General features: G+C 34.4%; 6 protein-coding genes across 7 annotated transcripts; 3 read left to right on the top strand and 3 right to left on the bottom strand.

Moving 5' to 3' along the window:
* Positions 1 to 13,057: 13,057 nt before the first annotated feature.
* Positions 13,058 to 13,603, bottom strand: LOC147065276 (protein CFDP2-like). Its single transcript, XM_085956963.1, has one exon. It carries the CDS (start codon positions 13,601 to 13,603, stop codon positions 13,058 to 13,060), a length of 546 nt encoding a protein of 181 aa, XP_085813089.1.
* Positions 13,604 to 14,816: 1,213 nt separating this feature from the next.
* LOC147065277 (uncharacterized) lies at positions 14,817 to 20,705 on the top strand. The gene is made up of 2 exons (XM_085956407.1): positions 14,817 to 15,923; positions 16,610 to 20,705. The coding sequence occupies exons 1-2, from the start codon at positions 15,735 to 15,737 to the stop codon at positions 18,518 to 18,520; spliced, it is 2,100 nt and encodes a 699-aa protein (XP_085812533.1). The 5' UTR covers positions 14,817 to 15,734; the 3' UTR covers positions 18,521 to 20,705.
* A 4,086-nt stretch (positions 20,706 to 24,791) lies between these two features.
* On the bottom strand, positions 24,792 to 34,793 carry LOC147065278 (NADH dehydrogenase [ubiquinone] 1 alpha subcomplex assembly factor 3). Its single transcript, XM_085956798.1, has 6 exons — positions 34,583 to 34,793; positions 32,049 to 32,154; positions 30,147 to 30,205; positions 28,500 to 28,593; positions 27,257 to 27,399; positions 24,792 to 25,898 (listed from the first exon to the last, which is right to left on the bottom strand). Exons 1-6 carry the CDS (start codon positions 34,660 to 34,662, stop codon positions 25,802 to 25,804), a joined length of 579 nt encoding a protein of 192 aa, XP_085812924.1. The 5' UTR covers positions 34,663 to 34,793; the 3' UTR covers positions 24,792 to 25,801.
* Positions 34,794 to 37,479: 2,686 nt separating this feature from the next.
* Positions 37,480 to 88,276, top strand: swm (Zinc finger protein swm). Of its 2 annotated transcripts, XM_085956408.1 has the most exons (24): positions 37,480 to 37,704; positions 42,271 to 42,389; positions 45,387 to 45,862; positions 46,622 to 46,705; positions 47,661 to 47,875; positions 48,478 to 48,588; positions 48,700 to 48,933; positions 49,112 to 49,245; positions 50,963 to 51,106; positions 52,050 to 52,272; positions 52,512 to 52,690; positions 52,786 to 52,925; positions 53,074 to 53,205; positions 56,151 to 56,282; positions 57,640 to 57,927; positions 75,348 to 75,480; positions 76,486 to 76,604; positions 76,869 to 76,946; positions 80,920 to 81,024; positions 82,082 to 82,185; positions 84,206 to 84,359; positions 85,388 to 85,516; positions 86,035 to 86,331; positions 86,450 to 88,276. In XM_085956408.1, the coding sequence occupies exons 1-24, from the start codon at positions 37,646 to 37,648 to the stop codon at positions 86,534 to 86,536; spliced, it is 3,876 nt and encodes a 1,291-aa protein (XP_085812534.1). In that variant the 5' UTR covers positions 37,480 to 37,645; the 3' UTR covers positions 86,537 to 88,276. The 2 variants fall into 2 exon arrangements, with proteins under 2 accessions (XP_085812534.1, XP_085812535.1); XM_085956409.1 differs by lacking the exon at positions 76,869 to 76,946.
* Positions 88,277 to 100,124: 11,848 nt separating this feature from the next.
* GMF (Glia maturation factor) lies at positions 100,125 to 104,391 on the bottom strand. The gene is made up of 2 exons (XM_085956254.1): positions 104,094 to 104,391; positions 100,125 to 103,079 (listed from the first exon to the last, which is right to left on the bottom strand). Exons 1-2 carry the CDS (start codon positions 104,309 to 104,311, stop codon positions 102,872 to 102,874), a joined length of 426 nt encoding a protein of 141 aa, XP_085812380.1. The 5' UTR covers positions 104,312 to 104,391; the 3' UTR covers positions 100,125 to 102,871.
* A 288-nt stretch (positions 104,392 to 104,679) lies between these two features.
* LOC147065281 (protein Asterix) lies at positions 104,680 to 107,019 on the top strand. Its single transcript, XM_085956253.1, has 4 exons — positions 104,680 to 104,738; positions 104,852 to 104,977; positions 105,058 to 105,173; positions 106,531 to 107,019. Exons 2-4 carry the CDS (start codon positions 104,857 to 104,859, stop codon positions 106,624 to 106,626), a joined length of 333 nt encoding a protein of 110 aa, XP_085812379.1. The 5' UTR covers positions 104,680 to 104,738; positions 104,852 to 104,856; the 3' UTR covers positions 106,627 to 107,019.
* Positions 107,020 to 144,179: the final 37,160 nt, after the last annotated feature.

A 144,179-nucleotide genomic window follows, 5' to 3' on the forward strand; every position in this document is an offset into this window, starting at 1 on the left:
TCGTTTAAAATAAATTCTATCACATCAAAAAATTCAACTAACTTTTCAGAAGTAGAACACAGTCAGCTAGCCTCGGCTAAAGAAAAATTTGAGTCGATTTCCTTCGAACGTTGTGGCTTGGGGAGGACCCACTTGATTCAGCACCGCATTGTAACCAATGGGGGCCCAATCAAACAACGCTATTATCCGCTTTCCCCTGCAAAACAGGCTACTTTAGAGAATGAGCTAGACGATATGCTTAAGCTTGGAGTAGTCAGGAGATCACGTTCCGCGTGGAGCAATCCGATCTTAATCGTGCCAAAAAAAGATGGCACCGGGAGATTTTGTTTGGATTCGCGCAAACTGAACGCGATCACAGTCCCAGACAGTTATCCGTTGCCTTATATTTCGCAGATATTAGATAATTTAAGAGACGCAAGATTTATTTCATCAATAGACTTGTCGAAAGCCTTTTGGCAGATTCCTCTAACGGAGGACTCTTGCGAAAAGACGGCTTTTGTGGTTCCGCGCAGAGGTTTGTTCGAATTTGTCGTCATGCCGTTTGGCACCAAAAACTCGAGCGCGGAGTTACAAAGATTGTCTGACAGTTTGTTCGGCCCGGAATTCGAGGCCAAGGTTTTCTGTTATATTGACGACGTGATAGTGATATCTGAAGACTTTGATAGCCACATGAAGTTACTAGATCGCGTTTTTGAAAAGTTTAAACAATCAGGCATGACTATAAATTTCTCTAAATCAGAATTTTGCAGAAAAGAACTAAAATACCTAGGTTATGTAGTAAATGAGGAGGGATTACACTGTGATCCAGTGAAACTTGACAGCGTCAGGAACTTTCCCGTTCCCAAGAATTCTCGGGACGTGAAATCGTTTTTAGGACTGTGTTCATATTATAGGAGGTTTATAGACAACTTTGCCAAGGTAGCGAGTCCTTTGACAGGCTTGACAAGTGTGCGCAAGGGAGCTTCCGCGTTCACTTGGTCAGATGAGGCTCAGGCGTCGTTTGAGGCACTCAAACTCGCACTGACCTCAGCCCCAGTCTTGGCATGTCCTGATTTCGCTAGTCCGTTCACTTTACATTGTGATGCTTCTAACCTAGGGCTAGGATCGGTCCTCACGCAGGAATTTTCTGATGGCGAGCACCCGATTGCATTTTACTCTCGCACCTTAACAAAGCCTCAACGCAACTACACAACCACTGAACTAGAACTACTAGCTATTTTAGACAGTATATTTCATTTTAGGAGATACCTAGAGGGAAATAAGTTTACGGTAATCACTGACCACGCTAGTTTAAAATGGTTAACGACGCTCGAAAGCCCACAGGGTAGGCTCGCTCGCTGGGCAGCGAGACTTTCACAATATGACTTCTCAATAAAACATCGTCCAGGAAGGCTTAACACCGTCCCTGATGTATTATCAAGAAATCCAGTCGTAATTTCATCTGTTAGTGCTAGCAACACTGCAGACCCACCGGACCTTTGGTTCGAGAACTTAGTCAATAACGTGAAGTCTCACCCAGAAAAATTCCCGAGATTCAAATTTGAGGGAGATAAACTACTCAGGTTCAAGGCAGGAGATCTGCCCCTTGATGACTCTAATTGGAAAGAGTGCGTCAAGGGCGCGGATAGAACAAAACTGATCTCTGAGTTTCATAGTGGAAACGCTTCTGTGCATTTTGGCACATTCAAAACTTTCAAGCGCATTTCCTCACTGTTCTATTGGCCAGGGATTTACAGAGATATTAAATTATTCATTAAGAGTTGTGCTATATGCAAAGCATATAAACACACAACTAGTGCACCGGCGGGACTTATGTCGAATCCGAAGGAAGTCGACCGCCCGATGCAATCGTTGTCGATTGATTTGATAGGGCCTCTACCAAAATCAAAGGAGGGATACATGCATATTCTTTCAGTTGTCGACGTCTTTTCTAAATATGTGTGGTTACACCCACTTAGAAAAGCCACAGCAACACCTATCATAAAATTCATTGAACAGGAGATCTTTCTTAAACATGGAGTACCTAACAGTATTCTATCGGACAATGGGCGTCAATTCATATCCAAGGAATTCAAGGCGTTCACTAAAAAGTATTCTATTCCCAAATTGTTCCTTAATGCGGTGTACTCTCCGCAAAGCAACACAGTTGAGAGATATAACCAGACAGTGGGTACCTCACTGGCAATCCTCGTAGGAAAGGATCAGAGACTCTGGTCGCAATATCTTCAAAGCGTGCAGACTGCGATAAACGCATCTGTAAACTTAGCAACCAAGTACTCCCCCTTTTTCCTCATGCATGGTCGAGAGATAATCTTGGATGGTCGTTTTCATCTTCCAAAAGACTATCTCAAGGCCAAAGACTCAGTTCTCCCCGCGGCAGCAGACTGTGCGCAGTATGTTGATCGCATACAGAACTTGCCGTTCGTCTTCGAAATCGTCCAAGCTCAGCTTTTGGAAAATTTTCAATCGAACGCCAGAAGGTATAATCTCAGAAGGAAAGATACTGAACTCATCGTAGGTCAGAGGGTCTGGAGGAGGAACTTCAAACTCTCAGATGCTGCAAATTATTTCAGTACCAAGCTCGCGCAACGGTACGTGGAAAATATAGTTTTAACTAAGATCTCTCCGTTGGTTTATGAATTAGGTGATCTGAATGGTAAGCCGTTAGGTCGATTTCACATAAAGGACATCGCCAAATATTAGTTAGTAATTGTCTCGTCCAACATCATCGTTAGATATATTACTTCATATTGTGCCTTGTCATATACACAAGTCTAGTATATTTTGACATAAGTCTTTTAACATAAGATTTTGTCGCTAAGTTAAGTACAGTGAAACCTTGGTCCAACTACATTGACCATTGCGTTCACAGGGAGAATAGCGGTTGTTGGCGTTGGAAGGAATTCGATAGGTGAGCAAACTTTCGCTCAAGTGAGGTTGCGGAGTTGTGTGAGATTTCGATGAAAATGAAATCTCACTAAACGCAGTTTTCATTTTTCATCTTTTGCTCCATGGTCACTATCACATTCCAAGGCAAGTAATGTGTTGAAGGGGTGTATTACTGCTCTCTGTTTGCTGCAGAGGAACAGTCCTCATATATACAACTTGGGGTTTCGACTTGCGTCACTTTGTGCCTGGCCTACGGTGTGCGCGAACATCACCAAAGTCACAGTGCGCAATTCAATCTCTTTCTTCTTACTTACGTAACTCGGGTCAATTCACCATGGATCGATTTAACATTTATGGTAATTGACAATGCGAGTCCCAAGTCCAATACTTCTCATTCAAGTTGACACTCGTCGCGAAACACAATGTTCAGGAGGTGCAATTTATGATTACACACTCCCGTTAACCTTGTCGCTGACTTTGTCCACTCGTCTTCTCGAGCCAGTCAAGTGTGCTAAAAGCAGACAGCCAGCAGCACAACTGGTGAGACCTTACATAAACAAGCATCGATTTGGTCTTCATTGTTTCAAAAAGACTTGTCTATTCCTCATTTCTAGCGTAACACAGATTTCACATGCAGGAAGCATGAAAATCTAGTAGTGTCACTAGGTACATCACTACTAACCACTAACAAATGCAAATTTGCACGTCGTTTCAGTGCAAGTAGTCCTTAATAATATTTCCAAGCGCACATCAAGTGTTGCTAGGATATTATTCCACCTACTGAGAGAATCTTCTTGATGTCTCAAAGTCTGTATTAATTTTACTTACATGTTTATTTACTTAAGTTTTTGTGTGTGTTGTCCCATAGGCATAAACATCCATAAATTAAGTAAAGTGCGTTTTGATCGCACCATTGTAAGTAACATACTAACGGAACCGTTATCGTGTTATAACACATAAGGTCTCCATGTTAGCCGTCTGTGCATTTTCACGGGCACTTCACATGGTAGGTGGATGTGAACCCCTTTTCTACAGTCTATCTTCTTCCCTGACATGTCATATGTGTCTAGTTTGACCACCCCGTTCCTTGCAGAGTTCTGTGGTTGCACTCCCAACTGCCTCGAATCACCTATGATTCCCAGACAACGGACGTCGCTCTGCGTCTAATCCTGGAAAATTGCATTTGTTCAAGTAGCCTTGTAAGCTCCAAGCAATGTATATCCGTGCCCACGAACTCCAAGAGAGGACATTCATGCTCTTCTTCGTCACTTGGCGAAAGGGGTGATGGTCATACCACAGATTCCTCTGTGTTTGACACATGCTATATGTACACATCTAGCGGTCTTTGTTTACATACTGTATTGTCACTTCAATATAAGTATAGTGAACGAAGTACTCGTACGATCATATTGCACAGCGATAGCATATAACCTATCCTTCGCACTAAGTACACATGTCTGTACCGAATTCGAACAACAGTTTCCTCTGCGTTCGACACAAGCTGGATGGTAACATCAAGCGCCTTCTATGTACTGTGTTGTCATTTCGATAATAAGTATAGTTAAATAAGTGTTCAAACTTTCATGTTTTACATGATAGCACCAAAGCTGTCTCGTCTCTTGGAACATCAGTAAAGGGATGACACGAATGGTTGTCTTGCAACTTACAAAGTTATGTACCCCTCCAAGGTACACGGCATTCATTATGTTTCACTGAGAGACACCCGCAATATGGCGTTCTGCATCGTATCGATGAAGGATCTACCTTACCGGGATTTAGTTATTATTAAATAGGGTAACATGTGCCGTCCCCTTAGTATTTAACAATATAATTTAAATTTACTATAATTTAGCATTTAACAATGTAGTTAAAATGCAACTGCGAACGTACCATCATCACCTGGTCATGGTACTTACAAAAATAATGTAGCGGTCTGTGCCACACAAACTATGGTTAAAATCCATATTTATGTCTTAACAAGTACACTTGAATCACAAAATGATCATACTTGCTAGTAATTTATAAGCAAAATGTAAATTCTTTCAATATGGGAAGAGCACAAATATGTCTGTTCAAAGACATCCATACCTGATGGGAATACCATGGAAAAACTGTACTCACTATGTGAAAATTATTGTGCGGTATGCACGATGAAAATGTATAAGATTCTATTTTTTATAAAAAATGAATTCTCATATTATTGTTAAGAAATACTATAGTTGCGTTTCTACGTAACAAGATAAGCTTAACTAATGTAAGAAATGTTGTTTGTTTTGCATACAAAAGTTTGTTATCAATTTCAGAATTGCTGTATTCAACATAATGTTACATCTGGACGATGATTTCGTGTGCTAGCAGTAACGTAGAGATCCACAGGGGATAGACAGCAAGTAATGAGCACCATTGCGGCCATGAAATACGCTTGAACTCCTGCTGGTCTGAGACGTGCTGCGTAACAGCCTGTGCTGTGAATACCAGATGAAAGTTAAGTTGACCTCTTTGTAATGTTTCCCAACTATTGTAAACGTAGAGCTTGCATGTAAGTCATGCATATGGAATCTACGACACAACTCCGTAGAAAGAGTGTGTCTCTTCCAACAATGTAACCTTGATGTTGCGAACACGCAACGAGATCTGTACCAGAGATGTACACCCGATCTCACGATACAGATGAAATCGCTATGAAGGACACGAAGATGTTGTAAACTTGTAAATATAGCTTAATTAAAGCATTTAGTATAAGAGCTTGGCAGCTGTGAGAAAAACAACTGAGAGGTCTAGTCTCACTTGCTCTGTTTGTTTGGTCAATTCTCTAATTACACACCGGACTCTGTGTTGTGAGTCGTGTAATTGGGAGAGGGTCAATCCAGCTGGGAAAAGCAGTGTGTCCTGGCGCTGTGATATGACTGTTGATAGGAAGGTACTGGAAAAGTCCATTCTATCAAATTTTTAGGGTGCGCGACCAAGCAAACTCAAGTGGGGACCTCAAGAACCAACTCTTAATAGCTTAGTAATTCATATTGTCTAATACATATGAACGCTTGTGGTTACTTATTCCGCATAAGCTGGAAGCATTTAGAATTAATAATTTTCGGAAAAAACGACTCGGCATAAAGACCGGTCAACAAGATGTGTGACTCAACACGTCACAAAATTTAACATTATAGGCAAATGCAGATTTGGAGATGAGCCGTGGTGGGGTGGATCTGGCTAATCGCTGAGTAAATTCCCTACAGCTTCATGTTGCCCTTGGACATCTGTCACCTTGGCGCACTAGAGTAAGATCACTATAGTTTTAAGCAGCGACAAGGGGGCATATGCCTTAAAGGGACATGAGCAACTCTCAGATTGTCTGTTGTGGTCTGGTGGGAACCAGAGTGGAGTAGAATATAAACTAGATTATAAGCACACACCACACACAAGGATAGAGTACTGATGAAGATAGAGCTCTGGTTTTTATCAACACCACGGCTAGACAACGCTGATCGAAGTTTATAGGTTATAGATTCATGATAGATATAAACTTCTGCGCGCCCAAACAGAAATTTATTATTTTAATAGTAGTTCAATAAGCCAACGTGGCAATGAATGGTATTTTCTTGTATAATAAATTCATTTTCAGAGAGAGGTCCGGGCCCGCTTCACGCGGTTCCCCTTCAAGCTACATCACTTGTGCATATGTCTTTCAGAATACCACACTTATCGTCACCGCTTAATTGCCACGATAAGCATCCGATGGTCTAGTAAACCATCCATTTTCAGATTCAGATAGTAAACAAGATGAGCTTGGAGAAGCTCGCGTCACGACATCGTACGTTGGTCACTCCAGAAGCAATTTAGACGTCAACATGAGGGAGCCCGAAATGGCATACCTCAGACGCGGAAGAAGGAGCGCTGAGAATTAGCTTCTCAAGCGCTGAGAATAAGTTGCATTAGCAATCGGTTTGCTTTGAGCTGTGGGAGGAAGCAGCGGCAAACTCAAAAAGTACCAGTTCAAGAAGGATAGACTCCTTTTAGAATGGGAAACTGAAGCTACATCTAGGTCTGGCATCGGTCAGGATACCATAGAAGTGGAGGAGGTCTGAAGAGCCCCACCACACTAGATAGTCGTAAGCGTGCCTAGACAGCACCGATAAACCTATCATTCCTGCCCTTGCGACATGCTTACATGCAAGGCCCGCGTGGGGAGACAGAGGTCCAACTGTCTGTCAATTAGGAAACAACTTCTCAATGGAGAAGATTGTAAGAAATGTAATCAGCCAAGTAGCCGACGGCCTCATCAAGGATGAGTTCCGTCAAAAACTGTAATTTGATTACCGAACAATAGTCATATTGTTGACAGATACTTTAATTTGTAAAATTTGTACTGTGCAAAACTATATTTCTTAAAAAGGCCTCTATGTGATGCAAGGTAACCCCCCCAGAAGGATGGATGAAGGGAGCAAGGAGCGACGAGGAGACGTTGGCGCGCACTTCACCCGCACACAAGAGGGTCCGCGCTGGATCGCCGTCAGCAGCTCCGCCGTCAGCAGTTTCGTCACCTGCCCCGACCGTCCCACCTGACTGCACAAACTTCTCATCACCAAGAAGCGGAGAACGCCCCTGGCAGGAAATTGACACCCATGACTCAATTTCTTCCTGACCAAGCGGGTGATGTAACGCGATGAACTCGTCACCTAAAGAAACCATAAATATACTTTCTTAACTGGCAACACCAAACTCATGCTGGCTGCAAATAATCAACGGCCGGAGCAGACAAGGTGGGGGGGACGTAGCGGCGGGGGCGAGAACACAAGTGCGTGGGAGGCAACTTCCTTCTTCTGGTTCCAAACGTTCTACCGGGCGGACGCGCTCGTGCCGCGCAACGCGGTCGTGTTAGGAGCACACGCTTCAACAATGGATGGCATATTTCCATACCCGTGTCGAAGGGTAAAGTGTTGGTGTCATCTTCACCCGGGAATACACCCCTTGGACTTGGGAATGGAAGGACGTTAAGGAGGGCTCGGTGCATGTAAATATGTAATTATAAATTGTGTCTAGGTTAGTGCCATTTGCTGGTGACGGAGACGCTCCTGTGAGGGCCTCCGTCCCACTTCTTTTATAATCTTTCTGTAAACCTTCGCTGAAATAATCTCTCATTAAATGTAACCGCATTTCAGCGACATACTTTGAAACCTCTTTCACTTATCAACCTAGAGTCCCAGTAAACACATGGTCTTTTGCAGCTGTTTCCCTCCCAAAGAAAAGCTAGCTGGCGTCCAACCCTGTTGGACGGGGGCACCTCAAAGGTTGAAGGAAACGTGCAAGCCTAACTCCAGACTCCTGTGAGTCTGGGAATCCACGCCAAGGGAGTTGCTTCCCGGCGTGGGTTTAGCTGCTCCAAATAGCGGTCGGATCCACTCCCTTTGATAAGAAATTCTCATGTTCTACACCAGAAGGTGGCAAAGTTAGGTGGACGAGAGAGCGAGGTCGGAACGAGCGGCTTCAGAAGTATAAGTCTGATGAAGGTAAAGCTATTCCAAATATGTACCGATCTAAACATCTTGTTAAATATCTGTAGATAAAATACTCATTTATCCTGTATGTTACAGCTTCCTAACCCATTCGTTTCTCTTACGGTCCTTTCGCATGATGCCCAACATACACTTTAACATGCCTCACTGTGCGACTCTTAGCCTTTGGACATCTCTCGTGTTGAGGGTCCACGTCTCGCAGCCATGCGTTAGCACGGGTAAAACACATTGGTCGAACACCCTACGCTTGAGACATAATGGTAGGTCACTCTTGAAGATACTATTCAGACGTCCGAAAGCACTCTATCACAGCTTTGTTCTTCGAGCAATTTCATCGTGCATGATTCCGTCTATGGACACCTGCTGTCCGAGATAGAAGTAGCTGCTGACTTGCTCGAGTTGGGTGCCATTAATACAGATAATCGCAGGGTCCGAAAAACAGTTCCTCATCACTATTGTCTTTGAGATTTTTATCTTTAGGCCGACCGTTTGACTGACATCCGCGAGTTCCTGCATTATACCTTGGAGGTCTTTCGGGTCTTGCGAAAGTATAACAATATCATCTGCAAAGCGCAGGTGACCGAAGTGCTCCCCATTAATTGGAACACCTTTTTCCTCCCAATCAAGTTTCCTAAATAAGTCCTCAAGAGTAGCGGTGAATAGTTTAGGTGAAATGGTATCACCTTGCCGGACACCTTTGTTAATGGGGAATTTACACGACCGTTTGTGGAGTTTCACGCATGCTGTGGCATCACTGTATATACTGTTCAATATGTTTATGTAGCGTCTGGAAATTCCTTGGTTGCTAAGGGCGTCTATAATAGAAGATTTTTTTATTGAATCAAATGCCTTCTCATAATCAATGAAACCAAGGTATAGTGGCAGTCTACATTCTTGATACCGTTCTATAACTTCTTTGACGACTTGGATGTGGTCCATCGTGCTATAGCCTCTTCTGAACCCAGCTTGCTCTCTCGGTTGATTCTCATCTAGAGCAGTTTCTAGGCGGTTGGAGAGTATTTTTATAAAGACTTTGTACAGAATTGGCAATAAGCTGATTGGCCGATAATTTTTCAGGTCTTCCTGATCTCCCTTTTTATGGAGGATGGTGATCAAGGCACTTTTCCACGCCTCTGGGACATTTTCTTCACGCAGGCAGGTTATGAACAGCCGTGCTAGCACTTCGTTCACGGTCTATCCGGCTTTCTTGAGAATGTCGATCGTAAGCTCATCTTCTCCCGGAGCTTTTCCATTTTTCATGCCTCTTATTGCATCCTCTAACTTGTAGGTAGTGATTTCAAGATGACAGTTTTCGTCATCATCGTTCCTCAGATGGTTTGAATTAGTCGCATTTTTTTTCTATTTTCGTCATTATTTATTTATTTATTTATTTAAGAATACAAAACATTGTGGACATAACAAATTTAAATTCAAGACGTACACAACATGAGATTTACATTATAATTCAAACATTACCCTCACAAGAGAGAAGAGAATATATAATATATATATATATATATAAAATAACATCAAAACATACTTAAGTACAATTTAATACAGAAAAATATAATTTTTGAGAACGAAAAACATACAATCCCTCGGTAATGGTGACTGATAAGCTTGACACGAGGAAACGGTTCCAATCCAGAATAAATCATGGCTGCGACCACGTAGGTAATTGACAGGCGCATAGAAATTCAAATTCATTAGGACACCAGGATTGGAAACCATCCCTCGCGATAACAGGCAAAAGTGTTTCAACAGCAGAAGAGACCGACGAGATTCAAGAGAGTGAAAAGTCAGTCGGAAAATAATCATCTGACGAATTATCGATAGGAAAATAGTTAAATGTTTTAAAATAAAGACATCGTTCGTCTGGACGCGTTCTAAAATAAGCTTGTAGGTAACCTCATAAGGACACCAGATAATCGACCCATATTCAAGAATGCTACGCACTAATGAGACGTAGAGTATACGTAATACATTAGGATTCTTGAATGGTTTGGATTGTCGCATGATGAATCCTAGAAGCTTACTCGCACGTAGAGCCGTGGAAGTTATATGCGAGTGAAAAGATAATGAATAATCAAAAATTATCCCAAGATCTTTCGCCTCAGATTGACGTTTTAATGAATTTGTTGACAAAATATAATTATATTTAATCGGGGTTATTGACCTAGAAAAAGTAATACAAAAGCATTTGTCAGTAAGTATTAAATTCTAATTTATTCTTTTTTGACCAACTTTCAATTGAACAGAGATTTCGCTGTAACATGCAACAGTCCAACTCATTGCGAATTGGTGCATATAATTTCTAATCATCCGCAAAAAGTAAAAATTCTACTCCATCCATGGCTTTATCTATATCATTGACAAATATGAGGAACATAATTGGTCCAAGATTTGATCCATGGGGAACACCTGAAAGAGTTTGAAAGACTTCAGATGCACACCCAGCGTACTCGACATATTGACAACGATGCGAAAAATAAGATTTGAAAAAAATTACAAAATTAATAGATCCACCTACTGCACTCAGTTTAGTTAAAAGAATATCATGATCAACTCGATCGAAAGCCTTTGACATATCCGTATAAATTGCATCAACTTGACAATGATTGTCTAGTGAACGAGATATGTATTCAGTGTACTCCATGAGGTTGGTAACTGTTGATCGAGTAGATCAAAAACCATGTTGAGCGTCAGTCAGCTGACCATCCACATGTTTATATATATATATTTATGTAAAATGGACTCAAATAGTTTGACCGGTGCAGAGAGAACAGCCACTGGTCGGAAGTAAGTTATTTCAGATACCGAGCCATTTTTATACACCGGTCGTATACGAGTTAAGCTCCAACAATCAGGGAAAGTAGATTTACTTAAAAATAGATTGAAAATATACAACAAAGGTTCGCTTAAAAGTTTTTTGCATCCTGTCAATAGCCATGGAGAAATGCCGTCTGGACCTACTGAGGATTTCGGATATAGTCTACAGAAAGCATATTTCATATCTGACTCATCCAGAGGACCAATATTTAGTATGGGCCAAGAAGACGAAAAGTATTCAGGTTGAGGTTAAAGTTTTGGTGGAATCGTGGAATAAACTGACCTAAAATATTAAGCAAAACCGTCAGCGATGGATTTATAGCCATTCAATACACTATCCCTAAAAGACATAGACGATAGCTGTGCAGAAGAGTTACGTAAGCTCCTAACATACGTCCAAAAAGTTTTCGGGTCTGAAAGAAATTTTCTCAATGTACGCTTTGTGAGCAGCGTCAATGGCGCGATGAACTCTTCTGCGCATATCGGAGAAAGCACAATAATCATTCAGGCACTTCGAGCGCTTCCATCGTTTATGACAGTGATGGCTTTCAAGTCAATGGATTTAATAATGCTATGAGTGAACCATTTAGGGTAGCTGCGCGAAGTACCCGAAGACTTCTTAATGGGAAAAGACTTGGAAAATACACTATAAATATTTACATAGAAAACATCAATTGCACTATTAATATCATCGGTAAACTATATAAACTATATAAAGCATTCCAATCAATACTCTGCATTTCATAATACATTTGTAATGGGTCGCCTTTGAAGAAATTCCATGTATTAAAAAAGAAAGTTTCCGAGCTAACAGAATCGAAATTATTGCTATCGCTAAGACGACTATTGGAAAAATTATGATAATCGATTGGCAACTCAACTAATAGAGCAGGATGGTAAGCGTCTTCTTGAACAAGGGGATCAACGCAAGCATTCACCTGTGCATTACAATCTGCATCCGCCAAGACCAAGTCCAATATGCGTGATTTCACATTTTTAATTTGAATTATAATTTAATTATAGAGCGAACTGTAGAATTCCACCACTCTGTTCAATAAACTATCCCAGTTTCGCAAAACAGTAGTGCCGTTCTCCGCTTTTAGTGCTGTGATTTGCCTTCTCCCTATCCCCAACCGTTGTTTGTTTTTGTTCAGACTTCTCCCTGCTTCCACAGTAGCCTGTTTCAGCGTCATATTAAATCTACGGAGGTCTTCACGTATGGTTTTACGGAGAGTTTTGCAGAGACTAGAGTATTTGGGATCGTTTGATACTTGAAGTTGACTCTTTGTTTCCCTTCGCTGTTTCATTAGATTTAATGTATCGGTTGAAAGCTTTTTTGGGGGTGCGGGCTCTGATACGACTTTGTCTGGTTGTTTTGCAGATTTTAGTATTATTTTCTTCATTCGCTTTCTGCATTCGAGAGGGAGATAGGATCATTTTCAGCCTGGAAAGATGTAAGTCTATTTGTCAGTTCAGTCTGAAATTCGGCTTTGCTTCTCAAGTGTATAATATCCTTGGGTTTCTTCAGCAGTTTGGATCTTTCGAGATCAGTGTTAAATCTTATCTTGCATCTCACCATGCGATGGTCACTGCCTGTAGCCCTGTATTGAATCTGTTGAGTACGGTGCAGTCTTGAAAAATATCCTTTTTGTTGGTGAGAATGTAATCAATTTCACTGGTTCCTCCTGCTGGGCTCCTCCACGTCCATTTACGAGGAGGCTTCTTTTTGAAGAAGGAGTTCATGACATGCAGGTTATTTCTCTCGGCAAACTCGACCAGCATGTCGCCCCTTGTGTCCATCTGGCCGTATCCAAAATGCCCGACAGCTATATCGTCGCGATGGTAGGAGCCGATCCGCCCATTATAATGTTATAGTGGCGATTACGCTTGTTCTTTAATTTATCTATGTCTTCGTAAAGGTCCTCCACATCTTCATCGGGGTAGCCTTGTGTAGGAGCATACACTTGTATTAGACGAAGTTGGTATCTGCTATTGATTTGGATGATCAGACTTGCCACCCTATCAGATAAGCAGTCGAATTCCACTACGCGGTCTTTCCATGCTTTATGAATAATAAAACCGACACCGCTAGTGCGTCCACTTGTAGTTCCTTTATAGCAGAGCACATGTCCGCTGTGTAAGTTGATGATAGCTTCATCTTTATGTCGGACTTCGCTGAGGCCGACGACGTCCCAGTGGATTCCGCTGAGTTCTTGCTGAAGTTCCTCAAGTTTGGCGTTGCTGGATAGTGTTTTGGCGTTATACGTGGCTATGGTCATCGGTAGGCAGCCGTTACCATTGCTCCGGGGATTGTTAGCACCCTCTGCCTTCCTTTGCTGATTGCTGCCGTGATCAGTGTCAGGATGGCCCATGGTTGGCCTCCGGAGAATAAGGGCCGAGATTTATTGTTGTTGGTTTTCATCGGCGGGTTTTCGGACATAGCACACCACGCTGTCCAGACGGGTTGGTGTGCGTTCAATAGGTATAACATCTAATATTTTATTTTTAATTGTTTGACAATTGAGTAGGTAGTCATAGGTAGGTACATATATATTTGTTGGGGTAATTGGAATAGATTAAATAATTAAAATAAAATGGAATTTTATTGACATTTTTGTGTTACGGCAACGTTTCTACGTATTACGTACATTTTGACAGATCATGGAATCATACATTTGTTTTTGTTTACTAAAAATCAATACAGCTTGTAATAATGTACCTACTTATATTGCATAGATAGCATAATATTATGTTTAAATATAATATTATATAACACAATGCCAAATAGATTTACGAGAGTTTCAAGTGAAATGGCATCAGTTGTATGATTTGATTTAAATGTTAAATAGTGACATGTATCATGTTTAAAACATGTAAAATCGTGTATTCATAATTATTCATTGATTGATATTTGACAACAGACTATTTATTTTCTACATAATATCTAAATTGCCGATTAATCCTAACTTGTCAATTGCGTTGTGATACAATGGAAGTTGGATATAAGTGTTGACAAAAAGATGTGATTTGTAATTGAAACTTTACGAAGATTACATATCTGTAGACAATCAAATTCAAAATAGATAGCATATCGCGAAAACATCAATATGTTGTGTTGGATTCTAAGATACCATGGCCTCTTATTCCCGACAATAAACTTGATCGTAGGCCAGGGACAAGACTACAGAATATCAGACTGAGCCATAATATGCGAAATGTTACAACTGAGCATCACTTAAATAAATAAAAAAGAAGCTTACAAGAAATAAACAATGACCAAAAATGTTTGTCGACTTTTAAGTGCAACCTCAAATGAAGTGTTAAATTGCTTCAATCGTACTAACAATGATTTTTAGTAACCTTTATCAACTGATGATAAACAGTTGGTGTTAAAAAAACGAAACACTCTAAATTGCCTAATATTAAACGAAATGCTGGATAATTAAATTACCTATTGAATAAGAAACAGTTAATATAATATTACTTAATATTCAATTTACTGTGAAAATTTCAACAACAATTTCAACAATTTTATTATAAATTCTGTATGGATTTCGTAAAAAACTGTCCACAAAATTTTGCTGCCTATTTGTTTAAATTGACAAGATCTTCATTTCAATACCTACTGTTGATTTACCTCTGAATGATTAAAAACTCATAAGAAACTAATATATTATTATTATATATTCAAATCTGCTATACCGTAAAATTGATTGATAATTAACTAGTTCTTACATTGATTGGCTATGTTTGAAAAAATGTTAAATGGTGTTTGAATCCATTTTTACAGTAAATCACAAAGAAAAGCATGATTTACCTGTATTATTAGCAAAAGAATCTGTGCATTGTATGGTGGAGAAAACAGAGCAAAAATACGTATTCATTACCTACTCTGTCATAAAAAATTTAGTGTTGCAAAACAACTAAAAACTATTAATAATTGTGATTTTGTTTGAAAAGAAATGATTGAATGAAAACATATATATGTATAACATGTGAAACATATAAAACATTTTGAACTATCATTTTGCTAAAAATGTTATCACGAAAATTAATGAAGAGAGTTTAACCACATAAATAGGGTCTTATGATTCTACTATTTAAAAAATAATTATAAACACCATTATATTTTTGCTTCTTATAAAAAAGCATAATATAACCAAAGAATAACGCTTAAATAAAAAGCATTTCATATTCAAAGACAGATAAAGAATTGTGTTCAATTTAAGACTGAACAATCAGGAAATTCTTACAATATAAAATAATCAACATTTCAACACATACAATGAATAAAAATATCTTATATACATACAGACCAAAAGCAAGAATAATTAAAACATAATAATATGTAAGTTCATTAAAGAATAACCTTTCATCTCGGTCTAATTAATATTAATATATTAACAAGATTTATCGCTGCCAAATAACACTATTCTTTTGTGTAAAAAGACTGCAGAATTTGACCATTGATGTTGAACGTTGATTAAATTACTATCAATCAAAATGGCAGCACACGAAGGTGTACAGACACGCTCTTCACAAAAACGGCGAGAGTCGGTCATTGTGGCGAATAAGAATTACAGAGGGCCTCTAGTCATTAATAGCTCCAGAAGAATCATACTGCGCAATGAGTTATTGAATCAACAAGTTCCCGTTCACACAGAAAATGAATATCTTACTAAGAAAAGAAAGGTATTTTTTTTTGTTTTCTATCAATTTTTATTTTTGAATGGCATGTTTTCAGAGGTAATAGATAGTAAGTTTACTATTCTGCCGTCTTAAAAGAAATAACCTTAGATAGTTAGGAGATAGATGGCTCTGAAGCTTCCACATGCTGTAAACATAACACATCTTTTCTTTTTACATTTTGACCTCTATATACATAATTTGTTGCTAATAATTATAATATTGGATTACACTAAGTACGAGAAATACCTAATCTTACATGAGGGTTCCGGTTCTAAAATAATATGGAGTTTTCAGGGTTCAATTTTCATTGAACAATCGGTTGTAACATGACTATAGCCCTATTTTATAGTGGAACAAATTAATCTTGAAATTGCACAGATTGTGATTTCTTCTACGTAGGGTAAATATAATTATTGTTACATACCTCTATTATTTACAACGGCTCTTACACGAAGCTTATTGCATTGTTTTTTCTCGCTTGGTGTCACTCTAACTAGGTCATATTTTAAGTCAAAATTATCGAACTTCTCGCTTATGTGGTATGTTTATAGCAGTCATGTACACTTGAGTATTATGCTCATTTTTTATTACTATAATGCCAAATTGATAATTTTTCAGTATACACTTTTGCAAGACTCAGGGCTGCTGAAATAATTGAGTTCTGTCTTATTTCAAATTTTTTGTTTCAGATCATCATTCAAAAAGATGTAAGAATAGAATACAAGCCTTGTATTATCAATAGAAAGCAGAGACTTCTCAGATATTTGCGTGAAGAGGGGAATAATGATGACTCTATACGATTTGTTGATAATCAAGTCATCGATCTAAGTATTGGAAAAAATGCTTCAGAAAATTGCATTGATTCAAGTGTCCCGGATAAACGTTATGAATACGTCAAAGCTGGCAATTTCGAGGATGAGTATATCAAGCGTTACGAGATGGAGACATACGGAATGTCCGCAAAACGATATTTTCAATTTACATACAATAGTGCATCGTTGGCGAACCATTCCGACATATTCCAAACACCGACAGTTCCTAAACCGTTGAATTTAAGCAGGAAAGAAATCAACGTCGGCTGCGATCGCCGAATGGTCAGGGCCTCACGTCGGAATACCCCTGTTCCAGTTGTTGAACCCCAGATTTTTTGTGATAAGTGTGAATTCAAATGTTTTGATGACTCTGTTTTGAAAATTCACTCAAAGGTCCATTTGAATGTTAAGATTTTCAGCTGTGATAGATGCCAATATAAATGTAGACTGTTAAGTAAGATGAGAATACATAAAATGATGATCCATAGGAATCAGGGTAAAAAATTGTTGGTTAAGAATAAGACACTGAAAAGGACAAGGATATTGAATAAGACTAGGATATTTGAAAAGCCAAAGATATTGAAAAAGACTTTGATATTAAAAAAGACTAAGAGCCAGGGTAAAAAGTTGCTGTTTAAAAAGAATAGGATATCGAAAAAGACTGGGGCCAAGCCCGTAACCCGTAGTATATCTAATATTCATCGTAATTTGAGGTTTCATAAGAAAGTCCACGTTAATGTTAAGAGATACTTTTGTGATCTATGCAAATTTAAATGCATTTTAGTTAGCTCGTTTCAAAAACATAAAATAAATCATCATTTGAATATTTCCAAGGAGTCTGTTAAAAAAAGGACTAGAAGCGAAATTAAGTCATACTTTTGTAGGGAATACATCTTTAACAGTCGGACTCCTGCAGTAGAACTTGAAGAAATTGTCACTCCCCTAAAGAGATTTCCATGCGAGTTGTGTCCAAAACGTTTCAAACATCATTGTAGTCTGAAAGCCCATAGACTTGTTCATAGCGGAGAACGACCGTATGCCTGTGACGAATGCAGCTTTACGTCAAAAACCCTAGTTTTATTAAAGAATCATAAAAACATACACTTTAACAGAAATCCATATTCTTGTAAAACATGTAAATTTGAATGCCGGAATACAAAAATATTAAAGCGACACGAAAAAGAACACGCAAACGATGCTATTGGTGTTGTCTGTGACATATGTAGCTTAGAATTCATAAACAAGGTTACTCTACGTAGGCATTTGACTGTACATACTGATTCAAGACCGTTTAGTTGTGATGTTTGCCAATATAAATGTAGGAATATAACTAATCTCAACAAACATAAACTGATTCACGTGGATGATAAACCTTTTTCATGTAAATTATGTAAGAAAAAATTTCGAGAGGCTTCCGTTTTAAAGAAGCACAAGCAAATACATAATGCAGAAAAAGTATTTAAATGTCCAGAGTGTAATTATACAGGGACTAATGCCAGGAATTTAAAAAAACATCAGGCGGTACATCGAGAGAGCAAAGAATATGTTTGTGGCGTGTGCGACACGAAGTTCAGGCATTCCAGCACGCTCAAGAGACACCAGAGCACTCATAGCAATAGTAAATTGTTCGGTTGCAAATTTTGTAAGTACAAAGGAAGTAATAGGAATAATTTGAACAGGCATGTCCTGATACACACCAAAGGAACTTTTGAATGCGACGTCTGTCAGTTCAAAACCAAAAAGAAACGCACGCTGAGGAGCCATATAAAATCTGCACATTCTAAATAAATCATTGCCCCAGCCTCCACATGTTATAGATTCTCAGTTTGACAATTGTCTACTGCCAAACGCCAATTATGGACATTGATGCGTCATCATTAATATTAGCCCGTTGAACGCTCAGATCTCTTTATTTTTGTGCTAGGACTTTACTTGCTTGTGCGCTTGTGTGTTCTGCCCACCAAAGATGACCTATCGAAATGTCATTTGATATTTGATGCCCTCATTCTTGTATGACATGTACTAGGCATGTCCAACTTCAAGTAGCCTGTGATCTACTAAAACTATGTGATACAGGAAGTGACCTACGACACTTTTCCGTTGTTAATCATCAACTTAAAACATATTATATGGCTGGAGGACACTGAGGCAATACAAATTAAACAAAAACACTTCTTGTTTTTTCACTATCACAAAGAAATATTCAATTTTACAATCGTCGTGAAAATGATATGTTTTGACCTTCTTTTGAGCACTTTATGCACTTATCATCAAACTATGATCATATTGCGAAAAGAGCCTATTGTGTAATGATAAGAGAAATTATGCCCCATCCTAAGCTTCACATCTTCTCTTTTTCTCACTCCGGCTGTAATCCGTGAGTGATGCAATTTGAATCAAGTGATACGACGAGGTCACGCAGGATTCCTCATGATTCACGTAGCTATTATAAAAGAAAAATAGGAATTGTTAATACTTCTCCTTCATAATCCCAATGAAATGATATTTCACTGCAACTGAATGTACACACACGCTTTTACATTATCACGAGTTAGTTCCTATCGGCCAATGGTGCGATTGACCAACATCCATCGTGTAATCAACCGGTCAATCACAATCGACACGTTGGACATGCCTGATGTAAACAACTCATGATTTTACATAACATGCCATACTACGTTAACCAAAGTTGAGCGATTTAGATTTTAAATGAATCCAATATTCATTTGCTTCTCGTGGTGCCATCTGCTATTAAAAGTTGGCGACCAAATGGAACAAGTCATTCATTTTATATATCAAGCTATTCACGATGACTACTAGTAACAAACATTGCAAAAATACTATAATTATTGAAGGGTTCAAAATGAATAATATCCCACGTTTCAGAAATATTACAAATTTTAGACCTTCGCACTATAATCACTAGAAAAGGATGGCAATATGTCTCGATCAATATTGTCCATTCATTTTGTTCATGGTCGTCAGATATTTCTGCTATCTGGCTTTCAGCTTGTTTTCCCACGGTTCATCCTTGATCTCGTGGTACATGATCCAACTGTCTGAGATGTTTTGACACTGCGCGGGTTATTGTTGTATCTCATTCTTCACCGACTGCCCGTCATTGATGGGTCCGAGAATAACACAAAGGTGCATAGCAATTTTTCTGCGTTTCTGATCATGCAACAGGTTTTCTAGTCAATGACAGCTTGCCTGATAGTCTTGTACAATATGCACTTCAAATGGTGGCTCATCGTCTTGAAATATAAAAACTTAAAAAGCCTGCTTTAATTGTTTTAACACGGAGAATTTTAAAGCTAGTTTTGTCAGTGAAAAAAACATTGTCTGATCTAAAGAAAATATTAATTGTACGTTAAGTATATTAAAAATAAAAATCTAGTTATCCAGTCAAATTAGAATGCTAAGGATTTATACAGTGCAGCCACTACAATAACGATTACGTAATATACTATGTTGCAATACAGGATGAGAATTGCTATTATACGTAGTGGCTATAGTTTTTTATATTTGTCCTGATATACTTTTGTATGTGGCTGGGAACAGAATTTAAAAATATTGAAAAGAAGTGTTAAATAGGATATTCCAGTGGTTTTTAAACTCTTTCGGTATATGGCGCCCGTCAGTGTGTAAAAATTCTTTCACGCCCAAAATTTTTTTCCGTCCAGAATCGAGGTCGGGACCATTTTTATTTTTACCTCTTCCAATTTTTGTTTCTTGGTGCTGTTTTCATATAATTAAATGTGCAATATGTGTGTTGTAAAATTCATTTATTTATTCATTCAAATGTTATGGATACCGTGGATAACAGATAGATATTAGTAATGATAGTAAGACTTAAAAAATTTATGATTAATAGTACATATTCTAAATTGGTACTTTTGTACTATTATTTCAATGTAATTGTTACTTTAACTATATAAATAAAAACTAAATTAATTGGTTGTTGTTAGTTGACTGAATATCTTAACTCTCTTTAAATACTGCATAATCTTTGTGATTTACTTGAATATGGTAAATTAATTATAATATAATATATTTAATGACTTTCATTATAACAACAATGAAGATATTCAAACCTACACAATTATCATACAAATTTTACCCGATTTCACTGTAGGTGTTGAAATTTTACAGATTACAATCACTCCAATAGGAACTGAGTCATTTGTAAAAATATAATAATAATGTTGGATCACTTAATAATCATCAGCCAAGTACACACGCACGTTCTTGCTCGATGGTTTTTCGCTCATTCGAACATGTCTCAACGTGTGTACCATCTCGCTCGATGCTTTTTTGTTCGATTCAAAGGACGTAATTCTTGCTCGATGTTCGACAAATCATTGAACAGACAGTTGATCTACAAAAGTCGACATGTGAAAATGCGTCTTAAGTGTTGTCATTGCATGTTGTGTTATAGAACATAAATTACTTTGTATGTTGTATGGATGTTCATTGTATCATGTGTTGTTTATTACACGGTAATTTTAAATACACATTTTTTGTGATATATGTTTTCATTTCATTTCTTCGTAAGAAAAAATTTATAATACATAAGACAGTGTTGTCACTACATGTTGTGCAATTTAAAATTTAAAAAATCACTGCCAGTGGTTCCCGAACTCATCGATTGACAGCATCTTCAATTGCGTCCGGATTTTCCACAGCTCCCAAAGTCAAGAATATACCTAACTGTCACCCTCATTTTCTTTTCCATGTATTGGGAAGGGTCTGATTTTGTTGAGTTCTATGTGTAAACGGTTCAGTGACAATATTGAAATATTCTGTGGCATACCAGGGCATCACGATGCATACTTTGGGAACCTCGGGTGTATGCTATATGGATGTACTTCGTATGTGTTATTTAATTGTAAACCATTCAAACCTACAATAAACTTGAATAAACATTTTTTGTGATATATGTTTTCATTTTATCATTACCCATAAGTATGCTATAAGTATAATTCCATTAATTCCCATAATATATGGCGGCAAGGTGTTTGAAGAAATAGAAATATTGACAAAAAACATACACATTAAATTATTATCATATTATTATTAATGGCGCTACAGCCCAGTGTGGGCCTCGGCCGCCTCTAACATCTCCTTTATGTTGCTTTAAAACGCCAGTTAAACACATCGAGGGTCTGGAGGTTCTTTTTTACTCCATTCAGCTACCGGACTCATGGTATTGCTTTGTCAATATAAAGTTCTTCGACGCTGACGTATTGTTCATCCTTTCTATGCATCCAACCCAGCGGAGTCTTTGCATCCGTATCGGTTGAATCTAGCTCATTGTAGAAACTGTATGGTTTATGATTGCTATAGTTCATTTCACACTTATCCCCGGAAATACACTACGCTCATACACCATCAGTTTCTAACAATCAGTGTAGCACAGGGTTATATTACTTTAGGTTATCTACTATTTTTGACACTACATAATATTATAGGGCCCTGTACACGTGCACGGATTTACTTGCACTAACACAGTGTACTTTAAACTATCACGATACTAACCTATAAAAGTGCTGACTGTCTCTCCAATCAGTCCAATCTCATTCTTCAAATGTAAGTGTGACGTGATGTTGTCATTGTATGGTGGTATTTGACAGATTCAGACAGGTTCGTAGATAATTGGTAAAAGTCAAAATGTTCTGTGCGGTGTAAGTTCATATTTCTTCCGGCAGGTTCTTCACTATCGTTCTACTGCGCATACGCCACGCAAGTACCAATTATTGCGTGAAAATTCAGACGCTTCTGAACTTATTTGATCCATGTGTGCAAACTTGCATGATATTACGTGTTTACAAGTGCATTTTCTTGTTATGGCCACTATTCTGTCAGCAGTAAATCCATCCATGTGTAAACGGGGAATTATGTCTATGTGCATTGCTGTAATACATATAACTCAACAAACTGATAAGGAATTGAATAAGATTGGTGAAGTGAATTGATACAGACTGATGATGAGATGATAACATTTTTTCCTCCAACCATGTCCGACCCTAATAGGATCATATGGGCCTCCACAGAGTAGAGGTTTGTATTAAAAGATTTAGTTTTTTACGAGAAATGGATGTCAGCCACTTGCTCAACCTATTAGGTCCATACCCTGACTCACACACAAATTGAAAAACAATATGTGTACTGGCCAGAACCAGGATTCAAACCTGAGACCCACGGCGTGATAGTCCAACGCTTAAGCCACGCGGCCACCGATGATGACATTACCTAAACAACAAAACTATGAAAATATTCAGTCCCACTAGTAGTGGTATTTATTTCGAGTTTCTCTGGATGAACGATTTGATAGCTGCAATCGAATCCGAAAAGCACAAAGATGTTGTAAAAAACCTGCTATAGAGACGGGAGTCTAAATATATGAAATTGAAGTAAGAAAAGGACCTCAGGTCGATTGATTAAGTTAACTACAAATGAATTCGCATTGCAGGTTCATTTGCAGAGAACTTCACACTACTGCCATGACATTTATTAGCTAATTTGCAGTGCGATAATAAGCAGCTGATAATACTAAATTTCGGCGATATTATTTAGTTTGAAAAATCCTGTAAAATTTGTGAAAAATCGTTTATAGTACTCGAGTAAGTAATCACAATGAACATAAAAAATAGCAGCCATTGTGTATCTATTTTTGGAGTGTGCGCTTGTTCAGAAATATCATGTAAGGTCCCTTCTATACTCCAAATTCTTTGGAAAAACATGATTACCATCGATTGCTATCAGTGGCAGCGATACTTCCGAACAAGAGTGTCATGAATTCGTGGTGATACTAATTATGTAATACAGTAATCCAACTAGGATAATTAAATATGATCCCTATCAATATAAGCTGTGGTGTATTGGCGAAGGGCGGAGGTAAACTTCGCCAGTCATAGTTATTTGTTTTCATTGAACTAAGAATACAAATTGCAGATCATATTGGTTAGTTATTAAAATTCAATTAAACCTTGCCTAGACCAAACGATATCTTAAGGAGACAAAAATAATGCACACTTTCTCAGCCATACTTATTGGTTTTCATTGAACTAAGAATACAAATTGCAGATGGTTTTTTTAAATTCTATTAAACCCCGACTAAACTAAACCATAATAGATAAAAATATTCTTCCAACTATTATCTAAAGTTGTGTTTGATTTAATGGTATAATTTTAAATATTTTATAGATAGAAGAATATTTTTTATCTAATAATATTATGGTTTGACTACTACAAAGTTTAATTGAATTTTAAAAACTAACCAATACCATCTGTATTCTTAGTTCAATGAAGACAAATAATTAAACTTCAATTATTTGTTTTAACGTGAGATTATTTTTTCCGTTGTATTCTATGTCGAAATTAGAACCAAATGGCAATTTATTTCAGCCGATAAACTCTTAAATGTAATAACTATAGGCAAAATAAAATTGGACGTAGCGCTACTTGTACCTGACTTTTTAATTTATTCCGCATAAGGCAGATATTTCCGTGGCACTGTCATGAGTTTACCAGATGCTACAGTATAGGAGACGCCCTTTTCAATATTGAACGTTCCCTTATTAGTTGACTAAAACATGCGTGAAATCAACCAAGCTTTAAATATTATGAAACACGGACTTGGCGCTTTTTGTAATAAATCGAGACTTAAAATATTTTTTTTCGTAGGATTATGTCGCATTTTGGAATTTATAGATCAATACATATTATGTAAAATTTTACAAAGAATATGTGCGTATTTTTTTCTCGATTTTGACCAAATGTGGACTTATCGCTTTTTGGAATTACACGCCTCATTTCTTTTATTGTATTAACTGTCAATTCATGGTGGAAATGCATTGTATTATTAATAAAATGAATAATAAATAAATCTGGGCCGGTTATTAAAAGTACTATATTTTTTTATTAAATTAAATTAATAATACGAATAAGTATGACAGACAATGTTTAGTTTGCACTATTTATGTTGGATCTGCACAACCTACCCTTCGCCAATGCCGTGGTGATTATATTATAATTCCAATGAAACTAATTTGGTTTTCATTATATGTTTTACTTTATTAAGTCTGCTTACTACTTATATAATAAATAATTAACTAAAACCTATCAATGTACATAATTAAAATATAACAATAATTACAGTAATTTGCGAATATATAACATTTTGGGAATACCATAAAATTTGGTACAATAAAACCTAGATAATTCAAAGCCAACAAGTTTGTTGTAAATCGAAATTTTTGCCAATTTTCATGAACCCCACAAAATTATTAAAATTATTATGTGCATGACTAACAAAGTTTAATGTGCACTATTTATGGCGGATCTTAACAGTCTACCTCCACCCTTCGCCACTGGTACATGGGATATATTCCAACGTGTAGGGAATAAAATACTTACATGTTTTAATTCAATGTTTGACTCCTGTTTCACGCATAACTCATTTTTGATTATATTATGTCACTTGTATTCATAAATTATCAACATGTCATTGTTTAACTTTTAATTTAAACCGGTAAAAAAATCGATTACATACTTAATGTAATTTCGGCACTTTTAATTTTGAATTAACAAGGTCTTACTGTATTCGCAATTCGTTGAGAAGAAAGGTGCAAAGTACCAAAAAAACAAAAAACCATATTTTACGTGGAATGGGTGCCAAGTACTATCATGCGTTAAATTGAAAAAGAGCTATGGCTCCAGAAGTATAGAAAACATTTTATGATCAATCAACAAATGGTAGTGCCCCGTGTTGTACACCATTTTTAATATTCATATCTATTATTATCATATTGCTTTTTTAAGTATTGTAACCTATGAAGCGTAATGTCGGAGCTGCATTGTTATTTTACTGACAAAAATGAATACATGTTTTTAACAATTCTTAATTTCCCACACTTTTGATTTATGGCACATAGCACCTATCTTCTCAATGGTATTCAATTACACATCATTTTGGCTGACAACTGAACTCAATACTTGAATGAATCCGTAGAGATACAAAGTATGTGTTGAATAAATGACTTGCATTGATTCATATTATAAATTAAATTACATTGTTAGATTTCCATAGGTAATTTTTGATCTCATTAAATCATTTTCGTTAAAACGTAACGTGGCTGGTGGAATAATGGCCGCAGCTACATTTCTGAAAGTATAAAAAAACAAATATTTTTCATTTTATATAATAGCAGTAAAGACATTGATTAAAAATATTTACCATTTAATAGACAATCAAAAATAACAATATATTTCATACCACATTTTATAGTCACATGATACGGTTCAGGAATATAAGAAGTAAAGCGAAATGCCGTATAATGAATCGTTTATTTCAATATTTAGTAAAAAAAAATAGAAAATCTCAAAACATTTCAGTTGAAATCGCATTCTACCATGGCAATGTTGTCAGTTGGTATAATTATATGTCAACCTAGTGTCAACAGTGTGAATAACATAATAAGACTTTCTGCTAGTCTTTTGTGTTTGCATATATAAATGTGGCTGTCATTGGATTCCTGTGACCCAGATCTCAATTATAATATTATTTTTTAAATATTCAATATACATAATTTTGAAAACACTTCTGAAAAAATATATAACCAATAGATAAAAATCTTTTTGAAAAAAGTAAGACGCCAGGAATCGAACCTGCATCTCTCGGGTATCGTGCCCATGCACATAGACCACCATGCGACATATAGACTATATTGCGACAAATTTTAACTTTTAACTAAAGATTTTTTCTATTGGTTATAATATTTTCTCAGAAGTGTTTACAAAATTATGTACCTATGTTCAGTAATTGGAATGTTACATTCTTAAATCTTGTGAATTAATCGTTGAATAAAAAAAATAGTTTATTAAATATTCATTTTCATGTAGAATCAGTCAGTATATGTAATATGATTTCATAATATTATGAGATAGCGGATCTGCAATTTATTGCATAATCATTTCAACATTTATTATTCCATAGTGCGCCGGTCAATAAATAGCCAGTCATAATTGATTGGACATGTCACTTGATTATAAGTTCTCGTTAAAAACACATTGCACCGAATTGTCATTATATTTATTATATTATATCGATTGTACCCTTGTAATTATTGAAACTTTAAATAAACTCTCGCTTCCTCCATCATCACGAAACACTACTACCGTCTTTCATCTGCAGCACTTATCCACTGCGCAAGTGGAATACCTACATAATTAAATAATTTTTCTGTGAATAAAAGAAGTAAACGATGTTAAGAACTGTGTTTATTGTATTTTTAGTTGAAATATCCGATAATCATGCTGTCAGATTTGTTTCACTCTTTGCCGCTAAAGGTGCTCCAGCGCGTGTTACCTATACTACTATTGGCACTAATAACAGCCAAGTGTAAGCGAAATTCTACGAATCTAGGCATCTGTCAATAAATGACTCTCTTCTAATTATTTTAAATGAACTATAGAATTTCACACTCCAATTACAGTAAACAATCAATTCATAATTTTACTAACCGTCCTTCTGCACTTAGGAAATTATAAATGGCACACGCCTGATCTGTGCTGAGAACTTCTAAATTGATGCCGAGCTTTCGTATCGAAGCAAATCTCTCCAATGACTGTCGTCTACTGCAATCCATTTCACCCACTCCTAGGACCTACGTACAAACATGATATTTTGTAAATATTCTACTTAAAGAACAGTTGAATATAATTAACACACCATATTTCCTCCATTATAATGCTTCAAATACATTATGATGCACGTCGCGTACTGTCTTGCTGTCACATCGACAAATTTAGTGTATGGTTTCGTCATTCCGCAGAATATTTTGAACGATCATTATCTCTATACATTTAATGATGGAGAGTGCCAAATCTAATGTACTTATTAGTATTTTGAATTATTATTCATTATTCATGCTAATTTCAATTAATTTTAACAGTTCCTACGTGTGCATACGTTAAAATTACTTGCGATATTACATCCATAAATAATATTTTGAACAGAACCCAACCTGCAGACTATAGATAATAGACAACGTTCTCATAGAAAATAGATAGTACCAACCGCTAAAAACAAAAAACCGATTTTGACGTGAATTGAAAATGTGTAGGCATATAGAAAATGATAATTGAGGAAATACGGTAATATGTAGAATATTAATTTTATTTAATAGGTGCATGGAACAATAAAATTTATTATGTAATATCAGTTATATTGCTTATCATAATGACAACTGCAAAAGATGATAAATCTTCCTCCAGGAGACCTTTAGATTCCATCTCTGTACAAGAGGGTGTACTTCGATATCTTTGCAACTGACGCATTTAGTGTAATTATCGCCGAGAGAAATTCACACCTTAAGACTATACTTTTATATTGACATTTTGTAGAAAGAGTCAAAAATACTAAAAATCGAGTGACATTATTTGTGGACATCCCCTTATTCCTAACAAGAACTAAGATGTTTAAATTTATTTTATTGTGTGCAAAATTATTTTATGTAAATATTATGTGTATGTAGCACACAATGATAACAGGAGGATCATAATGGTACAAATGTCGTTCCTGGAGATTACGATTGTTTAGGCAAATTATCCAATTCTTCATCTTCCAACTATTAGCAGTAGATCCACTGTTTAAAAAAATGCAATTCTGCTGACAGAAACGCTGATCTGTGGGGTGTGGTATTTCCATTAATCGAAAAAAAAGTTGCATTGTTTGCTTAATACACAAATTAATCCGTTTCATTACCAAAATATCAATTTTGGGTTCAAGAATTGTGAAGAGGCTCAGTGCATCGGCTGTGACTTCTGTAAAAGTCTTCACTTTCCATGACAGGATCGATCTGAAATTAAAAATAGTATGGCAATAGAAACCGCATGACAGACCCAAATATGGCCAAAATGGTTATATCGCCTAACAAAAAGTTTTAATTTGAAAATACAATACGATGGAAAAAAGAATGTTAAAACCAACCATTTACGCATGAAACACAAAACATTGTTGATCATAAATATAGCAAATTGGACTTATTAGTATGTATCTGGAAATTAATGCCTCATATTATTATATTGTTATAGATGTCACTGGTTAACGCAGTGATTTAAAATAGACACAGTATACAATAAATTATTAGTTATTAAATATTAGGTTAAATGCCCATAAGTGAGTGGTTCATAAGCCAAGTGAACCAAGTCCATCCTGGTTAGTTTTGAGTAAGCTAGGTTCAAACATAGTATTTGAGTATTTCTAATTCTGAAAGGGATATGATTGCCCTTACAATGGATATTATGTTTGAACTTAGTTTACTCAAAACCACAATGGACTTGGTTCACTAGGCTTATGAACTACTCAATTACGAATTATTTTTCAAAGTAAACCGTAAACAATTGCACCTAGTCTTTGTTATTGGTAGGTACTCATAAAATAAAAACTCGTGCCTACGCAGCATGTTGCTCCGAAGGGTAGGGAAAAGAATATCAGAGATTTACCTCACCAAAGCCTGGTTGAACGAATCAATTTATGACAAGAAAATAATGGACGATAGATACCAAATATTTCAAAAACATCATCGCCAATCTCCTTTTACAAAGAAAAATAATGGTGGAGGCGTTTTAATTGCCATCTCCAACAGTGGCGAAGGGTGGAGGTAGGCTGTTAAGATCCGCCATAAGCAGTGCACATTAAACTTTTTCAGACATACATATTTGTTTTCATTGAAATAAGACTACAATTTACAGATAGTGTTGGTTAGTTTTTAAAATTCAATTAAACCCTGAGAAACCAAGTCATAATAGATAATAGTAAAAAAATACATGTCTATCTATAAAATATCTAAAATTATGCAATTAAATCATACATAACTTTGAATATTTTATAAATAGAATAATATTTTTTATTTATTATAGTTTGGTTTAGTCAGGTCTTAATGAATTAAAAAAAATTAACCAACAATATGTGTAATATGTATTTTTAATCCAACGAAAATGAATAACTATGAATGAAAAAGTGTGCACAATTTTGTCGTATTGCCCAAATTAGATAAAAACTATTATGGTTTCGTTTAGGCATGGTTTAATTGATTTTTTAAAACTAACTAACACCATCTGTAAATTGTAGTCTTAGTTCAATAAAAACAAATACATATGACTAAAAAAGTTTAGTGTGCACTATTTATAGCGAATTTTAACAGCCTACATCCACTCTTCGCCACTGATGTCCAATGAACTGAAAGCTATCAGCAAAATGAGCAAGATGTGTTCTGATCCTTAGTTATAAAGTCCAGTTAAAAGGAAACAGTAATTATGCACGCCATAAAATAGTTAGTGGAGGTAAAAAGAAGTAGCTGGTAGATCCCCAAACTACATAAATATTATGTTTAAAAAATTGTTTACTAACCTTGGAAAAATAGCCATCGGTCCTATAATTGATAAGCCATTACTCAGTCGAAATCCAACCTGAAACAAATAACACTATACTGAAACTCATTCAAATTAAAATTTTATTTATATTTTACATATAGTGAACATTACACATTATTAATTTAAGACCTGATCAGTGCCACGGATGTGTTAACTCGCGGGTTGTTGTAAACGTCGTAACTTCTGAATTAACTATTCATGTATATTTTCTAAACAATATTCATGATTTTAGTGTAAAAATATTCACAATATACTCTAGAAACATGTTGATTTGGTAAGTTTTCACAAATATTTAACATTCTGTTCCTATTTCATATTTTTAAAGGGATTTATTTTATTCCAAAAATAGCTGGCCTATACTGCCCTTCTACGGAAGAAGGCAGTAACTCGCAAAAAATGTGAAATTGAGTTATGAATGCCATCCGTTAGGTAATTTTGAAAGCTATATATTCTGTTCACTTTAAAATCAGTATTATCACTAAAATACACTAAAATATAGTGAAAAAATAAACATCTTCTAAAATAATACATTTTTTTAGCAAAATGGCAGTAATTGCACCTATTCATTGCAGTTACTGCTTGTTTAGTATTACTTTGTTTGTATTTTAAAATCCTACTAATAAAAATTACCACCGTTTTTTATTAATGCACAGTACTAAAGTTTGAGAAAAAACACATTATGTCATTTATCTCGAAAGTGTGTGAGAGTCAGTTACTGCCTTCTTCCTTAGAAGGGCAGTATAAGTGTCCACCTAGTAAAAATTAGCTGGCAGTGATAAGGAACAGTATTATATAAAGTTATTAAACAGTAGAAAAGTGTAAATACAAAAATAAAAAACCCTATTTTAAACTTTATAAAACAATGCCCACCTATACTCATCTTCGCGCATATGGAATATGGCAATATCTTAACTGACTTGGTTGAACACAGTTATTGCCCTCCCAATTGGCATTACCAATGGCATGTTAGTTCTGCACCTTGGGAAAACAAACAACTGATGCTCCCGATTTCTAAGATCAAGGACACACAGGTCAATACTGCCAAGAATGGCAAATGGCAGAGTTCTCATTTTCACCGCTGGAAAAAATACTTGGCCAAATATATAAATATCGTCTAGTTAAGCTACAGTATGTAAGCATACCTAAAAGGAAGCCAGTTGGATAAAGCCACGGATAGTATCCATACATCCCCAAATAAAGGAGTCTCATATATGTAAGAAGGTAAATGTATACCCTTGAAGGTATTCCACAGAAAAAAAAATACCATCCAATTGTTTATTTTACAACATTTTTATTAGCTCGTATTCTTGTTTGTCCGGTGGTTGTTTGTCTAGTATAAATCTTGGAATCGATTTTTAACTAACTTCCCGACTAGCTAGACATTTGAAACTTTAGAACACGATGCCAATGCATTTTTTTAATACTTTTAGCCATCTTTAAGCAGAATTGAATTCATTTTCAGTTAATTCTGTTTTGTATGAAAAGTTATTTCGGAAGAAATCCATAATCCAATCCACTATTATTGGTTGCTAGAGGGGTATGGGGTCCTAGCAACTAAATTATTAATATATACGTGCGTTACTATGGAAATCAAAATGACATTTCAGTATTCTATATTTGTTTGTTTTTTATTTACTTCATATCAAGTACAAGTTTGAGCATATTGAGCATAATTCAATAGAAAATTTTAAAACATTGTATATAAAATCTTTTTATCTTGTAATTATTTATCAGCTAATTTAAGGCTTTAACTGTGATGATATTGGCGAGTAACACAAATATGAATACAGTAGAATCTAAATTATCCGGAGTAATTGGGGATGAAGATAGTCTCAATAACGATGAATCTGGATAATGAAGATAGTAGACATCTACTTACTGTGCTATAACCCTCAATTAGGATTCCCATATCCGGTTCTTTATTAAGAAATTTTACATTCATCTTTCCATCGCCTTCGTATGAGTAGTTTCGTACCAGCTCTACCCTTAAATAAAAAAAATAAAAATGAGAGAAAATGTTCTCAATACAAGATAATTTTTATATATCGATGATTTAGTCAGTAAATAGTATCACTTTATCATATTTATGTATTGAGGCGGTTGATTGTTACAATAAGTTAACCGTCTAAACCTTTCTTCTTTCTTTCGACCATGTCCGATCCTAATAGGATCATATGGGCCTCCACACAGTAGAGGTTTGTATTAAAAGATTTTGTTTTTTACGAGAAATGGATGTCAGCCACTTGCTAAACCTATTAGGTCCATACCCCGACAGACACAAATTGAAAAACAATATGTGTACTTGTCAGACCCAGGATTCGAACCTGGGACCCACGGCGTTATAGTCCTACGCTTAAGCCGCGTGGCCACCGTGGGTCTAAACGTCTAAACCAGTGTTTTACTCCTGTGGACCGGTGGAAATAAGGGAGACATTTCACGGACTGCTGACACAAAATAAAAATTATTAATTCTTTATAGTATTTTGTTTATTATTTTAAAAATCTTGTATTATAACTGATGGACTTAAGTACCAGACATATTAATCTGATATACCTACCATGAAAATTCTATTAACAGAAATAATCAGACACCGATCTATAAATAAATTGTTAATAATAGTGCGACATCTGCTGCCGCATCTTTGCTAGGGTATTTGATTACCATGGCTTCAGTGTTCAGTTTCGGAGAGACGAAGCGCGGCATTGGCATCCATTTGGTTTCTCTATTTAGTTTTTATTACTGACATGGCCGAAAAAGTCTTCTCACATGAATGTGTAGTCCAAATTTCGGACAATAATTGAAGAGATTTTAGTGATATCCAAAACTGAAGCAACGTTTGTATTTTATGTCGGAACACCAGACTGGCATTAGAAGATTTATAATATCTGTTTATTTCTTTTCATTAATTTTTTTGGTAATTATGCTGCAGATGCCCGCATGAGCTTTTCTAATTTTTTTTTTTTACGAAAACAGTTTATTCCATGTAGATCATAGGTGGCCAACCCGCGGCCCGCGGATCTGTGAGAAAATAAAAATAATATCAAATGCTGCCGCTAGATGTGCTAATTTCGCAAATTGAGATTCGATATTGGCTCAAGATTTTAAAAAGCAACGTGTGCTTTTTGCTGATTTTGCAACGCCATTCTCCGTAGACGTGAATTTATTACCGGGAAATTTACAAATGGAACATTGTGACATTATGTTGCGATGAACAGTTGAAGGAGAAATTTCATCAGGTTGGTTTGGAAGAGTTTTACGAAACATATTTGGACAAGAAGAAATATCCTGCATTTTACGCAGCCACCCGGCACGGCAGCGGTTGGCCACCCATGATATAGACAGATATATTAAATAACTTTTTCTGTCGGCGCAGATGCTTTTTGATCCAATAATTGTTAATTTAAAATTTGAGATTTTCATACATTTCGATGCATCATTATTACACACTAAGATTATATTAGGTTAAGGTAGGTTAGGTTGGGTTTGGTCTAAAAAGAAATTTATAAAAACTTATATAGGCATCTGCGGCACATTTATCAATTTTTTGAATGACGATTTTCTTGAACTTTTTGGCATTTGGATTTTTAAATGGGTGACAATACAGCCCTCCGCATGAGTCGATTTTAGTGAGTAATGTTTTACCAAGTGCATATCCAACACGCCAGTGTTGCCATAATATAATTTATAAAAACATCCCTTGTAAAATTATAACATTGGAATAAATATTCGATATCTAGCAACACTACGACACGCACACTGTCACACATATTTTCGAATAACCCAGGAAAGGGTCGCGGAGGAAGCGTGAAGGGGGCGAGGCTAGTGCATGAAAAAGTTCGTCATTTTTTGAAGGACAAACACATGCAATAGCTCCATCTATATTTTTCTATAATCTAAGGTGACAATACTCTTCGTGGATCAGCAGTTCTTTTTTTGTGGATCGGCAACGGTCCAGATACCGACGGTTGAGAAAAATTGGTTTGTTGCATAAAAACATCTATTTTACTCCAGTTTCTACCGAAATTTAGTTATTATACACATAACGCTCATCTGCCTCAAATATTTGTAAAATAAAAACATTGAATGTCCAAATAGAGTATTTGACTATATTCGATTTTCTTAAAAAACACAAAACTGAACATGCAACACCTGTGCTCATTGATGCGACAGTGAAGCTAAAAACATGTCACAGTAAATATTATAGGTACTGTATCGTTTTTGCGGTCACGATCTTTTGTGGATTCAAAATAAACTCTTTTACTTACTGGAAAAGATGTGTTATGCTATACTTTATTTACCAGGGTTACTCAGGCAACTTATTAAATTAGTTGGACGTTATTTTACATTGTAAATTCGTTTGTAACTAGAATTACAAAGATAAATATTTGAACGTAGCACTCTACAGTTACCTACCTTCCTGCCCCTGATTTCAGTGGTGTGCATCTTAATGAAGCTGATGCTGCTTTACAGAATTCATTCACCAAGTGTCTCATTTTAGATATGTCTAGATTAAATTTATATTAAATGTGTATCTATTCTTTCACTTCATTTTCGTTCCCGTTGAAACTTTATTTTGAGGTTATGTATTTAAGAAATATCAATAATTGACAGTTCAATCAGTGTTGCCATATTTTTGTAACCAAATTATAAAGCGTCCCAAAATATATAGTATTTCGGTAAAAATTATAGTACAGACCTACGAACTTATCTGTAGAATGGCCAAAAATGGATCTACGAACTACTATAGAACGCCATTTTGAAAATTTCATTCGAATGTCAGATTTTGTCCAGTTACGAGTTTTGATTGGATAGTTTCCGACAATGGCTCCCCCATCCTATTTTTCAGATGAGGCGAGCTAACACGAGTCACTGCGGATGATCGTCCGCAGGGAATTGCATACTGCAATTGTATTGCATACTGCTGCTGTTTACACGTATCACCGAAAGTGAGATACTCTAACCATTTAAAAATGGCGTCAACTGAAATAACAATGCAGGCTGGAATTCAAACAATAGCGGCCTTTACACACACATTCTTTATCGCATGCTCTGGAGCGTACGCGCCGGAACCCGTTATTGAGCGCGTAATATCTGCAGATGTCTGCTGCTACAATTTACATATCAACTATATCCTGCGCGATAGCACAACGTTTTGAGCATGTTTTGAGGAGCAAGCGCTGGGATTGAGCGTCTAAAGGCATATCGCGCGTTCATTACGGCGTTATCGTGGAAGTCGTTGGAGCGTAGAACAATTCAACGGTTTTAGTAAGAGTTTGTGTGGGTGTGTTATTTTCACACTGCATTTTGACATTTATCTCAAACACAGTTTCGTAAACAAACCATTCTTGAGATAAAACAATTCAATCGAATCCTTCCGCACACAACATAACCAAAATATAACGCGTGAACAAGTTTAGCTTTATTTTTATACAAGAAAGCATCTGTACCCACTTAATTTATACATTATAAATGGATATACAAAGAAGAATAATTATTATACTAGCTGAGCTTGTGCAGGCGCAAGTATAAGTTTAAGTAAAAAAAAAAAAAAAACGAAAAGTCTGGGTTTAAAGACTATAGACGGTGTTTTGGTCACCTACCAATTCGTGAATTACGTCAGAACTATCCCGATGATTTTAAAAATTACCTATTTAAGGATGAACAGTAGTTCATCATTTGGTTACAGATTCATCCTCATTATCCCCGATATTCTTCTAATCCATATTAAATTTGACATGTTTGCCGTTGGAAGCTCTTGGTCCTTTGTGAAGAGCAGCATATCGTAATACCACAATGATGGCTCATATACCTACTTCATCTCTTCCGCTACCGCTACGTCGACTTTCCTTTACTTTTTAAACTCTTTCCGAAAAGAACCCCTTTAGGCTTTGAATTTTTTACTACAAAGTCTCTATTAGCCTCGGGAAATCCTCTCTCTTTGAAAAAAATAATTATTTTTGTATACGCCACATCGCGTAAATTTCTATTTTCTTTATCATTATAAGGTCTGTAATAAATTGGCGAGAGAAATTGCGAACGTCCATTTGTGACGAACGTAGTTAAACGATTTGACGTACGGCACACGTGAAAGATTAAACGTGGTAAAATATGTTAAAAAAAAACGACTTGACGTACGGCACGCATGAAAGCTTGGACGCGACCAGACGCGACTAACCTCACTCTTTCCGCTGTTCGCTACGCACACGAAGCTTTCACGCAGACAAGATTGTTGTGTGCAGGCCACTAATAGTGAATATTTGTTGTATGTATGCAGAATTTTCTTAGATAGAAAGAGGAATAGGAAACAAGGCGTTGGTGGATAAAATCATGGGTAATGCGACGTAATATCATGAGAGTATTTATGTAACTGGTTTGTTTTCAATTCAGATTGACAGTTTACGTAGGTACTTAATAAATACGTAAATAATAATAATATGACGACAGTAGTCAGGAACGCATTGCGCATGCGTGGCATGGGCAGTGGCGTGTGCGCACGCGCGCCACTTCGATGATTGAAAGGTAGAACCTGTTTAACTTTATTCGATTTCGATTCCGGATGATCATTTTCGATGATTCGAGGATGAATGTGCGTTTACACGGACCACTGCGGATGATTCCTCCGCGATGATCGTCAAAAATGAACTGTGTAAACGGGACTTGAAATTATTGTGCCCTTGTTTACTTTGCGCCAATTTATATTATGAAAATATCGAAAATGAAATAAGTACTTTTGGCGTACATATTTTGTAATGTTAAAATTAAACCTTTCAGATAACTTTCCGATTTTCAAAATTTTAGTAATTTGAAAGTCTTTTGGCCGTACTACATGTACCCTTTTAATATCGTACATAGTACGCGGACCAATATTATAGTACAAATACTATAGTTATAGTACGGTTGGCAATACTGCACTCAACTTGAGAGCAACCCGCAATGGTACATACAAATATAAGCTATTTATAATGAAATGAGCGTTAAAATCTAGTTAAAATGTTTATTTTTTTTTGCAATTATGTATTCTATCATTATAATTCTTATTTAGTATATATAGTTGACTAAATTTAATAAGCCTAGGTAGTTGGATTATAAAAATTTCGATAATATTTAACTTATACGGTGTGTCCATTTTTTATGGATAAAGTAATTCTTAATTACTATCTTCATTGGTCTTAAAGGTTTTTAAATAGAGTGATAAAATATTTAAAATTAAAACGTGTTTAATAAAATATATGCAATTCGTGTGTTTTGGAACATATTGCGAGATTTGTTTTGGAACATGATTTACTGCGTCATGTAAAATTCTAGAAGGCAGTGCAAATAAAATATTCGCCCTAGGTGGTGTACAGTGTCTTATTATAGCTGCAATTTAGTGTATTTTTGAAAGTTATATTATATTGTCCACCTATGTGATTTTGTGAATTCAGAAACATTTGAAAAAATACAGTTATTGTGATATTTAATGTTAATAGTACCAATATGCTAATTGAAAATCAGGATGCATTTAGGACTTGGCTAACTTCGATTCTAGAACCCCTGTATGTAGGCCATATTTCTTTTTTCAACAACCTCACATTATTTGCTTTAAATTCGTTGGTGGCATATGCGCCGTGTAACGTATATATTTGCCCAACTAATTCAATACGTGTACCGCACGAAATGAGACATTTTTCCAGTTTATTTTTAGATCATTTTTTTACCACATACGATAGCGTATGTTTTCCGAAATGAACATTTTGTTTTTCGAAATTATAAACTTTTCCAGTGTAATATCTGCATATTTTATCGGTTTGACCTTAAATTCATCACATTGGATAACTTTTAATATAATTGTTTCAATATATTGCAATTAAATGTCTTATTCCTGAAACGATTTCGATATTTTGGAACCATGATAAAATTTCTAAAATATTATTTTTTATTGGTTAGACATTATTATCACTGTCTTGTTTACGCGGTTATCTTAAAATATTTCACGCATTAAATTAGCGCCGCAGTATTTTTATTATGTCATTTATCAATGTGTAATTTAAGAGATAACCTCAAAATAATTTGGCATCTGTTCTTTGGATGATGGATAAGATTTATTTGAAGTTTGACTTTCAACTACTCTTACGCTGTTCGTTAATGTTTAATTTTCAATTAAATCTATCACTTATATTTAACAACAGTTTTACGCTGTTACTAGATTTAAAACTATTTTCACTAATTTGGACTCTATATGCAAACTATTGTACAAATACACATTACATCTGTATAATATTATACCCCGTTTACACGTGCATGGATGTACTGTGCACAGTAAGAAAATGTATGGGGAAATATGTATTATCCTGCAGTTGGCAAGATTGCGTGCATAAATTAAACAAGATTGGAAGATTCCAAATTGTGATGATTTATTGCAGGCAAGTAAGATTATTTTCAATCTGCGTCTGTGCAGTAGAGCGATAGAGAGCAAGATAGCGATAGAGAACATGCCGATAAAAAAACGAACTACTCATTTTGAGCTCCGATTTTTAATACGACCCGTCAGATCAGACAGATGTTAGTATAAAATGACAACCTCGCGTCTCGCTTACTCTTGAAGAATGAGACTGGAGTTAGTCAGCACTTTTACGTGTAAACAGTTATTGTCATGACAGTTTAAAATAAGCACAATTGCCGACAGTAATTCCATGCATGTGTACAGGCACTATAATATTGTCTGTAGTGTCGTACTACACCATACTATGTCACTATACTATGCTTAATTTTGGTCCTTGTAGTCCAATGCGTAAGGTACTGGCTTCCCTTCCTGTTGCCCTGGGTCGAATTCCCACTAAGGTTACAATATATCTATGTGATTTTCTCAAAGCCTGGGTGTTATATCACGTTTACACATCCATGGATTTACTATTGACAGTATGTATTATCGCGGCCGTAACAAAAAAATGCATGTGTCAATACGTATTATCGTGCAAGTTGCAAGTCCGCATGCATGAGTCAAAAATGTTCTGTAAATGCATTGTGCGATATGTGAGCCTGCGGAGTAAAATGATAGTGACAAACCTGGCGAAAAAAAAAATTAACTAGCGCAGAGACGCATTTTGACGTTTACCGATTTTCATGACCGGTCCGAACCTGTCAAATAACACCACACAATGACAAATGAAAAATGAGATTGGCGACAGTCAGCACTTTTACGTGTAAATAGTTATTATCGCGATAGTTATACACACTATCGGTGCCAGTAAATCCATGCATGTGTACTTGCACCATTTCTGCGATAATTTAACTGCTATTTCTACATTACTGCCTATTATCTACATTCTTCACCAATGATATGTAGGTAGAGTAGAGTCATTTAACATTGCAGATGTGATTTCTTCTCATGCGCAGGAATAAGAAAATGTAACGTGATTATTGTTACAGTTGCTATTATTGGCTGTACTGACATCAAACATATTGCATAGCTTTCTCTTGCTCGGCGCCCCTTTGAACATGTCTTGTTTCATTTTAAAACTACTGAACCTCACGATTATGTGTTATGTTTTTACGTACCACTCAATACATTTTGTGAGAAATTTCAAACTCAATATGCGTTATTACAAAAAATTAAATAAAAACGTTACATTAATGATTAAGTTTAGTATAGATAGTGTGGATAATCAAAACACAATTTTAAATCATACATTTCCTATCTTATGAAACTGATGATAATATTATATAAATCCGGATAATCAAGGTCTGGATAACTTAGTTTTTACAATATATAGAAGAATCAAAAAGATAAGATGCATTGAAATCTAAAATAATGATATATACGTCATCATCATAGATGAGGGCATTTTTTTGTTCATTGCATCAGTGTCAACTACTTAAATATAATATAAAGTACCTACCTATGTATCATATTTATATTTGATTTTGAATCTATCGACCTGTTTGATAAATGAATAGCACCATTGATGAAACTCGCACACATAGACTCCATGGTCGTTACCAAATTAGTAGACTTTCATTCTCAACATCTCGAAAATAACGTGTTTACAATGATATATGGTGAGACACAGGTAGAGAAGTGTGCGCCCGAAAACCAAAGAATTAATAAGTCTATATCTTCATTGTGTGGATGTCTAATTTTTTTTTCTGTATGTCACATGGACGATTGCTAATATAAAAATATTATATGTTCTTGTTAGCAGTGGCGTGCATGTAGTTTCATTTTTTACATTTTAAAATCATTAAGCATACAAAAGGCATTTACTGTGTGCTCATTCATCAAACAATAAAAATTTCAATCCACGAAATACACACGTCGTGAGTGATTGTTAGAATGAAGAAAGAGCAGGCATGGCTATCGGTTCCCTCCAACCGGTACCAGTCTCAACCTGTCTGAATGTGTTTGTGATGCAATCTGTATGTACACGTAAAATTATACTGTGCGTAAGACAGATTTTGTTCCTTCTACCCTAAAAGCTGGAGGGGGGGGGGGGTACTCTTTTGTCCATTTTCATACTTTCATCTGGGGATTTAATAATTTTTTATACAATTTTCTGCAAAGCAATATTGGTTGATATTATTTGTGTGTGAATGCAAAAATTCAGATCAAACTGTTGTACTTATGTGGGGAATGGTATTTCAATTTATATTTAAAGAGACACGCATGTAACTATAAATTATTATAAATTCAGAAATAAATTTTCTTCTATGAAATATCCATTTAGTATAGTTATACATATTTTCATGAAAAAAAAAATTAATGTTTCTTCAATCTATCACACTACACTTTCGACCGATCAGTCATATTGTCGAAGATACGAGAATGCGTTGCAACTTTACTGTGAATCACTCCACAATATTACTGCAGTAAACACGTATCTTGACTTACGAGAAAGAACTCCAGTATAATCATCTGTCAGAGTTCAGTATTCTGTGTACTTACAAATACGTAACTCAAGATACGAGTTTATAATATTTATAAAAGTCTTTTATTGTGATACGATTTTTTTGCATTGCTTAAATCTATTATGTTATAAATTATGTTTTGAGATACGTGTTAGTGGAATATGTGCGTACTCAAATTCTGAAATCATTACATCAAACAACTCAAAACTGCCAAAAATTGAGATACGTGTTTGTAGAAAATTAGCGATGATAAGTGTGAAGTTCGATAGTTTTGACAGAAAATGTGATGTACTTAGAGTGACGCCAAACCAGAGAAAGCGATGCATTAGGCTTCATGTAAGAGCAGTCAGAAATAATGGCGGTAACCTTAATTTAGTTAACCCTATGTTATTTGTGCCCAGTAAAAGAAATCGTAATCTGCGCAATTTCTGGGTTAGGTTGTTCCACTCTTATCACCTATCACTTAGTTCAGTTTTATTGGTTACCTATTTTACAGTTTATCTGGATGTAATTTGCCTAAATAAGAGACTGCATATACATAGCGCTAGTGCCCAGTACCAAAAATGAATATTTGTGCCCTCTGTGGTATGGCCGCCGTCTTGGAAAATGGTGGTCTATTTTTATTTTTTCAGCCATATCTCATTAGTGGCTGGAAATATTGAAAAACGTTTCAAATAAAAGTTGAACATTAAAAAAATACACATTTTCAATAAGAATAATTTTGATCGTTGCTGAGATGTTCCTCGGGTTTTGTAATATATTTTTCAATATTTCTAGGCGTTATTGAGATATGGCTGACTGATAACTAAATAACTAAAAGTCATCTCCTTTTTTTCAAGATGGCAGTCGTAGCACGTCATACATAAGTGTTTGAGGCACTAACACTATGTATGTGAAAAATTTCCCTACTAAGGGAATTATTTCCAGGTAAAACCCCAATAAGACTGAACATATGGTTTGGCCGAAGATGTTCTTTGTATTTTCAACTATATTTCAACGCATAAGCGCGCCGCAAGGGCGGGTGCATAGGACTCACATCTGTTCTTGCGTGGATGACTTATCTACATGTGTCGTGTGTTCTAATAAATAGTGCTGTATGAGAGTATTCCAACACAATAATGCCTGATATGCAGTGCTTTTTTCCCTGTTTGATGTGCACACTGCTGCTGTATTGCTTCACATCTTTCTGCAGATGTCTAATATGTTGTTGTTTTCAGATGCGATGCTGATCCCGCAGCCCTCGCCAAGTATGTGTGCGCTCTGGTCAAGAAAGACAAACCCCTGGATGACCTCCGCGATGGCATGGTCGACCAGCTCGATGTCTTCCTGCAACATGGTAAATATTATATCAATTTATTATTTGAAGCTTGACCACATTTCGTTTGATCAGGACGTCAAAATAAGCGGATACCGGCAGTAGTAAAAGCCAACGATGTAGCACATGAAAAATTGCATGTGCAGACGGATTATAACAAGCTTATTCAAAAATCGTAGTATCTAAGAGCAACGTTTGCTCTTAGATAATCGGATTCCTTTTGACATTCTTAGAGCAACGTTTACATTCACACACCTACACTACATTTCATCATAAAACATATCTCTTGATAATGGCCTCTGCAACGAGCCCGAAACGTCGAGTAAAGAAGGAAGAAGGAGACACGGTGAAAACCCAAGAATATACTACGATAATTTTATAATTATGTACCTCACTTCTATACTATTGTGAAGCGCGCTGGCTATCCCGTGAAAAAATGAAATAAAAGGGTCAAATCATAATATTGAAATTTGAGGCAAATTCATTGTGCATTGATGAATTCCACTAAATCAAATACAAAAAAACATACACTTTCATCGAAATCAAGGCTTTAAATTTAATTTAAGAATTACTGCAAAAAATTCAAACGCCATTATCTCGGAACAAGGTTTTATGAGTTGTTCCCCTATTGAACTGGTGTATCGATATGTAGTAAAAACTTGTTTTTTTTTTTTTTTTTTTGTATTAGTACATTTTTGGCTATTTAAAAAGGTGAATAATAATAATTAATAATAAAGTGTAATGAAATAAAGGCGCCAAGATCAGATTTTTTTAAAAGGGAGGCATAGTAACAAAGTTTGGAAACCACTGCTGTACATTAAGTTACACGAATTTTGTGAATGGCAAATACACATTTTGTTTTTCAATTTGTGTTTGGAGTCAGATTATGGACCTAATAGATTGATCAAGTGGCTAACATCCATTTCTTGTAAAAACGAAAATCTGTCACTACAAACCTCCATGCTGTGGAGGCCTTAATGATCCTATTAGGATCGGACATGGTCAAAGAAAATAAAAGAAATAATACACCGACTATAAAGTAGACAAGTGGTAATCTGCAATAAAAATATAATGTCAATTTTCTGTGAACCACCAATGGACATTGCTTGTTTGAAATGTGTTATGAGCTTTTCGCCGCCCTTGTCATAATGAATACCATATAAATGCATTCATTTTAAATCCTTTTGAATGAAATTCTCTTATGCACCATGTCAATGACGGTCTTAAGTATACAATCACATTCGTAATTAATTGTGTTCATCAATTTGTTTAAAAAGCGGTTATACAAATAATACTAGTTATGAAGAAAATGCTTTTTCAAAAAGAAATATTAAATCTGTAACTCTTGTTGAAAAATAATTCACATCAGTTACTTACTTTATGTACGTCAAAATTAATACTGGTATTATTGATTTCTCGCAAGAAAGTTTATATACATATTTTGTAATCTGAAATGCACTTATGAGTTTTCGCTATAATGGTCTTTTTTAATTATGGCGCGATTTTAAATTACGGTTCAATTATTTTCGATGTATTTTCTACGTCTAGTAAAAATGTTGTGCCTGTAAAAATATATATAGTAGATGGAAATCTTTGGACTGGAGACAGAACAAATCATGAACATCTTCACCATAAAATTTGGCAAATGACACTTGACAATAACAATATCAAAAGATTTGTCGAAAACTCTTTCTCATTTCGAACAAGGACTGAACATCCTAGTTAATTGATTCTGATGAAGAACACATTAAATAAAAATATGCAATTTCAACTAAAAGCTTCGGGATTGGAACCAATCCTATGTCATTTGTATAGAAAAAATGTTTCATTATACAGCATTTCACTTTATGGCTAACTTTTCATGACCACATATCTATGTATTAGCTTACTGAAGGAATATACCTAAGTAATAAAAGTCTTATACAAATGCGTATGAGATGAGATAAAATGGAAAGACATAGGTAAAAAAATCATTTTAAAGACTCCTGGACAGTTTTCATAAAAATAACTCTCTCATCTAAAATTGTCTATTCTCATTTACTTCGTTGTGTAGTTATTTGTTAGGAGGAATAATTACCACAGTTAAATATTTATAAAACGCCAAAAAGTATTCATTGGTTACTTATTAATCTTAATTTAATTATCTACAGTCACATGTTTAAATGTATTCAAGTATCGTCATTTAGATAAGAGATAAATGTTTGTTTATTATTCAAATCAGCGATTTTATTTGTTTCCGCATTTGACAGATTACAATATGTATTAGAGTTGCATTGGGTAGTCACCCACTGGACCTATTGAAATTCAGCAAAAAAGATTGAATATTTGTTTAGGAAGAGCTATATCTATTTATAGTTCACTCTCCTGGACTTTCTCATGGATATTTTTAAAGCGCACATGACTATCATGCGCTCAAAACAAATTATATTTATAGATGCAGTGTTGGTTTTATTCACACTGCATGGATCATAACAATTGCATTAATGGTATTGAAGACACAACCCTCAATAGATGTAGCAAATTTAGTTCACTGCCAAAAACCGAAAGTAAACTACCTCGATCAATTTGTATTGCAGTATTCTCTTTTTCCAAAATACATAGATTTCACGTGTAATTGTACAACTCCTAGTTATTTTATGATAAGGAAGAGGGGCGGGCGCTGATTATCAGAATCATTAGTTTTCAAATGCCGTAAGTTATTTGTATTCCAGGCTATTATTTAAATTTAAAATTTATTATTATTTACAAAATCTGTGATTTATCTTCGAATATCTGTATGAAAAATAATTCATTTCATGCGCGGATGATCTGCACCCCGATAATAGTGAGTTGCAGTACCTATTTTGGTTTATTATATTACTTAATGCTTTTCATTTTATTAAATGTTATGCATGTAATGTTGCCGGTGTTCTGATGGCACACTCTGCAGATGTGAAAATGCATTTTCTTTAGATTCATAACACAATTATGTGGTAATTCGACACTTTTCAGGTTAGTAATTTATGTCATCTTTCACAGAAACCAAACCTTTCGTGGAGCTTTTATTCAAAACTCTGGAAACCCAAGAGTACCTGCAAGTGGTGGTGCCTACCCAAACCCCGGAGACGTCCGTCAACCTGCCGCAAGCGAGCACCGAAGCGGCGCAGTCCGAAGACGTGCCGCCGATTATACACCAAAGCTCCTACCAAAATCGAAGGCCCAGCGCCAATAGTAACGCCTCCCCCACAAGGGAGCACGCCGTCAACGGTGGCAACCTCGTATCGGGGGTGCTGCACGCGACGGTGGACGCCAACGGCAGCAGACTGGTGACCGCCGAAGCCGCCGCCAATGTGCTCGATGCAAATTCAAGGAGGGAGAGAGAGCATCGCGAGGAGGGCGGCAGAGCTTCAGGAACCTCTAAACCGAGGATCGTGCTCAATAGGAGCAGCAAGTTTGTGCCAGCTACTGTGCCAAAAGAGAAGCCTGCATACGCCACAGAGCAGACGCTAGTCAAGGTTGGTCATTGATTAATAATTACGATTACCATGTTGTTTCGCTACTGTATTAAAACAATGTATATTTTTTGCGCATCATCCACAGCAACAACTGTAAAATCGTAGGTCGGTAGTTTTGATGTAATAACTTGTAAACAGCTTACATAAAATTGACGAGGGAGTATCTTTCCACAGGTATTTATGGCTGAATTTTATATTCAAAAGTCTAATATGATTCGGCAATATGTGAGATTCATGAACTGTAAAATGAAGTTGAATTTAATTATACACTTTCATCCTATGAATTTATGTATTCAAGGCCGATTTTGTCAATATCTGCACATGAAATCATATTTTTGTAATTAACCAATTGAGTGAATCTGAAAATATAGTAGAATGTCACAGTTGAAGTAGAAGGGTGTAGTGTAGTGTAGTGTGGGGAGATGTTTAATTTTTGGGGAATTCCCATATCGCATACAAGTGCCACCACTGCACTTCTTGTTAATGTCGTCACAGTTTAGCTTTGTCAGTGATGTAAATGTCACGAAATATATATTTTATTGTATATGTGTGTTTTAGTTAAACCAATATAATATGTAATAAACTGATCAATATGGAGTGTATTTTGTTTCTAAGAAATATAAATATTACAGCCGAATAACCACATGTTATGAGTGATGATAATAATGGTTTTACCTGGTAAGGGGTTAATTCAAAACTCAAGTAAAATATTTGTTCATATTGAAACTCAAATAATTATAATCATGGTTTTTTTTTCAGGTAATGCCTGATTTACTAGAAGACAGTTTAAATGAGCCTCTGGTTTCCACTCGTAACAGCAGAAAGGATCGCAAGAGTGACTCGGTAAGCCCTTTTCTTGTACCAATGATGATCTACACTCTTATCATCCGTTATTTGTAATCAATCTTTATATTGTGTTCATTTCTTTTCATGACTTGCTTAATTGGCGGTGCAGTCAAATTACGTCTTCCGCCAAGCCGTCTTGCAATTGATCCCTGTAAGAGTCCAAACATATTATCATAGTGATTGCTGTTTGTTATCGATGTTAGAATTATGGTGAATTAAATGTTTTTAATTTTTATATTGGAGCTAGGAATCCTGTCGAGGAAATAGGAATGGACTAAGATTTTGTTCTCTTCACCACATATTCCAAGAAATCTATTGTGTCCTTTGTTTGCTTTTCAGGGCGTTGATGGAAGTAATGTCAAACCGAATTTGGTTATTAATATGAATGTCAAGAGATATAACTTAGTTTAGTAAAGAATCCAATTCACAAAATCTATGTTTAAAAACAATAGTCTAAACACTCAACTTATTAAGTACATAATATTATGCAATTTTTACGCATTGAGAGTAGGGTACCATTTTTTCCCGTGCTATTCTCAAAAAGTGTGCATGGTTACTTTGTCGATGGTTACTATCGCCGATAGTGTTGACATCGCTTTTGTTGTATCGGCTTGTCTCCTATGGTCCTGCAGTTGTTACCCGTCCAAAACTTACTTACAATGTGGTGTGGTGGATTGACATCTCAACCCAAATTATGAAAATAAATAAAATATGTTATGCTTCGCATTAAATTTATTCGTCGGGTCATTTTTTAGTCTCCCAAACAATGCATGTATGGTCTTCGGTTTATTTATCATAAGTGGAATGTTGGTAATTTTGAAATGCGTATGGATACAGTTTTCTGATTTGGTTAATCCAAACTATTAAAATATTCTTCTCATAAAATAATCCATTGTGTGTTAATTTTTTTGCGGTGCCCGTGCTAATGTTTTGTATGTATGTTCATATTTAGGACAAGGACGAGAGGCGCAATCGCGGGCGTCAGGTTCACAGATCCCGTTCCCCGGGCGGGGCCATCCGATCTCGGAGCCGGTCCTGGGAGAGGGCCCGCCGAGGTCAGCAGCCCCCCTCCAACTCGGTTCAAGGTGGAAGCGGAAACCAATCACAGGGAGGCAGAGGCACTCTCTACAGAAATAAGTCCCCGCCTATGCAGAGATATGACAGAAGGTTGGTTATATACCCTATCAACCCGAATATTATAACATGACAAGTATTGAAAAGAACATAATATATAATATTTATTGTATATTCTTAAAATTTCACAAATTATTTGGTAAAATCACCTTCAATGAGACTTTCTCCAATACAGATAAGTGTGTTTGATTAAATAATGTTTTTCCTAAATATCAATTACTCAATGTTAGTGCTGGCCACATTAGCCAAACGTGCCAGGTTCAGTCACACACTCAGTATTGCTAAATTGATGAATATATTATGTGGAGAGAAATAATCTATGAATTAAAGAAACCTTGTCACCAATATTAATCTAACTTGATATCTGACGCATATTGTGAAGAAATTTCAGCGTGATTAATGATAACATTGCTAGCTGGATTGGATAAAGAATATCACCCTGGTTATGGGTTCAAGTCCCACGCAATGCAAATATTTTGATTTTTTTTCCTCATAGACATATTATTATTTTTCATTTAGAGCTTAATTATATATAATATATATAATTAGGCTAAAACGTTAGTTTACATGTAATTGAGTATTAGATGTGTTTACAATTCGAATAGCAAACATTTGTTTTATCTTTTTGTTTTCAGGCGTTCAAGATCAGGGTCTCCACCGCCAGCCCGCGCTCCCCGTTACAGAAATCGAAGTCCACCTCCTGGAACCGCAATCACTGATATTCCACAAAATAGAAGTCGATCCAGGTAACTAAAATTTCATCATATATACACCGTTTTGAATATGAAGAAAATATTGACAGCCCTCAGGAATACAAATCAATCATGTGTAATTAATTATATGATTGCAATTAACAGGTCCGGTGAGAGATTCCCTTCTCCTTACCACAACACTTTGGTGGTGTCTCGAAATCGTATTCGGGTATCTCGGGAGAGGGAGAGAGATCGTGATCGCCCTCCCAGAGACCAGATAACTCGCACCATCAACAATTCCGATAGAGACAGAGATGCAGATAGAGACAGACTCGACAGAGACAGAGATCGCTCCGACAGAGATAGAGATCGGGCTGATAGAGACAGAGATAATGCTAGGTATGGTGACTTATCTTAATTTTATCTTAATAAATCTCATTAATTCAAATACCCACAGGACTGAGAAGGCCAGTTCTCGGTTTGGGCTATAGCGCGTCACTGAAGAACAAGAATTGTCGTTTTCCTTATCTTTAGGTTATTAAACCCCCCTCATTAAATATATTTCTCTTTATAACAGAGGCCGACCTAGAGACGATACTCCGACGCAGGATTCAAATCCGGGTGACTGCACCAACCAACCAAGAGGAGGTGCTACTACTCTGGCCGGAATCTTTGGACCTACCGCTAAGAAGAGGTGTCGTGATTTTGATGGTATGCTATTCATCTACCCAATGAACAAAATTCTATTAATCTAGATAGCATCACAATAATTTAAACAGTTGACATTTTGGTAGTATTATTAAATTTAACTATTTCTAGATTCTCATGCAAACAGCATTGACACAATCTCAACTTAATCTGAGCTCAGAAAAGCCGTAAAAACTGCTTTATTGATCTCACGCACAAACGCGTTTTATTTCGTAGTCAAAAAGACCATATCGACTCAGTTGTCCCACACTCAAACTGGCGGAGCGGTAAATTTGTTATATAAGAAATCAGTGAATATATTGAGTGTATTATTTTTTTTCGCTGCTTGGATATGTACCTACGTACAATAGTGTAATTCAGCAACACCTCCCAGTTCGACAATCCTTATTATGTCTCCAGTTGAATAAGTGAAGTATTTACGCGTCATGGTCATTGTTTACATAAATTTCTGTGATGATAATTGGGGCTATTCGTTTCAATGTCGGTTACTTCCTTATTCCACCATTTTGAAATTATCGCAAAAAACCGTCAAGCTACAAATAAAATATTTTCTTTTTGCAAACATATTGGTAAATAATTAGAAAAAGCAAATGGCGAAATAAAATTATCAATCATTCTTTTAAATTAATAAGCAACAATGTTGGTTGATAATGAATTATAAAACATGGCGGCTAATGAATATAATCAACTTTGTAATTAACCTCTGCTTAAATACCTACTATACAGTGGCGAAGGGTGGAGGTAGGCTGTTAAGATCCGCCATAAATAGTGCACATTAAACTTTTTCAGACATACATATTTGTTTTCATTGAAATAAGACTACAATTTACAGAAAGTGTTGGTTAGTTTTTAAAATTCAATTAAACCCTGAGAAACCAAGCCATAATACATAATAGTCAAAAAATACATGTCTATCTATAAAATATCTAAAATTATGCAATTAAATCATACATAACTTTGAATATTTTATAGATAGAATAATATTTTTTATTTATTATAGTTTGGTTTAGGCAGGGCTTAATGAAATAAAAAGATGAACCAACAATATGTGTAATATGTATTTTTAATCCAACAAAAACAAATAACTATGAATGAAAAAGTGTGCACAATTTTGTCGTATCGCCCAAATTAGACCAAAACTATTATGGTTTCGTTTAGGCAGGGTTTAATTGATTTTTAAAAACTAACTAACACGATCTGTAAATTGTAGTCTTAGTTCAATAAAAACAAATACATATGACTAACAAAGTTTAGTGTGCACTATTTATAGCGAATCTTAACAGCCTACCTCCACCCTTCGCCACTGCTACTATATAACAAATGGAGTTAGATTTAAAATTTTTCTATGGAAATGTACTTTTTGAACCACAATCAAGAAGAATATAAAATGGAGAAAATCAACTTTGAAAGTCTCAAATAGCCGACCACATAATTATCTATCATAGGAAATAGCTGAACGCAAACAAAATTTTGTGTAATAGGTACATATTTCGTTTTTCGATCGACAGTATAAACAAAAAATGTAATTATCTCTAACACTGGATTGTGGTTATGATGTTTGGAAAACGCTGTAATCATAGGCTTTTTTTTGTGGTTTAGCTAATCATTTCCCAACTTTTGTAATATATTCACTGCTCCTTCGCAATCTTACGAAGATTTTTAAATAATCGGTTGTATTACATAGCCTAGTTACTAATCGATTGTTGTTTGACATTGGCAGAGAAGGGCTACTGCATGCGAGGCGATCTCTGTCAGTTTGACCACGGCTCCGACCCCGTTGTTCTGCATGCGGCTGCCGACGCTGCCCTCTCCAGAGTCCTCTCCATGCCCATCACGGGAATGCCGCCCAGGCCACCTGTTCCAGGTAAGACACACCCACGCCTCGGTCTGCTGTTACAACTTATGTTATATTTATTATGTATGTATTATTTTTAAGTATTATTCGATAGTATGGGTAGAAAAGAGGAAACTATAGGTAGGTGGGCTGATTCAAGGCAACACAACAGGCGTTGTCAGTGATAATGAACACATTACCCTCACCTACCTTATGCACACCTTAATTGTCATGCAGTACCACTAAAAATAGTAGAAAAATGATTTCCCATATGTTCCCTTGAGTTGGAACCTTCATGTATGAACGTAAACCAAAGGAAATTAAAGCAACTCAGGCCAATGATTAGATATATGTTATTTATTATTATGTACAGGTTTATTTGTAGCAAGCTTTTCAGCTGTCACCCATGATGGCCGCGCGGCTTAGGCATTGGCCTTTGGCGTCGTGGGTCCCAGGTTCGAATCCTGGGTCTGGCAAGTACACATTGTTTTTCAATTTGTGTATGAGCCAGAGTATGGACCTGATAAGTTGAGCAAGTGGCTGACATCCATTTCTCGTAAAAAACAAAATCTGTTAATACAAACCTTCACTCTGTGGAGGCCCATATGATCCTATTAGGATCGGACATGGTCTCAGCTGTGCTTCGATAATTATTTTGATTTATATAGAAACACCTTGCAATTGGCATTTTAAGTCTAAAATAAGTTTTATATTGCAAGTGTATACCATGGCGCACCAAATGAGATGATCCTTTCCAGGTTGTGCTGGGAGCTTCCTAGGATTGTGCATTTTTTTTTTACTGACAATGCATTCGGTGCTGCCGATATAGAATATTAACTTTTCTATACCAGTTCAACTTTACTACAAGTGTTGGAATCACAATCAGGTGTTTGATTGGCACCTGTGCATATTAGTCCATTTTTTTACTTATCCTGATTACACAAATATAATATTATATTGTGTCTTGTTGCAGGCTGCATAAGTGAATACAATCCACTTGCGCCGGACATCTGGTCCCGTGGTGTGAACCGTTTCAACGCTCCTCCACCACCCCCTCCGCAGATGCCGCCTCTGCCCCTGACAATGCCCCCCCTGCCCAACATGGGCAACATGCCAGGCATGCCTGGAATGCCTGGCCCACACATGCATCCGCCGCATCACCTGCAGAGGGAACTTATTCCAATACAGACAGTCAGGTGAGAAACAAAATGCATTTGTCTTGTTTACTTATTATAATGGGCAATGATATGGTAATCAATATCGTGTATTTCAAAGTTGAAACCATTAGTTTCAAAACTTAAACCTACTTATTTTTGGGTCGATCTCTGTGGTACATGCCACTATTATAAGTTTGATGATGTTGCAAGCATGTAATTAAAATCAAACTATGTAGTGAACTATTTTATTCATTAAATATGAAATCTCTCTTATTTAGACCTGAAGACATGCGGCCGCTGGATCCGTCTCAGCCCGTCCCAGGAATGATGCCCCCCAACATGAAAGGTGCCCCCCCGCATCAGAGAATGCCCCCTCACCCGCACAACTACAACTCGTTACCTCCCAATATGATTATGCAAGGGGGCAAGAAGAAACAATTCGACTTCAATAGACTGGGTGAGCAGTTATACATCTCCAAATTTATCAACTACATACCTATTTTATATGCAATTTTCAATTGTCTAATTTTGGAATGTGTTATTTCATTGCAGGCCCTAATCGTCACCACATAAGCAAAGCGGCAGCTGCAGGAAACAGCTCCCTGGAGCTGAAGAAGGTGCCCCGAGGTCTCAACGACATCACACATCTCAACAATCACTTCTCCAAGTTCGGCAAGATAGTCAACATTCAGGTTAGTTGAAGAAGGCATACTTAGTACATACTCTTCTATGATATCAGTAATGATTATGATTGATATGTTGATTATACAAGCGTACTTAAAATAAAGTTTATTATAAACTGAGTATGTTTTTATGATTTCTCAATTTATTCTTTGACAGGTTTCATACGAGGGCGACCCCGAGGCTGCCATTATAACCTTCTCCAGTCATACGGAAGCCAATGTTGCTTACAAAAGCACCGAAGCAGTCCTCAACAATAGATTCATCAAAGTCTTGTGGCACAATGCTGAGGTATGTCTAATTGATATTATTTTCCTTTGCGATTCATAAGCACACACCTATTGGTATATATCGTCACTGTTCTGGCAGAAGACACTAATTCGAAAAAATGACATATTGAGTTAGTTATACCAAAATGTTCCTTATTTCAAACTTTACCGTCTGGAAAAACAAAATAATTTTTATAAAATATACATTTGCTTAAAAACAGTTTTGTGCAAACGCACTAAATGAAAAATTACGAAATGTTGCCTGGAAATAACAACTAATTGAGTTAGTGTTTTCTGCCAGAACCATTTTTGCTTTTCACCTTATACTGGTAAGCGACTTAGTGTCTATAGTCTCTAAAACAATATGATCTGAGAGATTGACAGAGCCTAATTAGCAATAATAAATATTGCTTTTAATCATCACAGTCTTTTTATTTATTCATTTATTGTTTTATAAACAAAATCGACAACAAGCCACTGATGTATAAAATACATTAAAAAGATTATTTACATGTACTCCAGGTGCGTTATTAACAACCCGTATACATAATCAGAGAGAGACACTTTCTTCTCTGATTTGTCTACTTGAGATGATAGTATACACGAAAAGTTATGGTACCAGGTCGAGAAGTGGTCGTGACTTCCAATTCTCACCTCCGTAACTTGGTACTTGATGTGAATCCCGTGCGTACATCGGATTCGTCGGAATCATATAAAGTGTGTTTTGCAATTCGTCTATCTGAGACGATAGTATACACGAAAAGATATAGCACCATGCCAAGGAGTCGACGTGGCTCTCACTCCTCACATCCTCGATGGGCACCGCGAGCGCGCCTCTGATTCACCTGCACAATATGATATTCCTACACGGTTTAGTTTGTAATTCGTCTACCTAAGTTGATAGCAAGTAATACACGAAAAGTCACCGTAGCAGCACCGGAAGTAGTCGTGAATCCAACTCCTCACTACTTAACTTGGAACTACAATTACACTGTGTGAGCATCTTAGTTTCGTATGTATGTGAGAGACGCAGTATGAATTTGTATATTATTTAACGCTGGCCATTGTCTTCAAGAATAGGCATGGTGCCAGGCAGTGTATTGATTACTTTTGGTGTTAGCATCATTCTTCTTCTTCATAGTAGGAACCTCGTGGCCGAAGGTCGTGACTCGTTTGGGCTCCACCCTCTGTATTCCCAACTTCGTGTTCGAATTAACTACGAATTCAATATGTGCTTCTACAAACAAAGTTCATGTGACTCTTCTTACATGAAAGACGCAGTTGTTTCATTTGTGGTATATCTACCCGAGGCAATAGGAAACCAGGAAAGTCATGTTTCCAGTCGTAGAAGTGGTCATGCCTTTCACGAATCACCACCTAACTTGACTACATGCACATGGTTAATTTTCTATTAAGCCACTGCTGAAACACTTGTTCGTAATCATTATGAGAGATGCAATTTATTTTATGATTCGTCTGCAAGATCCATATGCAGTAACTCAATTGATATTTTATGGGACAACAAGTGTCTGTAGGTGGATGTATATTTGATGAAATTGTTCGCAAAGTGAAGCTGGGCTGAAGTACTTTTGACCGTCTGAATAATGTCTTCAAAAATGACCCGTGTCTTAAGCGCAAAATTTTAAACCAGTGTGTGCTTCCCGTAATCACAAGTGCGTGTGAAACATGGACCCTAAGTAAAAGAGAGACCCAGAAACTTATAGTAGCACAGCGTGCTATAGAGAGGTGCATGCTGGACATAACGCGAAATAACAAAACAGCAGAATGGTTGTATAAGAAAACAGACAAGGGTTTGCGATGTACCTAATAGTGTTCTCTAAAACCCACAAATGGAAATGGGCTGGATACATAGCTCGAAAAAGGGACATATGTAGTCATCCAGTGGTACCCAAGAGGTACAACACATCCGCAAAATAGACCTAGAGGCCGCTGGATCGATGAAATGGTTAAGTACTGCGGAATTACGTGGCAACGCAACGCACAGGACCGAGAGAAGTGGAATCAGCTTGGAGAGGGCTTCATCAAGCAGTGTATTGATTTAGACTGATGATCATGACTCTAATGATGCTACTTTTCCACCAATGATAGTTATTCTGAAATTCCCTTTATTAATATGTCTTCTACTTGTAATTCACACACATGTACCTACTTATAATCTCTACGCTCTATACGAATATACTATGCAGTATGTATCTATCTCATTTTTTTTTATAAAAATACCTGGATAATTTTACGAACTAAAATTTGTCCCTAAAACTATGACAATGGCTTTAGAATATTCTGCATTTTTCTCCTGGCAGAAAACACTAAATAACACTTAGTGTAATCAGTACGGCTGAAAAAGACAAAATGTGTTCTGGCAAAAAACACTAATTCGTTTTTTTATAAACAAATAAGAAAATAAACATAAAAAAAGAAAATTTTACTTTATTTCTTACTTAAACCTTCTTAATAAATAAACTGTCTTTATTTTAAAGTTATCCTTTTAGGATTACTTAATAAACTCACATGATGGACCATTTCAAACATTTGAAAAACTTAAAAGTCAAATTACTCAAAACTAGTATTCTCCAATTAGTGTGTTCTGCCAGAACAGAGATGATATATCAAAATTAAGTCACCATTTCCGCTTCTGGGCAGACATGTATTTGGACGTATCTTAATAGACTATTATGACAAAATGATTATTAGACATTCATTCGGTTCACATGAATACACAGAATAGCCAACATGATAATAACCGGTTGCACAATTTGGATCAAAGACTTACAGATGAAGAAGCAAGCCCATTACTGCTCCACAGTGGGTGTTTTGTTTTAGGAAAGAACAATATTGTTAAATTTGTAGCCTGTTAACGACTCATAAATGTTTTGAGCTGTTCTATCAGTGCAGCTGGATGTCATACGATAGATTTATAGTTAACAAGATATTTTTATTTTCTTTCAGAGCAAACAAGAGAATGTACCGCCAGGTCAACGGGGTCCGGTGAAAGATCGTCTGACTCCCAACAATATGTCCACAAATAACAATAATAACCCTGGAGTCCCTGGCAGCACCAATCATGTCTCCTATCATAAGGTAAATATTTATAATGTAAAGCAGGTCTAATAATAAATATTAAATTCGTGACACATTTGGTCGCAAGTACATTTTGCACCTACATTTTACTGTGAAGGTTCAAATACATTATGTTCATGTTATGTGCTGTCACAGTAAGCTGCCACTATGGGAAAAAGTGTTTATTGTCGTTTTTCTTGGTATTTAAAATGTTATCAGACTGATGTTCCCGTCCTGTAGCACATTTTGAACCTTTAAACAAACATTGTCAGTTGGCAAAATCTGCCGAAATCACCAGAACAATGAGGTCTACATGCCTACACATTTTCGACTCATGTCAAAATCGTGTTTTCTTTGTTTTAAGTGGTTTTAAATAAATTTGGTAAATTATTATCTATTGTCTATGGTCTGTAACACCCACGCTGGCCGAGTGGCTTAAATGCCGGCCTATAGAGTCGAGGGTCCCAGGTTCGAATCCTGGGTCTGGCAAGTAAACATATTGTTTTTCAATTTGTGTATGAGTCAGAGTATGGACCTAATAGGTTGAGCAAGTGGCTGACATGCATTTCTCGTAAAAACAAAAATCTGTCAATACAAACCTCCACTCTGTGGAGGCCCATATGATCCTATTAGGATCGGACATGGTCGAAAGAATGGTCTGCAGGTTGGGTTCTGTTCAAAATATTATCTATGGATGCTATATCGCAAGTAATTTTAACTTACGCACATGTAGAAATTGTTAAAATTAATTGAAATTTGCATGAATATTGAATAATAATTCAAAACATTAGAGTTGGCACTCTCCATCGATGAATTTATAGAGATAGTGATCATTCAAAATATTCTGCGGAATGACGAAACCATAGACTAAATTTGTTGCTGTACCAGCATGTGACAGTATGTGACGTGATCATAATATTGCAGCATAATGGTTTGTGTTCATTGTCATGTGGGACGAGCATTATACTATTGGTTGCAATATATCTTGAAAGTGTGTGGTTTTTATTATTCATCATTACTGACTCAACAATCCGGCGTGGATCTTGGTCACCTCTAAAAGATATCTTACAAGATTTTTAAAATGAAAAATGGTTGTTAGCCATTCACTTATCCTATAAGGTTTATTCTCTAGATCAAAACACTTAGAAATTTTTTTATTTATTCAAAACAGAATATACATATGGTTTAAGAATGTTAAGATTGTTTATTACCTATATTAAAACATGGTTTTTGAAATATCTACCTCTTAATCTTGATACTCTGGTCCGAACACACATTGAATAACAATGTGACCTTATAAGTCGTAGCAGTAACCGCTCAGCCATTGTGGGCATCATAAATACTTTAGCTCAATATTTGTTATTTTCTTTGCCTACAGGTTTTAATAAACAAAGACAATCTAAAGATAACCAACACCGCACTGGCGGAAGCCAAACAGCAGGCTGCGGCTGTTGCTGCAGCAACCCTCGCCCTCAATAATAATAATAATGGAGACTCCAAGAGCGGTGATGAAACTAGTGTGGCCAAGCCAGTAGTAACTGCAGCCGCTAATCCTCTGCCCAGCGCACCCACTATAGCGCCTCCTGGATGTGTCAACGTCACACTCCTGCGAACCGCTGCCCTTAATAATGTCAAGGAGAACGTGGCCAATAGTCCTGCTAGTGTGGTGAGTCATTTTCTTTTATTTAGTTATTGTGTGGGCTATACTGGGGATTTTTATTGTGATAATGAATATTTGTCGATAGTTACCAAATCATATTCTATATCGTCATCTTGTAAACCTCATAAATCAAAAACAATTTTTACTTATGGCGGACGTAACCGAATTTCTTTTTTTTTTAAACGGTACATGTTCAAACACGCGCGTTAACATCATTTTACTCCCTACTTCAATTATAGTTTGTCAATTTATGGCTACGGCCGTATGTTGTAGCTTAACCACTGGGGGATGACAAAAGAAATGGCGTATTTCAAAAAAACACTACCTTATACTTAGGTCAATAATTATTATAAAGCAATCATTATGCATAGGATGTTTATCACACTTGAATGGTCAAAGACATAGCTTATAATTAGTATCTTTAGAATTATCTTCAAATGTGTTAATCTTGCCCATTTTTTGAATAATAAAATGCCTAATTCTTGTCAAATTTGGGATCACAGAGATTATCAATATAATTTTTTATCGTGAATATTTTACAAAAATTATCTCGTCATAAATTATACTAATGGTTTTATAAATGCGTTTAAAAATTAATAAATGTAAAAAATCTTAACACCACTACACAGTTATGTACCGAAATATGACTATATTCTAAAACATTAGAGCGAGAGGTTTAGAAGAATACTATTTTATGTAATAAAAATACTTTATGCAGTCATCAAATGCTTAAAATAAATATAAAGGATAATAAGGCTTCAAAATTATATAAATAGATTATCTACAACGTTTAAGGTATGTCGAGGATCATGCTTTGAAAATAGAACAAAAGCTCCATTTTGACCTACGCTGAGCATGTCCCCCCTTAACACATGAAGGAATGTGGAATTAATGTCGTCGGTCTTTTTGTGTAGCGGCGAGGAATGCGTTTTCCGTGTCATTCGATATAGTCGACATTAATCGCTCTTAACTCTTTGATTTTTTTTTTATTAAATTTTATTGTCTTAACAAGCCATGCGTTAGTGAAATATACTCATTTTTTTATGGGTGGCCATGTCCGCAACTATGAACTAAAGCCATTTAAATAATGTAATCGCGTCCCAAACAGGAATGATAACAGCCACCTATCACAATGGTATGTTGTAATCCAGTGATCAAGTCAGGCAAATCAATCAGGACTCCTAAACATTTGGAATTTAATTTAAATCAATAAAATACAACTATGAAACTTAATAATTAATATTGGACAACTATTTCACATTCATTGAAGAATACTTAATTCAGGAATACCCGACTCGATTCTTGGGCCTTACTTTAATTATTATTATTGAAAGAAGTTAATCAGTGTTTTACCAAACGCCGTTACGAGAACACTATTTTCGCGTGATTGTCGGTCGGCCTGTCAGATTTATTTTCTTTTTAAAAATCAAGGCCTAAATATGGATGACGATACGTTCATAGATGAAATTTATGAAGACAGATTTAGTGAAGTCAGTGATTCTGATGGTGACAGTGACGTATGGGGGTTTGTCTTCAATCGACCACGTACAATGCAGTAGCTTACGTAATACATATACATATTTTGCTAAGTGTATAAATAATATTGTGTTACGTTTTTTGTGACTTGAGACAAATACTTATGTAAATAATTATCTTTTGGAAAAACTATTGTAATGTAATGCACTACATAATATGCCAACTGCCAGATGATGAGACACTGATTTTGCAATGGAGACATGATAATCGCAAAGAATCCATTACATAACAGGTTTAAACAATTGATGGAGTAGAAAGAGTTGTTTTGGTGAATTCTTGGATACTCCCGATTCAAAATTTATTTAGAATTGTCATATTTATAACCTTATTCACAAGACAAAGCTCTGTTTGATTAGATTGCGGATTTGATGATTTGAGCCAATTTTCTACAAATATTTCCCACTAGAGCAAAAGTTATGATGATTTACAATTATTCTTATCAGTTTCGCACGTACTTTGGGCATATTTATACCGGTGGGAATGCGTTGAGAGACTTGGTTTTAAATAGAATTTCTAAATTTAAAAATATGCTACATAGTTACAATTTCTGATATCTCGTAATTTTCTGGAGTTTTCTTTAATTTTGTGTAGTAATTGAGGCTTTGAAAATATTGGTGGTCAATTATTGAAAGAGTACAAGTAAGATATAATTAAAAAATGGGTGGGAATTAAGCGTTCACAACAAAAGAAATTATATTACACCCAAAACAAAAGTAATGCACTTTTTTTAGCATGGAACATGCTTTTGTCTTGACCAACCGGGTGGATTCCTTATGAAAACATCGCACAGGCACAGTTGTAACGAAAATGAAAATAAAGTCACGAAAGTAGTGCGGAGAGTTCAGTCGGCCGCGAACGGCGATTCGGCAATGACGTATGATCTGCGCACAACCTCAATTCCGTCGACAAAATTGTTTCAAAAAACTACATAATTTATTTCAGCAATCATAAACCCATGTCCATTACTTCAAAATCGAGCAAAAATGAAATATAACCATTTTATGTTCGGTTATTTCTTATAGTTAGCCACCAACATTACTATATGAATTCATAAATTTTAATTTTCAGAAAAGTAAAATTGTTCGAATCCTTAGGGTTCGGTGTTACTTTGATAAATAAATTTTCTTTCGAATTTGGGCAACTAGAGAATCAGTAGGCAAAGCATGTTCATGTTTAATAATTTTAGCCATCAGGGTTTAAGGCTATACCTCAGTTGAGGCTTGGTCTAAAAAGATCGTGGCTAGGCGATGCGTGGATTGCGGGTCGCGGGTGCAAATGACGCATGCCGACCAAAATATAATTTGTCATATAAATCCAACATGCGTCCATTTAATGCTCTGTTTATTGTTCTATTAGTAACAATAATAATATCGAGGGTATACTGACAGAAAGCATTAACTCATTAAAACAAGTTCTGAGATCGCAAAAAGGACTTTAATTTTATTTTCAAAGCATTCTCCCACGTATATTTTTTTATGATTTAAAAACATTTTTTCTACATTATAAAGACTAACCTTTATGGCAAACACAATATACTGTATTTTGTATACGCAGAACGCATTAGGTCATTATCATGCTTTCTATCAGAATAAAAAAATAACAATATGATTTAATAATGTTTCTATTTTCTCACCATTGTATCCTATGCCTTTGTGCGTTTTACCAGGACGTAGAGCGTAAAATTGTATACATTTTGGCATTTAAAACAGAAAAACAGCAAAAACTGAAATAATGCGTTCTGTCAGTATACCCTCGATATAATTCATTGACATGTTTTCTTTTTAAAGTAAATAGGTAACGTTGTTAGTCATCTTTTTATACGATTTAAGAATTAATACCCTCGTCGCCATCACGAATCAAATTGACGTATTGACACCTCGACGTTCGCTCTCAGACTGCCAGCGAGTCCAAAATTTTGTCGCGCCTATAGTTGAAAAGTATTTGCCGTTTCACTAAAGTATCGCCTTAAGTAACCATCATCTGAGGGGCCCAGGGGGGCGAATCCCCCCCGCGAGGCGCAATCCGCCGAGTTATTGTATTATAAGTAAACTTCTCATGTCAGCTGGTCACATTGGTAAAATTATTCTTGCTTATAAAAAAATAATCAGTGTGTGTACTTATGTACGCGGGTTAGAAGTTATACTTCTTTGGCGTAACAAAACTTGTTAAAGTAAAAGTATTGTGATAAACGGATGTAGTTGGAACAAAGTAAGTAACCACTACATACCTTATAAGTCTGCACGTATTTTAAAAAAAATATATCTTTTTTGTTAAGATCCTATCAATTTGAAAGCTTCACTAAAATATTCTTCATGGTCAGCGGACCGTGGGAGAAGGCGGTGAAGACCCACTATAATTTATATAATGACTTAATCTGGGTTTATAAAATTATATCTCAATATATTACATTAATATTATTCTTTTGTAGACTTCATGTTAACGGCTTTGAAACAAACACTGTTTTGCAATACTAACGCATCTTCAGAATGATCTAACAGTAAAGTATCCTCCAGACAGTGGCGAAGGGTGGAGGTAGGCTGTTAAGATTCGCTATAAATAGTGCACACTAAACTTTTTTAGTCATATGTATTTGTTTTTATTGAACTAGGACTACAATTTACAGATGGTGTTAGTTAGTTTTTAAAAATCAATTAAACCCTGCCTAAATGAAACCATAATAGTTTTGGTCTAATTCGGGCAATACGACAAAATTGTGCACACTTTTTCATTCATAGTTATTTGTTTTCGTTGGATTAAAAATACATATTACACATATCGTTGGTTAAGTTTTTTAATTCATTATGACCTGGCTAAACCAAACTATAATAAATAAAAAAATATTATTCTATTTATAAAATATTCAAAGTTAAGTATGATTTAATTGCATATTTTTATATATTTTATGGATAGACATGTATTTTTTGACTATTATCTATTATGGCTTAGTTTCTCAGGGTTTAATTGAATTTTAAAAACTGACCAACGCTATCTGTAAATTGTAGTCTTATTTCAAAGAAAACAAATACAGTATAACCTCGTTTTTACGTGCCCGGAATTCACGTTTTCCCGGCAATTGCGTGTAATTTTTTCAGTCCCAATGTATTTCAGTACATTTAATATCCGAATTTACGTTTTTCTTTCCCGCGATTTACGTCGGAAATATTCAAAATATGCGAGGTACGCGCACTTAACAATGATTGGGTCGTGATATTCGAACGGCGTAAGGTGAGAATTACAAAACAAAAATGCAACAAACTAATACATATACATGATTTTTTTAAGAAAAAATAAAAAAAATTCCAATAAAAATTTAAATTGAATGTTGTTTTTTAATAAAACGTTATTTTTTTAGAAACATAAAATTTAAGTGTTTTTTTTTTCAATACCCCCCTTTTACATTTTCCCTCCAATTAGGTTTTTTTCTTCAGTCCCTTAAAAAACTTAAAATAGGGGTTATACTGTATGTATGTCTGAAAAAGTTTAATGTGCCACTGTTTATGGCGGATCTTAACAGCCTACCTCCACCCTTCGCCACTGCCTCCAGATAACCTTGCCATTGTACACAGTGACAAGGATTTGTGTGTATACGCAACCATATAATTGTATTAGTAAAAGCCAGGCACTTGATTGGTTTACTCATGTTTTAATTCAAAAAAATCTATTCCAAATGGCAAGGTTAGATGGCGGCCACTATCAACATCTATATAACGTAACGCACACATTGAGGATTTTCTAAAAATAGTTATCAATTTTTTTCTTCAAAACTATTTTATTACGTAATAAAGGTTACCCTACAATGCCAGTTCACCCAAAACAGTCGTGTTTTAAGACATGTCACTCTCATTTCTCACACGTTTTATCAGATGAGTTAGTTTTCAATTCCTTCAAAGTCATCAAAGTCTCATCTTACAAAAACTAACAACCCTTATGGGAACCTTTAATTTTACCTCACGGACCCATTTCGAAAACGCTGTTGTAGAACATTCCTCCATGTACAAAAACATCTGTAAGCTGGAATCGATGGTACCTAATTTATACGGTGACCAGACAAAACAGAACAGTGACAAAACACAACATCCAGGGGAAAAATGAAACATTAATTTTTGTGGAATCTATTTATTAATTAAATTTTAAACGAAATACATATACTTATATATAAATTTTTAATATTAAAAAAAAAACAATTTTTACGTAAAATTATAAAATAAAAATTTACGTAAAAAAATAAATAAAAAAAATAAAAAAATAAAAATAAAAAAATAAAAATTAAGATATAATATATACTTAATTTTTTTTTTTACAATACCCTTATTTTGAAAATAATGCATTTTTTTATATATAGATATGCAGCTGCTAGATTTACCTTAGGTTAACACGATGTATTGTAAAACCATTTAACTGATTAAATTAGGGAAAATATAAGATACGGAACGGATTATAAAATGCATTTATTTTATGGCGCTTTCGAAATAATTTGTTTCTGCAAACTATGTATAATTGTATACAATTATCTTGTTTGTCCATATTCAACGGAAACCCTGATAAGGATTAAATTATCCATCCCTTTTTAATTCTGATATCCTAATGTTGCTAATAGATAGATAACAATACATATTCAAATAGCTAAAATTCCGTTTTTTATCTCTGCAAAATTATTAAACTGATTATTTCATTGTACCTAGTCACCCAATCATTTTGATCATATTATATTGATGATGAGATATCCTAAGCTTGCCGGCAACAATATACATAGCCAATATACTGAATTTTTGATTTTTTTTCGAAATTCAAGAAATCTACTGATATTTGTGTTTCTCCATAATTGTAAATTAACGGATGATTCTTTTAATAATAAACTTGTAATGATTTACGCATGACCTTTTTTGATGTTATACACTTCTAAATTGATATAAAAAGCATTGTAACTCTACCCAAGAGCGCCATTTTACCCATTAATATCATCATTGCTTACAATAAATTAATATTATTAGTTATTGTTATTCTTATTAGTTTTAAATCATATCTAATAAACCACATTTTTCAAAATCTACTGATATTTTATGAAATCTACTGAATTTTTTGTCAAAATCTACTGAAATTTTTAATTTTGACTTGTAAACACTGGGTTGATCGCATAGTCAGTGTTGCCATGTCTACTGAAATTTCAGTAGAACTACTGAAATTTTTGTCAGGAAAAGAAGAAATTATGATTATGAGAAGACACTTGTGAGATTATGTCAATATGCACGCTTTCACCAAACACAATCTTTGAATTTCATACATTTTTGTCAATCTACTGATATTTTGAAGAAAAAATCAAAAAATATCTGAACTTTGAAAATTTTGGTTGGCAACACTGGTCGATACCTTTTAAATATTTTTGGGTTATAATGAGCTAATTAAATGTATATAAGTTTCATTGGTTCAAAAAAAAATCATTCAACAGCCTTACAAAAAAAAACAAAAGTGACATCAAATTTTGAAATATTATTCTTTGCGTTGAAATGACGATACGTGCGCGCCCGCAGTGAAATGAAATACACATTTTTAATGTGAATTCGTATAAATGTTATTGTTTATTTGAATAATTATAGTTATCTATAGGTACTTGCTATAAATGTGATTTATTATATAGTGATGTGCATCTTTAAAATCATTATAGGACGTAAATAATCTCAGCTACAAATTCGTAATGGTGCGATGACGGATGATAGTTTTTAAAAGTGATTTTTTTGTGACTGTGTTGAGTTTTATAAAATTGTGCTCACTTCGAATTATAGCCACTCGAATGCATCCGATAAGTAAATATGTGGTGAGTAAATTGGAATAATGTAGTTAAGTATACATAGCGTGATAAATACGTAGTGTCAAAAGACCTCCTTTCCGTCAGAGGTGTAGAAACTTAACTAAAAACAAAGAACTTAATTCATAAAAATATAAATAAACCAGTTCTAATATGTTTATCGGTTTATCTTATTATTATGATTAGTTTGTGAAAATTGATTGTATAGGTATATCGGTTAAAACGCATTTTAAATTTAAAGCGGCCATCTTTGGTTAGTTGGTTCGAGTGTTGCAAACATTGTGAAAAAATAAATTCCCGACATAATCAGTTGTCAATAAAGTGGCGTGTCGCTGGAAAATGTATCGGGAAATGAATAAAAATCACCGACTTCGAGTGGAATTTCGTCAAACGGCTGTCAACTATGGAAAACCCATTTTAAACGATCCGAGAACCGATTTTTTTTAACCCATCGGACATGACGAATAAGGCAACACAATCGCTCGCCAAACACCGGGAAAGCTTTAGGATAATAATATATAGGAGATTATCGTAAAATTTAATTAGGTTGTCAGCAACTTACTGCCAGTGTGGACACGGCATAATAGTTGTCCCAATTACCTACATGGATATTTTAAAGTGAAATTATTACCGAGTTTAAATAGTATGTATAATACATATTGGATTTATTTCTAACATTGTGTTATGTTATGTCTGTACCACTGTTTGTTCAGATGTTGTTATATTTCTTTGAAGGTTTGTTTAATGTGTATGTTGAATGGAGTTTATCAATCGGTAATACATTCTGTAGGTATTTGTGATATTTCATAAGATTAAAAACAATAAATTGCAATTCTTATTGAAAAATCACTGGATCGCTTTACGATGATAAACCATTTTCAGTGGTGGGTCAAGATTTAATTGGAAATTTTCTAATTTGAAATTCCATGTCAAGTATGGCCTAGTTGCTTTAAAAGACAAAATATTTTGACATAAAACATCACGCTGACATGTTGAATGTTTGCTTTTCTGTTAAGTTAGAGACCATCCATAGCCTGAAACGGTATGCGGTTTAGAACCGTGTGCCATACTAAACTTATGATTTCTGTTCATGGAAATATATTATCTGATCGTATCCGTTTATACCATACTCTTACAAACTTAGTGAAAATATTATATTGGCGGAAAAAAATCATAAATTTCCCGGTAAAAGGTAATTTGATTATAATGTTGATTTCTCGATGAATCAAATCAGTCTCGAGAAATGAAGAAAGTCAAGAAATCACAATCTCCACTCATGGTAGAACCAGTTATTCCAATTATTAACTATTAATTAATTATTTTACATTTTGGTTTAGAAAGTTTTTTTTTAATTTGTTTGAATACCTGCTAAATGTGCTGTAGGTATATATTATGTTTTCCACCGGTTAAAAATATTATTTATTCCTATATACCTAGACAGGTATCTACTTCTTGAATTTTCGAATTAAAATAAAATATCAATATGATACGTAGGTTTTCAACGAACCTTTATAATAATTGGGGATTCAAACAGCTCTGCTTAAATCATGTGTCTCGGAAACATATTATACGAGTACCTACATTGATAGACAATTTCGGATGAAGTGAGATGCAAACAATCATCTTTCGTTTGCCGGTGCTCCGCTAACTTCCGTATTATACGCAGCGAATGTTATTGTTCTGTGACATCCCTTGAGGGTATGCAGGTTATGCGTTATATGGGCGGCGAAAGAAGGAACGCAAATATTACAACTTCAAAAGCCCTGTCCACATACGGGATTTTTTCCGTTCGTCTCACGAATTCATCACAGAGCATGCGTCGTCTGCGAATTGCGAGTCTCAAATCGGTTTCAAAATGGCCGTTATTTGTGATGAAAGTACTAGCACAGGCAGATCCGACTCCCTAGGATTTCTGTTTAACACCCCAGCAACTTCGTATTTTTTCGGGAATGTTCGTGTGGTTCGTGGAGTTACTAGTCTATGATATTCATAATATTTATTTTGTCTATAATAATAGTCAGATTGGATAATTTGATTATTATTTACGAATTGCGTAGCGAAATTATACAAATAACCCACAGGATTGTACACATAAATTATGCATACGCGTTTTGACCAAAAAGTACGACATTGCAGTACTAGGTGTAAAAAAACAAAATTAAAAGTTTGCTGTTACATTTTTCCAAATAATCAATGATGATCAGAGATGATGTTTATATGTATACTGAATATTTATCATTCGTGTAATGCAAAGTAGAGTATAGGTAGGTACTATTACGCTTTATAACTTTGCATTCCGGCTCTAGGATGAAAATGATATAGTATATTCTAAAAATACTTTATTACATACCAATAATATTAATAATATATATTAATATATTATTATCTATTTATCTAATTATAACTACATTATATTAACACAAGTGAATATCATTTGATCTAATTTTATGCGAGGTAATCAGGCAAGTGTAGTAAAAAGTGCAAAGTTATAAAACAGATATACTCTACATTTACGTGTATTATCTATGATTTGACAATAGATTAGTCCTGACGAAGCGAAGGGTTTGATGAACGGATGTAGACAGCCAAACGAATGCCTCTCAACCAGCGCTCGAAATGGAAAAGTTTACGAACCGGAGCGCTCGACAGTTTTCTGAAGATATTTTATGTGTATTTCATAAAAATATCTGTGTGAGATTTTCTATTATATAGCCTATAGACGGAGCGATAATTTTGCATGACGCATGCACAAAACTTCTCGGTGTAAAACCAGAATTTAAAAGTTTAAGTGAATGTGGGTGATGAAGTGAATAGATGTGGACTAAGCTAAAGAGTAGTGGTGGTTGTATTGTAATGGGTGATGGCGGTTTATCGCACAGGCAATATTTTCACAAGGTTGCCTCCAAAATCTGTCGCCGCCACAGATCTCCGCGTACCTAAAACCACCACTGTTTGCGAGTACGTTTCGTGGAAATGCTCTAATTCTTAGTAGGTGTGTATCACAATTTAAAGATTTTTGGTGTATTTGTCTGTTTAAGATAGCCGAAAATATAATAAAATAGGTTAGGTGCCTAATGAATTGGCCATCCATCTGAAACTAAAAATGAAAAGATGGCATTCGAAGTCTGCTTAAGGGCGGCACATTACCTAGGGACGTTATTGGATGGTACGAGGGTGCCATTGATCGTAAACATGTGTGAACACGGGCATTGTCCTGATGAAAGAGGATTTTTTTCCTGTTTAAATGAGGCCGTTTTTCTTCAATTTTGTTTTTTAGCTGGTCCAATAAAGATGCATAATAATCCCCTGTTATTGTTTTTCCTTTTTCCAAATAGTCAACGAAAATAATTCCACGTGCATCCCAAAATACAGTAGCCATATCCTTACCAGCTGATTTTACGGTTTTCGCCTTCTTTGGACATGGTTCGCCTTTCGCAATCCACTGCTTTGACTGTTCTTTCGTCTCGGGAGTATAGTGGTGTATCCATGTTTCATCCACAGTCACAAAGCGACGAAAAAATTCATCCGGATTGCGTTGCATGAGCGACAACAGGGCTTTAGAGGCCACCACCCTATTGCGTTTATTGTCAACTGTGAGCAAACGCGGCACCCATCTTGCAGAATTTTTTTTCATGCCCAATTTGTCATGTAAAATAGAAATGACGCTACCTTTTGAGATCCCTGCAACCTCAATTATCTCACTCAACTTTAATCTTCGGTCACTTAACACCATATCGTGGATTTTATTGATCATTTCTGGTGTAGTCACCTCTACAGGACGTCCTGAGCGTGGTTCATCCTTTGTTGATGTACGACCACGTTTAAATTCATTTAATCAGTTATAAATAGTTGCAAGTGAAGGAGCAGATGTGCCGTGAACTAAATCCAACTCATTTTTTATTTCCTTTGCGGTTAACCCTTTTATATTAAAATGTTTAATAACAGCTCTAAACTCAATTTTCTCCATTTTTGTAAACAAGCAAATTTTTTTTTTAAATGTACGAGAAACACACAACAACCCGACTAGGGAATCCAATCCCGGGATCCCGGGATCCCGAGCTATTTTCGATACCTATGAATCCCGGGATTGATAAACATAATCCCGGGATTTCGGGATTGATTTTTTTATCAATTTTTATGGAAAATATAACAGAAAAAATACTTTTAATACAAAATAACTACATTAGAAATAAACTGAGTTTTAATGAAGTTTGATGTGTAGGTTGCCGATTCATTTTATTTTTTCACATAGATTATTAAAAATGAGAAAGATTGGTAAAAAAACAATGCTTCGCACTTTTAACAAAGTAATTCCACCATGATATCATACGTTTTACGGCAGTTTCATATTTGGCTGACTAATTAGATTTATGAAGCGGAAAGGCCAGAAGTACGCCATGATTATTTGCTTTACTATTTTAAATCTCGCTGATCTATTCATTATGTCTTTACTATCAGAAATAGCAATCTCATATTACATTCACATTATTATTTATATTACAATATTATTTACTCCATTAAACTTGTGTATTTCCAAGATTTAACGTATACAATATTAACAATAAATGTCTTAAATAGTATAAATTATACTAGATTTATTTTTGACCGATTTTATCAATGTTATTTGTAAATATAAAAATTTTATATTAACAATGGAAAAAAAATCCCAATCCCGGGACCAGTCCCGGGATTGTCAAATTGTAATCCCGAAATCCCGGGATTAGAATTTTGGCTCGGGATTGGATTCCCTAAACCCGACCAATCTGATTGAAACTTCGCAGCATACTGAATCGGTAGTGCCGCTGCATGAAAACAAACCGCTTACAGTACTAGTCGCGCCACCTGTCGGCTTTTCTAAGGACTTATTGACCCACCCTCGTATATAAAAAACGGTTCCATGACAAAACAGAACAGTGATAAAACAGGACATGACAAAACAGAACATGACAAAACAGAACAACGATAAATAACTATGACCATTCAGGAAATATATAAATTTAATATTGAAATTGTCCTATCTCTATTATGTTACATAGCACAGATTTTCAATACGCCATAATAAATCAAATTCTGCATTCCTAATCGCTAGAAAGCCTCAAATAAACGGGACTTAACTCGGTGTTGCCGGCAAGCTTAGGATATCTCATCTTAATTGATATAATATGTTCAAAATGATTGGGTGACTAGGTACAACGAAATAATGACCTAACCTAACCTAAATAGATTCCACAACAATTAATGTTTCATTTTTCCCCTGGCTGTTCTGTTTTGTCACTGTTCTGTTTTGTCATGTTCTGTTTTGTCCGGTTGTTAAAGAATATGCTATTTTCAATATATTATCCATTTTAGTTTGTCACGTGCTTTCAATCTTATTGCGGTTAAGCCATAAACTACCCTGCTTTAGAACTTTGGTCCCTGGCGATGGTTTTTACATTTTTATTTATTAATCTGTTCTATGATCTCACGTTACATTTCCCTATCACTCGCGACTCACCGGTTGGGAAGCTCTGTCTTTAACTAACGAACAGCCCCGTGCGTCCTGCGCACTAATATCCTACTAATAATAATATTATAATTTATTGTTATTTTTATCTTTGTTCATTTTAATCTAACGCAAAATACATGGTGTTTGGAGTTTAACAATTAGGTAAGTAGTAAAAATATTTAGATCTCCCTCGAATTGATTTATCGTTATACGAGCAATTTGTAGGTGTAAAGAAAAGATCTAGTTTCCTGTGTCGGAAAATGACGCGCTGCTACCGTCCGCCGCGGATGATCGATTTCGCCGATCGATGCAAATTTATTGTCATAACCACAACATGCTGCATATAGAATACGTAAATAATAATTAGTTTCTCATCGTTTTAAACGCGATACGTCACGTCGGCTGCAAGTCGGGACAGGCTCCGAACAGAGCTAACTGTATAATACATTCACCAATTGACGTGGGCTAGCGCTCTCAAAGTGTTCAAACATTGGCGCCCGAAAACGGACAACATTTTAGGGCAATGTTTCGGCGATATACGAAAATCTTGCTACAATAAATCCGCGTGGCCTCGCAATATTGACGAGTGTTACATCGAATGGCCGTGTTGTCGCTATGTTATCCAAATCACGGCAACATATTGTGTGATTATTAATATATATTACCTTCAATGAAATCCACGTAATTATGTCGTCCTGAATTATTATGGGACGTGGATGCCAAAATATGTAAAGATCGGAATGCGTATAGCTGTAGGTAGAGTGTAGAGTCTGTATTTTATAAGCTGGCGTTCGCGTCACGTCGTTTGCGGACGGAAAGCTATCGCGTTCGACTGTTCAGAAATGTTTCCGACAATGTGCAATTTTTATTGCTAGTTTATGGGTCGCTTCGGGTCTGTAGTGTCGGAATCGCGAATCACGGGATCCTGCTTGAAATATGCTAATCACGAAATTGAAAATGCTGAAATCCCGGGATTTGGGGACATAGCTTTTATATGAGTTTCATTATAAATAATAATTCATCCGATTAGAGAAATAATATAACTTAATGAAAATTATCAGTCCTTTGATGTCTTCCCCTTTGTCATGAATCATGATAATAGAAACATATACTTACTTAAAGATTGATCTGAATGATATGGTAATGATTTATATTCAAATGAATCTTGACATTCTTTACGATAATATTGTTAAACTTTTCACCTGTTTAATGACAACATTTTTTTGTGAAACAAAAATAAATCGGGCAAACTTTCATGTTTTTAGTGATCCCATGATTAAATACTTTACTTATTGAAATCACTAATCGTAATCGTAAATTCATTTTTATTATTTTGTCTTTCCACGCCTCCTTGTTAGGTACGAGGCGGCGGGAATAAAACGAGCATTGACTTGCGATTGCTGATACCTATGCGCATTTGGGGTAGTCGAAATATAGAAAATTATAATATTACTTCATAACGTATTCATTACCTGTAGATCGAATAAACTTCAGTTTTTATTTTAAAAATAATAATAGTCTTCTCGGGAATAGGGTCTTATGATTTAAATATGTTTATATATTTTACAAAGTGAAATGTCGGTCTTAGCTTAAGCTTGATTGTATTGATGACAGTGTAACCTATATATGGCCACATTGAGTGAAGAATAAGCTCTCCCTGCCTAAAATTTTGTCGCCCAGCATTACAAAATCCTCCCAGATTCTCGTCAATTTTTTTCACGTAAACGAACGATTTAAAAAAAAAAAATAGCTCGGTCTTTTGTAACAAGGGCGGAAAAATGATAGTCTCTGCGTTAATATTGTTTTTTTATTTATTATTAATTTGGTTCATGATTTGCTTTATAAACGGGATCGGGCTGTCCGTAAAATGATTACGCCAATGTTTCTCGGCTTTGTCAATTATTTCGCGAGATGAAAAAAATGTTTCGAAAACAAAACATGCAGTAGGTACTTGTACGTAATTAATGCGACTTAAAATTATTTTTCGAATTTACGGGAAATCGTGCGGCACAGGTTTTATTTAATCTGAAAGTTTGAGAATCGTTTTGTTTCGTCATTAAAAAGTATCCACCTACTACAATATAAGAAAGAGTCTATTACTGCATCTGTTTGATGTCCATTGCCACCGGTACCAACAGTTGTGCATACATTTTCATGCAAAGATTTCAAAGTTTTTCCGTGAACAAATTCAACTGTTTTTTTTTTAATTTCGTGTGTACGGTAAAGTTAATTACCAGATGAAAAATACGTGTTTTAGTTGCAGCCGTTTAAGAGAAACCGGTGCTATTCGTGACATGTGAACAATGTGAACAGAAGTGGCAAAAAATATTATTAAAAATAATATTTCATTAAACGAAATATCTAGTTTCAGCTTTCAGCGATGGATTTTCTATGTATTCTACTTCTTCGCGTGCCTTGTAAGGTCTCCCCTGCATTGGCGATCACCTCTTGAGATGTTATATCGGTCTTGAGCTTCTTTATACCTCGTATTCCAGTCCGATCTTGAACGTTTTTTGGCACGACAATTTTTTTCTTCATTAGATCGGCACCCCTTAATCTTTCCTGCCTTCCAATGTCAATTGAAGTAATTAATTTCTGGGAGTAATGGATTCCCGTATACTTCTGTGAACATTTCAAGTAAAAACCGCACATACACGCAGAAAGAAAAGCGTGTTTTCTTTGGTTTAGAATGCCTAATATTTTTTTTTCGTAAAAAATCGACGTGGCGAAATTGCTTTTGACTTTTTCGTAAAAATCTGTTGATTTGAGTTTTTCGATTTTTTACTATCATTGTTTTTATATTTTCATTACTTTCTTTTAATTTTTCTGAGATTTTTCACATTTAAGGCAATGATAGTGTATTTCTGCAAGTCATTAAAATAACTCTGTATATGAAAATTTAACCAATGCATAGGTATTATATATATACATATATTGTTTGTATTAATGCTATAATTCTTTTACACTTTTACTTTGTTGAGCTATATTTAAACATTGTTTTACAGTTATGTTTTTTAACAGTTCCCCTGAAATAATTTAGATATTGTTTTTTCTGTTTTGCATACCTGCCATTTACAACATCGTATTTTTTTTTTGATGACGCATTTTACGCGAATGTTTTGCATACAAATCAATTAAGTATTTATTTACATTTTGACAATAAACAGCTGGTGTTTTCGAAATATCGATATACTACCGAAAGTTGTTGGCATTATTTTGACAGCAATCCAATGATAGAATAGTTTTTGTTGATATTAAATACTTAGTAATAATTTATTGAAATCTACTGATGAAGACCTCCCCATTTCTTTTATATTCCTCTAATTTTGCGGTGTCAGATTGCAGATAATCGTTTAATATTTTGTGACAGTGAATAGTTAAAGTGATATTGTCATTTGATAATCTGAAATAATATCAAAATGGAAGTGGTGGATTGTTTTGAAGTGATGGAAGTAGACTTGAATGAGAATGAGATTGTGGAATCGAAAATTTTACCAATAATGGCTCCTTGTCTGGGTCTGGACTATTCACAAATATCATTAGATGTAAATACATTTTTTTTAATTCAATGAATGATACACAAGATTTAAGAATGCAACATTCTTTGTTGTACAACCTTAGTAACATACATATTAACCTGGTAGTGAAAAAATGGTCACCAATATTAACGATTTGAAATAACACCTCAAATGTTTATTTTATTATTATTAGACCATGTCTGATCTTAATAGGATTATATGGGCCTCCACAGGGTGGAGGTTTGTAATAACACATTTTGTTTTTATGAGAAATGAATTTTAGCCACTTGTTCAACTTATCAAGGCCATACTCTGACTTCAAACACAAATTTAATAGCAATATCTGAATTTTTCAGACCCAGGATGTTTAGTTGTTTAGAAATCTCCACAATTGTATTGATAGCTTAATTGGTAGGCTCACCGCCAAAAATGCTATGGATGTGGCTTCATACCCCATTCGATATAGGTGCTCTTCTAGGATTTTTTTTAATATGTATGTTCGCGAGGTTGTTCCAAATACTTTAATATAATTTGATTGTTACACATTTCATTATTTATTTTTTTGTAATTGTCACGGTGTAATGAATCAGGTAGGACTTATTTAACCATGATTTGATACATTTTGAGATCAATTTAAATCTTGGACGAAAATGCATTGCACCAATGTTTAAAACTTGAATTGATTTCTTTGAAATAATGTGAATTTGGTTCACATCATTTCAAAAATAAAATGTTATCAAATTAAGTTTTACAAAAATCAATTGCCGAATGTATGCTTTTTTTCCCTTATCACTGTGGGGCGTAGAGGTCAGCGTTCTCTGCTCCTGATCTGTGAGCCGTGCATTTGGATTTGGCAACTGGATAAAATTCGCATTTGACTGAGTTACTATTGGATTAAGTGTGATTATATTCTTTGTCATTTTCTCGGCAAAAATCATTCATGGGAATAATTTACTGTTATGATATTAAACTGAACAGAGCATACTGCTCTGTATTTCTGTTTCTTGGTAGGTACCTATATAGATTCTAACTGTGTAACGTAATACTTATTGTATTTTTATCGAGAGTTTTTCTCTTTTATCAGGAATTGGCTGCCCTGGTGAAGCGTCGAGGAGAGGGCGCAGCTAAAATTGCAAAAGACCTCCGCAGACGTAAGCAACAGCTGCTTGATAAACAACTTCAGCAGCAGAAATCCTTGATTGCCAAACTCGAAACCAGTAAGTGGAGTTATTATTGTACATGTCTATACTGGAAATATCGTTTATTTTTGTTTAGTTTAATTGATTGTGACCTTGTTATTGCCATGTACAGACCTCATTGGGGTGGTTTTTTTCTTCATCTTGACTTATTTTCATTGAGAAGATGATGGATTTTTCAAAGATTACTACATATACCAGGGTTTCTTAACCTTTTGAGCCATGGCCCAGATTACTGTACCAATAGGTTTGGCTTTAAAACTGATGTTTGTATATTGGTAATTATTTCTTCAAAAAATTTGTTATTGAAAATGTACCGTGACTCACTCAGTATGCCAAGCAACTCAATTTTAGGTTGTGCCCCATAGGTTAAGAACCATTGACATACTCTCAAACATAGCGCATACATAACTGTTTGTGGATGTTACCGGTGGCAGTCGTTGGTAACCGGTGTACACACCAGTGGATGCCACAAGTCGTGTGTATATCTATAGCTCACGTATCCACCTGTCTGCGTCACTGCAAAGACTGACGTGACGAGTAGCAGTGGCCGGTGGGTGTGCGTACGCATAAAGATCAGTGGGTGGGAGAAGTAATAGATGTGAACTTGACTACTGTTGCACATATTCGGAATTGCAGTCTGTAGCGTGTTGCAACCACAGGTGCATATGGCTTAAAAAATACTTTTAATCCATGTGATAATGAAAAATGGCAATAAAATCGTTAAAATAAAAAAAATCTAGTTAAAATAAAATCGTTAAAAGTATTTTTGATTGGTTTTATACCTCACTGTACGAGGTCTGTGTAAGTATCTGATCTCTGGGGAAAAATACAATTACTCATGTGTCTGAAACCTTATCCGCTTCAAAATAGTCGCCTTGGGATTCCATACTCTTCTCGGAGCGATCATTGTTAGAAACACGACTGGAATGTCTCTTTGGGAATGGGAGCCAATAGTTTTCTAAATCATATAACTTGTTATTTAGGTATTATTAGCTAATACAAATGTAATTTTTGTTCCAATAGCAACTGTGACGGACACTCAGAGAGAAGTCCTATTTGCGACTATAAAGAGCATCCAGGAGAGCATAGAGAAGACAAGAAAGGAGCTCATATCACAACCAAAGACAAACCACCTTCACCAGGTTTGTTACCAAGCCTATTTTTAATGCTCTGTTATATTTAGCTTATTTTAAATGTTATATTCTTGTTTTCAGTTATGTTAATACAGTCTAGATTATAGTCACATGTTTTAAAATTCTGTTTCACTGCTTTTATATTTTATTATTGTAAATCTAACTACTATGTTCAACCTTGAATATTGAAATATATGTTTATTTATTTCTTTCTTCTATTGCACATCTTTTGTTTTATTTCATTTACCTAGCACACGCAAATATGTTTTACAGGCGGAAGAGATGTATGTGTCCAGTACACTCAGCAAAATGTACATCGATCCGAAAGGCCAACAATCCAACCACCTTACGGTTAATACGTGCACAATTTCTTTTTCATTTCGCAACTCTCATTAGCACATTCGTTGTTTTTGTATCCATTTTCAGTTGTGTTTTTGTTTGTTTTGACACGTCTCAATTTCAGAAAAATTATTCCATTAAAAAGGGCAACATTAATATTATGATACAGTACTCTCTCAGTAATCCGCTACCCCAAAAACCAGACAAGTATCCAATTACTGAAAGCGGTGGATTATAGTGCATACATACAAAATATGGTAAAAATTAAAAAAGATATTTCGTAAAAATTTTTATTTTGAGAAATTTGTACTAGCAAATTACGGTTTTTTTTATAATCAAAATCAAGTATTTACTAAATTATACTTATTTATAAATAATATACTTATTTATAAACGTTGTTCAGTGACACGGATATTCTTGAATGGCTTAGGATTCCTGGCTTTCCCTATGACCAAAAGCTTCAGTTTGTGTGTCCCGGTTGCATTGGAGCACAGCATAATTGTGTGTCCTTGGATACTTTCCTCTCTGGTATATTACTGTCTTCGCAATGAACATACATTTTACAAAGGAGAAGTTTCCAAAATAAACCTGTCTCATCTGCGTTGTATACTTGTACGCGGCGGACTACTGATTTTGACGATGGAATACCGACGAATTATAGAGCTTGATTTTGTGCTTTCAACTAGTAAAAATAACGGCGGATTATAGTAGTTGTCGGATAAAAGAGCGGCGGATTACTGAGAGTGTACTATATATGTAAATTTAACCTTTTCACCGTACTTTAAAAATTATTCAAACATAATGATTTAAATACCTTTGTTATGGAATACTTGTTCTGGTTATTTGACAGAATATTATTTGTTTCCCATTTCACTCGATTTTTTTTATCAGTCCTACATAGATGTTCAATTATCATTTACAAACCGTTTAATTGGTTTGTTCAAACTTCAGTTACTCTTCTCACATTCTAGGAAGCTTATCTGAAGCTACATTGATGTTAATAATCATTATCCAAATCACCAAACTGTGCGATTTGTTGTGTAAAATTGTCTTTAACAAGTTGTGCAAAATGTTTGGTTGTTAGGAAGCGCCTTTATCGTGGAAAATTATATATTATCCATATTACACAGCAAATATTATTCTGCCTATAAGGATGAGTTGAACGTTCAATAATATCTGCTTATGTACTGTTTGTTTTGTTGACTAACATAAAAAAAATAATATTATAAATTGTGTAAATTAATAGAATGAGGAATACATATTTTTATGAACCAATTTTATTCCTAGATTTAAAAAAGTTTTGATGTAGAATTCTATCAAACAATCATGTTGGTGTTTAAATTCAATTAAGTTAAAATTAAATTTAAAAAAAAGCAGTCTGTTTTTTTATTCATATATGTATAATAAAATATATTTTTATTAATTTAACCTTTCTAACGCGGCAACTGACTTTAGTCAGCCTATACGCGCGAGTCATCCGCGCGTCAGCTGACTAAAGTCATTTCGATTTTCGTTTGCCTAGTACTCCTTTCGGCCAGGCGCGAATAATTCGAACATTGATTTAATTTATTCAGAAATCATCCTTCTCTTGACATCTGTCAATGGATAGCCTAAACTTTTGTTCTATCTAATTTAAATAAATATTTTTCGGGAGCGTGTCTTGAATAAAAAAATATCAGTCATCGGGCCAATTCAAATTTGCCGCGTATATAGTGTCTTATCGCTTCTTAGTGCATGTGCGTCGAAGACATTTGACTGACGTGTTTGTAACGATACGAGTTTGCGATATAATAAGTTATATTGTTTTTTAATGATTGAAAAACTATTTGGTGCGTAAACTGTTAAATAGAATATTCGAAATTTACATTGATCAAAGTGAATTTACAAAATATTTTTACAAAAGGAATGCTTTTGGAGATTGCATTCATTCGCCTATCTGCTATTATATTATCCGCGAGTAAATAGTTTCGGAAAATAATTTGAACAAGGTGTCATTTAAATATACCTAGGAGTCCGCGATTCAATATGTCTCTTTGTTTATCATTGATTAACATTTTTAAATACTATTTTCTGGTTATAGAATTAGGTGAAACAGACAAAAATTATTTATTTACCCTAGTTATCAGCCATTTATAAAGAAAAGACACGAACAATCAGATGCCCGTTCCCGCATAAATGCGGAAATTGTCGTATTACGCTACACCAGGTCCCGCGCTACTGAATTTTTATACACTGCGCGGCAAATCATCGTCTGCTGGTGTGAGACAGACACTTGAGAATTATTTTTTTCGTAACACTATTCAAAAGGGTTTGATTCATGACTACTATTTTTTTTTATGGAGAATTCTTCTTATATTTATAGTCGAAAATAACTCGAGTTACTTACTATCATGTCATTATAATAAAATAAGAGATTACCTATTCTAGTACCAGTGGGTCTATTCTATACTTATCGACCGCTAAAGTGATAAAGTAATAAATATTATCATACTTAGGGTAGGTTTGTATCAAAATGTTAGCACTTATTGTAACAATTACACGAAGTTGGTTTTTATTGTTGCAATAAGTGCTATATTTTAACAGCACCTATCTTGCTGCTGTTGAAATATCGCACTTATTGCAACAATAAAAACCAACTTCGTGTAATTGTTACAATAAGTGCTAATATTTTGATACAAACCTACCCTAAGTTTGATACTATTTATCACTTTAGTGTTCGATAAGTATAGAATAGACCCACAGGTTATTGAAGTAATATAATAAAAAAAAAACAAATGAACTTGAAAATAAAATTGTGGTGACTATAAAGCATTTAGAAGTGCAAAAAGTGTTTGAAATTTAATATTTTACGAATTGTAATAGCCTAATAGGTATTCGAAAAATAAACCGTTTTGTTATAAACTATGTGTCATTCGATTCCATTCAGTTCGGGGTCAATGGTAGGTACAAACCAGGCACTGGTGGTAAGTACATTACTCTCAAATAGCCAGTAGTTCTCAAGGATGATTTATTTATACTCGACCTGCAGTGCTGCAATGTGTATGGGAGTTCAAATAAAAGTTACACAGTTTGAGATGTCCTGGATGCTATAAAAATGAGCTATTTATGACTGATATTTTTTTAACACACTCAACAAAAATGCTCATAAAAGTCATAAACCATATTATTATTCATTATGTGTATGACATATTTGTCGAAATCGTAGCCGTAGACTATAATACTGAACTGTTCTTACACTTGTTAATCTGTCATCGACGCATTAGTCCAGCACCATTTCGTAAGTGTCATGGCGCCGCTCGAGTAAGCCGGCATTTTTTCAATGAAGAAATCTTGTTCGTGATTTCTTATCAGTTTTAGGCGACGAATGTTTATTTTTAGAGTCACATAAAATATTAGGTTCTGTCATAATCATTTTTGAACTTGACTCCGATTTTTTACTACTCTATTTGTGTATGTTTGACTGACATTTATTACGATTTATTGATGCTTGAAATAACAACGCGCACTGTTGTACTAAGTCGGGATTCGTAACGCTTAGAAAGGGTTAAAAAATAAATAACAAGATTTAAGAATGTTACATTCTTTATTGAACATACATAATTTGAAAACACCTCAGAGAAATATATAACACCCACCTACTGTTATATAAAAAAAAAAAAAAAATCTAGTGTTTTCTGAGGTATTTTCAAATTCTATATACATAATATGTATATTTCGTTCAAGACTCTTCAGTCGGTCAATTACAACATTTCTAACATTTGTAACAGTTTTAAAAATGTCTTTCTAACAATCGTTGTATGTCTTTTGTGTTTCATTAAAATAACCTAGTGTTTGATGTACAGATATCATAGTACATATAACGTTTGGCAAATAAAAACTCTGTAATTAATCTGTATAGAGATTGAATGCCTTGGGATTGACAACAGTATGTTTAGAGACGGTATCCAAATGTAATGGGTTATTAATTTTATTATTAACATTTTAGAGTACACCTTCAGTTGTTGGCCATTTGAGAAAAACCCCACGGACCAAAGAGGAAGCTCAGAAAGAAATTCTTGATGCGGAGTTGGATCTCTTCACCAAACAACAGGTAATTTAATTTAACCTTATCCATAAAACTGTTTTTATTATTTACCGTTAATTGTATTTTTACTTGGACCATAAAGAAAAAATATTCCGTGAGATTGATACTGTTGCAATGTTTTGCAAGGATTTAATGGATCCTAAAGATGACGAATATCTCCGTTCTCATAGAAGCAATGTGAAAGACGGGCTAAAATATGTCTCCGAAGAGTTCTGCGGAAGAAAGAGTCACTTAGACGATAACGATTCAACTGTGCCGTGGCATTTAGAGATTATTGGAGAGACATAATCAAGAATTTGATGGCTGTCACGATCCGATCCGAACAGTAAGGGGTGCAAAAAAGTTATTTACAGAATTTGATTGTATAAGAACATCAAAATTGGAAATATATCGACATTGCTTAGGCGAAAGGATGTTAAGGTGACGCATCAGTGAAACGCCAAATAATTTTCAACTGTAGGCGCGACAAAATTTTGGACTCGCTCGCATTCAGTGAGGGAACGTCGAGCCAGAAACACGTCACTTTGCTGCGTGATGGCGACGGGCCAATTAATTCTAAAATCGTGTAAAGATGACTAAAAACGTTACCCATTTACTTTAAAAAGAAAACATGTCAATGAATATATTATTATTGTTACTAATAGAACAATAAACAGAACATAAAATGGACGTATGTTGGATTTATATGACAAATAATATTTCGTTTGACAGGCGTCATTTGCACCCGCGACCCGCAATCCGCGCATCGCCTAGCAACGATCTTTTTAGACCGGGCCTCAACTAATGCATAGCCTTAATAATTTGCAATATTACAGTCAAGCAATTTGAAACAGAATTTTTTGATTTCGTTGTATTTTTTTACCAACTTACTTACCCCTAAAAAAGCAGTGGTAACTTTGTCACCTATTCACTCTTACTGATACATATTGAGATCTGCAGAGGACATTCTAAATAATCTAAGCCCATATAATGTCCCTAACGCCCATTTTGCTTAGCACCCTCGATATGGTTAACATTAACAAATAACATGACCGGTTTTGACTTTTTTTTTTACTTTTTACAGGAGGGCCAGGATGTGGGTGATCTCCAACGCCGCATAGCTGATTTAAGACGGCAGCAGGTCACCATGAGGGCTGCTCCCATAACAAGAAGACCCACACAAATGAGGTCAGTACATAGTCTATTGCAGTGGTTCTCTTGTGAAATTTAACTGTGGCCGCACAATTGACATTGACAGTTCTATGGAAACGTCTGGTGGCCGCACCAAGTTTCACTTCTGTTGCTGCTTTTAAGTTTACATCTGTCAACTGGCTTCGATATTTGTTTTATATTGAATGATCTTTCGCAGTATACAATAGTAGGAAAAATTGACTATATAAATAAAGCAATTGTTGCCAATTTTATAATTGACTTGATTCTTGGTCAACAATAACTTTGACCAAAATTTTTCAACCATGGTATAATTAAAATGGTTTAAGTACTTGGTCATGACTCATTTCCAATAACGCATATTTAACTTATTGACTGCGGAGCATTCAATTACCGCATTTAAATAACATGCTAATTATATAGGATGGCCATTTAATTAGTGTACAACAGGTGTACTGTCCGCGTGGAAAGGATTAATTAAATTAAATACTGAAAATGATGTTGGTTGGTTGCCGCAACAAAATCCTCTGGTGGCCGCACATGAGAACCACTGGTCTATTGTATAACATTATGACGTGACAAATAGAAATCAGATGTAGTCGTATCCATTTTCATAATGGGGAAAACTACAAAAAACCTTGTACTTATGTATGATGTTGATATGAAGAGTTTTAATCAAATTTAGTACTCTTCTGGTTTTGTTTAGTCTTTTTTATAGAAGTTGACTTGATCTGCAATTCTATATAACATGAAGTGTCTATTTCTCAAAAGTCCACAATTCTATATTTGCGATGAATGGTTCTTTTTGTGTTATTTGTATTGTATTTTCAAATTAGAATAATATGTCCAATTTTGTTACCCGACAAACCTTTTATTCCAATAAACATTAGTAAAAGAAAATTTGTCATACATATTATGGACATTAATTATTATTAAAATTTTTCCAATGATATGTTTTTGGTGGGGTTTGGATTGAATTTACATGCAGAATATCTACTTATTATTTGTTATATTTGAACTATACGTAGAGTTGTCAGCTTTTGGAAATAGGACGCTTTGCACTTAACATGAATTTTACAAAAATATGTTGAGGACGGCTGCAATGAATGCTATTTGTTTGGTTTTGATTAGCCAATTCCATAGATGTTTATTTTCTCCACATAATATCTAAATATTAACATAATTTTCATTAATTTTAGACTGTATGGTTTTGATTCTGAATTTTACTTAGTTTATCGTATAACCCGCAATATTTTGTTGGGAAGCTGCAATTGAAGTAATACTCCATTTACACGTGCATAGATTTACTGCTGGCCATAACAAAAGAAAATGCACGTGTTAACACGTATTATCGTGCAAATTGTAAGATTGCATGCATGGATCAAAAAAGTTCAAAAGCTTCTGAATTTTCACGCGACAATCGATAGTGGCGAACCTGCCGGTAAAAAAAAGAAATTACACCGCGCTGAGACTCGTTTGGCGGTTAACCGATGTTCACGACCTGTCAAATAGTACCATACAATGACAACATCGTGTCTCGCTTACTCCTGAAGAATGAGATTGGTGAGACAGTCTTACGTGTAAACAGTTATTATCGCGATAGTTTAAAATAGACCTTGTTGGTGCAAGTAAATCCATGCACGTGTACAGGTGCTATAATTTTAACAAGATAGTAAAATAACCACATTATCATCTAATATAAAATTTACCGAGTAATTTTGAATGCATTGTCTTGTTGTAATTGGATTTGTTTTTGTTTACAATAGCTATCGTATAGTGAGGAAAAAGTCTGCGTAAGTATTAAAAGATATATGTATTCGTTAACAAAAATATAATTGGTAATTCTTTAATTCACTTGAAAATAAACGAGCATTATAGATAACTTGCAATATGTTATTTGCATTATTACAAGTATCGATAAAACTCTTGTACAATAATTATCAAAGTTAATTCTACCAGATTGACAGATTTGGATGTGTATAAAATCGTAATTACGCTAATATTCTTTGTTTCTCAAATGGTATTATTATTTTAACAGAGCTGCACTGCGCGCAAAGTATTCGAAGCTGGCAGCGATGGGTGCATTAAAAAGCGTACAGTTCATAACGCACTCCGTGGACCACCGTCCCAAGTCAGTCCTCGTCTCAGGATACGAGGCGGACGAACAGGACCAGGTCCTCGTGCATCTTGCGGTAAGACTTGTTTCAATTTCGATGTTATTCAGACAGTACAACTGTTGGCCAATTGTTACAGGATAAGAAAGTTCATGATAGAATACGAAGTTAGTTAAAAATTGTCATAGTTTTCAGTCTCATAAAACGGTATATATAGTAAATTGTATTTAAATGATCGTTTTCTACTTGATATTATTATTAATGGCATTACAACATTGTGTGGGCTCTGGCCGCCTCCTACATTGCTCTCTACCATCTCTTCTCCCTCACCTTGTAATGTCAGTTGGACATGGTGAACGTCTCCTTTTCTACTCTGTCCAGTCACCGGTCTCATGTGTCTCATCCAGCCGAGTCTTTAGATTTTCATAAGGCACTATAGTCCATTTTCACAGATTGTCCCAAGGATCGTTCTGAAAACCCTGCACTTAGACACCATCAATTTTTGATAATCGGTGGAGCACAGGGTACATGTCTCAGCCCCCATACGATAGTGTCGGTATTTTTTATTTTCCTGGATAATTGTTTTGATTTAATTTTATTTAGCAGATCATAGAAGCGCTATTATTATAATTATTATTAGGGATAATTACTGTGTGTTTCATTTCATTATTCATTTTATTTTCATAATTTACCAATGTACACAAATTCATTCACTTTTTCAAGATAGCTACCATCAAAATGTTATTAAGTACACACCTACACAAGCAATATTTGTTTCTTGTCCCTTAGTTTATTAAGGGTGTAATTATTGAACCACTAGTGTGAACTTTTGAATGACATCTTTTCCCACCCGCTCTCAAGACAGTATGAGATATGTAATTTTCATGGTGAACACCTAACAATAGAGTATTGTTTGTAGTTATATCAATGGATCATAATAAATTGACTGCTGATAGACAACAGTTCAAGTGATTTGATAAGTACGGATTGTGTTCATTTTGCAAGCATAAAAATCGTGCAGACAATATTTTCATAAATCAGTGTGTCAGTGAGATCTTTTTTCAATGGCAGTTAAAGTAAACGCTTCTTGTATTTGTTTTTTTTAGCAATATGGCGAGATCGTTGATAAAGTGGTGGACACCAGTACTCCCTCGGTGTGGGTTCAGTATAGGACGAGGAAGGAAGCGGAACTTGCATTGTCAAAGGGGAAACAGTTCAACGACAGATTACTAAGCGTAAGTGTTTTCATTTGTCACTTATTGAAATTGGTTTTTTCAAAAATGATTTTATCATAATATTTATATATTATATACCTAATTGAATCACAATGGAAAGGAAAAGTAATGTTCAATTTTAAATTGTAAACATACCACAGTGACACAACAGACGATGTAGAAACATAAATAAGAGAATCTTATTTGTCACTAAATGTGCATTCTAGTCAAAATAACAGGACAAATCTGTAACATGGATGATATAAATGGCCGAAGATGGCGACATGTTTGAAAGTGCCAATTTACAAAATATTGAATTTTTTTATCACTTTTATTAACCATACTAAAAACACAGAGTTGCGCCAACAAGAAATGTGATACTAAAACGTTAAATGATCTTTGTTAAATTCTCGTTTTCGTTTAGTGGAGCGTATAGGTCCCTCACAAAATCGAGAATAAATTAATGTCTTTTAAGGAATGCTTGTTCGCCATTTTACCACACGGCAGGTGCTGATTTTTTTTATTTATATAACACACAGGTAACTTGGTCCCAACAACCGATGCCTCTGCGCCAAGCCATGACCCCGGCTGCAGTGCAGCCCGCAGACACACCCACGGCCGTGGCGGCGGAACCTTTCGCATCAGCCTCCATGTCAGCTGTGTCTTCCACAGTGGCCGGAGATACAGCCGGCGATACCGGCAAACTGCCACAGGAACAGGCGGCAGAGAATGTTTCAAAAAAATCCACTGCGGAGGCTGTCGCTTTGCCCAACTCCAGCCGGGATATCGCTAAAGTTGTGCAGCAAACACTCAACATGGAAGATCAAGAGTTTGAGGTGTGTACTAACATCAAAATTGTTTAATCTATGATTTAAGTAAAATATTCATTAATTCAATTTTCACATATGTGATGCCAGTTCAGGTTTATATAGTGAATCGTTTGGTTTATTGCAGGGTGGACTAGATATCTCGGAAGACATACTTTTGAATGACGATGAAGAGGATGACGAAGAGAACGAAGATCGCTCGTGGAGACGTTGACCAGAACTCTCGCCGTGCTGCAGTGCCCAATCCAGATGGAAACTCTGCAATATATATATGCCATGGAATATAACATCACACATTAATTATTGTTAATATTTATTTATACATAGTCATTTTTAATTGTTTACTAACTTATGGCTACTTTTTCTAACAGTCGACTCTTACTGTAATATAAAAGTACGTTCCGAAATAAGCTACAGAAAACTATTAAAATTATAAATTCAAATAGATCCAACAATCCAGTTTTATATTTTTGTGACTCATTTGCGAATGTAATATTCTTTGATAGCAATGCTGTGAAGCATCGCCAAATTTTACAGGTTAACTTGTGAATTTGTAAATTATTTGAGCGGTTGGTTTTTTATTATATTGACAGTTGAAGATATATTTATCTTTCATGATCCGGTTAGGCAAAAAATGATTGTTATGCAAAGATAAAAAAATGCAGATATGATTCAGACTTATCCAATGATATTGTTTGAATAAATAAGATCACAATGAAATATAGGTCTTTACAAAATGATGGATTGTCTATTATAACTATGGTAAATTGTTTTTACTCTTTTATTTATTTATTAACTATAATTGCCAGCCTGCAAGTCATCAGCTGAGCTTCAACTGTTGATGCGAAGTCGATATAATTTTACAATATAAACTGTGTTTATTGCGGAACTCAAACAGTCTTTTGTACAAAAGAAAATGCCTTCAAATATATTTATACTAGATCTACAAATACTTATTGCATACACCAAAATTACACTAATAGTAATATTATTATTAATCATTCTAAAGGACATAATACATAGTTTCATAGGACATATTGCTAGTGAAGAATGAAAGTAGCTCATATAGGACAGTCGTGTGTAATACAAAGTAGCTCTAAATAATTCTACATCAATAGTTTGTTTTCTCAACCAATCAATCATACTAAAGGCAATTTTTCAAATGTATATTTCTTTTAGGTAGTTTGATGTATTGTTTTCATAAAACATTCATAGTTTTATCTTGGGTCATTGCGGTCTTGGAGAAGTACGAATATTATGTTTCTTATTATGCCATAGTATAAAAAAAGCTATTACATATAACAAATAAAATAGTCATTCATACACCCAACTCCTTAGAAATTATATTAGACTAATGTTTTAATTCAATTTTTATCACAATTTACAATAATCAAATTTTAATATGTAGCTCAGTAATAAAAATATGCCTTTAAATTTACAGAATAGAGTACGTTTTTGTTATCTATAATAGAATCAATAATTTTGCTATACATAAATATTTCTACTGATAGAACGGGGAAGAAAATGATTCAATTTTTGATTTTAATGCCTTACCAATTATTTCTAAGACCGAATTTTGAGGAAATGAGATTTGATTTATTTTCTTGTTATAATATAATGCGGATATTAAAATATTTTTTCTTGGGCACTCGTAAGTAGCCTTGTTGTAAAGTAAATTACTCCGAAAGTTATTAATCTAATACCTCAAAATATATATTCAGATATATCTGTCTGTCGATATCTTGACTTTCCACTCCTACGCAGAGTATACGAGTCTTCCACAGAGTGGAGGTTGTATTAACAAATCTGTTAATACAACCAATAATAGTTGATACAAAAAGAAATTTCTTTAAAGACAATGATTGTTAATCCAATGGGTCTTTGCCCTGGATGGAACACATTGTGTGTGAATTTTGCTAGATGTAAGATTTTGCATGCATTCTACCACCGCAGTAAAATTATATTATATGAAGTGACAAGAATAATATGTAAACGGCTGGATTTATGGCTTCTTTATATGCGTATTACTTTATCTGGTGAAGTTATCCGCTCTGCGTCATTTGCTATTATTTTCTCGGAGATGTGCTCTGCATCAACATTGACTAGACTTTGTTTGCTCTCAAACAGTTTTTTGTAAGATTAGGTACCACAAAAGTCATTCATGCAGTGTCTTGACAATTCTTGTCGATATATAGTTCTAATTTTTCATATGTGAGAAATTTCAGTCCAATAATCCATTATCATAGCAATATTTTACAGTACACCCGATCCTCTTTTTGCACGGGGGATACATTCTAAAGACTACCGTGCAACACAAAACCGTGTAAAAAAAGATAAGGTGCCCATACAAAAATGGTAGATAGGTTCCATTACTTAAAATCAACTCAAAATATGAAATTCTTCAACTTAAAAATAAATCGAATTTATTTATTATTTATACATAAAAATATATAGTTTTCGATTTAAATTAAATTTAGCATAGAGAGATTTAGCATTAACATAAATAAAAATATGATTTAGCCGAGGATGAAGCATGCGGTGCGTCTCGTATCGAACCCGAAACCACTGACCAGTGGCGCCGTGTATGTATGTATGTATGTCTGGGCGGCATCGGGTAACAACATATGTATGCACCAGTGGTATGTGGTTCATTGCAATGCAATTTTTTGATAAATATGTACATACATACGTAGTTTTATTCTTTTCAGTTTTTATAAACCGTGTTAAAGCAAAAAAACAGTGCTAATAAAAAATAATCGGTACTTTTTTTAAACCGTGTTATTTCGAAACCGTGCAAAAAGAGGATCGGGTGTATATACTAAAAACTTGTTATGTTGCTTAATGATACGTTTATATGTAGTGGCGAAGACTCAGTACTAAACCGCTGTGTGACTTGTTAAAAATAATTTAAATTCAAGAATTTACCAAACATAATTTAACCTAATGCAATTAATTTGCTCGAACAGTGTGAATTGATTTATTGTTACATCTGAAATTATAATGTGAGAAACAAGCGACATCTATAAATAGCATGAAATTATTTGTCTGTAATTGTAATCGAAATTTGTATGGCAATAACTATGCCGCATTGTGGAGTAGACAAATATATATTTTTATTATAAACTGAACATATTTTGTTTAATCTGAATTTTTGAGATGAAACTGAATATGTACATATATTACTGTCGACTGTAGGTTTATTGTAATATATTGATCACATGGTTTAAGTGTGTCATTATTCTTTTTGTTTGCCACTGCAATACGCAGACGAGCAGTTTTCGCCATTGCATCATAGTTTTAAACTGTGTAAATTATATCATTCAAGGATTATTACTTTGGTAGAGTTAACAATAAAGAAATATTACGGGTTTCCAGCTATTTGGCTGTAGAAAACAGCAATAAGTACGTAATATTAAGTTTGTAGTAGGTACATACATACTCAGGTATGCCAATCAACAGTTTTTAAGCATGTTCCAAGATACGTACCTACTAAAACATAATACTCACTCGTAACTGAGTGCAAGGATTTGTTTAATTGAGTGCCTCTAGCTAATCAGTTCTTATAATATGACCTTATACTTGATGTTATCAATGGAATGATTTGTATCACGTCAGCTTTTCGTCCACGGAGCTACTTAAAAAGGACTTGCAAAAGTAACAACTGAAGTTTTTATTACTAATCGGTAGCTTGCGTATCACCGTTAATGTATTTCAATGGGATCAATTGTTGAATATAAAAATTTGTAACAAAAGTGGAAAATTATATGCCTGTTAAATACACACTGCCAAAATATTCTAGGAATGATATCACGGAAAAGGTATAGAATGAAGTAGGAATTGTGTTTATTCATTAAAGTAACTCTGTTTGGACATTATGTAGGATGCTAGTAATTTTCTATTTTTATCTATTGCTAGCAGTACCTTTGCCAGTCTGCTGGTTATATTCCTTTCAATATATGGATGGATGAAATCAAACTCTTCAAGTCTCCTGTATCTTTCATACCTATTGATATCAAACCAAATACTCATCATGAGTGAAACACAAAAATCGCAGGGTTTTGAAACAAACAACAAATCATTTCATTTCTTAGCAAACACCTTTTATGATTCTTTCGAAAGATATGGGTATATAGTTTTGTGAATTCAATATTCAAAGGATATTCTATAACCCATTGCAAACAAAATATCAAAGGTTTGCATCAAAATATCGCTATAGAAATAGCTATGTATTTTGTTTTCTTATTAATTTTAAAATAAGATTGATAATACATTTAGGGACTATTAACTATTGGGTACAGAATCAAAATATTTCTCCTATTGGTATCGATGTTTGACAACGGTATAATGCGCATAATTTTTTTTCATTCATTTGATTGTAATAGTAAAACTCTGCTCCTGAAAGAGTAGGGATTCCAATGAATATTTATCTCAACATTAAATAATTACATGTCAAGTGTTTAATGTATTAAAATAATTATAAATATAAGCCGTGATGTTTGCAAAACAGCTGATGTCGTTTTGTATACAGTGATTTTAATCAATGAAGGGCAGCACAGTGTGCGAAACGTTAGTTACTGACCAATTTGTGACTTCAATCACCAAACGATCCAATCACAGTTGAGTGGCTCCGTAGGCGAAAGGCATTACTGCAACCATACCACAGTTAAAATGAGTTACAAGGAGAGAAATAAATCTGTGCACCTTATTTTTACTGTAGTATGCTTATATATAAAATATCTACATGTTCACTTAATAATTCATACAATAGTATAATAATATCTATTAAATTCGATGTATTATATTTTTAGTCGATAATAACAATATGATAATAAAGATATGCGGTTTATCCATGTTTGAATACTATTCTTTCATAAAGAGACAAGATCTTCTTGATTTCTATGAGAAAAGTATTCACACAAGGATAAGGCATTTTATTTTTATATTCTTTGTAATGCTGTGACAAAGCTGAAATAACCATCAACTAAAGCAACTGAATAATATGTGGAATTTAATACAAGTATTGTTGTACCATTGTAAAATGGAATTCCACCAAGTATAATTGATATCTCAATTAATTAATACTTCGTGTTCGAAATCAGTTAAATCCTGTAAAACCATATATAAAGGAAACGTCTACACTGTAAGTGCCTAAATAACCATAAATCAAAATACAACGCCATGTGATTTTATTAATATTTATGTCATTGATGTGTATTTTTCTCAGATCTTTTGCGTAGTATAGATAGATGATAGTCGGTCACAAATCTATGGCATATTTTGAAGTCCGTAAATGATCGTTTACATGAATGATTTTTTAGATTGGGTTTACGTTATTTGTTACGCAACAATCTGTTAGTATATTATATACTCATTTATAGTACAAACTATATGTATAAATAGATTTACATTTGGTTGTACATATTTAATTAGGATAGTTTTCGATTTTTTTTTAATGGATGTCATTATTCAATGAAATTGGCTAATTACGTATTTAAATTTGTGATAAACTGGAATTAATATCCTGTTTATTAATCGCGGAGAGAACTATCGGATCTTTGAAACCAACTCTTGCTTCTTTCCATCATAAGCGGTGTCGCCGTTATCTATGGGGAAAAATATAGCAGCGATCGAAATCATGTATATTTTAGTTTGTATCGATATTGACACCTACCTATTCATTAGTTTTGAAATATGCGTTAGTCAGAAAGGAAGTACTATTATGAGATAATGAACATAGAAAATAATTCGGTTCATATCTCCTACTACAGAATGGATCTAGATCTATTGTTAAAGAAACGGTAGGTTATTTAAATATGATATATTTCTTCAGTGGAAAATACTGAGATAATGGGATAACTATGCAGTCTATAAATAAATTTCTTAAAGAATTTTATTTGTTTCAAGTATTTTAATTAGGTTCGTACAATATAATTTCGAATCTGGGAATATTTTCAGAGTTAGCTCGTGTATGTTTTTAGTGGTTTTGATTTTTTACGTTCGCTTATAAATATATAATAAGGCTTTTGGTAATAGCGTTTGTTCTGGAACAAGATTTCTCCGCTCATATCAAAATATTTTATGAATTTCATTATTTTCTTTGAACATACATATTTGTATATACAGGATTGAAGGATAAAACTGATAAGAACGAATATCGTAATTCATTAACGAAAGTCTAATACAAAGTAACTCTAATTTTTAATCAATCAACAGGTCAAAACCTTTTCTTTATTTTTTAACAAAAGATATTTCTTAAACTGATGCTTGTAAATTTTATTTTGAATTTGTGAAATCAGTAGTTAAGCTTTTTTATATTAATTATTCTCTTCATATTAGGTTTAATTGATATAATATTACACATATAATTTGATTGTATGTAGCATTCATTATTCTAAATGAACTTTGTCATTATATTATTATTATTAATTATTATAATCATACTTACTTATAATATTATATAATTGCATTGTAAATTTGAAATAGCCTCTATGTAAAGTAGCCATTTAAAATAATAATATGTAATATGTAGCAAATCTTGTTGGAAAAAAAAAATTGATTGTGTCGCAAGGCACTTCAAACTATTTTTGACAAAAGAAAAAAGAATTGAATTATATATATTAAAAAAAAAAAACAGGCGGTCCCGGAGTTACCCAGTTACAAAAAAAAATATGAGAATTATATTCGGAAAAAAATAATATCCGAAAATCTGAATTGATAATTTCTCAAAAGTTTTTTTTAATTATTTCTCTATTTTGTTTTCTTCTATTCAATTTTATTATTTTTTGAATTGTGAAGAAAAAAAAAATGATTTGAGGTGACTAAAAAAAAATTACGGGACCGCCAAGCTTATTAAAAAAAAAAAATTCAATCGAATGGTTGGTTCGTGATCGTTGGTACAATCCCTTAAAAATGTCTTTTTCAAGACAAGTGTGATATGGAATCCGCATCAAGATATTCGTCAGCTCCCTTGGAAGGCCTGAATGTCTACATCTGCGGTGACCAAATGAAGACTTACTGCAATCTATATGTACCCATTTTTGGTTACAAGTCCCCTGAAGAAATAATCAATGATGCCTTGATTGATGGTAAGCAGATACTCAAGGTCAGTATTTCATATGTAGTAATTATACTAATCACATGCCCACGATGGTCGAGCGAGTTAAGGGTCAGCTTATAATGTGTGTCCCAGTTTCGAATCCTGGGTCTGACACATTGTTTTTCAATTTGTGTTTGGAGTCGTATGGATCGGACATGGTCGAAAGAAAAAATATGCATTAAATGAGGCAATTTAGAAACAGCTGCAAATGGTGCACATTCCATTACTACCGATGTACTCTCTTCCACTACAGCTTGGTTTATCAGAAATTGTAAATCTGCAGGAAGATGCAATACCGTATACCCTTTTCTAACACAGTTCAATAATTAAGATTAGAACATCCAATTTCCCGGGGATAAAACATTACCTGGTCAGCAGTTTTTTTATGAATAACTTAAATAATAGGTTAAATCTGAAATATTTTTGATATAAATACAATTATAATGGATTAAAAATATGCTAACATTCAGCAAGCACGTTTATTAGTTTAAATATATACCTATAGGTACATATTATGTTAGCACGGTAGAGGAAGGTCTTCGGTCTTGCAAACAAAGTAGAGAGCTATAATTGGGCACATCTGTAGAGTTTTACTCGTGGATAAAGCTGTCAGAGCTTCTCAAACTTCCTGATTTTACTCTAACTTTAATGAAGTATTGCTATTATTTTTTGGTTTTCTTGATTTTCAAACCAACGCGAGACGAATTGTTATGCAACCTGTCGATTGTCTCTTGAATGCCCTCGATTGAATTGTCGACGAAAACCAACATTTTGTGTAATACCACCTGTCCTGATCCAGATTTCCCTCTGATTAGCGACAGGCAAAACATCGAGAGGGTCAACAGCTTCAAATACCTGGGGGTACACATCACGGGAGATAGCATTTTGCAGACAGAGTTCGCTATCCGAATGGGAATGGCCGGAGCAACATTCAACTCGATGCAGAGTGTCTGGGACTCACGATTGTACTCGCTCAAAACCAACTGAGGGCCGGATACAGGCGAAGAAGAAATATTTTTTTACTGTTATTACATGATAGAAAGACTGCATTAGAAAAATAGATACAGTCGAGCTCGGTTATTACGATCACGGATAGCGAGATCTCGGATGTAACGAGGAAACATTCGTCAACATTTTAGTTTATGATTTTATCTATACAATTATTCACTTTTATAACGAGCTCCTTATCGGATATACAGAGCTAAAATATCATCAAAAATTTTCTTAAAACTGTTAATGTGTGGATCGTTTAAAAACATTTCGACAAGCAATAAAATCTGAGCAGACAGGATGCCGCCGGGTTCGGATTACGTTGATGACACTAGTTAAGTGTCTAAGCACCTACCTAATTGGTGTTTTTGCCGGAGAAGAGGCAAGATTGAAAAAGTATCCACGCATATGGTTGAAAAAAAAATCCAAGGTTTGTGATGTAAGTAGGTATCTCTCGGTAGTCGGTAGGTATCGAGATCTTGCTATATCCGTGATCGTAATAACCGAGCTCGACTGTAAATCCATCACTCGTTTTTGATATAACATGTCTATTTTGAAATACTGATAATATGTCACATTTCCGTATTTGTGGTAAATGACCTATTTGTAATTCAAAAGTAAGCATTTGTTTTTTTTACATTGTATTTTATTTTCAAATTTGAACAATATGGCAACTTAATTTATTGATAAACCTTTATTTCATTTATTGCAATAAGTATACATAAATAAAATTTGATATATTGGCATTTATTTGAATCGGTTTCTGAAAATCATTTTTAAACAATTTTCTTATACTTACCTTTTAAAATTTATAACTTTTATATTCTCAACAAACTAAAATTTAAAAACATTCCTGATTTACCACAGAATACCAATCTTACAAAGAGCTGCCCTGAGAATTGATGTTTTTAGACTTATCAACATATTCACGCCATACACGGATATTTTTATTTGCTTTCATTTTTATAAATCTTGTTTGTCTCATCACTAGTAGCTTTTTTATAAATCAGGTTTGAGATATTAAAAATTCCACTCTCCAGTCACAAGAACAGCTCTCAACAGTGCTAAAAATTCATTTTGCAGTTTTTTGGACATATTGATAGGATAATCTGGCGGTTTTTGGTAGCCTCCTGGGAAGATGTAGCAGAGAAGTAGCGTCGGCACACTGGAGCGACCAAGTAAAGGAATATACTGGGGGCAATCTTTCACTCTGCCCTGAGAGAAGCAAACGACCGCGAGGGGTGGAGAGTCTTAGTTGTGAGTCATGTGGGAACGGCCAAGTAGAGAAGAAGAATAAAAATTGATAAGTATTTTTACATTATTTATCTTCTCTTAAACACCCTATTGTTAAAATTAATAGTTGAGTTTGGCCCATGAGTATGAAAAGGTTGCAGTCCCTGGTATATATCATTATAGATTCTGTCAAATTACACATCGAGTGTGTACAATATTTTTCCTAGATTTCGACCATGTATGTAGATTTTTGGAAATAGACACCTCATAATATGTGATTTGATCAATGCATAATGTGGTCCAGTTATAATCAGCTATGTATATAGGAAATTATTTTGTAGATAAAGCAAGAGACAGAGTGGAGAAGTCTGCTTGAGCCCGATGTTCACCACACCCTTGGTTGAAGTCCCAGAAAAGAAGAAGATGCCAAGACTGAGACAATAATATTAAAAAAACAGATTATTAGATAAATAAATAAAACACTCAAATGATTTAAAAATTTATTTAAACTTATCTAAAAATATATTATTAAACACTCTAAAAATCATTTATCTCAATTAAAAACAAAGGTAAATAAAAGTGGAAATAAATGCAAACCACAATCACAAAATGGCAAACATCAATATTAAACATTTGTCAAGTTAAGATTATAAATACAAAATAATTATAAGCATAATGTTTACTGGATGTAATATGGACAGTACTGTATTTGCTGATACAATTAAAATATTTGTTATATCAGAGTTAAATTATCTTGACAAATTGATGCATTTTAAAGATTATGGTCTTTATTTGAAAATGCATATTAATATTAAATGCTTTTATTTATGGAAGGTTAGGTTACATTAAAAATATTTCTATATTCAAATGATATTAACACCATGTCAGCATTAAAAAGCAATGATACTTGACAATATTATTTTGTATTCATAAGATATTATAAAACTACTTCTAACATTTATAAAATAATTCATCTATTAAAAAGATACATATTTGTTGAGCGAAATGTGTCATTGTAAGATTAATAAACCACTATTAAAATTTATTTAATAAATTTACCCCAATATATAGAAATAAAATTAGCAAACTAATATGTACGTATATTTAGGTTATTTTGGAAGATAAATACTACAGCTTTTTGTAATACTATTCTAAATAGTGAAAGGAAACCACTGTTATATAGTTTTTTTAGTCTTTGGCCTTTTATATGAGGCAATGAACAATTATTGACTGATCACAGTGGCCAATGGTGGAACTACAAATTCCATTGCTTCATAGTACATACTGTGTGTCACCTGGAATATAGAAGCTGTACTATACAACATTAAATCTGGACACCAAAGGTATAAATTGTACTGTTTGACTTTAGAAGCAAACATTTTCAGTACAGGCAAAAAAGATAATCCTGTTGTTTTTTTCTTCACCATTTGTTTATCTATAAAAGAATATTTTAGATTTTTTTAGTCTGGTATAATATTATTCTCTTCCAATACAATTTTTTTAATGGTAAACTATTCATGCTTAATTTATGTACAAACTATTTAAAAAATGTGTAGGTATCGGCAGTTGAGTAATCAGGTAGTTTGATACACCTAAATCTCATTAAAATGCAAGTTTTATTCTTTATGAACATAATCTTTGTCATGTAGATGCTTGATTTAAAATTTGTTGGTACATGCGGCGCGGCACCAACAGTAAAAATAAGGCACAATGCACACTGAAACTTAAATCCAATATAGTCATGATCAGAACTGCCAAGAATGTTGTATTCTCTCATATACAGATGTGACTACGTTTCAACAAATGTTAAAAACTCAACTGTGAAAATGGATGTCATTGTACATCGACGTCATTTCATTATGATTGCCGCCATTATTTCTCCCATAGCCGCAAGTCTTGTGATCCAGCACTGACAGGTCTCCGCGGTAATCATTTGGATTAGTTTTAAGTGACTGGTGCACAGTGAATAATAATATGTGTGGTAACGGCTATTTTTTGAACTACACAACCTAAGCAACATTCATGATGTGCATTTCCAACCATGTTGCATCAACACTGTGTGCGACGGTGCATGAACACACTATGTTTTTATCGAGATGAGTTTGTTCATGTAGCCCACCAAAGGCGAGGCGAGTCAAACTGGCAGTCTAAAAATTAAATCTATTAGATACTTACTAGGTGTATTTTAATATATAGAGGTCATTATTTGATCAGTCATGAAAAGATGTGTGCGAGTAATAACTAATATTATATTTATACACTATTTAGCCTCTAAAGCCATTGCGCAAAGAATGACAGGTATTCTTGACCTATCTGAAAACAATCTTTTACCTTTGGGATCCAGAATTTTTCATCCAGTGAGATTTTTAATTTATCCAATCTAACAACATTAAACATTCACAAAGGCAAGGCAAAGAGAGCTGAATGATTTTCATTGATAATAGGATGTCCAATCATTATATATTATATTATTTAATGACCTATCAGTGATTCCCAACCAGGTTCCACGACCCCAAGTCAAGGCTACCAGGAGAAAAGCTTTATTAAACTTTATTAAAAACAATTGATTCAACACAAAATCATTGCAGACTATGAACTATGTTTGCAACCAGTTAGCAATATCTACTTGATTGAAAGAGACAATACATACTTTTATAATATTTTATTCAATCATAATTATTGTAAGTATATTAAACTGATTTTCATATCTATTTTGTAAATTACACTTGTTAGTCTAATGTGTGTTAGCCAGATATGGTTTTCCTAGCCTAGTCCAGGCCAAGAACATCTGTATGTGAACATGTTTTCATTTCAATCAATGTTCATTTGTTCATGTACATCTGAATTCATCTCAATCTGGACTATACATAAGAATTTACAAAATGTTTTAAGGCTTCCTTGTTTAGGATTGGGAGGTTGGGAATCACCGCGATTATACAGTAAAAATACATTGTAGGTTTATTAATGTCATGAAAACAAATCACTAAATAACAGTAAATTAAACTGTTACGTTTTAATCACTTGAGATTTCTTTTAAATCATACATTACATATAAATATGAACTATGTTGTGTAAATAATATTTTTTTTTTAAATTATTTCAATGGTGTATTATAGGTGAAGATGTCAAGAGTGGAAGACATGTTAATATTGATTTAGTTGTGATAGTACAAATAGACAATGTTATAAGATGCGATATTGGTGATTTTTATTTTCGATTTCTAGTACCCTGCACGACTATATCATGTAAATAATACAATTCATTAAAAATGGCAGTGTGTCACACTACATGTTACAATAGTATAGAAAAACTGTTGTAAATTAGTATAAAGGTAATTATTATTTAAAACGCTTGAACCTCATACTTAGAAACTATAAACGCTTCTTGATATTAGGGTTTCATTACAATCATGACTCTGTGTAGACCAGTGGTTCTCATGTGCGGGGGCCACCAGAGGATTTTGCTGCGGCCACCAGCGCTTTACAGAATAATATTTCAAAAATTTATTTATAAAATTATGAAATTGGTTGAACACAAATGACTTGGTCTTAAATTTCTTTCCACGCTCAAATGATCCATAATGTGTTTTTGTGATGACATCATATGTGAAATTGTCCGTTTCAATGTCCGAAGTCAATTCAAAGAATTGACAACAAATTGCTTTATTAATATTGTCAATTTTTCCTACGACTGTATACTGTGAAAGATCATTCAGTGTAATGCACTTCTTAAAAAATAAATATCGCAGCCAGTCAACAGATGTAAACTTAGAAGCAGCCATGCGGCTCGGCATTGAAAAAAAGGAATTTCCATTTGCATTATTTTTAAAAAAATGTTCAAATGTCTTTTATTAAATGGACTTGTCTACAAATAAATTGATCCATTTTTTTATAAAATAAAATTTAGCTTTAATTTTTTCGATCACAAAAGTGAAATTTGGTGCGGCCACCAGATGTTTTCATAAAACTGTCAATGTCAATTGTGCGGCCACAGTTAAATTTCACGTGAGAACCACTGGTGTAGACCCATATGCTCGGCATAGGAATGAACACAGCAATTTACTTACTTCAATAATAAGTTTTTCACAATTGTGGAGCTGAGGGTTAGAGTTCAAGTACATAGGTAATCAAGTCAAGAAAATCGACTTCCGAGAAAAATTATTAATATTTCATTATGTTTATTAGTGTTTGAAGGGGTTATCAAGCAAAAACAGTCAAATTAGATTGCGTTGCTATGAAAATAATTACACTGTAACATAACGTAATTTAATGTTAGGGATGAAATACTTTTCATACATAGCAGTTATTTGTTTGTACTCTTTTTAATTATGCATAAATAGATAATGCTCCGTGCAATTGTTTTACTTCCAAGTCACTTGTACATTTTTAATCGTCAGTCCCTCAATTGCTGCGTATGGTTAACTATTCAAAACCAATTGAAGGCTACACGGCAAAAGCAGGCTCATTATATTTTTTTCATTTTTGAGATTTAAATGCCAATTTGTTCAACAAATGAAGTGTTCAAGAATGGTATCATTAAAACTACCAAAATCGATTTCATTGCTTCATTAATAAAAGGATAAGAAAGTGTGGGCAAGGCAATAATCAGCTTATTGTGTATAAAACTGCACAAAAACTTAGGATATGTTTTATTACCTTGTTTCACTTTTATTATATTTCAAAATAAATGAGAAATCAGTATATAAATTCTTTTACTTAACTCATTTAGTGCTGACAACGCGACTGACGCGTTTGCATTAGTTGGCCATTAGATATAATTAACATGATATTTAAATATGTGGTAATCAATTAGTAATTATCTGGTCAGCAGTGAATGCGATTTTCCAACCAATAATGATTTCATTCTTTTCGCTCTCCTGCACAATTATCATTTTGTCGATGAGCCTGTTTTTGCCGTTAAAAATCAACTGGATTACAATATTATTATTGCAACTAGTATGTACTAGTTTTTTTTTTAAATTCTCTTATGTCGTGTCTACAGTTGGATAAATCTTGCGTGGTCATATTTCATTAAATATAGGTACTGCCAATTGTATTAATCCAATATTTAGCATTGTTCCATAGACTACAAAAAACCAGTTAATCTAGTACAAGAATTCGTTATTGATAAAAACATACTGATTGTTTTTTCATAAACAATTTCAAATTGAAACTCATGTGCATTTCTGATCAGTATGATTAAGTCGAAGGAAAAATAACAACTATATAATGAAAACAATAGAACACAATAATAATAATATGTTGATTCAAAAATAGGCTAGGGTAGGTATAAAAAATTCTAATGTTTTTTTTTTATTAATTTTACGACCTATTGTCCAAATAAGAATAGTACAAAATTATTTTATAAGTTACGTATGTATTATTTTAAAAACTTGGCATTTGGGAATATCCCTGGTTTAGCCAATGTTTTTGTTATATAAAAGTCTTTTTTGCTTGTCTTAAATTAAAGAATAATATAATTATTTATAAGCTTACAACTAGATGTTTATATATACCTATAATGTTTCAATAGTTGGTAGGTGTTTGCAGGTAATACTTTAGCGAATGGCATTAATTATTTATATGAAGATGTAACATCTTGAATATCGGCAGAATCTCTTGAGATAACAACAGTGTTGTTACCATACTAACACTTTACCTACAACTTTCACCACTATGGTATCCTGTCACAGCCAAACACAAAGCACCGGGGCCATCAATGGGGCATCTTTAGATATATTGTGCCATAGGTATAGAGTATATTCCAAAGTAATAGCAAATTAAATGGGTGTACTAAAACTGTCATTCCATTCATGAATAGGCTTGTGTTTTGAAATCTTTGATTTTCATTATGTTATATTGCAGTAATAATGGTGTGATTTTACTTATGCGATTATCGTAACCGAATTGAATGTGTACATTCAAACGACAGTGATTTTACTTTTGAACGAATGCATATACACCTGCATAACAATCATTGCATCAGCAAAAACACCAATTAGATAAACCAGATAGATAGATGTTTTAAATCTGATTGAAATTTATTGGGTGGTTCAAAAGTTATATAATTTTTAATTTTGCAATCGACATTTGCCAATTTTTATACAATATTACTGGCATGTGGAATTTTTGCGGTAGGTAAAGTGTTATAACAATTCAAATGATTTGTTGGAATCGGATGTGTTTGCCACATACCCTTTTATGCTCGGCAAGATTGATTACCTATTACCTACAGTACGATAATCATTCAACAATTAATCACGACCTTAGAAAATATATTATATTACGATTATTATGTATGTCATAAATTTTACTAATACGATTGCTGTTCTAGTGATTGATTTAGAATATTTTTACTTCTGTGTAGATTAGGTATATGAAACCATGAGATCAATTTCAGAATTCTTGAGGTGGCAAGAAGCACTTTTGAAAAATGACAAATCTAAACACTCTGTAGCATCAAATCAAAACCTGGAATTTAAAGAGAAATATTTCCACAATAGAAAGTATCATCTATTCCAGCTCATAATTTAGGGAATGGTAGAGGGCAGAAGACGCGTAGACAGAAGGAGATTCTCTTGGCTACGCAACTTCCGGAGTGGTTTAATAACCAAGGCGGCAATCTGACACGACTTGCCCAGGCTATGGGAAATGTACTGCAATTTGGATGCCGAACTTTGATAGAAAATGGAACCAAATGGATTTATGTACGTATAAAGATATAGCAAGTTTGTGGTTTTGTTTCAAATGTATTTTTTCAAAATAGGAGATTCATTCTTAATGCCATGTATGTGTAAAATATGTCTTACCCAATGAAATCTTTTAAAGCAATATTTTTGATGTAAAAATAAAATTTTGCCTAATTTTATTAATCGGGTTCTATAAGAATTTGATTTATCTCGATGGTCCATTTAGAAGCTTTGAAAAACATATTCATGATGCAGAAAGCACGCATGTATAAGTAGGAGTGTCCAAACATGTGAAAATATGTGATGGCTACCATCAAATAATGATACCGATATATTGTGATCACTGGCCATTTCTGTAATGAGAAATATAACATAGGTGGAGGTCATGGAAAAGATTGTCCAGGAATTTGGCTCAATATCACAATGAAATTTTGCAAATGGCTGACGATGGGAGACACTGATTTTATCAGCAATATTGGACGTTTTATGAACTGTGACTACATCGAAAGAATAACAATAATTAAATAAACACGTTACGATTCTCAATTTCCCAACTTCTCTCTAAGCCATTCCTCGGTTAGCTCTTCGATTTCTCGAATTTCGTAACTGCGGGTGAGATCGGCCTCTCGCTGCAGTGCGAGTTTTGTCCCGGCATACATCATCTGCAGCTCCATCTGACTGTCCCGGGGCGTGTAGAAGATGAAGCACATCGGGAATGATATTCTGCCATCGCTATGCTCCATTCTATAGCTGTAAAATAATTGTCAAACCATTGTATCGTATTCAGACGACTATTAGTAATTCTTTTATCTGGTAGAGCTGTGACATATTATGCTCCAAATATTTAGCAATGCCGAAACACAAACCTATTATTTTCCAAATTACCTAATTACTGTATATGCCTATAGTGGTCTCGCAGTAGTATGTTGGCTTATAATTTTGTGGGTCCTGGGTTTGGCAATTTCACATGTTATTTTTCAATGTGTGTTTGGACTCGGAGCGAGGACCTAATAAGTTGAGCAAGTGGCCAACATCCACTTCTCGTAAAAACAAAAGATCTGTTAATACAACCTCCACTCGTGGAGGGTCATAATTATGATTCTCTTATGATTGACCATGGCGATGTGTATTGTATAAAAAAAAATAGTTTGAATAACATATTATCTTAGGTTCGTCTGTAGGATAGTCGTCTTCATATCATAATCAGAACTACAATAATTATTAGGTTCGTCAGTGTCCGTTTTTGTTATCATGTAGGCAGGTCATGCATTGTTTATAGGCGGCAAATGTAGGAACGAAGGAGAATATTACAATTTTTGAGAACAGTGGCGGTTTTCCATGAAGCAGACGGTGCGGTCGATTTGTTAGGATGTGTCAACATTGGCTGCTAATGACAGTTTATCGCACAATTTTCACAAGGGGGCCTCCAAACCGGTCAGCGCCTCAGACCTTCTCGTATGTATCGGTAATTTTTTTAAAGATTTTTTTTGCACACGTCTATTTAAGATAGGTAAATTAAATAAATAGGTAGGTAAGCACCTACCTAAAAAGTCTGCATAGAATTAATGCTGCTAAGTTTACTTTAGGGGCGGTACTTTGCCTACGGACGTCACTGACCACTACAGATCGCAATCCCAGATTAACAATGTACCTATTCTTTATCGGTTTGTATTAAAAATGACTCATGGCGAGTAGGTATGTAAGTAATAATCGAATGTCTATTTTTATCTGATGGAAAACGATTTTGTGCATATTATAAGATACCTGTATACGATGAAGCGCGGTTGGTGACTGGGTAGAGATTCTTGAAGATCATCCAGAGAAATATCGTTTATTTCCTCGTCAACGAAGATTAGATGCTTTTCACGGTCCACCTTCAAAATGAGCGCCGAATTTTTGTCATGTTTCCTGAATCGGAACTTTTTTAGCGCGTCTTTCACATCGTCTTCGATGTCACACACTTTCACGTTGGCTGAAGACATGTTTAGAAGTTTATTTATTTAACAGTTAGTGTGTACTGAGACCAAGATGTCTGCTGTTGTATGAGTATTTTAATTGTCCCGGTAACCAATGATGCATATAAACGAAATTGTTGATGACAGATCTGAAATGACGTTTTATAAAGTTGCCATTAACATAAAATCATTTAATAATCATTGTCAATATTTTAGAAAACATTTTTCCATGTATTTACAATACTTAAAGTTGCAATATTTTTTGAAGTATGCTTATATTTATATAAATCAGTGAAAATACCTACTATTTAATAAATTCGGTATTTTTTATTTTGATATTGCAATAATATGCTATTTTGTACTGGCAATCATTTTTACAATCTGTCAAGTTTACCAGCCAATGAGCCAATAAAATTAGCACAACCACTGACGTTTCAAGATACCCTTTTTACAGGTTAATATTGTATTAAAATCGATAAAATACAGCTATTTCGCGAATAGTTTCGTACTGCCTAATCAAAATAATTGATGTTTACTTATAAATTTGAGGTTTCTTTTATTTTATAGTTATAATGCAACCGAATCACGTAAGCAATGATCCTCGACGTCCAGATAGACAACAGAGGTTTAAACCACCTCCTGCGTCCTCATTGCCTTCCGAAGACTTGACCACCGATTACATGAACATTTTAGGTATGCATAGCATTCATAAAACATACTTATTTGTATACAATATTGACAATAAAGAAATAACCTCGATTGCTCTTTTTTAGGAATGATTTTCTCAATGTGTGGTCTGATGATGAGATTAAAGTGGTGCGCATGGACTGCGCTGTACTGCTCCTGTATCAGCTTTGCCAACTCTAGATTATCTGATGATGCTAAACAGGTAAATAAATGTAGAATTCCCGAAAGTTTCTATAACCACTAATAATACTATTTATCATACATGAAGTCAGCTTAACCAAAGGCATAGCCTTCTCTAGTGAACAGAGCGTAAATGTATAAAAGTGGAATTGAAAAAGACGACTCATGAACTAAAGTTTAAATTAGTTAGGTACATACTTGTTTCTCCTAGTCCACTTAGCCGGCTGGCACATCTAAACTCGCCTCGTCTGAGAAACAGCCATAAATCAAACCTTGTACGAATGTCGCATTCATGTTGCATACCTGGTTGCGCATATATTATGAGCCTAACGACAGTGACAATAGTAACCTCTCGAAACGTCGAAAGTCATCAAAAAAATGAAACGTCATTGCACAAAAATGTCATCAGACACCAAAACAGCGATTATTATGTATTGAGCGCAGAAATCTTCTGAAGTGGTCCCTCTTTGTATAATCATATGTGCACGTATATATTTCAATATCTTGGATAAAGCAAATATTGGTATGCTTGTTCGTCATTTTATATGAGATACGGCATTTGAATTAAAGTCATTGACTTGCGCATGCGTAACTGCAACACGGACAGTGAGCGACCTGCAGAGCGAGTCACATGAAATTTGTTGCTAAAACTAAAATATCACATTCTACCAATGAGCGGTAACCATTTGGTAACGTGTATTTTGTGAATAACAACTACGTCACATCAATGTATTCGAGATGTTGCAAACGAGACGAGTTTAGATGTGCGACCTGGTTTACACATGTCATCCATCTGAACTTGTGAATAAATATTTTAAAAAGTAGCTTATATAGTGTAGTCTCCAATAAATTGTCATTGGTTAGCAACTAAGTGCGATTTATGTAGCATTTACAATAACCATATACATACGATGAACGTGGCGTGGATATGATGTTGGTATATAAGTCTTACCAATTTGAGAAATAGCATTGAGGTCTAGAGGAAAATAGTATGAAGTGTTCTAATGTACAGTAGCACATTGATGACACACATTTTTTGCACAGGGTATCTTTTAGCCGTGTGGCAACACCAAAAACACTGCTCATGTCCCATATCGGCATTTTATCGCCATAAATTCAAGTAGACCTATTTGTTTCTACTTACATACCTTCAATCACTGCATAACTTCCCGCCTCTATTAAATTTAAATTATTTGAGTGATTTCACTGATGTAAGTTTATATTGGGGAAATAAACGTTGTAAATCTAAAGCCTGTGTGCCTCGATTCGATAACCTTATCTCTCATAACATATCGTAATATATTACATAGTATTTTTAACAGTCTCCCCTTTTCTTTTAATAGAAATAATCTATTGTTAATACATTATTTTATTTTCAGATCTTGAGTTCGTTCATGCTATCGATTTCTGCTGTCGTCATGTCATATCTTCAAAACCCTCAGCCGATGATATCACCATGGGGTGCCAGCGGTTAATTGCTGTTTATTTGTATAAAGTGAATTGAGAAATCGAAGAGTGTTATCATAATATTATTTATTTCAAAATTGAATTCCCATCCATGTTTGCTCGTACTTTGTTTTATTCACATTAGATTTATCTTCATGGAGTTGTTAGCATAATAATTAATAGGTCAGTGTATCTAACTACCAATCGATAAGAGGTATAAACTAATTGACCATAGTTTTGTGAATATTTTATTAATGCAATCATATTATATGGATGTAATATTATACGGAAATATAATCGAACTTATGAATGTAATATGAAACAAGTCTCATGTATCCAATAATATATTTTTGTTAAATTTGGTATGTAAAAATCTAAGTAAATCAGAAATGGATAATTACATGTTTTTTGTACCTGCGTAATTAATTGTAGTTCGTATAACTTTGCCATAAACATCTATTATCACTAATTGAACACCCAATTATTCAATATTGCGGCAACATTAATTCGTCGGTCCCTATTAAAAAAGTCAGATCTGCAAAATGCTATTTTTCAGTACGAGCAATCAAAGATGTTTCATCAATTATCCTTTGTGACCTATTGCTTGCCATAATGAATAAAAATATGGGTTATAGAAACTTTTCTAAATGTTTATAAAAACATCCATCTGTCCGGTGAACATAGCAGCAACTGTCAGATCCAACGCATCTTGCTCACCCACGCCCAGCCAACAATGTCGGTTGGTAAGAACCGACATTGTTATTCGGACACTTTGTAGATCCGTCATTTTTAACTTGAGTATCTCGAAATTTTTCAAACAAACAAAAAAAACTGTGATTGTGGTATAAATGTTTAAAGTGTTTAAATAACTTTTACGTAATAATCCGAAAATGACAAAATTTCAGATCCGACTTTTTTAATAGGGACCGACGAATTATTCTGTCATAGTTGAGCACAGAACAGATTAATAAATATAATTCAGATAGGCTATTCCCCGATACAACAACATTTTGAAACAGCGTTTTGAATGTGAGTGCAGTACGAAAATGAAATGCACATTATAGACATGCAATAGTGTGTGTTGCAACCTTCAAATACACCAATATTGAATGAGTGTCAGTGCATTAACGAAGAGCAGTTGTCGGAACGATGGACAAGCTTAGAATGACGTATTCTGAGTGTAAGTTTATTCCATTTTTCTTCCACACTCGAGATCGATTGCCTGTTATTCCACACCCGTTAGGTATTTCAGTTCCTATTAATTCTGTGGTCCCTGTAGTTGAGCATTATATGACATATATTGTGTTTTTTTCATCACATTTGTTTTAAACACTCTTGATATGTTAAACACCTTCACAAAAACAAAGTGAGTGGTGCATATGCTATGAATCTACTTGCATATAGAAAAAATTTTGTAACAATCAATGAAATAATAATATGCATTGATTAGTCGGCTATGGGCGTCTTCGCCTATCACATAATGAATACATTACTTTTATTCTTTCATTGATTGTTACAAAATTTTCTCTCTAATGAAGTCGAATTTTCAAAATACTTATTTATTTATATTATTAAAGGTATAGATTTTGCAATCAGAGTTGAGGCGTCCGAATACTCATACAGACGCATTCAAAAAAGGAACAGCCTGTAAAAGAATACTGTATTCTTCAGAAATTCACCAATACACACAGTCTTTCGTATCTGTGTCACACCAACTCTGGTTGCGCGATCTATACCTACACTTTTGTGCACTCTACTTACTACCAAAAAGTTTGTCCAACTTCTCATGGAACCGGTTGGGAATCACTTGGTTTGGTTTAGATATATTTTGTTTCAGTAAATGTTTTCATATCCGCACATAAATTGTTTGGTTCAATAAAAATTCAATTATGCAACCACAATTATTTTCAATTGTATTTTTAAGCTTTATCATTGTTATCACTTACGTTTCACATTTTAAGTTTTTTATACAATGACAATCCTGTCTGTTATAGTTTCAAGGGTGTTCGTAATGCCTCTGCGAGTGAATTTGAAAACGGCAATTGACAATTTTCATTTTAAATAAGTACCTAATCCAGGGGTTCCCAACCTTTTTGTACTCTAGAGCACATTCTAAAATATCGGTAGGGTGGCGGGCACCACCTATTTTTAATCGACAAACTCCTTCCATAACTTCTCATTTTCCCATAATTTTTTTCTTATATTCATAATTTATTAATAAATAATAAACAAAAATGTTTCAAAATAATAAAACTATTATTCAAATTGCATACACACAGAGAAATGTATTTACAAAACGTAAACAAAAAACACAAATACAAAGAAAACATTTTATAAAAAAATAGAATATCAATATGTCAATGTGATCTTTGGCATTGCATATCATTGGCCAGTGCCTCATAATTAGGAGAGTATGACGATAATCCTGTTAGCAAACAATCATAAAGATGCTCATCGGTGAGTCGAGATCTATATCTTGATTTTATTAAGTTCATATTTGAAAACAATGATTCGCATAAATATGTCGAACCGAAAAATGATTCAATTTTATATGCCGCTTTTTTCAAAAATAGGAACTTTTCTCTGCCCACTGTATTCCTAAAGTCCTCTGATATTAAGGATTTAAGCAAAATATCATTCTTAAACTCCAAAATTTCTAACTCTAGTTCTTCTGTCTTACCTTGAACAAAATCTGCAATACATGCGGCCATTTCCATTACATTTATTTGGCAAGTAAAAGAATTGATACAAAAGGAAACAATTGGCTCGATATCTGTAAACTGCAAAAATCTCTCTTCAAATTGTTTTTTTAACACTTGAAGATGCTTAATAAATAATGACCCGTTTAATTCATTGTTACCTAGCATTTTATTCATATTTGGGAAATGCACGAGAGAATTGATCTGCAGATGTGATATCAACAAATCCAATTTAGCTTTAAATGACTTTACAGAGCTTATCATTTCAGATATGTTTTTGTCTTTCCACTGCAAATTTAAAGAATTCAATTTTTTATGATGTCTGTGAGAAATCCCAAATCAATCAGCCAGCGAGAGTCAGCTAGTTCATCATAATTTTCCTTTTTATCGTTTATAAATGTTTTTATTTCTTCAATTAAACTCACAAATCTTGTAAGAACCTTTCCTTTACTGAGCCAACGTACTTCAGTATGCAGAATAAGATCATGTTTTTTATCTTCAGTATCTTCTAACAGGGCCTTGAAAAGTCGGTGTTGCAAAGTAGCTGCTGGAATAGAATTGATTATTTTTGTAACTATTTTCATAACGTGTTCAAATGGCAATATTTTACAACACAGAGCTTCCTGGTGGATAATACAGTGGTAGGACATAAAGTTTGAAAATGATTCATCCTTCTTGCAGAGGGCAATAAATCCTTTGTTTTTACCTACCATTGCTGGTGCCCCATCGGTGGTTATCGCAGACAGCTTGTGCAAAGGCATATTTATTGACTTGGCGTATGTTCTGAATGTATTATAAATATACTCACCCCTTGTCTGTCCTTTCATAGGTAATATTTGCAACATATCCTCTTTTACTGTGAAGTTACTAAATACCATTCTCACCATAACTGCTAACTGTGTGGTGTCTGATATATCTGTTGACTTGTCAAATTGTAGCGAGAACCAGTCACATATTTCCAAGGCAGTCTTTAACTGAGTTTGTATGTCTTTTGAAATTGCATGTATTCTTCTTGTGACGGTGTTATTTGACAACTGTAAGTCTTGTATTGCTGAGACAATCTCACGTTTGTTAGAAAATCCATCAAACAAACAATCGGCACCAGTCAAAAATAGTTGGGTTTTCTGCGTGTGTCAGGCTAGCGTGAAAATTCTGTCTCTGTCGAATAGTGGCGGGCATATACGAATCGTTCCGCGGGCGCCATGGTGCCCGCGGGCACGGGGTTGGGAACCCCTGACCTAATCAATACGTAACTAAAAACTTTTTGAGGTTATACTTCTTTAGGCGCGTTTGGAAAATCAGATCAGAGTGTATTTTTGGCGTGTACATGTAACACATAATTTATTTTTTCACACAAAAAACACACTCGATTGGATTCGAACCAACGATTGTTCGGTTATCAGCCGAACGCACAACCATTACGCCACAGAATGATATTGCAATCGTGACGATTATACAGTAAAATATTATAGTTTAGGATTGTTCCGTGCTAGGCAACGAATTTATTATTGTCGGCCATTTGCAATTTCTTACGTAAACAAACTTTTAAATGTCATAGTGGCTGTTGTTACTTTAAAAATAAAAACAACGATAAATAATTATATAATTTAGTAATATAAGTTAAAATGTATAGAAATAAACCAACGGCGTTCCAATAAGCGGTCCCTTTTCTTGAGTGTGTAATTTAACAAGATAATTAAGAGCTAGTCAAAGAATCTTGTTGATCACAAGTTTTGTTTTTGTTTTAAGAAGTATAACTTCTAACGCGCATACATAAGTACACACACCGTTTTTTTTTTTTTAATTAAATAAACTGACAATTTATATAAAATGCTATATAGAAAGTGAGTTTTTGGAAGTCACATTTTTATTAGTAAGTACATTATAATTTATTAATATTTTGTAGAAGGTAACAAAACGATTTTTAAAAAATTAATGGTTTTTTTAATTTAAAAATCATCAATGTTTCTTGAAAATATAAACAGATATAATATTAATACTATCGACCGAAGGTACTTGATAGAATTTGAATTTAAATTCTAATGGATTTAAGTTTTGTACTCCATTTGAGTAATTTTTTGCGACCCAGGTTTCGCCTTTCGACATCTTCAGGCACTATGTGCACTCACCAACAGGTAAATACACAATGGCAACGAATATAATTAATTCTAACTTATTATTATTATTATCAAGTAAAGGATCACAATAAAAATATAACAAACCAATAATTATGAATAGTTTGTAAAAAAACCCCTATCACCAATAACACAATCAAAATGCGTATACATTGTCAAACGCTAATAATAGATCATTAAATCATCATCAGCCTGAATCTATCCACTGCTGGATGAAGGCCTCTCCAAGCTGATTCCACTTCTCTCGGTCCTGTGCGTTGCATTGTCACATACTTCCGCAGTACTTTATCATTTCATCGATCCAGAGGCCTCTAGGTCTACCTTCCGGACGTTTTGTACCTCTTGGACACCACTGGATGACAAGATTTGTTCAACGATTATCTCTTCTTCGAGCTATGTGTCTAGCCTATCTCCATTTGCCTCCATCAAGCCTCAAATGGAGATCATTAAATAATAATCAATAAATTCTACATTCAAGAGGTGTAAAATCATCAATACTGGCAACAGTGGCAACATATTGGGAATTTAATGGAGTTAACTTTTATGTAAGATATCTCAATAATACATATCAGTCTTTAAAAAGTTATTAGTTAAACGAATATTCTTACATCCTATTTTTTTTATCCATTGAAAAATCCATTAGAATATAAATGGATATTATTTGAAATCCTTTTTATTCACTTCAATTTGAACTTTGGTATTGACTACATCAAAGCTCAATTCGATATAGGTAAATAAAAAAAATCATGTTACGCCGAATGTGTGAAATTGCGTATTACATGAAATCGGCAAAATTTTGCCTACTTCATGAAAAATGCAAGTCCGTTGCCTTATTCATGAATTAGGCAAAATGTCTGCCGAGTGCGTGAATTCGGCAGGGTAATCGCTCGCCGACTCATTCTTTCGTACACGTATTCTCACGCACACAATCGACAAACCGCTTTATCGTTTTGATTTTACTGTACCTACCAACCCAACAATAGAGCGCTTAGGTTGACACGGGCAAAATTTCCCTTACATAATAATTATGATTCTGAGAACTCTTCTTGAGGACTCAAAAAGCTTTAAAAAGTTGTCGATTATGATACGGAGTGGAAAAATTTCAACGAGCAACCCAGAAAAGTTAAAAAAGCTCCTGAACTCGAATCGGGAAAAAGTTATTTCAACCATAATAAATTAGTCCAGCGGGCAGGGTATTCTAACACGTTTCTGTTATTTTTCTTGAACCAAAATAACACGGATATCACACGGGGCAATTCCCTATAAAAGGCAGTTATTGATAAACTACTGGTAACATACAAGACGGCGTTTTGCTTGACTCTAAATACATTCGATTAGAATCAAGTACCTAGGTAAACGACGTACTTAGGTAAATGACGTACTTATCTATATGTCTATCTCGATTAAAAACAGTAAACATGTTATGAGCGGCTGCATGGCCCCACAAAGGGGGGCTGACAGGGCTCTAGCCTGGGGCCCGGCGTGGCAAGCCGACCAGTAAATTGAGAAAAACATCCACAAATTTGCTCTAATAGTAAAAAAGTCGCATTTTCCTTAGTGATTATTAACATTTAAAATTATGTGTCTGCGCGATGTAATTTGATGTGATATGATGATTGATATAGTTAAATGATAATTCACGCGTATAATTTTGTTTTATAATTATTTTATGTGTGTTTCCTGACTTAGACGAATATATGGCGAAGGGTTCCATGTTACTTGGGTACCACAAAATGAGGTCGCGATCGGTGGTTCATAAAATGCTGACTGCCGACAACTCAATAAATCAACTGGATTGTTTTAAAAATCGGTAAAAATACACGGAATACCCTTAACCCTGGGGTTCCATGGAAACCACTTGGGGAACACTACTGTAAAAAATCACATTGCCCTTAACCTTAGCGATAGGTAGGGGGCCCGCTTTAGGATGTGGGGCCATGAGCGGCTGTGTTTTATATCACGCCAGACATTTCCATCCCGGGATAATTTGTTAACTTACTGTCTGGATACGAAACTGCGTATTTATCACTTTAAAAAAAAAAATGATTTTTGAGTTAAGTGGTTTGTTAGAATAACCCTCTGCAGGGACTTTTTATCAATGTCATTGCTTTTTATGGACTCCGCTGTTAGTGCGGATTCTAGTTACGCCACTGAATCAATAAAATGCGTCTACAGACCCATTAACATCTTGATTAAATTAGACTAAACAATATGAAAAATGATTTTTGAGTTAGGTAAGTGGTTTGTTAGAATAACCCTATGCAGGGACTTTTTATGGACTCCGCTGCTAGCGCGGATTCTAGTTACGCCACTGAATCAATAAAATGCCTCTACAGACCCATTAACATCTTGATTAAATTAGACTAAACAATATGAAAAATGATTTTTGAGTTAGATAAGTGGTTTGTTAGAATAACCCTCTGCAAGGACTTTTTATGGACTCCGCTGCTAGCGCGGATTCTAGTTACGCCACTGAATCAATAGAATGCGTCTACAGACCCATTAACATCTTGATTAAATTAGACTAAACAATATGAATAATTCAGAAATAGTTTGATCCTAAATCTGCATACAATGAATATCGATTGTCGCGTGACTGGATTTGGAAGACATCAAAGCATGACGGGCTTCCTCGAAACTAATTATGGCTTCGTATTATGACTTATTCATTGATGACATCTCTCGCGTTTATTTGTTGAGATGACAATGATAATTATTCTGTTCGACCTTCATTGTTGCCAGACACAAAGAACGCAGGCCGGAAGTTGATTGGGTTTCTTGTAATATTGTGCGTCCGAAGTTCCGATTTAATTTGCATATTATTTATTATCAGACATCACCCCAATGCAGCCGTAATAAAAATATTTACAAGATAAAAAGAACTTTTTTATATACCTACCACGTTTTTAAATTTTCTGTTGAATCATATAAACTTGACAATTCTATGTAAGTATTAATAAATATTTTTTTTGTACTTAATAGAAATACTGAATAAATATTAAATACTGAAATGTCATTTTGACATTTCATATACCTAATAATTAATCTCCTGTTTAATCGATTAATAGAGTTTTTTTTAAATTTAAAACTGCAACGATGAAATATTACGTCAATTGGTTATATAATAATTATTAATGCTTAAAAACATCAATTATTATTAATATTAATCAAAGATCTTCAAAGAAAACCTTGATCACTCCCATAAAGCAGGCACCTAAGGGGCGATTACAAAGTTAATCTTTGATCGAGCTCAACAATTTCTCTAGTGTTTCATCACTTTTTGTGTGCTCGGAAATTTACCTAACCTCCTATAAACAGATTAATAGATTTTACATATATTGAGAATTTAAAAAAATATATAATTGATGATTACAAATATCAATTATTATTAATGTCATACAAACGTCATCACAGAAATCCTTGAATGTTCACGTCTTCATATTTAGAAAAACATAATGATACACATATTGGTGATAACCAGGGAACTCAGAAATAATAGGAACTGAAATACCTAACGGGTGTGGAGAAGCAGGCAACAGATCTCCAGTGTGAAAGAATACGGGATAAACTTAAACACGTGTCAAGAATCAGTCGAATATTGACAACTGCTCTCGATTTATGCATTGACGCTCATTTAATATTGATGTATTGAAGGCTGCAACACACACTATTGCACGTCCATAATGCGTGGTTCATTTTCGTAGGACACCCACACATTCAAAACCATTCGATAGAGATTTTCTATAACAAGTTCCTAGGCCATGCGTATACAACAACGACTAGACGTTACCACAAGACGGTTTGGACTTGGGTATTTTCTGCGGGACTGTAGCATGTATCGATCCGGGATACTTCTTTACAATACCTACAGCTCCACTGCCCATTTCGGATATACCGCTCCCCACGTGAAATATCGATTTATAATAATCGTCCCTAAAATGAACACTTGTGACTTGTTCAGCGCTCGAAATGGAAAAGTTTACCAACCGGAGCGCTCGACAAATTTTCTGAAGATATTTACATAGTCATCAAATCGTATGTGTATTTTATAAAAATAAGTGTGTCAGATTTTCTATTCTATGGTATATCTAGCTCAGATGGTCAACATATTTTTCCACGAGACGGAGCGATAATTTTACAAATTTCACGAGCCGGAACGGCGCTCCGGTGCGTTCCGTTCCATTTCGATCCCTGGACTTGTTGCTTAGTTGTCGTGTGTACGCTGCCTTAATAGTGTGATGTTTTGCGGATCTCGGAATATAAAAGATGGCGTTGACAATTTAGTGCATATTAATGGAATTGATCATTTTTACGATAGAACATTTTTGCATGAGAGCTTCTCGGCAGCGGCGATTTTCTATGACTTGACTATGATACGGCAAAAGAATTTAAATGATGTGTATTTCCTACCCAAAGCATAAAAAAATCCCTGCAACCAACGTCAAACGTGCCTATAGTCTATACCAGACGTGGGCGAATGCGGCTCTTCGGTGGGTTAAGTGCGGCTCCAATATCTCTCGATTAAAATATAGACATAAAAGTATATATCTGAATTATTAATACTTGCTGAAAGAGGAGATGCAGAATTAGAGTCATTAGAATTGAAAGAAGATCAGGTACTTACGCAGCACAAGTCAAATACCATAATTGAATTTTGGAAAGTTGTGCCAGAATTCAAATATCCTAATTAAAAAAAGCTGCTTGCCGATTATTTTCCATTTTCGGTACAACATATTATAATGTTTGTTAAATCAAAATGTCATTCACAGCTAACAAACGAGCATTTACATGTAGTGTATTGAATATAGCCTATCGGAATTCTATTTACTGATCTGTTCTGTGGACAGCACTTTAACTAGGGACGTCACTGATACCTAGCAGTGATAAACAAAATGACCACTGGTTGTGCAAAAAACAAAACCGAGAACGTGTCCTCATGAAATATAAGAACAACACTGAAAGACGTGCTTCGGTGTCATTGATGTTGACTATTCTGTTTACCCATTACACATTATTAAAACATAATATTATTTTCTTTTCGGTTAACTTCGATTATAATGACTATAGACTATAGGTATACCTACTGCGCACCTTGTACCAACCTGTCTTGAGATTACCTATGTTTGCTTGTCGGAACAATAAATTGAACTTCGATTATTATCAACCGGTCTTTATACATAATAATAATACAATTTATTATTAAAAGTGTGTTTGTTAGATTTGAAATAGGTAACATAGTATAGTCACCGTAAACGTTCGTTCCATACCTAATAGGCTGAAACAGTGCCAAGAAAGGATGTGCTATGTGTATTGTATAATTTATATAATCGTATATTCTAAACTCTGAACACTCAGCTAGACTCGATTGACAACCTTGTTGTTACGAAGGGCACAATACAAATTTTGAACATAGCCGGGGGGTGGGGGGGTGTAATATATACATATATATATTTCTTTAAAGCTGATAACTTCATATTAAAAATCCCAATAGAACTTAAAATCTTGATTTTATCCCGAAAATAACAGAAATGTGTATTATTAATAATATGGAGTTCTACAAACTAAACGCCATTTTAATCAATCAATTAGTATTTAATAAAGAAAAGATACATACATATCGACATAAATCAACATAAAAATATACTTAACTAATATTTCAAGCTTTAAATTAAAACATACAAATACTAAAAAAGTTAAAATAAGCCAAGATGATATTTTATAATAGGTGTTCTTATTTATTTAAATGTACCTAGGTACATACATATCTTTATATTCGAATACATATTGCTATGCACAAAAATTCAATGCGACGCTTGGGACTGTAAATCTTCAGCTAACTTATTATAGTCAGGTACAGAGTGAGGATTTGTGAATCTTGATCGATATTTTGATTTTAAGTAGGTATTTCATGTTAGAAAACAGAGACTCGCAAGAATATGTCGTAGCACAGTATGAAAATATCTTTAATGCACGTTGTCTTAAATTAGGATAACCATTCTCTTCCACTAAATTCCAAAATATTTTATCATGCGAATGTGCTTTTATTATAGTATCATTTGTATATTTATTACTTCCAATAATTCTAGATGTTCGGTATTAAGTACTAATTTCAAAATATGTTGAAATCATACTGGGTAAGTGTATCATTTTCAGCAGTGACGTCCCTAGACAAAATGCCGCCCCTTGGAAGCGCCATAATGCCGCCCCATTTTTTATATAATATTTTTTATCATCCGTGCTCGTGTCGTTTCTGGTCACCAAGGACTTCGAAGGAACTGAAGTAAACTAGACATTGCGAACCCGACAAAAATACTACAGCCCTGTTTAACCTTTTATGTTAATTAATACATTTTGTTTCCAACCAGTGAGCTGATTTTTTTTAAAGGAAAGATATTTTCGTTAGTAATTACTCAGTTTAGGTAGCTATTTCTATATATACCAAATGATTCTCCTCGATTTGCCGCCATTCGAGTAACTGCCGCCCCCAAGCGACGCTCAATCTGCCTACCCCCACGGGACGTCACTGATTTTCAGTAATATTAAATGGACTCCCCTTTATCATTTCGGTAGTTTCCCGAGTCCTACGACATCGAGAACTCAGCTGCTTCTTTATCAGTTGGTTTCTTTTATGGTGTTTCCAACGTGCATCCTTCCATGCCATGTTTCGCTCACCCACAGAATCATCTATAAATGCTCATATTTTAAGTAATTCTGACACATGATTTGAGTTACCCTACTCTACCCGCAATGTATGCAGCCGCAAGTCGCAGCCGCAATCAGAATGAAAAGATTTTAGTGCCGCACTTCCTTGTCCCGAAACGAAACTGCACGGGATTGTTGTAGCAATCATGTACCTTGGCGTTTAGAAAAATTTTTAGAAAATAAAAAAAGAATATTTACTTGCTCTGCCGTCATTTATCTTTAATGACATGAAGTGTCATCTGTACCCGTGTACTGAAACTCTGCCGAAACAGAAGAGGTCAGAGGAAACAGAGGAAGTCAGGAGTTGAAAGTGATTAATCTAAGGAGCGATCGGAGTTATTCCATCCTCCACATGACGCAGCAAATTTTTCAAATGCCTCAAAGTTGGTCTTGGTTGATATTATGTCGGTGTGGCCAATCGGGCCCGTGTGTGGATGGACCCTAGCAAACAGTTCCGCTCGGTCGGATACCATCAGCAGGCAGTTCCAGAGAACGTGTTCAGCATCTTGATGGTCGTGCTCGCATGTGCATTCCGACCCATGTCCTATCAAACGACAACCGTGCAGCATGGCTGCGAAGTCACCTTGGCCGGTCAGGAACTGGCTTACCCAGTATGTTGGTCTGAGTTGTCTCATCTGAAGTCTTTAGGACACATCTGGAAAATACAGATACGTTTGTCGTCCTTTAGTGGATGTCGACCACCTCAACTGCCATTAATTTATCGAGTGCTATCTTGTAGATGGGGACTAACGTGGTCTAAAATTATATTTTTCTCAAAATTCTCTTTAAATAATTATCAAAATAAAAGCTTATATTATTTCTTTACCAATTTGCGATCCCGTAAAGCCAATATCGGCAACTTAGATTGCGTCGCCTATAGTATCCATTCATAATAATGTGTCTGGTACCTGGTAATAAATACGGCGAAAAAGGCAGTGGCCCAGAACGAAGCCGTTTAAAATAGGTCAAGACACACCTAACTAGGGATTCCGGGATCCCGAGCTATTTTCGATACCTATGAATCCCGGGATTGATAAATATAATCCCGGGATTTCGGGATTGATTTTTTCATCTATTTTTATAGAAAATAAAATAAAAACGAAAATATAACAGAAAAAATACTTTTAATAAAAAATAACTACTTTAGAAATAAACTGAGTTTGAATGAAGTTTGATTTTTACCCATGTGTAAGTTGCCGATTCATTTTATTTTTTCACGTAAATTATTAAAAATGAGAAAGATTGAAATTTTTTTCAAAGTAATTCCACCATGATCTCATACGTTTTACGGCAGTTTCATATTTGGCTGACTAATTAGATTTATGAAGTGGAAAGGCCATAAGTACGCCATGATTATTTGCTCTACTATTTAAAATCTCGCTAATCCATTCATTAAGTCTTTACTATCAGAGACAGCAATCTCATATTAAATTCACATTATTATTTATATTACAATAATATTTATTCCATTAAACTTATGTATTTCTAAGATTGATCGTAGATATACAATATTAACAATAAATGTCTTAAATAGTATAAATTATACTAGATTTACTTTTGACCGATTTTATCAATTTTATTTGTAAATATAAAAAAAATATATTAACAATGGAAAAAATGCCAATCCCGGGACCAGTCCCGGAATCCCGGGATTGTCAAATTGTAATCCCGAAATCCCAGGATCAGAATTTTGGCTCGGGATTGGATTCCCTACACCTAACTAAATCGAACTAAATTAGCAAGTCTGGATGGTTTTTATTGCCAAGTTTATGGGTATCTAGGATGGTTCTGCATCTCGCTTTTAGTTAGTAACTCTTTTTATCTGCATCATCTTAAAGAATTGAGAAGAGCTGGTATTATGTCAAATTATAATGATTAATAATTATAGTATTTTAAAGGTGTCTTGAGAGGTAAAATAATAACAAGTGAGATGTGTACAGGTAAGTACGTAATTACGTCCTCTTTGTGTTTAACATTCGATATAAATTCATCACTGTAGTATGTACCTTATTATGCCATTATTTGTTTGACATTGAAGACTGAAGAAGTTTCCTTCAAAAAAAATAGTGTTGGATTTAATACGCAAACACAGACATTTCGTTCATTAGTTGAACGTCAATGTTTTATAGAAAATAATATCCTGTTTCTATTGAATTCTAGCTATTGAAATCAAACTTTAAACCGTGACAAAGATATTCTTGTCACCACCACATAAATAAATTAGTCAGCGCTCGAAATGGAAAAGTTTACGAACCGGAGCGCTCGACAATTTTCTGAAGATATTTACATAGTTATCAAATTTTATGTACTTCATAAAAGTAAATGTGTTACATTTTCTATGATATGGCTATATTCTAGCTCAGACGATCAAAATATTTTTTCCGCGATACGGAGCGATAATTTTATCGATGTCACGAACCGGAACGGCGCTCCGGTGCACTCCGGTCCATTTCGAGCCCTGAAATTAGTACAAAAACCTACTCAAAATTAAAAATACGTGACATTATCCATCGTAGTACGTATGTACTATTTATTATAAGATTATAAGTTGAAAATGACTTTTCAATTACTACCTATATACATAGTCATTTTTTGTAATATTCGGGACATAGATAATAACTAGGGAGCGAATTTATATGCAACAAAAAACATGATTATATGCATGCACATATGCACTTAAGATCATTAAAATATGCACTAAAACCAAAGAAATAAGCAGTTATGGAAAAAAAATTAAAAACCCACTTCACCCAATATTTCTGATAAAAAATCGAATAACAAGTTAATAATCTCAATCAATTTAACACAATAACAAAAAAAAGCACAAATAATCAAAAAGTTAATCAATTACAATTTTCAAAATAGTTTGTTTACAAGTACAAATAATTGAATAATAAATGCAATGTAAACTATACACAACTGTAAAAAACGAAAACGACATACTTAACCATTCCTAAATACTATTATTTAAGTACTGTTTTGTCTGAAAAAAAGTTACAATATTTTTTTCAATATTGTGCTCTGGCATTATTTTCCGCATATCTGTCAGTATTTTGTTCATATGCAGAAAACGACCACTCAACGTCCACAGAGGTGATTGCGCAAAATTTAAATAAAGGTTTTCTGATAAATCCACAGCTCGGGGATGCCAATAAAAATGCAAGTGCATCTAAACTATCTACCTACCTAATTTAGTAATATTTCGAGAAAATAATTAAAAAAAAACTAAAATTATAAATGCAAAAGCCCTAAAATATGCATTAATTTATGAAATATGCACTAATGTCTCAAATATGCTCTAACGTCTCAAATATACATTTATATGCACAATAAAATTTTATTTTTGGATTCTGCGTCTTCCAAAACGGTTTTCTGTGCAACTCTCTTAACTGTGCAAACACCCTAACAAAACATGCACTAGCATATAAATCCGGGCCCTACTAATAACACTAGATGCTAGAAACACATAACCATCTCGTCACGTGAGCGCACATGCTATAACGATCAGAACATGCAATAATAGTAACTGACGACCAACAAAAACATTGTGACAATTTCCAAGGGCCAAGACACATGGCAACGCATATCTCTTACTTGATTCCAAATGTATACAGTTGGAATCGAGCAAGACCATTACAATAAATTATTGTTTGCATTGATCCCAATAGAATAAATTTGAAAGCAAGTAAGACCCGCATTGCCATGTGTTTTGGCCCTAAGGGAGTTACAAATAAATGACAGGTAAGTAATAATTATTGACACAATGTTTTTGTAGGCTGTCAGTTTTTATAATTGAATGCAGTGAAGTCCTCAGATAAAATGCTGCCCCTAGGCAGCGCCAAAATGCCGCCTCATTTTTTATACATTATTTTTATCGTCCTTTCATGAGTCCAATATCTAATAAATGTGTTGTATTGACATTACTAACAAAATATCAGACTAATTATTCGCAAATCTGCACTTCGTTTCTGGTCACCAATGACGTCGAAGGGCAACGGAATTAAACTAGATATCGCGAACCCGACAAAACCAGTTAGTTCAATTTTTTAATCGAAAGATATTTTCGTTATTACTAAGTTTAGGTAGCTATTTCTATATATTCCAAATTTAATGATTTTCCTCGATTTGCCGCCCTTCGAGTAACTGCCGCCCCCAAGCGACGCTCAATCTGCCTACCCCCACGGGACGTCACTGATTGAATGTTCTGATTGTTATAGCACATGAGCGACCCGGGACTTTTTTCAGACCGAAGCGTGCTCCAGCACTTCTTCATTAACATTCACAAAATTTTGTCGTCGTTATTAAGATGAGAAAAAACCAGAACTTCAATAGAATATGTAGGTATTTTTTTATACTGGCTTAAAAATGCGAAATAAGCGATTAGTCAGTCCAATTCCGTTGTGATTATAAAAGGATGTATAAACTTTTTTATTTATAGCGGTTAAATTTGAAATTTTCGATACTTATCTAAATTTTGTGTTTTTGGAAAATTGAGGGGGAGATGATTAGGATTTCTAAAGACCAGCGACCCGGCTCCATATTATTCACCACTACACCACTACATATACATAAATAAATGATAGCTTAAATTGATTACTCGGGTTATCTTTTCTATGATATTTTTATTTAATGGTATTAACTTTTAACTCTTGGTGGAAAGACATTGTCTATTTATATTTCATCAGATCATTCAGATGCAAATCCCTGCGTCACTTGTAGTGTGATGTAGGACTAATTACATTTGCGGAACGTGATGTGTCCACGCCTTAAAATACAAAGATAAGCAGGATTCCACCATTGTTATAATCTGAACAACATTTCAATGTATAATCGACCATCAGTATTCCGAGTATGTTTTCAATGATTTCGATCCGAACAATTTGCTGTTCGATGGGCAAATAGTACAGGCTATTAGCAAAGTGGAATGTAAACAATAGTTTTAATGTATTTAAATCAGAATTTCCCAAACTGAGTTGAACAAGGCGTGTTACATGACAATTTAGCGATTTATTTTCATTTAATTGCACTTTTTTTTCTTTTCAAATAATATGACTTAATGATACTGACTATTGAAACGGAAAATCGGCTGCGGCGTAATTTTTAAATCGTAGAGTTTTATTTTAGGTACCTATTATAATATTTTCATTTTCTTTGCTTCGCGGCGTAAATGGAAACTCTGCCATTCTAGGTGGTGTTGGCTTGTGTGTCTCTGATAATATTATCTTAAGAATCGTGGCAATCCGTTGTTTGTTCTCCTAAGGTGCAGAAATAACCTGCCATTAGTGATGCCAATTGTGAGGGCAATAACCATGTTTAATGAAATCGCTTCGGAAATTAATATATTCCACTTCCGTGAGAGTGAATTTAGGTGGACGTTGTTTTATAAGTTTTTAAAATAGGGTCTATCAATAGTTCACTCTGTGTGCTTCCACCTACTTTTATTTATGTTATTTTATTTCTTATTTTATTAGGTACTTATTGTATTATTAACTCACATTGCTCTGTACTTATATTTCAAAAATGTTAACAATTATTTTATGTCATGTCGTGAACGCTTTAAATTTATAATTTGTTATGTTCATTATATTATGTAAAATAAATAAATTTGAATTTGAAATTGCTGAGTTTGAATTTCTTTCCATTTCGTGCTGATCTTTTTGCTTGAGTTTTCTTGTGGTGTCGGTCCATCTTGAAGGTGTACGCCTTTGCAACCTCTCCTTTTCGACGCCACCAAAGATCAGGCTGTTCGAACCTCTTCTTAATACGTGGTCGAAGAATATAAGAATGCGTTTTTTGCAGTTATCCGAGTAACGTTGTTTGATGCCAAGTACTTCCAGTTCCAGATATTCCATGACATTCGGAGCGGTATAGGAAGATTCAAAATATTAGCGTTTTTTTTTAAACGAGTCTTTTTTAGTAGTTTTTGTGACTTTCCATATCTTGGTGAGAAGACATATTCTTAGAGATCGTAATTATTCATCAGTGTTTCATTCTTACAGATACCGGAGTCTTTGAGGCTTGAATGAGCCGAGTTATATGAAATCGATCACTCGCTACAAGTGGTTTAGTTTACCAATGAGGACAAGTTTACCAGTTCGATCGACAATCATTAAGTTCGTTTTAGATTCGATTACGAGGTGTGTATATATATATTTGTCTTCATTATTTTGCATGTTGTAAAATTGGAATATGCCAGCTCTTCATATTAATTATGACAATATTTTACGAGTCCAGTGGTCAACAGGTTCTCGTCAAGAACGGTTTTAACGTAAAAAAGTACAGTACAGTGTAGTGAGCTTATAATATTTACTAGCAGATTTAAACTTTGAAAGGACTCGCAATTACGCCCGATCGTTCCCGACGACAGGCCGACTGCGATGAGCTAGGTCTTTAGCCGTTGGCGAGTTAAGATAGCAGGTGCCTTCTCGGAAATCTGTCAGATAACCTTCGGCAGATAAAATGGTGAAAATACAGTTAATTAAATTTAATTACATAAATTTAATACTTACATTAAATTGCGGCCAACTCCTATGCTATGAAGCCGGTTGCGTTAGGACCCAAATTTGAATGTGACGTTACTAAAATCTAAACCAATGCTTTATTTTTATCAGTGGCGATTTTGAGTAAACAGAAATTCCATCTACTTCTTGGCATCATCTTGTCTCTCACGGCCCAAAATAAAACTGGAGTGCTATCAGTCTCTGACATTCTAGAGCCAGTAAGTTCTGCTTCTACCACCTGCTTCTGCTACTGAATGGAAATCTTCTATTGAATGATAAGTTAAAAAAAAATGATACTTCTCACGATGCCGCATGATGTTTCCAAAGTATAAAATATAAATTATTACACTGGGAACAGATTTTCATACTTTCTAACGAAATAACCACCAGCCCAAAGAGATTGAAGACTGCACCAGCCCTCACTTGCTTCATGTAAAACCATCGCTTATTATTATGTTTTAATTTAGTGTAACGAATATAGTATATTATTGTATGCGCGTAACTTTTAACCACCGTGTAGGTTGCTACCGACCGTCGTATGCGCTGAGAATTCAAATTGATCAAAAAAAGAGAAATTCAAATATTGCATCATTATTATTTGGCACGAAACCTATTTGGATCGTGTTTAATGAGATTAAATATCCAGCGTCTCAGATCTTCAATAATAGGGCAGTCGCATACCTAGGCGTAGTATCTACCTACCTATTACATATTTTTTTCGGCAGGCTGCGGTTAAATTATTATATAACAGGTTTATGATTGGCTTATTTGTTATAATTTTTAAATATAAATTTGAGGAAAAATAAAATTTACGAGTTTGCGACATCGCTTTTCCAACACATACGACATTACGATTGTTTTCTTTTAATTGCCCATATATCAGTGGCGATGACTCGATAGTAAAGGATTGTTTGATTTTAGGCGTTTATTTTCAAAAAACCGACAAGGTATCAAAACATAATATTGTGCAGGTACCTACATAATCTGCATGAAATTTGCTATGATTGAATGATGAACCACAATATGCTATGATTTATAGGGTCTAGGACGATTTGGCACCGCGAACTGGCCGCGGGAGATTGGCCACCGCTAATTGGCCGCCGGTACAATCGGACGCCGGCCCAATTCGACGCCGGGAGATTGGACGCCGCACGGTTGAATTAAATGCGCAAAGGAATAGACGTACGTAACGATTTGTTGGAGTAAGTAAGCAAGTCAGTTTAATATGCTTCTATCTTCTCAGTAGTGGTATCTTATACATTTCGCGCTTGACACATTTTATAACGTCTAAACCAGTCAAATCATACAAAAAAATGTTTATAAATTAAACTAGACCACGTACAACACCTAATTATTTTAAAATGGTATAAATAAATTTTAAAATGTTTTATTTTGCTTATATACTCGTAGTTATATATTTTTTTAAAAGGATTTATCAGTTAATAAATACAATATGACAAAAAAAGAAACTAACGTAAAAACCAATCATCAGACACGCTTGACAATCAAAAGCGTCATACAAACATAAAAATTTGAGTTTATCGGTTTTTGAAAATAGATGCCTTGTTTAACGTTTACATTACGAAAGAGAGCATTTTTATTAAAAATAATAATATTATTATGCAATAAATGCTACAAAAATTACTGCAAATCGATTCAATTGTAGGTATGTATTTAAAATACACAGAATGACCAACCTATCAATCTACCTTTCAACTATCTATCAACCGATCTATCTCTTCACTTAGGATGTTCGGCAGTTTTGTATTAGCTTTAATTTGTTACTTACTACAATTTTTAATATTGCCCCTACGTGTTCATCTCTCCCATGGGTACCTTAACTTAAGGTCATGTAAATTCACTCAAAGCACACTTGAGTGCATGGCGACCGTAGTCTTGGGTAACTGCTCCTGAGACATTCCCAGTCATAAAAATAAAAATAATGCTACACAACCAAACGTATGATTCCGTTATACGCCCGATTAAGACCGGGTGTGGTGCGTGGCGGGTGTGGTTTGGTGAGGCCGTTAACTTAAATGTATTAATTAATAAATATGCTTGTATCTACATTAAAAAGAAAAATATTTTTTATTTTAAGTTAAAGACAAACTTATACTTAATAATTATTGTAAAACTATGTTATAAATGTGAATGTGGGTCCCATATTATTATGACATAATATTTTATGGTCATATTTATTATTAAAATTGTGTTTATTAAGCTATGTTTTGTAGTAGAGATTTTTGACTAATTCATAGTTTTAATAATTATGTATTATATTTATTTAAAAAAAACATTGATATTCTTAACTTGAAATCCTTTTTATTTATATCGGTGAGGTACCCAATAAATTTGCATATAATTTGATACTAAAAATGAAAGGGGGGGGCATTCTAAGTCTGCTTAAGGGCGGCACTTTGTCTAGATACGCCACTGTACACAATATAATAGTATGCTTTACGAAGCCCATCTATAAATATTAAATTCAGACTACTAATTCAAAATCATTATTTTGTTTTGATAAACACTTAAGTTGTCTGGTTTTGTTATCATTAGATTGATCACTTTTATTTTAGCCATACAAACATTACATTAAAGTAGTAAGCCTTTACAGTTTATAATTTAATTGAAACACAATTAACATTTTGGCCGCAAATCACGTCCAAGGTTACGGATAAACAATTTTGTAATCTATATCATATGTTATGTTATGATTGTTATGGTTATGAATAATATGATTCTGATGAAATATGTAAGTACCTACCCATTTCAACAATTAATGCCCTGTCCACAAACGGGCTTTTCTCCGTTCGTTTCATGAATTCCTCAAGTGCATGCGACATCTGCGCATTGCGTGCCTAAAATCGGTTTCAAAATGGCCATTATTTGTGATGAAAGTAATGGTTACACGTAAATTGTACGAAGAATTACAATTAACATCTTATCGGAAAGAGATGACCGTATACTATACGGTCATCTCTATAGCATCGAGAGAAAAAATACGCGTTGTTTGTGGCAAAAATCATTACTAATTCAAGAATGAAAACCTAACCTAACAAATAATCCAGTATATCGGCTATTTTCAAATTTTGTTTGCCGCTGGCTTCCTGTAAACCGACAATAATCGTGCTTTATTTAGACATGAATTTTATTTCATTACTAAACGACCCAAAGAGGTTGGATGGTTTTTAATATACGACCATATATTTCCGATACAACATTATTTACGGTGAGGTGTGATACGGCAAACTGCATACGTACAAACCGGACACGGAAAGTACTAGCGTAGGCAGATTCGACACCCTTGGATTACTGTTCAACACTCCAGCAACTTCGGATTTTTTTCGGGAAGATTCGGGCTGTTCGTGGTGTTCCTAGTCTTAGTCTATACTATAAGTAAATAAAAATGTAAAAGCCATCACCATGGACCAAACTTTTGAAGCAGGGTATGGCAGACAGGCGGGACAGGCCATAACACTTAAATATAACAACGCATAACGACAGCCCTTCATATAACATAAGCGTTAAATTTGCATATTTATTATCATACAGACGTAACTATTGAAAATAACATATTATTTAACAGGTGCTTAAGTTTATCCCATATTTTTCCACACTCAACAGCGTTAGCCTGTTATTCCACACCTAGTATGGGCAAGTCGGGAATGGGACGACTGGACTCCGGACAATTGGCGGCGCACTGTTGTAGACACGTATACGGAACGTAGACGAGGTATTTTAATCAGTTTCTATCTACTACTTAGTAGTTTTAATTCATTTTACTCTTAACACAATGTATTCTTTATTGCGGATTGAGAATTACCATGCCTAAGGCTTTATATAAAATAAAAAACTCTTTTTTCGTTGGAACTTAAACATATGCACGATTAAATCATTATTTACGTCTGCATATTTACATTCTCACCTACTATTAAATCATAATATAATCATTTAAATATAAATAATAATATTAAATATTTTTTTAAAGTACCCATAAGTACCTATAAGTACCTAACGTCTATTTATTTTCGAATTCTGTGGCGTCCAGTTGTCCGGTTCTTAATCGTCCTAGACCCGGCAAGTCAGTTACCATTAATGTTGTGTTCCCTGAGTCTATAAGGATAGTTGATGAGATTGTATATTTGGGTTATTATTTATGATGTAGGTATGTAGAGAGATTATACAAATAAATTAAAAAGGAAGATTCTCGAAGTTTAGTACACTCCATGATGACGCTGTATTAACGAGAATAATTTTGTTCGTCACTTGCGAATCCATTTACGTGTGTGACTTGACGAAGTGAAAACTTTGATGAACAATGTAGTCAACAAGATATATTATATTATATGCCTTGCACAAAGCTACGCGGTGTAAAACCAGAATAATTTAAGAGTTGAAGTGAAAGTGGATGATGAAGTGATTAGATGTGGACGAAGCTTAGTATTTTAAAGCACATATTCAGCTACACTAATGCCGTATTTACCAATAATTATTTTGCATTGAAATTATATTTTGATAAGAGGTATGTACACACAGGGACGTCAAAAAACATCAATACAATACAATTAATACCAGTCACGATATATTCTTGTCAATATTGAATATTCAATACGTTCGATCGCTAGTTGTTAGGTTGCCAACTTGGCGTTTTTATTTATATTTTCGAATATGCATCCTAGGTAGTTTGCAAAATACGCATCATATTATGGCGATAAATGTAGCCTTTTTGACAGCTTAAAATTTCCCATGAAACAATCAAAATAATGCAGCAGATTTTCTTGAAAATCAGCGTGTTGGAATTTTTACATAAAATCGTACCTATAAACTTAATGTTAGGTAGGTACATATAATGTTTAAGTGATTTTTTAAATTTGTATTCGTATGAGTTTTTGACAGTTCCGAAACAGTATTTTATTTTCAATCTTTTGTCGTGTGAAAATAATTCTTCTTCTTCAGCTATATCCATCCCTTAGTTGGAGCTCGAGGTGAGTTGGAAATACTGTCACCAGTATGTTTACTCAAGTATCGGATGAAACTACCCATACTCAGTACGTGTGGCCCAATAAACTTGTTCCAAAAAAATTGCAACAAAAAACATCGCGAGTCGCTGGCTAGTTGGTAGACTTTCAATGCTATTGACATTAAATGCGTGCGAGCGAGATAGCACTTGAATACAATCACATTTTAATTTATTTGTCTATGCATGTGAATGACATCATCTTTTGTATGAACAATAGGTCATAAATTTTCTGTAGCAGCATATTCCCTCGGAAATGTGGTGAGGTGACGGCAGTTTAAAATAAAACAATCATCATTGTTATTCATTTTATGTTCAAGAATATTATAACAACATAAAAACAACTCATAAATTTAAAATGTGTTTAAAATTTTATAATAAATGGACATTTCCTAAAGCCTAGCTCAGTGTATTTTTAGCGATTCTATTGAAGCCGATATTTCAAATACTAATATGGAGTTAAGTTTTAGTTCCAGTTGAGTATGAGACTTATGTCGCATACGCACGCCAAGCGCTCTATATAGTATTTCAATTACTAGTAAGTATTTTGGAACAAGTTTTGATACTAAGTATTTTTTATACTGGTAGTAAGCATTGGCGGCTCTTTGCTAGATAATATGGGAGGTCAGTTTTAAATAATTTTATATTATTTTAATTTGCCTTTTCGTTGTACACTTAAAAGACGTATAGCAAACTGGCTTTTTAAACATTATAAAAGAAGTGCTATAAATTGTTAGATAGTTAGATAGAAAATATAGGTACCTACTTACCCTTCAAAAAAATGTATATTTTCACATCAAACAATCAAAAATATTTAATAAAAACTCCGTAGCTTTTTAGCTTCATTTTTCATTAAACTGTCACTATCAGAAAAAGTGTTGTGTACTGTTATGAAATGGCGGGATCATTTATATATAAACACTTTTTATATTTCCACTGATTTTATTATAAGGTTACTTTTATGATTGATACCTATAGCAGATTACATTTTAAAGGGTAACATTTATCCAATGGTTTAACTGTTTAACACAATGAATGCAGTCGATGCGTTTTAGTCAAAGGTTGTATTTAAACTAAACTAAAAAGCTATTTTTGGTAGAGTACTATAATATTACAAAACAAACAATGACATTGCATATGAAACTTTCAGACAACAATAGAAAGTTTGAAATAATAAAAATATAAAAAGGTTAACCAGATAAAAATAATACGGTTGAAACAATTGGTAGGTAAAACAAAACATGCTCAATGAAATCGCATGTTTGGTAGGTAAAACAAAACATGCTCGATGAAATCGCGAGGCAATAATAATTAATAACAGAACAACGTTTTATACCTGTTTCCTTTAACACACTGAAAAATGTATTGTTATCTCTTTCTCGGACAATGACGAAAATCTTTCCTATGCTGCGTAAAAACAAATTAAAAAAAAGACTGGCAAAATGTGTGCTTTCTCCGTTTAACATATGGAAAATGAGAGAGAAAGAGAAATATTAGAAATATTTTATCCCGGCGTATTCCAAAATGACCCAAAGTATAGCGACCAAGCGGATTCTGTTTGTTTGAATTTTATACACACAGTTCGTCCGTCCGTGTGCGTCTCGCCTTGACGTGTTAGCTGATAATTATTATAATACATTGTACCTACATCTTAGATTATAACCTACATAGATTGTAAGATGTTTATTTTTGGAGGGTCATTGACCAAATGACCTAATAGACCAGCCGCCATTGGTAGTAAGTATACTCAGTCTTCAAAATCGACCAGTTTCCCACCTCTAGTTGGAGCATATTATGGATAACACGAGGCGCCTCCAAGAATCCCTGTTGCTCGCTTCGTCTTCATGCATCGTTCCAGGTCAAACCAGCATCACGTAGCTCCGCCGTATATATCTACTCTATAGATATGGCTAGATATTCTATATTATGATGTATTATTTTGAAATGCTAATTTCTCGACAGCTTGTTATCTCTTTTTTATCGCTTTCTCTCATCTAGCATATTTTCTAGCGTCGATATTCCAGTATCAATACTTTCATTTTACCGAAATCTAATATCGTTACCTTTCCTTTCGATACGACGGCTCTTGGTACACACGTTCTTCAAATATTACCTCTTAACTATCTTATATCCATATTAACTCTCGCAGACTTGCTGACAAAACGTATTTTTTAAGCCGGAGTTATTTGGAAATAATCGAAGTGCTGACTAATTAAACACAATGACATTGTTTTGTAATGTGTTTATGAAATAGGATACCTAATACTATTTAATTACCACTACAATTTTGTCTGGACCATGAATAGTTTTTTTTATTAACACTTCAACAGGCCGCGATGCCTAAGGCCAGTTTCAGACGGGACACCGGTGTCGCGCTCGATATAATATAGGAGGCCTTTGTATTTGAATAAAGGGTCCTTTGTATTATGTTTATGAACGCCCCAGAGCTAATGATTATGTTAGTGTTTACTTAATAGGTAAGTAATATTTTTTTTCGGCTTCGTTTTAATAAATCATGTTTGCTTATATGTCACAGATACTAAAAATATATCTATATTTTTCAATATTGAAATAATAACAATTGATAGCTAAGTGTTTTTTTACACACTCTATAATATTCACATATTTTATCTAAAACAGTTGCAGCCAAGGCCTGTGCAAACGATGCATGAGTGCGAGTGAGAAAGTATTCGGCACCGACACGCGCTAGAGTAAGATAAAAGGTTTGCAGATGTGCAGAAGATTTTTTTGTCAGCGTAGTCGCCAAATCTTAGTTTTTTGCTTAACTAAGCGTCGATAACCTGCGAGCGCGTGTTGCTAAAATTGATATTTTTTGTGTTAAACATAAAGTCAGTGGTAAATATTTTTAGTTAATTAAGTAGAAAAGATGGTTCTGTGTGCTGTATTAAAATGTGGTAGCCGTACTGATAAGCAAGAAGATGGTATTACGTTTCATAGGTAAGTTGATACATGTTCTTGATAATTTATTTGTATATTATTTTATATTTTAATATCAAGTGACCGTGTTTCTTTAAAATAGCTTAAATTATGGATATTTTTACCTAATGGTTGCATTTTGACCGCTTAAAAAATATATTTTAATTCTGAGCGTCTAGTGCGAGCACTTTGGGCGAGTACTAGCGAAATGGTCTATACTCTATGGCAGGGGCTCCTAACCTTTTTGTACTCTAGAGCACATTCTAAAATATCGGTAGGGTGGCGGGCACCACCTATTTTTAATCGACAAACTCCTTCCATAACTTCTCATTTTCCCATATTTTTTTTTCTTATATTCATAATTTATTAATAAATAATAAACAAAAATGTTTCAAAATAATAAAACTATTATTCAAATTGCATACACACAGAGAAATTTATTTACAAAACGTAAACAAAAAACACAAATTCAAAGAAAACATTTTATAAAAAAATAGAATATCAATATGTCAATGTGATCTTTGGCATTGCATATCATTGGCCAGTGCCTCATAATTAGGAGAGTATGACGATAATCCTGTTAGCAAACAATCATAAAGATGCTCATCGGTGATTCGAGATCTATATCTTGATTTTATTAAGTTCATGTTTGAAAACAATGATTCGCATAAATATGTCGAACCGAAGAATGATTCAATTTTATATGCCGCTTTTTTCAAAAATGGGAACTTTTCTCTGTCCACTGTATTCCAAAAGTCCTCTGATATTAAGGATTTAAGCAAAATATCATTCTTAAGCTCCAAAATTTCTAACTCTAGTTCTTCTGTCTTACTTTGAACAAAATCAGCAATACATGCGGCCATTTCCATTACATTTATTTGGCAAGTAAAAGAATTGATACAGAAGGAAACAATTGGCTCGATATCTGTAAACTGCAAAAATCTCTCTTCAAATTGCTTTTTTTAACACTTGAAGATGCTTAATAAATAATGACCCGTTTAATTCATTGTTACCTAGCATTTTATTCATATTTGGGAAATGCACGAGAGAATTGATCTGCAAATGTGATATCAACAAATCCAATTTATCTTTAAATGACTGTACAGAGCTTATCATTTCAGCTATGTTTTTGTCTTTCATCTGCAACTCCAAATTTAAAGAATTCAATTTTTCCATGATGTCTGTGAGAGATCCCAAATCAATCAGCCAGCGAGAGTCAGCTAGTTCATCATAATTTTCCTTTTTATCGTTTATAAATGTTTTTATTTCTTCAATTAAACTCACAAATCTTGTAAGAACCTTTCCTTTACTGAGTCAACGTACTTCAGTATGTAGAATAAGATCATGTTTTTTATCTTCAGTATCTTCTAACAGGGCCTTGAAAAGTCGGTGTTGCAAAGTAGCTGCTCGAATAGAATTGATTATTTTTGTAACTTACTATTTTCATAACGTGTTCAAATGGCAATATTTTACAACACAGAGCTTCCTGGTGGATAATACAGTGGTAGGACATAAAGTTTGAAAATGATTCATCCTTCTTGCAGAGGGCAATAAATCCTTTGTTTTTACCTACCATTGCTGGTGCCCCATCGGTGGTTATCGCAGACAGCTTGTGCAAAGGCATATTTATTGACTTGGCGTATGTTCGAATGTATTATAAATATCCTCACCCTTTGTCTGTCCTTTCATAGGTAATATTTGCAACATATCCTCTTTTACTGTGAAGTTACTTAACACCATTCTCACCATAACTGCTAACTGTGCGGTGTCTGATATATCTGTTGACTCGTCAAATTGTAGCGAAAACCAGTCACATATTTCCAAAGCAGTCTTTAACTGAGTTTGTATGTCTTTTGAAATTGCATGTATTCTTCTTGTGACGGTGTTATTTAACAACTGTAACTCTTGTATTGCTGAGATAATCTCACGTTTGTTAGAAAATCCATCAAACAAACAATCGGCACCAGTCAAAAATAGTTGGGTTTTCTGCGTGTGTCAGGCTAGCGTGAAAATTCTGTCTCTGACGAATAGTGGCGGGCACATTCGAATCGTTCCGCGGGCGCCATGGTGCCCGAGGGCACGGGGTTGGGAACCCCTGCTCTATGGTCTCGAACATTTGTATACGAATGCGTTCGCTCGCCCACAAACCAAACGCACGGCACGCAGATTCATTTAGCAATGCAATGGGTGGAGAAACTCCAAGAATCCTTGTCGATCGCCAGTCTACTTGTATCTTCCCAGATCATACAAACTTCCTGTAGCTTCGCAATAAAACACATTATTTTATGGGGTAACAAGACAATTATAACCTTCAGCGGGTCTATGCTATACACAAGGCTGCTATCGACATCACTATCGGCGGTAGTTTATCATATTTATTTATTGATTAATTATAATAATTGTTTCAACAAGTTAGCCGTCTAAACTGTCAATACTATCTATCTCGCTCTAAAAGTTAACACAGTCAAGAGAGGGGCTGTTAAAACATAGCACTTTTTGACAGTTTATGTTTAGACGGTTAACTTATTGTAACAATAATAAAAATCCTCAATACATAAATATGATAAACCACTGTCGATTGCCGCCTTGCGTATAGAATAGACTTACTGGGCATTAACTGCACGTATAAAAATCAAAGACAATTGACTCCTCCTATTTGAAATTTTGTTAGATAAAATTAAATAAAATGGTAAAAAAGAATAAAATTAATAACCAAATAAACTGGATTAGAAATTCATAAAATTCTCCAACACGTTTTTGTAGTGCTGGTTAATTTTCTTCATACAGATTTTTTCTGACTGAGTAAAAAATAAATGTATTAAAATAAGTACATTTACTGTTCAATGTCAATATGTTGGTATTTAATTTTTTCCAGTTTATAATATAATATCTCTAAAATATGCATAAGATTTATATATTGGTATAAATTTTAATTTATATTCGTATTTTTCTGTAACTAATTCATTTAAAAATATTTATTTTATCAAATCAACTTACTTAATATGTAAAAATCCACTATGTATTTGTTTTAATTTTATTGTATGCTTTAGGTAGTTGTTTTTTGTCCACGGGGTAAGTATTCTAGAACCATTTTATGGATATAAAAACTCATGCTTTGCAATTTAAAATTACGTAATGAATGTATGAAAAAAATACATAACGATGTAGGTATAGTAATTGAATAAGCGTCATGGAATTTTGTTTTGATTTTATTTTGGTTTAAGTTAAAGTTAAAAAAAAAAAAAACTAAAATTACAAATCGTGATCATAAAAGTATACAGGTTTGGGATTGAGTCGTTTGGATGTATGGGAAGATAGCAGTGGCGAAGGGTGGAAATAGGCTGTTAAGATTCGACATAAATAGTCCACATTAAACTTTGTCGGTCATACTTATTTGCAGGGCTCGAAATAGACCGGAGCGCACCGGAACGCCGTTCCGGTTCATAATATCTCCAAAACTATCGCTCCATCTCGCGGAATAAATTATCTGAGCTGGTAGGGCAGTATGACGATTTACCGTTGTATTCCAAATAGTGTTCGAGGTAAAATTAAGGTTATTTTATATCGATTTTTTGTATTTTTATTACACCTACTTGAATTATGGAATTGTCGAATATTGACAAACAATAATCAAAAATTACATCGCACAACTTTATATTTTTAATATTAGTATGCTGGAAGTAAAAAAGCGGAGCAGGCGAATTTTGTGATGTGTACTTATCTTACTTAGCTGGTCGATCCGTCACAACGGGGCGCCCCCTTAAGCCCGGGCCCCCAGGTAAAGCCCTGTCAGCCCCCCCCCCCGATTCAACAAATTCACATTTTATTAGGTACATTTTTTACAATTGTAAGTTTATCTTTGACTAAAATATAAAAATATTTTCTTTTTAAAGTTTTCAGATACATATTTATTAAGTAGCACAGCTGAAATTGTAAATTATCAAAAAAATGTCTCTAATTTTAAGCTTCGTATTTTTCCGCTAGGTGCCTCTGATAGGTAAAAACGAGGTAATCAGTCGAAGAGGCGTATCAGTGCAATAAAAAAGTGATAAAAAGTGCAATGTTATAAAGCGTATTACTATGAATAAGTAAATAATTCGTTAGCAACAGAGATTGGCATTTTTTTCTCTCGAATTTGGACAACCAGCATTCAGAGAATCAGTAGGCAAAGCATGTATCCATGTTTAATAATTTTAGCCGTCAGGGTTTAAGGCCATACTTCAGGTGAGGCATGGTCTAGAAAGATCGTGGCTAGGCGACGCGCGGATTGTGCAAATGACGCGTGCCGAACGAAATATAATTTGTCATAAAAATCCAAAATGCGTCCATTTAATGTTATGTTTATTGTTATCTTAATAATAATAATAGTATATCCATTGACATGTTTTCTTTTTTAAGCACAAACGTAAAGTTTTTTAGTCGTCTTTACACGATTTAAGAATATTTTCATCCGACGCCATGACAAAACAAATCGGTGTGCGGACACCTCGACGTTCGGTCTCCGATTGGCGATTAGTGAGAAATTTCGTCGCACCTACTGTTGAAAATTATTTGCCGTTTCACTAAAGTACGCTCTTAAGTAAGCATCACCTGAGTGGCCTATTTTTAATTCAAAGATAAACTTACAATAATTAAAGAAAACTATAATAAAATGAAGGTTTGTTGAAAACATTTCTTATTATTATAATTTTATTTTCTATTTTACAACGTTTTTATTAGGTCGTATTCTTGTTTGTCCGGTGGTTGTTTGTCCAGTAAAAATCTTGCAATCGATTTTTAACTAACTTATCGACTGGCTAGACATTTGAAACTTTTAGAATATATCAGAACACGATGCCAATGCATTCTTTTAATACTTTAAGCCATCTTTAAGCAGTATTGAATTAATTTTCAGTTCATTCAGTTTTCTATGGAAAGTTATTTCAGAAAAATCCGTAAAAAGTAAAACACTATTATTAGCTGCTAAGGGTCCTAGTAACTAAATTATTAATATATTCGTGCGTTACTATGGAAATCAATATGAAATGTCAAAATGACATTTCAGTATTCTATGTTTATTCAGTATTTCTATAAAGTACAATTTTTTTTATCGTTTAAGCTAGTCAAGTCAAGTTTATATGATTCAACGGAAAATTTAAAAATGTATATAAAAGTTCTTTTTATCTTGTAATTATTTATTATTATTTTCTTAACTCATATCGACTTTATTACACCAACAATCAAGTTCGATAAGTTTATTTTGATAATGAATTTGATTTAAATTAATTGCCCCTGAAATTATATGTACATAGAAACAATTAGTGAAAGAGCATGTTAATTGTTTGTTTTTTTTTTAACGAAAAACTGTTTCAACTTCCAAACAATGGTATGCACTGATTTTATTATTTCCTTTATTATAATATTAATCCACGCATTCAATGTCAAATATTGAAATAATAAATAATTGTAAAGGTCGAACGTGATCCCCAAAAAAGTAATTGAATATATTTTTGCTATCTGCAAAATGAAATAATGAACACCAAACAACCTTGTTTTCATTTTATCGTCGTAGATGGGGAACTCAAAATAAAATTAATCTACTCTGTAGTTATAGATATTACTAGTATTAAAATTATGTATTGTAATTATCAAAAGTATTCCCCTAAATCAATCATGATCGCTGTCGAAAAAAAATGTTTATTATTTACACGCGGATGTTAGATTAAAAATAATAACTTGTTTCTCCCCCCTTACGTCTTCTCAGATCATGATCATTTTTTTTCCTATTTATTGGTAATTTAATGTTACACTTGCAACTTGCAACACCAGGGCCAGTGGAGTAGTTATAAAAATTCGACCCATATAAAAACGATGCTCGCTCAGTCGTTCTAAAAAATGAAATGTCATAATTTTTCGCAATAATACATACATAATATTATAAGAAAATATAAATTGACTCACTGATTTAAAAATATTGTCTTCTTCCTTGCTTTTGTATAATGGATTCATGGTATTCGGGGGCGTGCACAAGGATGGGAGGGGAAATGTTTGGGTAAATTAAATATTACTTCTGCTTCATTTTCCTCAGTACCTCATGACTGAGGATCCATGAGCCGGATGATTAAGTCGAACAGCTTTCTCAACGAGTTGGTCACAGTCTTGCGGTGACTGGAAGACCCGTGGCACTAATACATTTGTTCATCTGGGGCTTGCAATGTATGCTTTATATTCCGATGCGGCATGTCGAAAAGACAAGGCGACACAACGATCCTTATGGATGCGACAGTTCGCAATAACTCGTAGATAAATGTCCTAAGTTATACCTGCAGGCCAGGTGTTTATTGCTAGACCCAAAGTGCGGAGTGTCTGGGCATGGGAAATATATCTTTAAAAGTGCGGTAGGTACATTAGCGGTTGAACCACCGCACCTGTTAGATTTTCCACCTTACATATTATTATCAATAAAAAAAATATGGTTATTCCTCCAAAATTGACCCCTCCCAAACAATTTTATGTGCCTGATCGTATCAATTTAGACCCAAAGGTTGAAATATGATTGATATTTTAAAATGACGTTAATTCAATGTATATCTTCAAGAATTAATAGTTTTGGCGGGGGTCACAGTTAAATGGTTTTAGACATCGTTGAGATTTATTTTTAATCTATATTTTCATGAGGTACTCGTGGTTTTATAAAATACTGAAGTCCTCTGTTTATAAAATAAAATAAAATAGGAATATCATTAATAACTATCGAATTTCATGACCCTTCCTGCGGTTGGGTCTTAATACTTTGCATATTTATTATTCTCGCGATAAGGTAGCTACGCCACTGACCAGGGGGCGTAATGCCAGCATATAATTTTTAGTGTTTTTTATATCTGCATACAATAAATTAGGCGTGTATTACACTTATATTATTGAGGTTGTGATTTTATATAGGTACTTACATGCATTATAAAAATAATGAATGTTATTATCAGTCAGTATTCTAACAATTCTAATAATTCTGGTACTCTATACTTATCGACCGCTAAAGTGATAAAATGATAAATAGTATCAAACTTAGGGTAGGTTTGTATCAAAGTATTAGCACTTGTTATAACAATTACAATAAGTTGGTTTTTATGGTTGAAAAGTGCTATATTTTAACAGCAGCAAGAGAGGTGTTAGGTTAATATTTTATTGTATATACCTACCTACCACCAAAATTAAAATATCAATATTAATTATAGCAACTTCCGACTGAACTTGTCTCATTTTAATTATATCACCACCAATGTACGTGTAGTGTCACATTTGACCTATTACAAACACTGGACGATGATAAGCATCTGCTACCTATTATTTAGATAGTTAGTTATTCAGAAAAATATTTAAAAAAATCTACTTGATTTAATTTTTTAATTTAAATTAATTGAAGCCATGGCCTACCCTGGAACAAAACTGTTTCCTCGTGACAGGCTTTACCAGACGCCGAAGTGAGACCGATATACTTAACCTTTTCAATACCGGCAAAAAATAAATAGAAAACCCTCCCACACCGGCATGATTTCAGAAAAATCGTTCATTACATAGTGTTGTACTAAAATGCTTACAAAAGATATATTTATGGAGACATTGGAATAAAACTCAGATTTTTTGACAATGCAATCAATATTTATTTATTGTGTGGTATTTTTGCCAGCATGATCCTTTGTGAAGAGGCACATTGCATTCTTGACAAAGGTATCTGGTCTCTCCTCGCCTCTTATGCGCAGCACATACTTGGCAGACTCGCAATGGATACTGTTTTTTTGCAATCTGTGGAATGACCTTCAGAGTATGTCTGGACATTATTCCAGACAATCTATTATTGCCGGTGAATTCATTTAATTCGGGATTCGGAGTATCCGAACTGTCTCCAAGTGTCTCCAACTCTCGCCAACTGTCTCCAACTGTCTGCAACTATCTCCAACTGTCGCCAACTGTCTTCGACTCTCGCCAAATGTCTCCAACTGACTAAAACTGTCTTCAACTGTCTCCAACTCTCGTCAACTGTCTCCAACTGTCTTCAACTCTCTCCAACTTTTGTCACCTGTCTCCAACTGTCCCCAACTCTTGCCAACTGTACCCAAATGTTTTCAACTGTCTTCAAATGTTTCCAACTGTCTAAAACTGTTTCCAACTATCTTCAACTGTCTCCAACTCTCGTCAACTGTCTCCAACTGTCCCCAACTCTCGCCAACTGTCTCCAAATGTTTCCAACTGTCTTCAACTGTGTCCAACTCTCGTCAACTGTCTTTAACTCTCGCCAACTGTCTACAACTATCTCCAACTGTCTGCAACTGTCTCCAACTCTCGCCAACTGTCTTCAACTGTCCCAACTTTCGCCAACTGTATCCAAATGTTTCCAACTGTCTGCAATTGTCTAAAACTGTCTCCAACTGTCTTCAACTATCTTCAACTGTCTCCAACTCTCGTCAACTGTCTCCAACTGTCCCCAACTCTCGCCAACTGTCTCCAAATGTTTCCAACTGTCTTCAACTGTCCCAACTTTCGCCAACTGTATCCAAATGTTTCCAACTGTCTGCAATTGTCTAATACTGTCTCCAACTGTCTTCAACTATCTTCAACTGTCTCCAACTCTCGTAAACTGTCTCCAACTGTCCCCAACTCTCGCCAACTGTCTCCAAATGTTTTCAACTGTCTTCAACTGTCTGCAATTGTCTAAAACTGTCTCCAACTGTCTTCAACTGTCTTCAACTCTCGTCAACTGTCTCCAACTCTTGCCAACTGTCTTCGACTGTCTCCGACTGTCCCCAACTCTCACCAACTGTCTCCAACTGTCTGCAACTGTCTTCAACTGTCTCCAACTGTCCCCAACTCTCGCCAACTATCTCCAAATGTTTCCAACTATCTTCAACTGTCTCCAATTGTCTAAAATTGTCTCCAGCTGTCTTTAAGTCCCGTCAACTATGTCCAACTCTCGCCAACTGTCTCCAAATGTTTCCATCTGTCTTCAACTGTCTCCAATTGTCTAAAACTGTCTTCAACTGTCTCCAACTCACGTCAACTGTCTCCAACTCTTGCCAACTGTCTCCAACTGTCCCCAACTGTCGCCAGCTGTCTCCAACTTTCGCCAACTGTCTCCAATATCTCCGATTCGGAATTCTCATTCGGTTTTTTCAGAAAACAAAATTTTTCGAAAAATTCTATAGATAGCTGAAAATATTAAATTAATTACGGCCAGGAACAAAACCGGAAATTTCCGGGTCCGGTATTAAAAGGAATAAACATTAATCACGGAAATTTCTGGGTCCGGTATGATAAGGGTTAATATGCTACCAATGCGACTATCGATCGTTAAAGTGATAGTATTTATTACATATTTGTATTAAAGTATTATAATTGTTACAATAAGTTAGCCGTCTAAACAGTCAAGACTGTATATCTCGCTCTAAATTTTATCACAGCCAAGAGAGATGCTGTTAAAATATAGCACTTATTGCAACAATTACAACAAACTTATTGTAATCGTTACAACAAGTGCTAATATTTTATTACAAACCTACCCTAAGTTTGATAATATGTTTCACTTTAGCGGTCTATGAGTATAGAATAGACCCACTATGAGTATGCAGACGACAAAATGAAGGGGTTCTCGGTTGAAATGATGAAAAACTATCAGTAGTATCTGCAGGTTACATGCGTAGTCAGTGGCGCCTGCCCCACCCTTCCCGCCATCCTAAAAGATCAACAATAAATTATTATGGATATTTTTTTGCGTGTCCAGAAATTTGTATGTATGCAGTTGGCTGCCGCACAGTTCATTGTGAGATGTTGTATCGGAAAAAAGATGACCGTATAATATAGAAATTAATTCGTTACCTAAATAAACCACTTAAAATTACGTAAGAAAAAACACCAGAATAAACGAGAAAGACGGAAGAAAATAGGTAGGTAAGTAAATTAGAAATACAATCATATCGTATATATATTTATATCAAATTCTGGTAGGTTCTCATATCAAGTCGTACCTATCAACTATTTGATCATGGTGACAGCGTTATTATCAAACATTTGATACCAATCAATGAATATCAAAATAAATGTTATAATTGAATCTAATAAAATTGGAACAGTACAGTCTGCAATGCTCCTCGAATAACACGTAGTTTTTAAATTTCAATGCCATACGGGAATCTCTTTCCGGTAAAAAAGCTCACGGTAAACTAGCACGGCGAAATGTAATACATACAATTTACATTTAACCATTTTTTTTTTGAAATGGGGGAACACTATAACATTTTCAGTGTGCGCGCCTTTATGAGTGTTCATCATTCTTTCCTTACCTTGACACATATTATATTATCAGTGACGTCCCTAGATAAAATGCCGCCCCTGGACAGCGCCAAAATGCCGCCACATTTTTTTATACAGTATTTTTCATCATTTCGCGAACCTGTCGTTTCTGATCACCAAAGACGTCGAAGGGCAACGGAAGTAAACTAGACATTTTCAATTTAATTTCCAATTTTTTTTTTAAACATATTGTGGACATTATAAATTATAAGTTTAAGACGTTCACAACATGACATTTAGAAACAAAGATATATAAATATAACAGTACCTATTACATAAAAAAGAGATATATCAGTAGATAAATTAGATAGGTACAAGGAAGTACACCGGATGAGTTAAGCAGACCCTATTATAAGAATTTATAAAACAACATCCACCTAAACTCATTCTCACGTAGGTGGAATATATCAACACCCGAAGCAATTTCGTTGAACATAGTTATCGCTCTCCCAATTGGCATTACCAGTGGCAGGTTGGTTCTGCACCTTGGGAGAATAAACAGCTGATGGTCTCTATTTCTAAGATAGTTATCAGGGACACACAGGTCAATACTGCCCAGAATGGCAGAGTTCTCATTTATACCTCGTATAAGTCGAAAAAAATACAGTCCTGTTAAACCGTTTATGTTAATTAATACATTTTGTTTCCAACCAGTGAGCTGAATTTTTAATGGAAAGATATTTTCGTTATTACTAAGTTTAAGTAGGTAGCTATTTCTATATATACTTTGGTACTGTTATTGTACTATATTTTATAATATATTATCCTCGATTTGCCGCCCTTAGCTCAATCGCTCAATCTGCCTACCCCCACGGGACGTCACTGTATATTATATGCGTACGTAAATGATTACCGCCGTCACGAAAGTCATGCACTTCATTAACAAAAATTGTGTTAATACTGCCGTAATTTTTTTTTGAATTACCACTTTTATAAAATAAAGATGACGAATAAATCATTCACGAAGACCGCCGTGCAGATATTCGCAAAGCACATGCAATTTAAGGTAAATCCACACACAGCTCGAATGCGAGATTTTAGTTTGGAAAAAAAAACAATATATTTCATCCGACGTGTGACGAAGGTATGATATCAAAAAGTCGCACCGGCATACGTCCAGGTGTTCTACTTCTTCATTCATATCAGCTAGCCGCGTGACGTTACTGTCTATCTATGCGAATAGAAAAAAGTTACAACATTGCGCCCAGTTTTGATTTATGACAAAGTATAATATTATCCCAGTCGAGACGATTTTTAATATGCGACTAG

This window comes from Rhyacophila brunnea, unplaced genomic scaffold (assembly GCF_057557595.1).
Source record: "Rhyacophila brunnea isolate RB1 unplaced genomic scaffold, BYU_Rbru_1.0 scaffold_6, whole genome shotgun sequence".
Taxonomy (NCBI): Eukaryota; Metazoa; Arthropoda; class Insecta; order Trichoptera; family Rhyacophilidae; genus Rhyacophila; species Rhyacophila brunnea.

Coding starts and splice junctions, on each gene's coding strand:
- LOC147065276 (XM_085956963.1), bottom strand. CDS start 13,603: ATGGGCCATCCTGACACTGATCACGGCAGCAATCAGCAAAGGAAGGCA.
- LOC147065277 (XM_085956407.1), top strand. CDS start 15,735: ATGGCAGCACACGAAGGTGTACAGACACGCTCTTCACAAAAACGGCGA. Junction 15,924..16,609: donor ATCTTACTAAGAAAAGAAAG/GTATTTTTTTTT, acceptor TTTTTGTTTCAG/ATCATCATTCAAAAAGATGT.
- LOC147065278 (XM_085956798.1), bottom strand. CDS start 34,662: ATGAGACACTTGGTGAATGAATTCTGTAAAGCAGCATCAGCTTCATTA. Junction 28,594..30,146: donor CCGATGGCTATTTTTCCAAG/GTTAGTAAACAA, acceptor TTTTAATTTCAG/ATCGATCCTGTCATGGAAAG. Junction 27,400..28,499: donor AACCCAAAATTGATATTTTG/GTAATGAAACGG, acceptor GTTTGTACGTAG/GTCCTAGGAGTGGGTGAAAT.
- swm (XM_085956408.1), top strand. CDS start 37,646: ATGCTAATTGAAAATCAGGATGCATTTAGGACTTGGCTAACTTCGATT. Junction 47,876..48,477: donor ATGCAGAGATATGACAGAAG/GTTGGTTATATA, acceptor TTTTGTTTTCAG/GCGTTCAAGATCAGGGTCTC. Junction 51,107..52,049: donor GCCCAGGCCACCTGTTCCAG/GTAAGACACACC, acceptor GTCTTGTTGCAG/GCTGCATAAGTGAATACAAT.
- GMF (XM_085956254.1), bottom strand. CDS start 104,311: ATGTCTTCAGCCAACGTGAAAGTGTGTGACATCGAAGACGATGTGAAA. Junction 103,080..104,093: donor CCGCGCTTCATCGTATACAG/GTATCTTATAAT, acceptor ATTATTTTACAG/CTATAGAATGGAGCATAGCG.
- LOC147065281 (XM_085956253.1), top strand. CDS start 104,857: ATGCAACCGAATCACGTAAGCAATGATCCTCGACGTCCAGATAGACAA. Junction 104,978..105,057: donor CGATTACATGAACATTTTAG/GTATGCATAGCA, acceptor GCTCTTTTTTAG/GAATGATTTTCTCAATGTGT. Junction 105,174..106,530: donor TATCTGATGATGCTAAACAG/GTAAATAAATGT, acceptor TTTTATTTTCAG/ATCTTGAGTTCGTTCATGCT.